This window comes from Amblyomma mixtum, chromosome 6 (assembly GCF_055824585.1).
Source record: "Amblyomma mixtum isolate Tamu chromosome 6, ASM5582458v1, whole genome shotgun sequence".
Taxonomy (NCBI): Eukaryota; Metazoa; Arthropoda; class Arachnida; order Ixodida; family Ixodidae; genus Amblyomma; species Amblyomma mixtum.
The window spans coordinates 96,214,455-96,358,633 of record NC_143017.1 but is presented as its reverse complement, the minus strand read 5'-3'; the positions used below and the strand labels follow the sequence as shown (position 1 = coordinate 96,358,633).

Here is a 144,179-nt window from a genome sequence, read left to right as displayed (position 1 = left end):
CAGTGAACAAATTGTGTTTTGTTTACATCTCTCTCTTGTGTTAGAGCACTTTAGGTGCAATATTGCCTATTGTATTCTCTCTCGAGATTAACTTTGCACGAGTTGCATTGTTTTGTTAATCACTTTGTATGTGTTTGTACTAGTGATTGTGAAATCCTCTGTATCGTCTCTTTGCTGTATAAACTTTGTTTTTTTGTGAACCTTTGGCTCCGACCCATTCTCTGGCTTGCGACCAGCGAAAGCTGGGCACCGAACGCCCAAAAACATCTTGTCACTTGGTAGCTGGTCTCCGCTGAGCTTGCCACGCTGAGTCGAGGGCATCTCCTTTGAGTCCGAGACCGCTACCCCCACACGCTCTAAGGGTGTCTGGGAGCTTCACGCTATAAAGTGCGCGAAGTGTGGGTGACAAACATGGTGGCTGTTCAATGTCGGCAAGAACTTCACATCAGCGGCAGTCTATGCGCTGCACGAGCATCGCGGCGAGATTTGTTCCTCGAACTCATTTTCTTCCATGAAGGTCGGATCGATGGGCGAGGTAATGTCGTGCACAGCGGCGACAGACACTGGCGATTTTGTGGGTGGCCGTCATTATTCTTCAGCATATTAATATGGAACACCTTTTCTTCCACTTTCCAACTCAATGGCGTAATCTATGTCGTTCTTAACGTCCACAACTCGAAAGAGGCCTCGCCATTGCATGAGGAGTTTGTTCGAGTCAGTAGGCAGGAGTATACTTACCGTAGGTGACTTTTTTGATCTTCGTAAATCTTTTGTTTTTCGCGGGTTTTCTCGAGATCCTACTGGGCGAGGTTGCATGTTTCCTTCAGCCTGTTCCTAAGGTCGATAAAGTGGTTGGGATCTCGCTTTAGAGGTTACCAATTGTCCAAAATTATTTGAGGACACTCAGTGGCCCACCAACGTGGCGGGCGTAAACTCAAAGGGGGAAAAGTCCAAGCTTGTTTGTGGCATCCCCGGATAAACAAAGAGTAGCGGCGCCAGGTAGGAGCTGCATGAACGTTGTCGCACTTGACATATTCTTGTAAGCATCGTCTTCAAAGTACCGAAGCACTTTTCAATCGAGCCTTTTGTCATGGCGCGTTAGGGAGCCGTATGAACGAGCTCGAGAAAAAGAAGACGGCTGACAAACTTTATTGATTTCTAAGATTTAGCCTGCGGTGGAGGTCGTCTTCAAATCTTCTCTTCAAGTCTTGAGGTTGCCTCCTTAGCCTTGGGTGGTCCCCTAGTCCAGGGCTCCACTGAGTCTGGCCACCTCGCTTGCGTGCGCTATGAGTGCCCTTTGGGCCTCTAGCTCGCAGCTGGTGAGCCGGCTCTCCCATTGCTCCGCACTTGGTGTGTCGTGTTTGTGGAACGATATGTTTCTGTCGCATTCCCATGTTATGTGGTATAGTGTTGGCCTCGCTTCGCACCAAGGGCATGTGGCGCGGTATTGTGTCGGGAAAATCTTGCTTAGTATATATAAGTTGGGGAAGGAGCCTGTCTGTAGCTTCCGCCATTTTGCGGCTTCTTCCTTGCTTAGCTCTTTGTGTGGTGGGGGGTATTTGTATCTTAGCCCACTGTATAAACTTAGTGTTTGAGAGTACCCAGCCCCTAGGCTAGTCCAGAGCTCCTCCGGGGCTTGTGACCCCCCAGCTCGGATACTAAGCCCTCGAGCTAGTTCGTCCGCCCTTTCGTTGCCCCAGACCCCCGCGTGGCCTGGTACCCAAATTATGTTATGTTTCTCTCTCCTCTCCGAGGGTGTCCCCTCGCTGAGGATCCTGAGTGTCGTTTTGCCTACCCTTCCTTTTGTGTAGTTTCGACACGCTTCTTGTGAGTCTGTTAGGATATTCAGGGGTCTCCCCTTTCTATCCCCCTCCCTCACTGCTAGGGCTATCGCTATCTCCTCTGCCTCTGCTAAATTTGATGCCCTGGCCGTGAAGCTCGTTATGTGTTCTCCCTGGTGGTTGACGACTACCGCCACCATTTTATTTCCTCGTTCACCATAGAGAAATTTCTGCCTTTGATCGATGACCGCTTCTTGTGTAACACGGATACAGCAAAAAAGTTCTTACAAAGCTTCCGCGACATTCACTGCGCAGATAGCAGGAAGTGTCTCTGCATCCGGATAGCGGGTGGCGAAGTCGGCGATAGTGAGGGCGTAACTATTACCCTTTTTCGATTTCGGAGACAGCGGGCCGATAAGGTCTACGACGACACGTTGAAAAGGTGTCTCTGTGGCTGAATACATCTATGGCTGAATCCAAAGGTAGTGGCGCCAAATGATAGCAAGAGTGTGCAGCTCGAACTGAGGCCAAGATGCTGTAAGGGCTCCTCCATCAACCTTCTTCTCGAAGAGGTGAAACCGGGACAATGGAGCCAAAAATGATCCATAGAAACCGGCTCACGGCAAATCGCTCAGAGGGGAGATGGCGATAACGCCAAACCAGATCTCTGTAGAAATTTAAAGGAGTGACACGGCAGCGCAGCCTCGTCAGAGATATTTCAAGCTGCCGATATCGACAAACTACCTTTCTCCAGGAATATTTGATTTGATTTCTTGATTTCTTGGAATTAGCGTCCCAAAGCGACTAAGGCTGTGAGGGACGCCGTAGTGAAGGGCTTCGGAAATTTCGAACACCAGGGGTTTCTTAACGCGCACTGACATCGCACAGTACACGGGCCTCCAGAATTTCGCCTCCATCGAAATTCAGCCGCCACGGCTGGGATTGAACCCGCGTCTTTCGGGCCAGCAGCCGAGCGCCGTAACCACTGAGCCACCGCGGCGGGTCTCCAGGAACATCGGATGTCGATAAACCAGCGATGTTAAAAAGTGCTGTGTCTTGCGCGCTTAATAACGCAGGTCGCCGAAACTTAGATTCTGTGATATACGCTGCAGCCGGGAGGATAGGCAACACGCGGCCGCTTATGTATGTCTTTCCGAGGTTCTCAGCGATCTCATTTACTATAGTTGTTCCTTTACTTCCACTCCACTTCAACTACTGCTGTTTGCTAACGCTACAACAGTCTACTATCCACATTATCACACTCACCTTCTCTGTCTGTTGTTCACCATCAAGCTTCATAAAGCACCTGGCATTGACGGAATTATAATCTCGAGTTTGTTTAGAATTCTTCATCTCCTTCGATGTCTTTAAGTTATGAATTGTAATACCATCGCCGAGACTGTAGAAATTTCAGTCCCTATCAAATCGACTATATTAGAGTCCTGTCTTAAAAGCGGGGCTAGAAATAAGGCAGAAATATTGTGGCCGCTTTCAGTTTTGGCCAATGTTATAGAAAATACTCGGAAAGCATTTACCACTCACAACGCAGCTATTCCTGGTTAAACATAGCAACCTTTCTACATCTTAATAACAATTTGTACACGACAGCATCACACAGCTTCTCCGCGATTTTGGCGACATTTTGAATTTCTCTGAGTAAACTGTGAGTAAAGTGTTTGATAGCATATGCCGTAGTCTTCTCATGCTATGAGCAGTCGTATCACTTGCGATGCTAGAAGGCAATGCTGTCAGAAGCATCAAAAGCATTTTGTCGACTGGGCCACCAGTGTCGCGTACGAGATCCCCCTATCCTGCAATAAAGTATACATCGGGAAGACGGAACAATGGGCTAATGACCGACTCTGGGAGCACGCAAGATACCTTGCTTATAATGAACGCACACACCTTGTAGACATTGCTATTGATTGTACTGATTGTACACAGCGTAAAGTATTTTGCCGGACTAGTTGTGTTTGCGTTTTTGAAGAAGACATGGCGCTACAAGTACACGCACAAAAAGAGGAGGAGACGAAGGACAGGTGCCTCTCCTTCGTCTCTTTTTTGTGCGCATACTTGTAGCGCTTCGTCTCTTTCCTTTTTAAAGCATACAGCGTATCCATTGCGTAAGAATCTTATGCAGAAGTAGCCAAAGAACCGCTCGCAGAACATTGGAGGCTTCTTCATCGGAAAAACGGTATGAGACTGTGACAGCGACATTTCCTTTCCTCTCTACCTTGGAGAGATAAATTTTCTCTCACACCTTATCTGTTAACTTCCTGCGTGCTCATTCTCAAGATCCGTTGTAAGGTGGCGACTGCACAATTCAGCGAATATATATCTGCTTGGACCTTTCCTTCAATAAATTAATAGCGAGTAGCGCCCGTGTTTCGTCTTTTGTTTTCCATTGTTTAGTCGGCTGTGTGTTTTGCGCTAAGTTGAGATGAATTCAACGGTTTAAGTGTCCGCTCCAGTTTTTATAACCAAGCTTTCAGTTTTTTTTTTCCTTTAGCCGTAGTAAAGCATTGCAGAATAAATGACTTCCCGCTATCTGCCATGCTCGCAGATTAGAGCCCAATTACATTTTCACCGGCCTAATTATTGTAAAAAATTGTCAAAGTGAAGAAAAGTTAGTTATTATTACAAAGATTATTGTCATTAAATTACTAAAATTCTATTTTTTGCCCACGCACATAAAGGCCTAAACACTCAAATATACTTAAGTGTCATTGTTAAGCTTGGTAGTTCGTTGCATACTATTAAGGGTAACACCGCAAACAACACCGCAAAGCCCCCCGTTCCCCCGTCTTACCCTATTAACCTCAAGAATATAATATACTTACTGGGCACATTCCGATTCTGTTATCAAGAAAAAGACATTTACCGCTATCCTTGTGCTCGGTACCACAATAAAGTCGCAGCTGCAAGTTTCATATACTCCAAATTCTTGCCAGCAACTGCTGAGGTCTAGTGTAGCGAGGCGCCACTACGAAGCGGAGACACCACACTCCACGCCACGAAAAAGAGCCCAAAGGTGGCGCACACGTGTGTGAAGCCGCCATAGCACAGCTGTTTGTGTACCTTAGGCGGCGCGCTGAAAAGGTACGATTTATTGCGTAGCTGCTTCAGCATTTTTAAAACTGAAGACCCGAAAAAAGTGCACCTGGTGCCATTATAAAATCGGGCGTCTTTGTGTAGAAACCCGGAACTGCACTAGTTCAGTAAAAAAATAGCATCGCTTTCACTGCGCGTTAAATATTAAAGAGGTTTATGAAGCGGATGTTAACTTATGGATACCCATTAATTGGTACTGCGCGTGGCAGTCTTTCCTTTACCCGTGGTAACTAGATAGCTGCCGGTTGGATTTGGTGAGTGCGTTCGCCGTTCGCTGCCCTATTTGGAAGGAAATATGAAATGCAGATTCAGATATCTGCAATTCCCCTTTCACTTATGCTTTTGTGCAAGTCTGCATGAACAGAAATAATATGTCACTACTCTTATGAGCCAGAAATATCAACATCCTGCCCTTTCCCACGCCCACATTCTATGCCGACGTTATACTGCGCACTCGCTAAGCCAGACCCCTCTGAAAATCCGGGAGCATAATTAGAATTTCAGGTGTTTTGACACTGTAATTTTCAATCACTTTATCATAGGAAAAAAGGAAATCTTCGTTAGGCTTTCATTTGCCACAAGCGCGCTACAGACTGCGGCGGGGTCAGTTCTCTTCATCACATTCACAGCATGTGATGAAGAGTACGGCCTTCGCTTCGAAGGACGGGCCCATGTGGCCCGACCTTATCCGGCGTTGTGGCGACGAGTTTTCTATAGCGACGACACCTAAATGACTCAGTTATTTCGGGTTCTACACATACGCAACGCCTATTTACTATTCCCCTATTCCAGCAGATATCAGAGACAGTGTACTTAAAAGTCAGCGCTTAGTGTAACGTTTTTGTCACATACGTGCTTCGTCAGCGTTTGCTTCGCATTACCGTAATAAAGTGCCGTTCCACGCACCTATCTCGTCGCCAATATATTACACTTGCCTCTTAGCATTAACTAAAACATACTCGTTCAGGTTCAGCATACAGTACCTGACGATCATCACAGCGTTCTTCCTTCCTCTGGAATCTCGTTAGCGTTCTCCATCGTGTGAAAAATAGCACGTGAAAACTAGTGAGCACCACAATGTGTTACGCTGTATGATTTCAACTCCTTTCGTTTCTGAGTCCTACTGGAATCTGAAATCTTTTGAATTAGATAGAAAACTCTCCCTATACCTCCGAGGTCCTTTTGAAACTGCTTTTGACAAGCCGAATGGTCTCGTGTTAGCTTCGATCGAAGATTTCGACGTGTTTTATGAGAAACAAGAGGATCAGTGTAGCTTGAAGCGAGCGATCGAATAAATACTCCCGAGCTCTGGTCGCAAAGGAAGCAACAGCCGGACTCCGATAACTGAAAATCAGTTAAGCTTTCCGCTCAGCGCACGTTCCTCCAACTTTTTCTTTTTGTGAAATCTGCGGAGACTTCCAATGCAGAGATATAAGTATGCTCTGTGTTGCGAAATTATAGAGGCCCGTGTGCTGTGCGATGTCAGTGCACGTTAAAGAACCCCCGGTGGTCGAAATTTCCGGAGCCCTTCACTACGGCGTCCCTCATAGCATGATTTGAAGGAAGCGAGTTGCGCTATAAAAAAGACAGCCACAGGAAAAAGCCAAGAGACAGACAGAGCGCTCTGTCTGTCTCTTGGCTTTTTCCTGTGGCTGTCTTTTTTATAGCGCAGCTCGGTTCCTTCAAAGCAATGCACCAACTTGCCCAACAAGAAGTTCTTCTAAACTATCATAGCATGAGTCGCTTTGGAACGTTAAACCCCAATAAACCCAACGAAACCTGTGCTGCAGCTTTTCTCATCACTCCGTCCGTCCCTTTACGCGCTGTTTTTCAAAATTACCGCCGTCTACTGACTAGCTGACCACTAAATTTACGCGATGTCTACGCTTTACTGTGTAGATCACTAAACTCAGTGGAAGTTTGGCGTCCCGGATCTGATTCCGCTGGACTGAAGCCCCATGAGACCCACTTTTTTCCATGGCACGAAGTGAAGAAGTGACGTCTACACCGACGCGACGCTTCTTATATCGTCACCACTGGCATCACAACTACGAAGTGAGCGCGCAACCTCTACGGGCGCTTTGAATTTATCTCGGCGGAAGCCATTCTAGAAGGAGCTCCTGCTGTAAAACGCTGCTGACTCAAGCTCACCTGCTCAATTTACCGCTTCCGTACAGTACCGGGAGCCGAGCGCAAACATCTAACAAGCCAGGATCGGAAGCGAGCCTCCGGGTTTTGTGTGGAGTACACCGCACGAGTGTTCTCGGGTGAAGTTACCCGATTAATAGCAGATTAATCGCTTTATGGAGACCGCTGCACAAGACAGAAACTGCACCGGTAAGCAAGTGGGTACAACGACGTGGTGCTAGAGTGCCTACCGATGATTTTCAGGTGTGTGCATATATTAGACAGTTTGCGAAAGATCTCTTTTTTTATATTTTGTGTTGGTACTCACTGGTGGTACAAGGATATTCTGCAACTCTAACCTTCTAACGAGACAGAGCCTTTCTACACACGATCTATCCCGGATTTGTAGGTCATCCTTCAGAGTGCATACCGTGTTTGAACTAAGTGATCAGTTAAAATACAAAATACAGTTTAGTTCTCTCAAAGCAATTTCAACTTGCTTTCAAAATTACAAATTTGCAGTAACTCAGTAGGGCACGCTGGTTTCAAAAAAAAAACTTGTCTTATAGTGCTGAGCTGTGATTCGTCGCTAGGAACCATTGTAGACAATTTATGACACAGAAAGAGCGCACAAACGTGTCAATTAGTGCATATGGCGTTAATATACAAAAGGAAAAAAAGCACAAAAGTCCCCGTCTTCAGGCTTTACTGCCTGCTTCAGTATTTTGTAAATGACAGTAACAGACAAAGTTCATATTTTGTAGCAGCCGTCTAGCAAGCAGCTTGCAGATGTTCGTCGCGCACGTACGCACACACGAAACGCACTCGAAGTGGACGGCCACGGGGCAGATATTGAGGAACCCTGAACATCGACGAAATCCGCGTACGGCCGGTCCTTTGAACGTAGCGGGGAGAGTACTAATCATCCAAGTGTTCCCGTTCGGGGCATATAACATTTTATCTTGCTCGCGAGCAATAAATCTGACTCCTTAATGACGTTTCTTGTGCTGTTCATAAACTGGGCTTTCCAATTACTGCACATAGTCGACTCCCAGACAATCATCCCGCGTTCAATGATCACTTTATCGTAGCAGCGCTGCACGAGAAATAAAAAAATATGCCATTTTGTATTATTTTCTGTATTTTGTAATTATTGCTTCAATTCCGGTTTGATTACTTTGTGTGAAAGCAACACTCCGTGTCACTGTCATGCATCAGCCTCTTTTGATCGGCTGTAGACAAGCGTCATCTCTATAAAAAAAAAAAAAGTGGCGCTCCGGTCAGCAGCGATTCAAACTGTAGGCCAAATCGCAGTATGCCTAGACTGACCCAAGCAATGCGGCCTTCGAACACAACTTGCGTATGCGTATATTTCGAAGCATGTGCGTTCCTTATGCTTTGAACATTTTTGTTGATGTCCAGAGTGTAGCCGTGCACTTTTTCAGCATGTAAGCTAGAAAACTACCAGGCGGAGCTCTCTTTTGGCTTCCTTCTCCGCACCTAGTTCGCAGCAACAGCACGGCTACAGCGGGCGACTGCGCTGACTTGTTTAAACAAAACCGAGAAAGCGCAAGGTACTCTGCGAATATAATCGCTTACAGCGTCAACCTCTTGGTCGATACAGCGTATTCAGTTGCTAAATGTGAAAGAAGTAGCACGACGGCATGCATGACGGGAAGAAACTTTTTCACATGATGAACCTTGAAATTTGTTTCCTGCTTCTTCCTAGTCACTTCACTGCGAAGAACGCGGAACATAACTAGACGCTAAAATCCTGCAGTTACTTTGTTAAGCAAATGTGATCTTTCTGTTGTTCAGAACTTTGTCGACTGCGGAGCAAAGTTAACCGCTTTATTCTGCATGATAAAATGGACATTTGTGGCTGGAATCTACTTCTGGACCCTCAGGCAATGTCCACAATAATGCTCTTTTTGTTCTTTTGGCATTGAAATATTTTCGCAAGCTGCATGCATGAACGTTTATCTTGAACTTCCAACGAATATGCATTTGCTCTGCACAGCTAAATATTTCATTCGTTCTGTTGCCGCCGCGGTGGCTCAGTGGCTATGGTGCTCGGCTGCTGGCCCGAAAGACGCGGGTTCGATCCCGGCCGCGGCGGCTGAATTTCTTTGGAGGAGAAATTCGAGGCCCGTGTACTGTGCGATGTCAGTGCACGTTAAAAAACCCCAGGTGGTCGAAATTTCCGGAGCCCTCCACTACGGCGTCTCTCATAGCCTTAGTCGCTTTGGGACGTTAAACCCCATAAACCAAACCAAACCATTCGTTCTGTTTATTTTAAAATTAGCACTCATGTGCTCGCCTTATCTTGCCTGATCAGTGGTTTCTGGTCTGGTATTTGCTGTTTTCACCAGTATCTGACCGACCTGCAATGATAAATTCAGTTACTACGGAAAACAACACTGCGTGGCTTTGCCAAGATATTAGGAATCTTTAGTCGTTTTCGAGGCCTGACAGAGCAAATACACACATGTTCAAGCTCGTGGAAAGGAAAGTGTCGTGTCCGGTCGCTGTGTTGAATGCAGCGAAAGACGCACACGGTACTTTAAGACTTCGTTTATTTAAAGCCGATGAGGGTGCGACCAGCGTCGACCGAGGCAGGAGCCGAACTGGCCGCCCGAAGAAAGGAGGGAGCGGAGAAGCGTCCACGGGAGGGAGTGGCTTCCCAAAACAGGAGGAGGATGCGGGGGCGCACCATGGGGGGGCATCCGGCGACAGCGTGCGACGAAGGGCAAGTGGTCGTTAGGAGGAGGATGCGAGTGGTCGTTAGGAGGAGTGCGGGGGCGCACACACACAAAAGCAATAAGGGGACACAACACTTCCTTCCCCCTTAGAAAGTTGCCTGGTATCGTGCAGGGGGTCGGCGCTCACGCGTGGAGGCGCGCTGGCTTTGTGCGCTCGGGGGAGAAACACTTGTAGGCTGGCTGTTGTTCGCTGTGTCTCCTAGGTCTGTCCTGGGCGAAGTCTCTTCTTCTGGGAAGAGGTGCCAGGCTATGTGGGAAGATGGTGCACGTGTTCTCTCCGCTGGCGGACAGCTCTCAGACGGCGTCGTAAATCTACGCAGCTGGTTGAGATGTCGGCGTGCTACTGTGCCATGTATGTTGACGAGCCAAGAGCGCAGGCCTATGCGTCTGACAATTGTAGCTTCCTCCCAGCGTGGCTTTTTCAGAAACTGTCGGGCGAGGACGCGCTGCCCCTCATTAAGCGTGCCGCAGCGCGGAATTGCTTTTTCTTCCCGGAACGTCTCTGCCTTTGGCTCGGGGAGGATGGCTGTGAGCTGGGTTCGCATTTCACGCTCGAACATCATTTTCGAGGGGGTCTCGCCTGTTGTGCTCTGAACCGTCGTGTGCTGCTTGAAGAGAAAGCGCGCAAGGCGGCGCTGCAGCGAGCCTGTCTGATCTCTTTCAAGGGCGCGTTTTAGCTCGGCTACGTAGCGCTCGGCTTGTCCGTTTGTCGCTGGGTGGTAGGGGGCCGATGTAACTGATGAGATCCCGTTGTCGCGATAAAACTTGAGGATCTCCGCAGACACAAACGGTGTTCCGTTGTCCGACACTACCTTGCGCGGCAGGCCGAACGTTGCAAATAGTGATCGGAGGTTGTCAATGACTGCTGCCGAAGTCGTCTGTCCCATTTGCCTTATCTCAAGCCACTTTGTGTAGGCATCTACGACCACAAGGAAAGTGCAGCCCTCAATTGGTCCTGCAAAATCAATGTGCAGTGTGTGCCATGGTGTGTCTGGCTTTTCCCATTCTGGGACAGGAGCTTTCGGCGGGGCGCTCCGGCTGCTCTGGCAAGGCTTGCATTCTCGCACCACTGTTTCGATGTCGTTGTCAATGCCAGGCCAACACATGTAGCTTCTGGCACACTTTTTCATTGCAACGATGCCCCGATGTCCGGCGTGGATGAGAGACATAGCTTGTGCGCGTAGTTCTCTCGGCATCACAACTCGGGACCCAAATATGATGCAGCCGCGATGGGTGCTCAACTCTGTAGCTCGCCTGCGGTAAGCGTCGAAGTTGTCCCCTTTGAGTTTATGCACGTTGCCTTGTTGAACAGCTGTGTAAACTAGCCGGAGAGCTGCGCACTTCTGCGTAGATGCTGCAACTGTGCCTGCTGTAAGCGGAGGTTCTGGCAGTGCTTCGAACATCAGAACGTCTCCTGGTGGAAATGGTTCGTCAACAGTTGCGTCTAGTGGCAGACGGCTTAGCGCATCGGCGTTTTGATGTTTACTCCCATTGCGGTAGACCAGAGCGTAGTCGTACGCTGAGAGTTTGATGCACCAACGTGTCATTCGCGGAGACAAGGTTGGTGGCATAGGCCTTTGTGGTCCCAGAATGCCCAATAGCGGTCGGTGATCGGTTATAAAGGTCACCTTCCGGCCGGCAATGTACTGGTGAAAATGTGTCGCCGCGTAGACGATGGCTAGCCCTTCTTTGTCAAGTTGCGCGTAGTTGCGTTCTGCTTGCGACAACGTACGTGAGGCGAAGGCGATGGGAGCTTCCCTTCCTTGCTCGTCAGTTTGCGATAGAACCGCGCCGACTCCGTACGGTGATGCGTCGCAAGCCAAAAGCAGAGGCTTCCTTTCGTCGTAGTGGCGGAGGACTGTACATCTTCGAATCAGGTCTTTCAGGGCATCGAATGACTGCTGATGGCGTGGCGACCATGTCCATGTCACATCTTTCCGAAGGAGTTGGTATAAGTCGTTGGCCACGGTAGCTCTTTGTTCCAAGAACCGGTCGTAGAACGTCAAGAGTCCGAGAAAAGCCTGTAGCTCCTGCTTGTTTGTTGGAGCTCGTGCTTCTGTGATCGCTCGCACTTTGTCCTCGGTAAGGTGAATGCCTTCCGCATCAATTCGGTGTCCCAGAAATTGCACCTCTGGCACCGCAAAACAGCACTTCGATTTGCTTATGCACAAATTAGCGTTTGCTAGCCTTTCGAGAACAAGCTCTAGGCGCACTGCATGCTCTTCAGTGGAAGTGCCACTGATGATGACATCGTCAAGGTAGACACAAACTCCTGGGATGCCCTGAAGCACTGTCTCCATGAATTTTTGAAATATGGCCGGGGCTGCAGCTACGCCAAAAGGCAGTCGCTTGACTTTGTACAAGCCTTTCAGTGTGTTAATTGCCAATAATTCAGCAGTTGACTCGCTCACCTTCAGCTGCTGATACGCCTGGGTGAGGTCCAATGTGCTGAAGACTCTTGCGCCACGTAGTACACTGAATACTTCTTCAGGTGTCGGTAGCGGGTAAGAGGACGCTTTAGTCGCAAGATTGACGGTGCTCCGGTAGTCTCCGCAGAGGCGTATGGTTCCGTTCTTCTTGCGAACTACGACAAGTGGTGTGGCCCATTCTGAATGCTGCGTCGGCTCGATGACACCTTGCTGCTCCAGTTTGTCCAACTCTTTTTCAACTGAATCTCGGAGAGCAAACGGCACCGGCCTGGCCTTCAGAAATTTGGGTTGCGCGTTGTCCAACAACTCCAGTGTGACCGGGGGCCCTTCGTTTCCTGGAATCTCTTCCGAGAATACTCTTTCGTATTTCTCTTGCAGTTGCTCAACCATGTTCTGGCTCGGCGTCTGGTGTATGCCGCATATCATCACGCCTAGTGGAGAAAACCAGTTTCTCCCTAGAAGGCTTGATCCTGTGCCCTTCACAACAAGCAGAGGTAGCGTATGGGTCTGGCCGTTGTAGTTAACCTGCACGTTGGCAGAGCCCAATAGTGGCAGATTCTGTCCTGACCACGTTCGCAGGTGCGTGTCGTCTTGTTGCAGGGCGGGTGCGTCAGATGGCCATGAAGTTCGGAACGTGTCCTCACTGATCAGAGTACAGGCTGCGCCGGAGTCCACCTCGAACTTAATCAGCTGGTGATGTACGCTTACTTCTGTAAAAATCTTCGGTCGCGTGCCGAGATTCATGGTGTTCAGGTCGTACAACACAGATGGTGTTGCTGATGTTGTTCCATGGAGATCAGATAGCGGCGTATTCTCTGAGGCGTTGACGCTGTGATTAGGCTGGGAAGGTGACTTTATCTTGGCAAGTCTCCGTTTCGTAATGCATGCTCTTTCGATATGCCCTCGCTTGTGGCAAAAATTACACGTGGCTGACTGGAATCGACATCCCTGGGGGTTGTGTTGGTCGTCACACCGCCAGCAGCGTTGTGCCTTTTTGACCGATTTTACAACAACAGAAGGCTTGCGCACCTGGTTGCTTGTCTGGTGTACCGGCTCGGTGTTCCGGCGAATCCCTCTCTGCTGGTGACCGGCGCTCTCCGCTCGAACGGCAATGTCGTAAGCTTTGCTGAATGTGAGGTCCTTCTCAGCGAACAGGCGCTGCTGCAGTGACTCGTCACTCAGTCCGCACACAAATCTGTCGCGTAACATCACGTCCAAGGGAAGCATGGTGGTGTTAGCAGAAGAAGCTGCGTCTCCCTCCTGCCCGGTAGCTGTTGTCGACAGCGTTCCAAAATTGCAGTCGGCAGCGAGCTTCTTGAGCGCGGCTACGTAGGCGCTCACAGTTTCTCCTCCCAGTTGATCTCGTCGTTGGAAGCGAGCCCGGCTGTAGACCTCGGATGGCCTTGGGTCGTAGTGCTTTTGCAGCGCTTTTACGATGTCGTCGTAAGACACTGCCGCTGGTGTGCTTGGCTGAATAAGGGCGCAGACAGTATCGTAGGTCTGCTCCCCGCACAGCGTCAGCAGGTCGGCCCTCTTCAAGGCTGGGTCTGTGATGTTGTTAGCTTCAAAGTAGAACTGAAGGCGTCCAACCCACGATGACCACGATGAGCCGTTGAACTCTGGTATCTGATTGGGAAACCCTCGCGTAGCCATGGCTTGTCAATAGCGTTGCGTAGCGCGGGTCGAATCCACTTTCTCGTCGCCACTGTCGTGTCCGGTCGCTGTGTTGAATGCAGCGAAAGACGCACACGGTACTTTAAGACTTCGTTTATTTAAAGCCGATGAGGGTGCGACCAGCGTCGACCGAGGCAGGAGCCGAACAGGCCGCCCGAAGAAAGGAGGGAGCGGAGAAGCGTCCACGGGAGGGAGTGGCTTCCCAAAACAGGAGGAGGATGCGGGGGCGCACCATGGGGGGGCATCCGGCGACAGCGTGCGACGAAGGGCAAGTGGTCGTTAGGAGGAGGATGCGAGTGGTCGTTAGGAGGAGGATGCGAGTGGTCGTTAGGAGGAGTGCGGGGGCGCACACACACAAAAGCAATAAGGGGACACAACAGAAAGCAGAGACAAAACAACGAAATGTACGTACTAGTCCGAGTGTCGAGTGCTGCTTCAAACCTCGCACGACACATAGTCCGGGGGATTGGAATCTGAAAAGGGCCCCTGCGTTCATTTTACGATCCAGGGCACATGGAATATCGCGCCTAAACTTTGCCTAATGGGGGCCGGACAGAAAAGGACCGAGTTGCATGCGTTGATTCTTCCATCGTTCAACGCGCTGCTGAAGAGCAATTATTCTCTTCAAGAGACGCAAACTACCAGATTTCTATACAGGAATGCAACATGAGCCGCCCAGCCGATCTTTCGCTGAACTTGTTCCGCACCACGACCGCTGATTGCCGCTTTCACCCCGATCAGACCACTATAATGTTGTGGAAACTTGTTCTGCTTCCTTTCTTCCCTTCTTCTTCTCTGAGGCTCAGCCAACCGCGTCAAAACTGGTTGGAATAGCAAGAATTATGCTCAAACACATGTAATCGTGACATACCCAAGGCGGACGGTCCCGCCTTTTGCCTGCGGCACGAAAGTCACTGCTGACGCCAGCGCTACAGCATTTCCGCTACCTCGTGACCTGACGCTTATCTATAAAGAAGGTGACACGATTTAAAGCAAGGGCTAAAACTGATCTTGGTGCTCTAAATATGGTTCAGCAATATTCAAGCTACACGGGTAGACTTTTTGTGTTATTCCACATAGACTCCTGTTAGCTTTTAACTGGAGTGGTGCTTCCTTCAATGGTGCTTTCTTGAAGAAAGTGGTGCTTTCTTCAAGCTCTGCGCCTGTTGAAGAAACCTGGTGACACGTTTCTATTCTGATTACTGTGGCCCTTACGGGGACGACCACGGAGCCCCAAAGAACTAACAGTGTTCCGTGAGCTGTGTGTGTGGGCGTGCGGCGGTTTCTGTGCTTCGTGTGCTAATATTCAAGAGGGGCCTGTTTTAATTCTTTCTTGCGACTAATGGACCTCCTTCGGGAATCTGTTTATCGGTAGGGAAATAAGCACACGAGGCTGATGCAAAGTACGGTCTAGAGACAGGTGCGAATTGGGGTGGTATATTGGTATGATGGGCATCAACGGTTCTTGAAGCCCAAAATGAGTACGCGGCCTAGAAAGGAAGGCTTCAAGATGGTGAAAAATAATCAGAGAAAGAAGTCAAATATGTGCTCTCAGGGCGCCAACCGTAATGTATGCAATGATTGCATTCCCTTGGTTGATTACGGCCTTCAAGGTACATTTGGACACTCCTAGGCGCATGCCCGAAGAGAGATTGAACGCTTGGTAGACTGCGAATGTTTTGTTTTCCTAATAAAGTTATGGACAGGGAGACTGCACCTGTGCAGTCCCACTGCGTTTTCCATCAGGATCATCGACCGCATTGAAGCTCCCCACGAATTTACCCTGAGAAAAGAGAGAACATGAACAATCGCTGTTAGTTCCTTTGTCATGCACGAGATATGGGGACTTATGGGAACTGTGTTGTTTTACAACTGTTTTACACAAGCTGATTTTTTGGGGCCACTTCTGGTTTTGTCACTGCACGCTGGTGTTTTGCGTCGAAAGTGGTGGCATAAGAGCTGTGACCAGCACGAACAGGAACTTCACTTTTTTTTTTCACCATGGAGTGTTTGAAATGAAGAAACCACTCGGCGAACACTCATGCGTCATTCTTACCCTTTACCTAAGTAAATCCTAGTGGCACACTCGCCGAATAAACAAATGTCACTGGTATTTTAGGTCTTTTTCTCAAAACGTACAGTCTTTGTCAAAAGTTTAGAGCCCAGGTGGTTTGCTTCTAAGCCTTGTAGTGGGACTCTTGAAGCATTCGTGGCAGCCCTACCCATTGGAGGAGGCAGGACCAGAAATAATCTTACCTTCAGGAAGTTTGGAGCGCTGGAGATGCATTACGAACCACACAGTGTGGCTTAGATGCAAACCCCGTGGGCCCTAAACTTTTGACAAAGGCTGTACATCAGCCTACGAGACCTGGTGATAACGAACGACAGCCGTCGGGCTCTGCCGTCCATGCTGTTGCGAAGAAGGACAGTAGCGCGAAGCCTGCTCCACTCAGTACCAGCGCAAGCGTCGCCTTCCAACTCACGCAATTTGACATCTGCATCTGGCAAACATTTTATTCTGCATTGTTTATGTCGCGCCTGTATTACTACTTTCTCCGGTCGCCACGTTTCCTTGCTAAAGAACGTGGGGGAGTGGAAGGTTGCGTGGCGCGGAGAGGCAGACGCTCCTGGGTCGCTGCCGCCTTAGAAAGCGCGAGGCTATCTCCTGCGGGCCGGAGTTTCTTGCACCTCAATCGCAATAACCGAGTTGTGTGACGATGCTTGGTCGTTCTATCTGAGACACAGTGTTATTGCCCTAATGCATATTTTGACGATAATACCTTCCTTTTTTCTAATAAGCGAGCGTCGGTTATAAATGCTGCCGTTATAACTGAGCTCGACAGTACTTTTCAAACCTTGAAAGCAGCATTGAGTCAAAGTCTGAACATATGAAAAACCTACAGGAATGACATATTTCATCATCTAGGCAAGTATGCTCTTTTTTTTGTGCAATCTTGGCAAGCTTAACACAAAAATATTTCACTTTTAATTTTTGTGTCCCACTGAATATTCATTAGTACCACAAGGAATTCACTCCGTGCCAAATGAAATACGCTGCCCTTCAAAACAAGATATTGTGTATAGTCTCTGAGACAGTAATACGATGATTTCTGAGTTCCGCAATGAATGCGACTTTTCAGGCCATCCTCCAGGAGGAAACCAATGCTAGTGTTTGAAATGGGAGCAGTGTCATGGCAAAGTAACCAAAAATCCACACTAAAATTGCGACAAAAACCACAATAGCAGAATACCTTCCACGAAACTCCTGGTAATTGCTTTCAAGGAGGAAATAAATATCCCTTTCCTTCGGCGACAACTTTTACCCTAACCGCCTATCTTTAGATACGGCTCAACATTCACTGATTACCGTAGCTCCAAGAAAATAATGAGGCAGTTTCAGGAAATCAAGAAGTTCTCGAAGAAGAAAAAAGAGAAGTGAATAAGTAATGGGCCTTCTGATGCCCTGATATCACCAAGAACATGAGCAAAAATCAGAGCAGCATCCTACGCAATATTAGGCTCCTGCGGATGCGGGAAAGAGCTAGGTGAATGAGAGAGCGAGAGGTTGCCGGCTTTCAGCCAAAAGATGCCGACGGCGGAATTGGGATCTTATCGGCAAGCATCGTGTTCCGGAGGTGCGCAATGCAGTATGCACTAGGCTGGAGCTATCCAAGGAGCTATGCAAGAAGCTATCCCACAGGAATTGAGCGCAGGTAGAAAACCAATGATAACAGGCAGCTGCCGTGCACTGTTAGAGACTTTCTTGTTTTGGAGAAGTAACCCAAGGCGGAAAACACCCTGGGGGAGTTAGTTGAACGCCAAATAATTTGGTGCACTACGACTGTTGTCATCGGTGTTGGAGCAAAGAAATAAAACTTCGCTGTCTCCGCGGCCTTCTGAGGTCCACCGTGTTTGGCCTGGCGACCGATGTGCTCCCCAGCACTCGCCCCTCGCAGCACTGTGCGCAGTGTGTTTCGGGAAGTTCGGTCGATGAGCGCTTCGAAGGTTGGCTGCACGGGGAAAATTTAGAGCAGCTGGGGCTCAGCTGGCGACCAGCCACTTGAGAGCTAACCGTCGAGGTTCGGAAATTAAGGCGAAGCTTGGTTCATGTGTTAGAAGTACAAAGACCGTCGCACTCACGAATGAAAAAAAAAAAAATGGAATCTCATGCATTGCACATCATATGTTTTTTCCTTTTTTTTGTCCTTAGTTGAAGGACAATATACGCATTACTTTAAATCTCCGTGCTGACGTAAGAGAACTTTCGTTTTGCACAAAAGCTTCTTTCCAGTCATTTATGCCAAGGACTTCGCAAGGCTAGAAACACCTTGCTGGCCTTACAGCGGACATACAAGATGACCACAAGGTTTTTAGCGTAACATTCAAGCATTACGTGATAAGCATAGTTATATGCAAATATTTTATTGCGCAAACTCTTAGCACACCAGTTCTTTTGCAGCACTTGTATTTAGTATTCTCGGGGAGTTTTTTTTTTGAATTACCGTATCATGTCCAACATTTTGGAATAAAAATTTTTAAAATTCGAAAATTGTAAGACACCGCTATAAAAATATTGATGGTTATCGTCCGTTCTGGAGACACACAGCAAAATATTTCGTTTAAAGTGTTTCCATCGATTGCAACGAACAGTTAAGACTGCCTTAGAAAACCGATGGAGAACGTTTCTGACGAAAGTAAAAACGTTCATTGAAAACAAATGCAAGACTCCGTCAGGTGACCTGCGGATATATTGACTGTCACAGTGCAATCTTGCTATATATTAAAAATGCCGGTTATAAACGTTTTACCGCTCAAAAATGCTATTGTCCAGATCTGTTGGGTATGTATAGTTTTCCAGTAGTTTCATGCCATTTTGTGCATTATTTTCTTGTAATTTCTGCCCCTCCGCTCTGTAAAGCCTGAGGGCATTGACGAGATAAGGAATAACATAAAATTGCGCATTCCACCTTTTTGAATATATCCCGAACCTCTTTTTTCTTTAACCCACTAATATATAAAGTATATACTCGTGCGGCCACACTAAAACGTTATTAAAGTGAATTTTTTTCACTTGTGAAAGGTATTGCCTAAAAAAACGAAAAAATTGTCAGCGGAGTTGGATAATGAAGCAAAATTCGGATATAGCGCTAGCATGACATCAGGTGTCGGTTTCAGCTACGACCTACTAAGTGGGACCAGGTCACCAACTAATTACCCCCCAACTTCTTGCGTTTAGCTAGTGCGCAGGCATGGTGCGAATCACGCTCTCCTCCTAACCGTTGCTCCTCATTACGCTTAGTTAGGTGAGCTTCGGGGTGGTGCTGCCTAATATTAGCGTCCCATGTTCTCGCCTTGTCACCACCGGCTACATTTTGGCAAGTAAGCCACCCGGTGGACAGGTGAGCAGTCGTGCAGTGGCACAAGGCAGGTGCTGTGGTAGGTGCTGTGGGACTTGGGTTGCTTGTGTTGGTTTGCGACCCAGGTTGCTCTTCCCGAGCAGCCTCATTGGGCTCCACCTGACACAGCGGACAGGTGAGCAGCCTTTCACAAAACCGGCTTGATAGAGATCTTTTCGGGAGGACACAGGGGCGCAATAAAAGACACGGGCATAGAAGTAGACAGGGACGAGCGCTTTCCTTCTATGTCCGTGTCTTTTATTATGTCTACTTCTATGTCCGTGTCTTTTATTGCGCCCCTCTGTCCTCCTGAAAAGTTATGAACCAACACGCCCAAATACAAGTACTTCATAGAGATCGGCAGACACATAGCGACGAAGTGCGGGAAATGGCCACTATAAATTCTAGCGCACTAAAAACAAGCTGCCTCGACATAACTACGGTTTTCCTGCAAAAATGACCACTTCCTGTCCTCTTTTCTTCTAGTTTTATCCGGAAGATATGCGTGCAAACTAGATACGCTCATTACCAGAAGCCATCTTCGACTTTTCAGCCGCATCATACGAGTTCTGTATATCAGCGTGAATAACGCATCTGACGGCAACAGTAAATACACCCTCAGCGACAAACGCAGCAAAGAAAACGTGCTGTAAGCGGATTTCCGGGCTTTGTCGATTAACAATGTTGACATTTGCTCGGCTGCCGGCAGGAGGCGCTTGCAACGAGGCAGTGAGAGCTCTTTACGCCACACGACGAGAACGGCAAGGATGGCTTGACCCGGATAGCTTCTGGATGACCGGTTCTTTGAGCTTTACGAGGCAACAAACTTTTTCTTTAAATCCGGTTTAAGGGCAACGGGCGTGTAATGCGGCGATGCAGAGAAAAACGAAGATAACTCACTACAATAGTGGAATCCATTTTTCAGGACGCTTATCGCAAGAACAACCTGCGAGTGCTATCAGCGTGTTTGCCGTTCTCTCACGAGCGAAGAGGGCGTGCAAAGAAAAACGACACAATAGAAAATTGTCCTCCATTTCGGAAGAGCGCGTCTAGAAATAAAATGACCTCAAAAGCCTTTAGCGAAATCCCCAGCGTTTCCTTGCAGCTGCTGCTGCGTTTCACTGAAACCAGGATTCCGTGATAGCGAACAACAGCGACGAAGGCCCTACGCCGCAACTGCTTGTTCGCATCAAGTTATAATGCTCAGTCCAGAGACAGTTCTCGCTTGAGGATGAATTAGGGGCATTATGTAAATGGCTGTTTGTTCCAATACTATACTGCAGTCACCACAAAAAAAAATCGTTGTCAATGTGATAGCATTTAAACTGAAGTCATGCAGTGCCCTGACTCTCCTTAACGAAATTCTCGAAATGGTCGATTACCTCATGACGTCATCACTGTACCCTGACCGCAATTCACTAATAAAAAGCACCGCAAAATGAGAAAAAATTCTCATGAAATTCTCGCATTGCTCGAGAGATGTGTAGTCATGTCAGAACGTCGCAACCTGTCCACTGGGCTCTGAACAAAGTGTCTACCAGTGCCAAATTCAATGCACTTGCCATTTGCCCAACGAGGCGGTGTGCAAGAGCCTGACGGGAGCTCAGGATGAGCAACCTGAGTCTCACAAGCCATATCGGTGGCTGTGTTTGATGCATCCACCTGGCGGGGCAGTGACGCCTTCCTTAAGTGCTGCGCCACTGCGCTAGTAGGGGCATTCCTTCCGTTCAGCTGAAGTCCTACATTGACTAAGAATTTTGCAGGCTAGCGGCGTGATTCTGCCAAGCATATAGTTTCTATAAGACGCCTGGGAATCTGTAACTATGTATTTCGATGCGGAGTGCGTCGCGGCTAGGGCTATCGCTACTTCCTACAAAGCCTCTGTATCCCCGTTACGAACTGAAAGCCCGTCCACGACTTGCATTTGGTGCACCACTGAGATTGTTGATATTCCATGTACAGGACCCGCAGCGTCCACGAAGCAGGCTCCTTCTTCTGTTGAATAGCACTCGTTCATCTTCTTGCTTCTCGCCACTCGTCTAACATGATGATGCTCCGGGTGCATGTTTTTGGGAAGCGGAAGCGTAAAGAATTTGCTCTTCCACTCTTTAGGTATATCTTGTCTCCCAGCCACTTGCTGCGGAAAGCTAATGTTTAAATCTTCTAAGACCGTGCGGCCGGTCGTAGTTGTGGCCAGACGCATCGCCTGGCTTGTAAGATGGGCGCTAATCAATTCAGCAGCCGTGTTGTGTACCCCTAGTTTTAGCAGACGCTCCGTAGATGCTTTCATGGGTAGAAACCAATACACGCGGCTCATGCAGACGGCCCCTGGGCGCCGCCTGCTAAACCGCTTACACATCCAACACGACTGCACTCCAGAGGAGGCGGAGCGTATCCGAGTACTGTGGCGCCATATGCTCTGGGTCTCCCCGATCCCCCGTAACATGGACACCGACATGCACGTAAACAGGCGACAAGCGCGGGCTCGGGCTCTTGAGAGACAACACGGCTCCCGACCTGGTGTATATTATGTAGACGTAGCAGGCCCATCGCCCACGGGATTTTACACGGCCGCTGTTGTTCACCAGGAAATCCACGTTGATGGACTCTCTTTTCGAGCCCCGAATTCAATGCGAGCCGAGGAAGTAGCGATAGCGCTTGCTGCCGCCCACGCCAATTCGAGAATCATCATTAAGGACTCCCGAAAAGCATGTGATCATTACTTGGCAGGGGAGATCTCCCCCTTAGGTGCTTGTATTCTAAGACGGACTGCCACTGATCCAACACCCAAAAGAATCATTTGGGCTCCTGGCCACCAGGGCTTACGAGGTAATGAGGCCGCTGACGCGGCTGCCCGAGCGCTTACTCACCGGGCTCCTCATCCCAGCTCTTCTGGCTCGGAGACTAACCAGCCGCTGCTGCGATTCAAGGAAATTATAACGCATTATAGCGACATCCACCGCCTTTTCCCGGCCCCTGCAAAGGGGCTGAGTAAGACGGAGGAGCGAACTTTAAGGCGCCTGCAGACAGGTACTCTACTCTGTCCTGCAATCTTAAAGCATTACGATCCTAACACGGATGGGCGATGCCCACACTGTGGGGAGACCTGTGATATCTTCCACATGGTGTGGGCATGTACTCAAAATCCCCACCTCCCCCCTTCCCCTACCCCTTCCAGAGAGGCATGGGAGACTGCCCTTCTCAACTGCTCCTCGCTAGAGTCCCAAAGGGCTCTGGTGAAACTGGCTAGAGACGGGGCATTGTCATGCGGTGTCCCGGACTGGGGACGCCGACCATGTAGCGGGGCCACTCTGTGTCTCCCAAACTCTATTTCAGTAATTAAAAGTTTTCACCACCACCAGTGCTTTCTTATAAGCCGTTCGAATGATAACGTCAGGAAACACCCATATCTCGGTGCACACCCGAACCGCGCCGTAAGGGAAGGGAAATTAAAAGAAAATTGGTTTTAAGGAAAAGAAACGACTCCTGACTCTCTCATATCTCGGTGGGTACCCGAACCGCGCCGTAAGGGCCTTAAGGAAAATGAAATGAAATGAAAATTGCTTTTAAGGAAAGCAAATGCCTGTCTCTCATATCTTAGCGTACGCCCGAGAGGAATGCACACCACAGTACAAGTCTCCAAAGCAACCTTCTAAGACAGCACCGTATTCACTACACGCGCGGCTCCTCCTCCGCCTCGCCGCAGCTTTTTGCTTCGAGATATCTAGTCTTAACCTTACCTAAGCCGCAGCCAATTTTTTTTTTAAATTGGAAGGCTTAGAGCTCGCGCATTAAAACAGAAAATCAGGCAATGAACCAACACTTGTGTTCCCCGTGGTATACGTATCATAGCGATGTGGATATTTAGTGCCTCGGGGAGTGCCTCAGAATTTCTTTGGTGGGTGAGCGAGTTGACTGCCGGATAGATTACATAACCCTTAGCAGTTCACACCAGCGGAGAGAAGAAAGGCAAATCCTGATGATTTTGCTAATATATGCGACATGAGGTAGGATGTAGTGTCCAATACAATAAACTATGCAGTTATGTAGAGTTTCAGCGTGCATCCGGAGTTACCTGTGCTAAAATTGGCCAAGTACGACAAAATCTTGATGAATTTGCTAATATGCGATAATAGACTATGCAGATATTTAGAGTTGTTGCGTGCAACCGGAGTTACCTGTTCTCAAATTTGCCGCTTGTATGTTAAGGCTGACGCGTGTGTCTCTTGTTGAAGCACGAGAAAAAGGAAAATAGGTGACGGAAAATTTATCGTGGTTAGGCCAAATGCCAATTACGCCCGCTCGCGCTTCAGTTTTTCACTTCTGATTCGGTTTCAGGCTTGTCCGAGGCAGAGCAATAGCGATGTGTTCTAGCTCCACTGCGCATGGGTTGAAGTTGATGAAGACGGTGACATCCGAAGTACAACGCGAGAGACTGGCAGTTATACAAATGGGATATTCTGCTGCGGCGATGACGTAGTGGTCTAATGTAGTCGACAGCAAAGACAATGTTCACGTCACCGCTGCTTCGAAACCCACCCGCGGCCACAGAGCGTTTCGCAATTAAGATATTTTTGCGCAGTTGGACTTGAGGCCTGCTGGCACGTTGCTGCCAGCTACCCACCATGGCCAGTGAGCCACCTGCGAGAGCCTTTGAACAGACAAACATTGGAAATCAGAAACAAGGGAGAGGTGTCAGCGGGCCGCACAGCAGACCGCAGTGTCTTTGTCGGGTTTCCGCGTCGCTGGGTTGGGCCAGACGCCCGAGTTATGCCGGTGTCTCTGTGCGCTACCACGGTCGTGTCACGTTGTGTTCGGTGGGTGCTCTGGGAACTTGCAGTAGGGAGCCCACGACCGAGCGATCTTTGTAGTCCATGGCCGCCGATCTTGCCGTCTTTGATTTCCGTTTTCTTCCGCTTATTGATAAGCTGTCATTTAGTAATGGGCATCGATATGCCGGGTATTTTACTTAAGACAATTAGCAATTTTCATTAACCTTTATTATGTAGAATAGCTATTTATGTGGCACTGCACTGTGAGCGGTGGCCTTCATCAGAATGCAACTGATAGGTACCGACAAGCAGGGTGGTTAGCTAACTTTGAATTGCTAACTTCTACTTCAATTCGGGTCCTCATTTATTGCGAAGTTTGTAGCCCACCATCAGCAATATTTGCATCCATTTGTCGATTTTCCAAAATGTCATTCACGTTGGCGCTGCCGCGCAAGGAAGTTTGGAGTCAAACATGAGAGAAATACAAACCGTGCGCCGAAAAGAGTGCTAGCCACGCCTACAAGCGCGCATCACAAAACGGCGTCACCCTTGGGTGGGAGTGGCGAGCAGGCAGAAAGCATGTAACCAGCGCAAGCGATGTGTAACGCACCCTCATAATCATGACTAGCTATTCATCCCGACACGCGGTTTTGATTTCGCCCTCGGGGGCACTGAAAATGCTTGCACTGCCACGGCGACGAGAATAGCGCTGTTGAAAACCTGAAAACAGTTGTGAATATAAGAGGCCTGCAAAGCTCTCAATAAATGAGGATTCTAAATGTAGTTGTTGAAATGTTTATTAAAATTTATATAACGAGTCTGGTAGGTAACAAGCCGTAGCAGTATTCTGAAACGCACCACCGCTGGCAATGCTATGCCGAAAACAGCGCTCTTCAAACTAAAACAAAAAATCTATTTCCAAAAATTACCAAAAGTCCTACAGGAAATGCCCTGTATAGTGTCACCGCGCGATAACGCCTGGGGAAGGCTACTTTATTTTACTTTTTCAGGAACCACAGACCAGTCCCACGGAGATTTTTTTCTCCTCATTAATAGCGCATCAGGCTTCAAAGAGAGCTATTTCACTTGTTTTGCCATGAGAAAACTCTAATATCTATTTTCTTCGCGTAGGTAAACAGTGCAAAGCGCCTTGGTGCCTGCAGATTTGTGGAAATGGCGAGAATATTATAACAAATCCATTTTATCCGATTCCATTTTATTCGCTTCACTTTCTGAGCTAACTGGGTGACACATTAAAACGAGGGCATTCGGGTCATTAAGCAAATGTGTAATAGCGAATAGAGTCATTGCAGCAAAAATTGTAATTATTCTTGCCATTCTTTTGATGAGTGAAGGGCGCAGAAGCAGTTACTGATCTCATCACTCAGGATTACCCGTCCGTCTGAGAACAATTCTGTTGTGTCATTGCTATCAAAGCATGCTTTGTATGACGTCACTTGACATGCTATTGCGGCTACATAAAAAAAAGCAGCTGCATGCCACCTCCTCTGTTCATTGCGTGTTAGCCAGTGGCTGAATAAACTTCGCCGTAGAAAGCGCTATATTGTCATGTGTGCTACTGCTTGAAGATAGAACAGATACAATCCTATTTTAAAGATTGAGAGTTAACGGCATGTAGCCCATGCTTTGTTACATCTATTAGCGGTAGTGTGTGGCACGTCGGGCTTCTACTGTCGCTGGAGTGGATACTAGCAGAGGTGCGTGTTTATTCAGAATTGCTTTAATTTCTTGTGTGTTGGCGCTTTCCAGAAAGGACGCTGCTGCCACACCACAGAAGAAGCTACAGCTGCAGCTAATGCGCATTCCTCTCTCTGTGGAAACCTCTCCATAATTGAGGACCTATAATAAATGACGATAACTATAAGGCGTTAAGGATAACATACGTAGGTGACATACTGGAAAGATAAAAACTTCATAAAATTTTCTATAAGTTCTAAGTTACCTGCAAACAGATGCTTACTCAGCGGGCCCGCTGAGTACACTTTCTAGTAGCGATATTGACTTCAAGGGGCGTCAAAACTAAAAACGTTCAAAACGATCGAGTTTTCATAGAGGCCTTCAATACAACATTAAGAACGAAATCTTTGCTTTTGTTATAACTGCCTTCAAGGGGCATCGAGTTAGAGGCTAATCAAACGATGCCCCAAAAAATCATTTCATGGCAATTGATAAAGGGCCTAAGCTTTCCCATCGCACGACGGCGTTCTGGTCATTCTCCTTTGCCGCTCTCGATTCCCTCTTCCCGCGAGACCGGCATTCCCTTCAATGAACTACAACCCACCAAGGGCCAAGAAAGTTTAGTTTACTGAAACGAGGTATATAGAGAAATGGTGGACCTTTAGAAAAGAATAAAGCACAAGGGCGACACATAAGAAGTAAAATGGGCCACTGGTCCTTCTGGGCCGCGATGAAGGCGGCGCCAGCAAACAATATAACCCAAACGAATAACGCAAACATTGGGTCGTTCCCTAATGATTTCGGGACAGCTAGGAGAAAAGGCACAAGGCAGGCATGTCGCCGCAGAAGAGATAATCTAATTCAGTCAGCCGGCCAGTTTGCCGCTCGCTCCACGGGCATCGCCTCAGGGTGAGATATGGACCCAATTTCTTCCGGCCTAGTGGACCCGTTAGCCGTGGTCACGTTTTATTGATTGCGAGACCGCCAGCTGGGAGTCGCGTATCTATTCCCCGCCAGGCTCGTTCCATGCCGGCTCGTCCCATTCCCTGGCTCATCTCGGCAGAGGGTCTCCAGCGCGGGAGGACTGTTCGTTAGCGAGTGCGTGCTTGCCCGCCCCTGGCCGGTCCCGTCTGCTCGGTCGGGTCTACCGCTGTACAGCGATTGGCCGCATAGCGGCAGCTAGTCGTCGATGTAAATTCCCCGTGCTTCTAGGCACTGCCAAATTATGTTTTATTTGTTTAAACACTGCGAAAATACATGGATTCTGAATGGGATTGAAAAGAAGTAACCTGTGTGACGTCATCAGCATCCCATAGGGAACACCGAAGGGATTGCTGTGATTTAAATGGCCTTGAATGAAATTACTCACGGACTATGTTAAGCAATCTTCGGTGTCTCATTTTATCTACTAGCTATAGCATTGTTTACACGAGCTCTACAGAAGTCGACTGAAATCCCTTTTTAAGGGGCGCAAGTGAAAAAACATAGTAGAAAAGAGTAAAGGACCAGCCGTGCCTTTCTTTCTTAAAATCCACTCTTTCCCTCGAATGATGCCTCGAGACGAATTCTGTCGAGTTCATCTAACCATTGATTATTGACTACAAATCCGCCGAATGGGCCTGCTGATGTGTTTCATAAATGGAAGTGGTAATAGTAATGTAATTCATGAAACCAAACCTTCGGGGGTATGGTACACAGAAAAAGAGAATTCATGCAGACAAAACTGCTGTGTTCTGAAGACACCGCACACCCGCCCAAATAGAGCTTTGTTGTAATGTATAGTTAATCAAAGCAGTGCATCAAAATAAATGAAAATCTTCTGGGAAACAACAAATATAATTTTATACCAGGGACGCCAGTTGGAGGGCACGGGCTAGTCACGCCAGTTAAGGTAACTGCCTCACTACAGATTTTATCACTTCGCTATAGTGGAGATTGCATCGTAAACTGCGTTTGAATTCTCTATTACCTGCGTAAAAAACTGCTGCAGAGGACTTCTTAGTTTCATCCGCCCACCTAACTTCCTGCCCCCTGCAACACTTCCCTTCCCTTGGAATCCAGTCTGTTACCGAGCCATCGGTTAGAAGGGGGGGGGGGCGGTGGCTTAGAACTAGAGCATTCGCCTCGCATGAAAGAGGACTGGGCTTAGTATCCTGGTACCGCAGAATTTTTCACCAGTTTAAAAAAACACTTCGCGTGTGATAGAATTGCATAATCAGGCATTGGGTACGCCCTGATCTCGGTGACAAGAGCCGAGACCGCGCTCTCTCACCAGAACAGGGTTCACCCCCCTCGTGTAGTACTTGGTCACAACCATGTACATGAAAAACCAATCGACGAATTAAACAATTAACATTTGCTACCGCCTAACCAACACTGTTGTAGTGCCACAATACCAGCAGATGAACACGTGCATTCTGACGCGGCAGAAGGTGACAATACGTATGGCTAGTGCTGACTCTACTCAGATAACTTTTGACGCAGGGAAACCACAACCACTGCTGCGACATAGCTGTATACCACTTATAACCAATCCGACTCGGGTCTTGTAGCCGGCTGCATGTGGAGGACAAATTCTCTCTTCCTCTCTATTCTCTTGAAACCTCTCCTACTGGAAATTAATGCCTCATGGAAATTAAAGTTTCAGAAAATGAAACGTTTAAGAACAAGGACTGAGCTACAGGAGATGTACTCATTCAAGAATGGTATTAGCCGCCAGATGTTGATTCCGTTTTGGTGACGCTCGATCGGCAGCGGGACGACTGAATGGCTCAGCACCAGGCCGGGCGGCTTCAGCGTTATACCAGCCAGCAATGGAATGAAACGCTCGTAATTCTACATCATCACCAAATGCGGCTATTCGCAGCCACAATTTTTATTATGATGATATCAGATGCGCTTCTACAGCGAGAGCTGTTAGGGCTCACTCCCAAGGTCGTGGCTGGTCGCCGTCGGCGTCTGCAGCACTTGTTATCAAAAATAAATTTGGCATAAAACACTCGCAGCTGCTAGAGGAGACACGTATATGAGGTGGCCTGTGCCCTCCCTCCTTTCATGGTGGGTGAACCTACGCCTCAATAATCGAAACCATGGAAGACGCTTCTCATGCAAATAACCTTGCGGGAAATTCGCTTTGCAGCTAACGGGCTCCCCTGTGCAAGAGCAATAGTTTTGTCGAAGTTGGTTCGAAGTTCGTTAGAGTTTCATCGTTTCGCTTGCAGTATTTGGAAAAGGATCGTTGGGCATAAAATACTTTCTCCAAAATTATTCAATACGCCATGAATTTCCCTAAATTCAACTGCACTACAGAAGTGAATCCGGATGCACGAATCCTCTGAAGAACAAAAAGTGACAGCGTTTGTCTTTCTCTCAGGTTCAATCTCTGTACACCATCATACTAAAACTATAAAGACACAGTCGCATTTCTTGTTGCCCTTCTCGTTTGTGTTTGAAGACTGCTATTAACGTCAGATACGGTACATGACCTTCCTCGTTCAGGATGACAAGGTTACGAAATATTACAGCACAGGCCGCAAAATCCAGCACGCTGATCCCCGCCATCGCCCTTGTAAACGCGTCCATATTGACTCTCAGCCTTGGTATCCTTTTTCTTGGCCGTACTTTGTAAGCTTTCGCTTGTTTTTGCCCCTTTATTATTGGCAGCGGCCGCTGGTGATGAAAGAGCTGACAACCGGCAAACAATGTCACTCGCAGGCAGCGTAATTAAAAATGCTGCTGACAAAAGTCGCAAAAAGAAAAGAAACGAAAGAATAAAGAGGTCGCAAATACTACGCCATGAAACGATATGGCTTAATATCTATAGGTCGCGATGCTCAAGTCAAGCTTGTGCTTTCCAGCTGTCTGTAATCGTCACCGACCTTCATAAGCCGAGTCGCTTTGGTTCGTTAAGCCCCCATAAACCAGATGCTGATGAAGACCACGATTGTCAACGATCAGCGTGAGTCTGTTGTAGTTCAACGCGACGAATGATCAGTTGCTGTGATAATATAGTGCTCTCCTCCAGTGTGCTACGAAACTGATCAGTTCGCACCCCCGCGGTTTCGACTCCCAGTCGCGGCAATGTTTACTTTACTTATTTCTTTACTTCAAGGACTAATGAATCATTTCGTAACATCAGAATTTGAGACGTCGGTGGCTTGGACCGTGTACAATTTAATTCGTACAGTGAATCGAGTAGGAGGATACTAGATTTGATATTAGAAAATTTCGAATATTCGCACACCCTTGCCTAGACTACGTCGGCTATTGAGAACCATAAAAAAGAGCATCCACAATGAGTTAAACTTGGGAAGCATACGCGCCAAATCTTATGTGGGTAAAACAGCACTGCCACCTAGTGAACACAGTCGGAACAAAAATAATCTATATTCGCTTATGCCGTGCGGGTGGCGCCACCAGCACAGGAGGGGAGTGAAAACGGCTCCAAGTTTTCGGCGTGCAAAAACGGTGAAGTGTCGTAAGTGATAGTTCGTACCCTACTTTTCTTTGGAAGTGTCCCGAGATTAATGAGTCTTTCGCCAAAAGTAAAGCTAAAAATGTCTGAACATTCTTCGTCAGCCCTATATTAAACCATCTACCTACAGCTGTTCACAAGTCTGTTTTCGTTCGCCGAGAGGAAAGTCAAACGCTCCGTCTTGCCAGAGAAACAGTCAACGCAGAGAATACATAGGCAGCGAGGCAAATTATTGCTGAGCTCTCTGCTTGTATTATCGTGATAAAACCCTAATCCCCGTCAACAAAATACTCCATCAGTGAAAATTTTGCAGTCAGAAATTCAAAGAATCTTCTTTATCATTTTCACAACGCGCCTTTTCTCAACACTCCATAAGAGAGTCGGTGCAAATCTTCTGAAGGAGCTCAGACGGCAGGATCCAAACATAAAGACATTAGAAACCTCGTAGGTTAACTCCGTCAAGCGTATTTCTAGGTTTACCGGAAATGAGTTTCCCGTTTGAGTGAATTTATAGCAAGCTTCCGCCCATATTATGTGGTAGCCTACGAAGCGACATTGCATCGTCCTCGTCGCCACCCAGCTCTTGAATTTACAATGCTTTCATTCTTTTGTAAAGCGGACACCATTAATTGAAGTGCGCCTGCAACGCTGCGACTATCCCTGAATGGGGATTAGTCGACTCTTAAACACTGCAAAGTGCACTTTGATGCAGCAGCCACGAGTTCGGTGGTTGCAGAAATTGATAGAGCCTTTGCCACAGTTTTGTTTACTGACTTCCAAATGGGTAGCAGTCAAAGAGAACTTGCCTCAGCAGTGAACAAGGCTAAAGGACCTGACACTCAAATCTTCCTTTCCTTCGACCGCTGCCTAACCGAAGATCAGGATCCTTGTGGCGTCCCTACCGCGAGCTATCAATGCATGAAGCAAGCGTACTTCAAAACCTCTTCTCACGCATGCTCTCTTAAGGAGCCAGTAAAGTTCAGGTTCTTTATCTTCCCCGCTCCAGGAGTGCCCCGTCAGAAGCGGTCTTGCGATGAGTTAAGATGCAGGCATAAAGGGAGTACTTGAAATTTTATATACAGAAATTTACACTGCATATAAGTTTATGCGCTAGAGGCATATCTAGCAGCAAAAAGACAAAACAACAAAAGGTGGAACCGGCTAACACTAGTGGCGGCCCCTACTCGGCATAGCCGAAGAGTCACAACACCTGACCGTAGCCCAGAACCCCTTTTCCGGCTCCGGGCCCCGGTTTTAAAGACCTGAAGGCCCGGCCCTCATTAGGTAGTGTCCAATGATGTTATACTCTTAACATGATTGGTTTATCAAGAGCGTGGCCAGCCCTCCAGCTTCCGCAACATAAAACACGCTCCTCCTCGCAACATCAAAGCAAACGACGGAGTCGGCGCGTGGCGGCGACGACAGCTGCGGCAGCAGCGGCCACCTGCGCTCCGCGTGACGTCGCTCGGTTTTGCGCATGCGCAGCTGTGCAAAACTGTAGTGTGGCTCACGCGAAGCGCGGTGTTGACGAGCCTAGTGAAGCTTTTCGCTTCAAAAAAGGATGTTCGTCGCCTAATCTTTCAAATGAAGTGCTAATATGCTGTCGCGGGGACGCTTTTTCGTATATTTGCCCTTAATGCGAAAAATCGCTGCAGACGAGCCCAGAACTTGATGTCTTGCAACACTGCTTTGAAAAAATTCAAGTAGGCAATTCAGAACACTTACGTTATAGTACTTATTATGAGAAATCATTTGTGCTTGCATTAGGGCGCCATCTGCTGGACCAGCGTTGTCCAATGCGAAAAAGCCGGGGGCGGGGGGGGGGGGGGGGGTCGTCCCGTGGGGGCCGCATGATAGCGCCAGAACATGCCAAGTAAGACGTAAGTTTACCGGAAATGTAGTTATGGCCTCGGTAAATTGCGACCTCTCTAATTATATGGCCATAATCACTCATGTACGTTTCTAAGACAACTCTGGATTGGCTATACGCGCCTTTATTCAGCTGCAAACGGCGTACCGTGGTGCGTGGTGCATTGTAATCGTTACCGTCTCGGACACCGCGGGACCTGGCTAGAATTTAGATTCGTGCCTATAAACAAACTTTCTTTCTTATTTTTCTTAATTGACAGTTCGTGCCTTTTTGGAGTATGGATTGGCTTGTTGGACGGCTATGGATTAGGTTGTAAATTGTGTAGGGAATGGTTAAAGCGTGACACTTCCTGTTTACCCCACTCATGAGCCATAAATGGCTTTCGCCTTAAAATAAAAGAAGTTAAAAAAGATGATGTTTGGTTAATGAGGGCAATTTGTAACGGTAGCCGCTCCCGCCTTTCTGTCGTGTCACCCATTCAGTTTGTTTGTTTTTTTCTGCCGAAGATGGCGCTCGGGCACGAGAGGCGCTCTCGGGTAGTGGGCCAAGGAAGCCTGCCTTAACAAGGACGCTTGAAGCAGTATTGCTTTTATTGCAATAACAAGTGCCCTAACAGACTCTGTTTCCGGCCGCCGGAATTGCTATCTAGCACCTCAAGCACACAAGCTGCGGAGAAAATGCACACAGTAAGCAAGTTTGCGCCGAACCACGGAAATCTCGGCCAGCCGCGCGGCGAAGCTGCTGCAGCTTTTACCTGACGACCCCCTCGTCATCCACATTGCTCCGCAATTGGCGCCGGCTTGTTGACATGTGGGGAGCGTGCTTTGCTTTGAAGTGTATCTTCAATGACTAGAAGAAGGAAGCTAGTGGAAACACGAATTTTTACACCTGCGGATGTAAGAACTAATACGGGAGCAGATTAAGCAACGGTAGCTGAATTTCGGGTGCTGTAAAAAATATCTGCAGAGATGCCGAACTTATAACAAGAGCAACAACAGAATGCAGTTTATTCGAGGTTCTTGTACACATATCTGCTGGTCAGCCTAAACACGTAGCGCTTGTTGGATGGCCTGACAGGGGCCGATAAAACGTAGTTACAAAATAAAAAGTTTACTAAGGGCAGTGATCAGATAGCACGATCCAGTCCTGCCCAACAAAACAAAACGAAAATTGAGTCCAAAAGGTTAAAGGTCAGTAATAGATGACAAAATAGAAAAGGAAATCAGACACAAAACTACTAAAGTTAAACTGCTCAGACATGCGAAGCTGTACACAAATGTCATTGTTACATTGTTGCTAAGCGCCACCACCTTGAGTTTCTCACCATTGTTCTTTTTTTTATTATTGAACTGATCGTCATTACGAGCGTTAAATACCGAATTGACTTCATAGCTTTTAGTATTTTTTTACCTTATTTTTAAAACTCTTCGCCTCAAATATCTTTCTTTTTCTGAGAGTGACTTTTTTTGTACAAGTGCTCTGAAATCACTTGCGAAATATTGGCGCGTAACCAGTGAAAACGGAAACATTTCGCGCACCTTCAATATGCCTAGTTAAGAGTAGCTTTCTTTTTAGAGGCCGCGTGTAGGTCAGTGCCATAAGTGATACTATTTAGTATTCTTTTGATGAGAGTAATCATTGTTCGTATGTTGTATTTTGAGCATGTGCCGTATAAACTTGTTCCATAGCGCAGAATAGACTTTCTATATTGAAATTCTTAAATTAAAAGAAAATATGCCACGAAAATAAGAAATTAAAGCCACCTTAATTCATAATCTTCTTCGCAAGTGCATCACACGGTAATCCCAGATTAAGTGTTGGTCCAAAAAAGGCCTAAATATTTTACCACTGATTCGGGTTGTACTGCGACAAATATACAGCTGTAACAAGGAGATGCGTGCAAATATAATTATGATCGGTTGAGTGCTGCTAGCGAATTTGGATTTCTTTCAGAAACATAAAATCACGCTTTCTGGATCAATTTATATAATGCGCGAGTTGCACAACCTGCTGGTTACCGCACACAAAAGAAAGGGCAGCAGGCCCCTTTTCATGCGGTCACGCACAATGACAACAAGTCTGCCAAATATACCCGTGCCAAGAAGACTATACCAATTCTATTTCTACCAGAATGGCAGTAAGCAAGCCTCCGTTAAAGCGCAAGCATTGCAGAGAGGAGTGAGCGCCGCGTGCATTTTCGAATTATCCGTTCTAACTCTGATTAGTGCATCATGACAAAACAAGCAAGAACTATTTTCCGGGCATGTATTGCGGATGTATAGCGGCGATGATCTCTACAAATTTTATCATTTAATTCATAGTACATATCAATCACTGCCGTATGACCGTTTTCTGCTGCTAATGGCAATGCTCTGGTAGTGGCTAAAGAGTAATGAATCACGATCTTATGATGAACACAAGATAAGCGTCAGCAACGATTACTCATTGGAAAGCTTTCAAACAGGTTCGCTTTGGGCACCTCGCGAAGATATTCCCCTCCCCTCGGTCCGCCACCGTATCCCAAAGGATACGGTACTCCTACTCCTACTCAATATGGCGCGCCGTACACCGAGATCAAACCAATAAGATTATTGCACAGATAGCTCGAAGGCAACGCAGAGTGTTTATGAAGCATTTTCAATCTTAGCCTGGAAGGAAGATGTAAATTTTATCCAGAATCCCAGAATGGCGGACAGAAGATACAATAAAAAATTAACTTCTGAAGACATAATGCCAATTTCAGCTGTACTGGCAGCAGTAGACAATTTATGGAAGGCTCGCACTCACCAATTTTTTTTTTTTTTCAGTTATGACACGGCGCTTGCGCTAAAGCTAAACTTAAAGAAATGCCGTTTCGCCGCTCGTAAACTATCTTAGGGCACATTGTCTCCAAGGAAGACGTTTCTCCAGACCCAGCCAAACTTAGTGCTGTCGCTGCTTTTTCCAAGCCTACATCTGTCAAAGAACTGCGGAGCTTCCTTGGCCTGCGTTCCTACTTTCGTCGGTTTATTCGAAACTTTGCATCGATTGCCGCTCCGTTAACACAACTCCTATTCAGCAGCTCCGACTTTTCACAGTGGTCACCCGCATGCGACAACGCGTTTTGTACGCCGCATCCTCACCGCACAACCCATCCTGCGTCATTTCGACCCGACGGCCCCTACCGAGGTCCACACCGACGCCAGTAGTGTTGGTCTCGAAGCTGTACTCGCGTAACGCAAACCTGGCTTTGCTGAGTACGTTGTCGCCTATGCAAGCCGCACCCTGACGAAGGCAGAGTCCAATTACTTAGTAAAGGAAAAAGACAGTTTGGCTATCATTTGGGCTCTTACCAAAATCCGCCCTATCTCTGTGGTCGTACCTTTGACGTCGTGACGGACCACCATGGTCTTTGCTGGTTATCCTCCCTGAAAGACCCCTCAGGCCTCCGCGCAAGATGGGCTGTTAGTATGCAGGAATACGACGCCCGAGTAGTTTACCGCACCGGACGCAAGCACCAAGATGAGGACGCCCTTTCTCCCTGCCCCCTTCCGGTTGAGCTCGCCAGCCTCTCAACATTCAAAGACTCTCCTCCGTTGCTTCACATCAGCAACATGTCTTCTGCACAGCGCATGGACCCTTTGATTGCATCTCTGCTTGATTTCCTCTCTAACCCTACGGCGGCTTCTCCATCATACGCTCTCCGACGCCAAGCTTCTCACTTCGCCATTCGTGACAATCTCCTTTACCGCCACAACTACAGCACATATTGTCGCAAGTGGTCATTAGTTGTTCCTCGCCACCTCCGCTCGCAAGTCTGATTACTTCCACGCTGACCCACAATGCGGACGCGCAGGAGTCCTCAAAACATACAATCGGATCCGGAAGCGTTACTACTGGCGCAGAATGTATAACTTCATCCTCAAGTACATCCGCTCATGCCTGCCCTACCAACGTCGCAAGCCCCTTCCTCACCGTTCTGCAGGCGAGTTGCAGCCGTTACCTTGCCCACCGCGCCCCTTCGACCGCATAGGCATTGATTTACATGGACCTCTTCCCTACACTGCAGCCGGTAACCGCTGGGCTATCGTCGCCGTTGACCACTTGACGAGGTATGCAGAAATCGCCGCCCTTCCATTCGCCTCAGCGTCTGACGTAGCCTCCTTCATTTTGCGACGATTCATTCTTCGCCACGGCGCACCTCGCGAACTGCTGGGTGACAGAGGACGCGTTTCCTTATCGGACGTTGTCAAAGCTTTGCTTCGCAAGTGCAACATCATTCACCGAAACAGCACCGCCTATCATCCGCAAACTAACGGCCTTACAGAAAGATTTAACCGTACCCTCGGCGATATGCTCTCTATATACGTCTCATCAGGCCACTCAGATTGGGATCTCGTCCTTCCGTATGTGACGTACGCCTACAACACCGCAACGCAGTCGACTACCGGCTTCTCCCCGTTTTATCTTCTTTACGGCCGACATCCTTCTGCTCCACTCGATACCATTCTCTCATACCAGACTGACGCATCTGATTACACTACTATTTCGCAAGCTGCACGACACGGAGAAGGGTGCAGCCAAATCGCCCATTCCCTCACAACTGAGACCCAATACCGTTGATAATCCCGCCACGACAGCCATCACACGTCCCCGCACTTTTCTCTGGTAGCCTTGGGTGGCTCTGGATTCCATCCAGTACTCCGGGCCTCTCCTCGAAACTTCCTGCCAAGTTTAACGGCCCCTCCCGAGTTGTGGAACGCCCCTCGCCTGTTAATTACGTGGTGGAACCACTGATGCCGTCTGCTGATCATCGCCGGCGAGGACGCGAGACTGTTCACGTCCAGCGCCTTAAGCCGGCCAGCTTACCTACGTCGTAAGTCGCCAGGATGGCTCCTCTCCTCCTCGGGGGGCAGTTGTAACGACGAAGTAGTTCCTATTCAGGCGAAGACGACGACGAACTTCTGACCGCAGTGTTGAGCGGCATTGCCATCGCTATTGTGTGTGCTCTCGGTGCTAGACCCCATTGTCTACGGACCGCCGTCACCCAGTACCTTTACATCCCAGTACCTATCTTACACCTGGAATTAGCAAGGCATCTTGATCCCACGAGTTATCAATGTCTAGTGTGAGTGGGCGACCTGTGACAATTCCGTATAAAATAACAAAGCTGCCGAATATTATGGCCATGTTTGCACGATAAAAAGACTTGGCTTTCTATCCCCGAATGGCTATAATCTTCTTTAGCCTGCAGCTCAGTTTTTATAGAACGCGACAGTACTAGTAAAAAAATTTGCAAAACTAGGCAACGGCCAAATTAAACAATCAGTGTGAGCCGGTGGCCGGGTGGCGGCGGTGGTAAGAGCGGAGGCGGCTGCTTTGTACTGAGGCTTCCTGCGCTCTCTCTCCACCACTGCCCTCCTATGGTATAATACAACTTATGTCTGCAGTGACCGCTACACAGAATTCTTCCGTTACAAAATACAGTCCACTGCAGAATTAAGGCATCTTGCTTCCATTTAATGTGGCGTTTGATATTTTCATTGAAGATCACTCAGAATGCGAAAATTTATTTTAACGTAATGCGATAATGTAAATTTTGTTTCCAACATTTCTCTTGAATTTTTGTCTTAGAGATTAAGGCTATAATTCCAAATGCATTTAGGGCTTGATGCCATAGGAACGGCTATCCCCTGGCAGCCAGGTAGCAACTCCACGAGTGCCGACAACGCTCAATTGCGCAGCACTCAGGGCAAGAGGAAGAAAGCCATTCCCACAGCGATGCCGGCCAAGTGCCCGTGCGCCCACATAAATGGCATGAGTAGCTGCAAAGTGCCGGCTTCCGTTGCTGCGCCAACGAGAACCGGACATGGCAGGAGGAACCACAAGAACGGGTAGGTGATGGGAGCGTTCGGTTCATCGTCGTCCAGGGCGTCTGTGTACTTGGCGAGTGAAACCTGTCACGAAGGATGAAGACCGAATAGGTACGTCTGTCAAAGAGTGCTACACTGCACAGATTTACAATGCTGAGTGGCACTGTGAGCAGAAATTCTGCGGATTAAGGAAGGATGGACCCGACTTCGACGTTACAGTACGTTTTATTGAAGGCCTTTTGTATTCATCGTCCTGGTGTTACATGTGCTCACAGCACTACGAATATGAATACAGTTTCACTGGAAATGAGTGTATGAAGTTCATCGGCGGCCTTAAATATTCGCTCAGCCTGCTATGGCCGCAGGATGCGTGCATGACGTAAAAGCTGCCAAACAAACGAGAACAGAATGCGCTTAGATGATACATTTGTGGAAAAAGAATATTCATGATATGAATATTCTGAATATGCACCGCATGAATGTGCACCGCATCTTCATTGTTAATGACGACCCAGTGCAGAGATCACGAACGAACTGAAAGCCAAACAAACTCCCGAGAAGCAAGTTAATCTTTTCAGTTGCCTTAAAGAAAAAAAGGAGTTATTTTATTAGACAGAAAATTATGCAAAATTGCTGCCTGAATTTGGCGCCGGATTCGTTTTGAAGGGTCTAAGACAGGTCATGCCTCAATCCTGGATACGCCAGTATTGAGAGAGCCCATAGAGTTTGCACCTTCTGTTAAAATATCACCATATCACCAAGAAATGTGACGGGGCATATGCTCATAGAACTTACTAAAGCAAACTTCTTCGGCATTCATGATCAAACCACTGATTTACGATTCACTCGTGGCATACGCTTAGACAAAATGCTAAGCATAAAAATCCCTCACGCATAGCCTAGCGGTGTGAAGGAAGGATAGTAATTTCGCGTAGACAGTGCTAATAAAAAACCAATGCCAAAAGGAAGGAAAACACGAAAGACATGGCGGAATAGATTAGGACAGGCAGGTATCTTCTTAAATGCACATAGTTGTTTAAAATTCAAGATATCAAGTTTTGGTTTTCTAACGACCGCGAATGCAGATTATTCCTGCATGTTACTCATTGAACCGCGCAGTCATCGCGGGCCATCGCGCACCATCTAATGCCTTCTTTAGAATGCACATCTCCCAATTACCATCTCAGCGTGCCTTTAAACACAGTTCCTACATAAGCATCTCTGCTACCCATCGCCGCAATGTGCCCATTCAGGAGCAATAAACTCCGATCTTTCAGGAATTTGCTCCTAAAATTTGCTGAAAAATGTTAATGCTTAATACGCCTCCCGATTTAGCCCCAAGACAGAATATACTGCCACCATGGTACAGCCCCGCACTACACGAACACATACTACAAGAATACTCCGCGCTGAAAAAAAAAAATGTGAGCAACATCTAATTTACTCAGGCGTCTGAAAAAAACGGCAATGAACCTTGAGAATGCAGTAGTACAAGACTACTGGAAGAACTCTTATACAACCGCTGCAGTATCTTCAATTTTTACCACTGAGTGTAATGCTTTCTTGGTAGCTGCAGAAGACAAATATTAAATGAGAACATTGAAGAGTGAATTATCTGCGAATAGCACAAGTGCAGCAAATACAGACACAAAGGGCGAACACAGCGATTAGTCGCAACTAAAAGGTGCGTTAAGATGCTTTAATATATATACACACCCCACCAACCCAGAGCACTCACGTGCCAACCTGTGCGCGGGAAATTCTTGCCATGGATTCGTCATTTGTGTATCTAAAAAATCTATCTCATTCTCATCTCTCATTCCATGACAAAAGAATTGCCGTACTTCGATATGAAAAACACTTACACTGCCTCCCGTGTTCGTCGATCTTGGTGGCGGGACAGAAAGCTCAGCCAGAAGAGGAGGTTGTGATGTCAAGCACGTTTCACCATACGTTGATTGTAAGGTAGGAGTTATATGCAGCGTTCCTTTGTAATGCAGTCGGAGATATGTAGGACAGAATGGACAATGTCTGAATGTGCGGCTTATTGAACATGCGAATGGCCTTGATAGGGGTGATACTTCAAGCAATTTGGTGAGTCACTGTCTAAACTGAAGTAACAAAAAAAAAAGGAATGCTCTCTGTTAGTTTCGAGACCGAGCGTTCTGTTCCGTCACCTAAAAGACTAACATGGGAGATAGTGGAAGCGTGTTTCATATCGAAATACGGGACTTCTTTTGTTAGCGATCCATCGATTAGCCTTTCAGGAAGTGAGAGGGAGCGATCCTTTTATTTTATATACACGGATAACGAATGCAAGGTAGCAGTTTCCCGCGCATAGCTTGGCACGTGAGGGCTCTGGTTGGTGAGGTGTGTGCATATATTGAAGCTTCTTAATAAACCCTTCATTTGAGAGTAAGCTCTGCGTTCCCTCTTTGTGTCTGTAGCGTTTGTGTTATAGTGAATGCTTGCCAACTTGCGCAGTTATCTGCCTTCATAGAAATATCTTCACTGATTATCCGGGTATGTGCACATTACTACGCTTCATAAATGCAATATAACCGTTAATACAGCAGACCATACGCAAAATAACACAGCCGCAACACAAGGAAATTTAGCGGGAAAGTGCTAGTCCTGTCTAACGTCGGTATTAGTGGCTACGAGACAACCAATGCATGTGGTGGAACGAGCCCCTGTCAGCAAAAAAACAACAACAAAAAACAAAAAAACAGTTAACATGCCCCATAAAGACTCCACCAAATCTGTACACAGTGAACTGGAAGCTAAACTGATGGCTGCATGTGAGAGCGAAGTAAGTAGTAAACTGCACTTGGTTAAGCTGATTCTGGGAGAACTAAAGACACAGATATCAAGAACGGTTCTTTGTAGTTAATTTGCGCTGCTCTCACATCTGATATACAAGTTTCACGCTCTGAATACTCACCGCACAAGACAAGCCTATCTGTGAACTATGCAGACGGGTGGTACAAAAAAAGAACGTTTTTTTTCATGGATAAAACTTAAGAAAGTAAGAAAAGTATATTTTTACACGTTCTACTCTATTCGTGCTTGCTCTTCGGAGAAAATGCACTTGTCTTTCTTCGTTCTTAAAGCAAGCGAACTTGGTAAATAAAATATGATATTTTAGAAACGATTTCGTCTGTTTTTTTTTTAATAGACATTTTTAATCGCAAGCTTGACTCATGAAAGTCTCAGCAGCTTCTACTCTGTAAATCACAACCCAGAACAATAATTTCAAACGCAGACTTCTTATACTAAGTGAAACCACAAGGCATTACCGAGATCATTCTACGGTTGCGTGATGTGGACCATGATCGACTGTACATGGCTGTACTTGGCTTTGATGAACAAACCACAAAAGAGCCCACAATAGAAACTGTTAAGGAAACAAGCGTACAATTGACGCTGTCATTGACTGCATGGCTACTACACGTTTCAAAATATAGTGTATGTGGGTTCTGCGAATAAAATAAATTATTTAAGCGCTTTTATCTTCACATCGAATGTCTCAAAAAGTCTTGTTTTTGTTCATTTTGGCCCAATTAAAGAATGAAGAAACCGAAGGCGGATTGTTGTTCACCTGTATTGAGAAGCACACATGGTTCTGAATTATACTGTATTTTAATCCGTGCAGTGGGCTCTTCTAGGAGAGGCTTATTTTGTCGAAACAGCAAAAATTTAAGGTTTCGAAAAAAAAAAAGCTAAGTGTAATCATTTCCTACAAACGCATTTTTATCAGAGAAAGAAAGACAGAATGGCGGATAAATGAAGAAATACAGATGAGCGTTGAGTTGTAGTTGTCGCAACAGCTGCCCTTAAGTGAGCCTCAAAAGTACATGAGAAGTATAGAGCTCGTCCTATGCTCTTGAAACCTGCTACGATGGCGAAAGCAAAGTACAGAGTAAAACACCGTTTGATCGAAAAGAGGCGTCAGAGTGAAGGTCAGAAAACTTCGAGTCTAACCCGTAGAGGCAGTGTTCAAAAACATGAAGAGTCAAAAATGTTCCAACAACCTACACCCGCCGGTGCGCCAAGGGCGGGCGAGGCCAGCATATATCATTGCTCCGCGTATGCTGCACGCTATTCACTGTGAATCACTCTTACGACTTCGTTCGTACGACAGTTCTCACCTTCATTGCAAGCAGCACGGCGGTGGGGCCAGTGAAGCACTTGTACCCCATCTCGAAGGGAAACACGCCGTCAACGTCGAACACGCCCAAAGAGGCCGATGCCAGCAAGGCGGCTGTCGCGCAGTAGAGCAGCCCAGTGGCAACGGTGAGCAGCAGTACGTGAAGAGCGAAGCGCACCGAGCCCAGGTGCCTCTCGAAGCGACAGCCCAGACAGAGGAGGGAACAGACAACGTATGTGGCGTGCATAAAGCTTTGCGTATGGAGTGGTGACAGGAAAAGGAGCTTCCAGTTGCCCCTGGGTGGCGCGAAAGATCGTGTAAGGCAGGAAAAACACCGGAGAATGCATTTCCACCCGTGGGAAAGCAGAATCCGCTTGTTCCAACAAGCTTAATCGAAGGGCATGTCCAAGATCTTTAGATAAACATTTTGTATGTTGGAAAACTGTAAGGTACTGTTATGCAAAACAATGAAGGTAATGGTCCATTCTGCCGCAGGGTAGCAAGATATTTCTTGTAAAGTATTTCAATCGCTCGCCTCGAGCACTTAAGATGACCGTAGAAAACCAACGGAGAGCGCTTTTGACGATAGCGAAAGCGTTACTGCCTATAGACTGATTTTGTTATAATTAAATCTACAGTTTATAAAAAATTCTGTTCATAAACCCTTTTCCATTCAAAAAATACGTTTATAAAGAATTGTTGGTTATGCGTTCCATTATTTTTTATTTATTTATTTATTCAATAAACCCCTAAAGGCCCTCAATCTAGGGTATTACTTAGGGGGGAGCAATGACACACAACGCAAAACAATAATGAGCAAGCGCCAAGGTGCAATACATAAATACAGAAAGCGCAAGTAGAAAGCAAAATAAAAAACAAACAAAAACCTGTAGTATACATCGTAATTTACACGAAAAAAAGAACAGATAGTGTTTTAGAGGCATAACCGCAGGAACAAAACAAAATAACAAAACAGCTTAATGCGGCATGTGGTACAATCAATTAGTAAAGCTAAACAGACATTTGGGTCAGAAGGTCCTGAAACTTGTTAAGATCCCTTTCAGAAGCGATGTGTGATGGTAGATTATTCCAGTCGACTATAGTACGTGGTATGAAAGAGTATCAGTAGTACGTGGTATCATGTGCGTTTTTTTTTTTTTAAATAAGGGAGCTCATTAGCGGCAAGCGCCAATATATGCTATTTTATTAGCGTGTCGGCACAGATTCGATGGGTACCAACCTCGTGAAAAATTGTCCGTTGTCTGTTCGGGTTGTCCGTTCGCATTGTCTATTATTCGCCTAGCTTGAGCGCTCCGTCCCGCTGCACTGCTCTCTCTTCGTTGCATTCTACTTAGGAAAAATGCGTGTTTCCACACTGATTCTACACTAGTAAACATTTCCGGAATTTCTTTTGTTTTGCCGACCATGAAAAATTAAGGAAGTCAGAAGTTTCAAAACTTCAAAAGCACTTTAAACTTCAATGTAATCGCTTGTCTTGTATTATTATTAAGCTCCTAAGATTTTTATTTTATTTATTTATTTTGTTTACAAAATACTGCGGACACTGAGTCCAAGCAGGGTGGGCGAACAAGTCAATCAAGAGACAAAAAAACGCAACATTTCAGAAAAGAAAAACACATTATAATAAAAATTGGTTAAAACTCATGGGACAATGGTTTAACTAGCTGATATCCAATCAGTTATTGTGCGTCGAAAAAACGAAAACTTGTAAGTGTATGTTCTAGCGAATATAGGGGTTAGAGGACTGGGATGGTGTTGGCGAGTTAGTCCGGTTGGTGCCGGCGTTAATTATGATGAGGGATCCAAACCAAGTTTGTTATGTAATAAGAGAGAAATAAATTCTAACCTAAGCTTTCTTCGCCGATGTTCAAGTAGTTCAATTTCATTAATCTCCATTAAAGTGGTCGGGGAGTCAGACCTTGCTTATTTATTAAAAATAAACCTGACAGCTCTTCTCTGTATTATTCTCTGTAGATGCACTGGGGCAGGAATTTGAAAACCACATTTAATGAACTATCTAGCTCCGGTGGAATTAAAATGAACAGAGTTAGTTGTGCACTCTTTTGGACTGTATCCTTTCATGATCTGTATCTTTTCTGGAGGATTTTAGGCGCTAGGCAGATCTAGCATGAATATATCACGTTACGCGTAGTCAACAAAAATTTTCTTAGTTACACCCCCACAAAGAAACCCTATTTCAGGCACTACTTCACACTTCGAGCATGGGAAGCCCCTGCATTATTTCCTGTTGATCGTATACAACTCTTAAAGTGTCTTTTACATCGGTCACAATCAGGCCACATTGCAGATATTTCCCCAGATACTGATTTCGCGCATCAGTGTTTGCTGTTCACAGCTCTGCTACACCTTTCAACCAAGCGTGACCTGGGAGAAAAGTTAAATGCCATCGCCACATGAGGCTGCATGTTAAAGGAAGTAGTTAATAAGAATACGGTTTAAACTTTAATGAATAAGGATCAAAATGTATATGTGCGTAAATTATAAGCATTGACCAGCAACACGCACATAGCTTTTACTATTTAGGCTATTTTAAAACAGTTGCTTGACTCATCGAACTGTTTCGCACTGGACGCCAGGAGCCTGGACAGAATGATGTTGGGGTTTCATTGCTGCATAAGACACCTAACGAAATCTCTGAACCTCCAACCTGTTATTTATCCGACCAGCACAGGGAGTCGGAAAACGCTGAGGCAGTGCCGCCGGGGGAACTGCGTCATCGAATATAGAGCTTAATTTGCTTGCAGTGCAAAGAAAACCGTAAACATGCAATGCAGATGCTAAATTTTGTTATTTATTTATTTATTTATTATTTATTTACTCGTGGCAGGAGGGCATATTTGGGTTAACAAGATAGTGGCCTAGTATTAACACGAACGTTGAACTGGTCAGCATGTCACGAAAAATCAACAAATGCTACTACAACAAAGCTATGATTTAAACAGTGAAATAGTGCATAAAAGTATCTTTATACAGAAATGCAAAAGTGTGGAAAACAACGCTGTTCTTTATATTGTACAGATAGTGAGTATAAAATAATTTATGAACGTAAAATGCAAGGACATGAACATACTATAGGTAGTTAGGTTTTGTAACGCTGCGTAGTTGGGGACAAACTTTTAAGCATGAAAAAAAGTGCACTTGTATCATATCTTCTTGTGGGTGCATTTATCTTTGCTTCCGAGTGCACATGTGCCGATGTTCTCTTTCATGCTAACACTAACCTCTCGTCCAACAGGGCTCTATATACGATGCAATAAACTACTAGTGGAACTCGTTCCCTCGTGTTCCCGGCGTGGAACTCGGCGGAACTCGTGTTCCCGGCGTGGAAGATCACATGCACCTCGACGGTGCCCAGCGCTCGGCAAAGTTTGTCGTATTTGCAACGGACCAAACCACTTCGCCATATGTTGCAGATCACGGACCCGAGTCACGGAAATACAGCCCGAGGACAACATCGACGTTCTAGACGTCTCGATCGGCGCCGTCGGCACGGACCGTGATTGGCTCGTCAAAGCAACAATCGGCAAAAGAGAAGTCTCGATGAAGGTAGACATAGGATCTCAAGCGAACCTAATTCCCTCTCAGTGTACCAAAAACTGAACGTCGGGCCCCTGAAATCCAGCATGGCAACTCTGCGCTCATACAACGGTGGCATCATTAAGCATTGCAGCTTAGTCTCGGTACCTGTCTTTATCGGCGACAGAAATATCTGCACCGACTTCTTCGTGGTAAAGGATAACAAGGATATCTTGGGACTGGATGCGAGCGAACGCCTTGAGCTACTTCATCGAGAAGTTGGCACCGCGGCGGCAAGCGGGGACGTCTTTGAGGGATTCCCTCAGCTCTTTCAAGGAACGGGACACATCAACCGCCAATACAAAATAGTGCTGCAATAAGAATCTCCCAACTGTAGAGCCTGCGCGAAGGGTTCCGTTGGCACTGCAACAACCACGCCGAAATTCTAGAGGCCCGTGTACTGTGCGATGTCAGTACACGTTAGAGAACCCCAGGTGGTCGAAATTTCCGGAGCCCTTCACTACGGCGTCTCTCATAGCCTCAGTCGCTTTGGGACGTTAAACCCCATAAACCAAACCAAACCAAACTTCGGGACGAGCTGACGCGTATGAAGCGAGAGCACATCACTCAAAAAGTCAGCGAGCCAATGGATTGAGTAAGCCCCCTGGTTATTGTTCGGAAGAAAGATTGCAAACTACGGAGTAAATTTTCACAGGTTCTTTCGTCTTCCTTACTGCACCAGCGGTGCCCCGCCAGAGACGGTTTGTTCCAACTGGAAGACTGAAGCTCTTCGCACCAGGGGTGCCCGTCAGAGACGGTCTTGTGTTCAGTTGAGACGCAGGGGTAAGGCGAACACTTCAAATTTTATGTACAGTATTTACAATAGATACAAGTTAAGGCACTAGACACATTAAGCAGCAAAAAGGACAAACCAAACAACAAAAAGGTGGATCTGGCTAATACTAGGGGAGGCCCCTACTCGGCGTTGCCGAAGATGCGTTGCATCTCACCTTAGCCCAGAACCCCCGCTTCCAGCTCCGGGGCCCGGTTTTAAAGCCCTAAAGGCCCGGCCCACATTTCGTTGATTCCAATCATGTTGTGCTCTTAGCCTGATTGGTTCTTCAAGGGCATGGCCAGCCCACAGGCTTCCGTAGGGCAAAACGCCCTTTGCACAAACACAAACGCACTGTCGTGCCAGCATGTGCGCAGTCGAACATTCTCTTCGCCACAAACTAAAATAAAAACAATACACAAATATACATTCGTGCCAGAACGTGCGCGAATCGGTTCCGCGGGGCGGGTGGACACCCGTACTTCCCGGTGCGTTCGCGAGCGGCCGCGTTCAAAGGAAGGAGACGCTTCGCTTTGAGCGCTCCCAGCCGCGTTCCGATAGCCCCGCGTACACTAACGATCCCTTACACGCCCTTCCCAAGATTCTACAAAGGGCTCAAATGCCACTTTTAGAATTATAACAAAGGGATCGGTACGGGTCACAAAACCACCCTGTGGGTGACATACCGCGGATACACTAACACTGGCACAAACAAAACCAAAAGCAAAATAATGCACATGGGCGACAACACAACATTAAGGAAAATGCTTAAGGCACCAAGAAAACATAGGCAAATTGCACACTAAAATACACACAGTGGCATGCCTGCCGTGCGCCGTAACACAGCGTCCAAGTTGGTGCGTTGCACCCAGTTCACCACCTCCAAGTGGACACCCTCGTCCTGCTTGCGAACGAGCACACACACACACACACACACACACACACACACACACACACACACACACACACACACACACACACACACACACACACACACACACACACACACACACACACACACACACACACACACACACACACACACACACACACACACACACACACACACACACACACACACACACACACACACACAGACACTCGCAACTTGAGCGTTCAGTAGCACTCGCACGACGTCCGTAAGTGGCCACGTGAGCCTCCTTAGTCGCACCGAGCGTCCCTGTGTGCGTTTCGAGCCACCACGTGTTGTCAGTAACACAATTAACGCCTAAACGGTAACTCACTCATTAGGCTGGCCCCACAACGGGGCGTGAACTGAAAAGACGGTGCCCTCCAGGATCAAAAACGTCCTGGTCATCGCTAGGTGAAAATCTCTGACCATGCGACGCACTTGAGAGCACTCTCTCTCCGGCGCACCAGTACGACACGCGTGGTGCGTAAAGAGCATAGCCCCTGGCCCGTCCAAATATAGCAGTACAGTCAGTCTTGCTACACTTGATATGCCGACCTCTAGCACGGAACATACTGTTCCTCGCGTCAACTTTCAGCGTGAAAGCCACGACCCTGCCTCCTGCCACTCCACCTCGCCCGGGGCCATCTGCACCTTTACTGCACGAGCAAACTTTGAAACCGCCGCTCCGTGCTTGATCAGCGCCCGCTGGCCCCGTGGCATAGTCTGACTCCGAGGCTCCATGAGCTCCCTGACAGTCACTTGACCCGGGCTTGCCTTGCGGCAAGTCGCCACTCATTTCCGGGTCCTCAACTGACCTGGTCGGGCACACACCGGGTGCGTTCAACAACTGCGCGGCGTTCTGCCCGGTCGGCCCAACAGGCCCACCTCCGCTCTTTGCCTCGGATGAAGGGCTCTTGCCACCAGAAACGCTACGGGGCACTTCATGCTCCATACCCGACACAGTGTGCGGTTGCGGCAACGCCAGATTTTCACTGGCTGTTACTAGCTCCGCGTCAGAGGTCACAATCTTAGTCATAGAGCCTACAGGAATTCCACCGCTGTCCTGCTTTGTTTCGGACAATTTGGTCTCGACTGGCCCTAGACCATCAGAATTGTGCTGCTCTTTTTCTTTGCTAGCCGCCCGCAGTGGCGAAGCTGTGATCCCTTCAGAAATCTCGTTTTCGCTCTCTGCGGCATTTCCCAACAAAGGGGCGTCCGCGCATATCGGCTGATTACCTACAGCGACCTGACTGCTCTTTCCTCCACCTGTGCTTGAGCAGCATAAGTCTTTGTCTTCCAGCACAGGCGGCCTCATCTCTCGGGACTCGGAGCAGTTCTCCGCGGCTGATTGACTGGCTCTTCTACTCTCCCTGATCTTAGAGATCTCGAGCTCTACCTGCTGGCGTCTTGCTTCTATAACCTTAAAGACATACTTTACATCCTGAGGTTCTTCCTCGCGAAGCACCGCCTTTCCGCCATTCACTTTCGCCAGTTGAGCCTGAAGGTCTGCTAAGCGCGCCTTCGCTAACTCAACCTGGTACCTCACATCGAGTGAGGGCCGGCTTGGATAACTCTCCATACCGCCTTCCGTACCCCTCAGCTGTCCTACCAGCTCGAACACAGGGACGTGAACAATGCGACCAAGGAAACTCACGGTTTCGATGCGTCGATCCGCATTGCCAGCTCCTTGGCGTCGGAGTCCACCTCCACTTTCACCGCACGCTGCGATGAGCTGTCGCACGCCGCTGGTCCTGTGCACGTTGTCACTTGCTGCGACCCGCCGGTGACCGTCGAGTTCTCGACGCTCTGCCTTCCTTGACCGGACGCAGTCCCGCGTCGCTCGTCCGCTGCCGTGGTCCTTGCGTCCTTGCCGCCGTCTCTCCGCAGGTCCTTTCTCGAACGCTGCTGTTGCCTGACCGTCGCCTTTCTCCCTGCGTTCAATCTTCTTCCTGCGCCGTCTTCCGATGGCCGCAGGATCCTGTCGACTGCGCCAGTAAATTTTCACAGGTTCTTTCGTCTTCCTTATTGCACCAGCGGTGCCCCGCCAGAGACGGTTTGTTCCAACTGGAAGACTGAAGCTCTTCGCACCAGGGGTGCCCGTCAGAGACGGTCTTGTGTTCAGTTGAGACGCAGGGGTAAGGCGAACACTTCAAATTTTATGTACAGTATTTACAATAGATACAAGTTAAGGCACTAGACACATTAAGCAGCAAAAAGGACAAACCAAACAACAAAAAGGTAGATCTGGCTAATACTAGGGGAGGCCCCTACTCGGCGTCGCCGAAGATGCGTTGCATCTCACCTTAGCCCAGAACCCCCGCTTCCAGCTCTGGGGCCCGGTTTTAAAGCCCTAAAGGCCCGGCCCACATTTCGTTGATTCCAATCATGTTGTGCTCTTAGCCTGATTGGTTCTTAAAGGGCATGGCCAGCCCTCAGGCTTCCGTAGGGCAAAACGCCCTTTCCACAAACAGAAACGCACTGTCGTGCCAGCATGTGCGCAGTCGAACATTCTCTTCGCCACAAACTAAAATAAAAACAATACACAAATATACATTCGTGCCAGAACGTGCGCGAATCGGTTCCGCGGGGCGGGTGGACACCCATACTTCCCGGTGCGTTCGCGAGCGGCCGCGTTCAAAGGAAGGAGACCCTTCGCTTTGAGCGCTCCCAGCCGCGTTCCGATAGCCCCGCGTACACTAACGATCCCTTACATACGGGTTTGCATGGACCCGAGAAGGATAAATGCATCCCTAAAGAGGGATTATTATCAAATGCCCCGCCGAGAAAAGATTGAGGCTCAATTTACAGGCGCGAAGTTTTTCTCTCGTCTCGACGACAACGCCGGCTTCCATCAGGTTGCGCTGGATTAGCCTTCATCAGGACGAACGCGGGCGTTCGCATGTGGACGGACGCACTCCACATCGGCTCCGTGTCTTTTCGAAGATTCCGTCCGAATTTTCACGTGGGCCACCGAAACTTTTCGGCTACATCGACGGATAACGTCACCTGGACCACGGCGACACCACTCTTGAGCCGGTAGGCCCATTTTTTGGACTTTTATCGGACTTTTGAGTGGCCACCTGCGGCCGGGAGCGCTGAGCCTAGCGTAGGCCTAGCGCGCTCCCGGGGCGGCCCCGTGCGGTGCTTGCGTGTCTAGACATCGGCCAGCATGGAACCCCGGGACGCTGATGACCCTATCATGAATGAACCTACCCGGACCTCGGCCCAAGGTTCGGCGAATATTGAAGGTACGGACGAATCTCCTGCCGCGTCGCCGGTCAATGCGAGCCCCGGACTCGGGGACGCAGTGACCGAGGCCATGGAGACCTCGCCACCGCAGCGGGACGACGGGGCCGACATCGACTCACTGCAAGACGAAGACATGGATCGTTGGGAGCTTGTTTCTTACAAACGGCGCCTAAAAAGGAAAGGCTCGAGGAAAGGCTCGAAGGGGCCAGGCGATCCCCGGGAAGAAGCAAACAAGATAGCGCCGACAGCCGCAGCTGGCGGAGCAGAGACGCAAGCGAGTGGCGTGCCGCGCTTTACATTAAAACCACATCTGGCGGGAGCGCAGCGGCAGATAAGGCCACGTCCGCCGCCGCTACCGAAGGATGATATCAAGATCATTTATCGCCCCAAGGGAGGCCTAAAAATCAGTGAAATCCGTGTCGACCAGGCAACGCAAGCACTCGTCGCGGCCAGCGGAGGAAAGATCAAGGAAGAAGACTTCATCATGAGACTCCGGCCCGGATCGAACATCATGATTGCGAGCACGCCCGACCTGGACATCGGCGACGTGCTCAGGAAGATCGAAAAGCTCACGATCAATGACCAGACCTATGCGAGCAACACCTATCCAGCCCTACCGGACGACCTGAAGCGTGCGGTAATCCACGGCGTCATGCCGGGGCAATCACCGGCTCTACTGAAATCGAGGCTGCGGCTTCGATCCCAAGGAGTGAAGATCCTGGAAGCGAGAATGCTGGGCAAGTCGGAAACGGCGCTCATCACGTTCGACGGCCCGTGTATCCCGCAGTGGGTCATCTACCGCTCCGGAGAATTCAAGACCTACCCGTATCGTCCTACGAGGCAGATCTGCTACGTGTGCGGAGAGCAAGGCCATCGTTCGGACGTCTGTCCAACGCCGAACACCAAGCTCTGCAGGACGTGCGGCACACACGACCCACCAGAAGGCCACCCGTGCAAGGCCAAATGCATGGTGTGCGAAGGCGACCACGTCACCAGGGAGTGTCGTCGACGCCTGAAGACTACTGACGAGCTCCGGGGCAGCACGACCGGCGGCCGGCAGTCCCGGAAACAACAATGGCAGCAGCAGCAGCAGCAGCAGCCGCAGCAGCAGCAGCAGCAACAACAACAACTGCCGCAGCAGCAACAACCGCAGCAGCAGCAGCGGAACCCGCACCTGAGTCGAGAGCGCCGACCCAGGTGGCTTAGCTCGGAGCGGGACCATGGCCGCTCCTCGAGCCGAGGCCCTAGCACCGTGCGAGATCGCAGCCAGAGCCGATCCAGGGATGACTCTTTCCCGCCGCTCAACCGGTCAACGGCCAAGCCGAAGCAGCAGCAGCAGCAACCGCCGCAGAAACAACAGAAGAAGGGCGGCGTCAAGGTGAGCTGGGGAGCGGGCTCTCCAAACCCACTGATTCCGCACTCGGATCAAGATAATATTACGCGTAACTCGAAAGAAATTAAAGCACTAAGAGAGGAGAACGCACATCTCCGAAAAAAAATCGATGACCTCATTAAAGAGATGCAGGCTCAGAGAACAGGGCACGTACCGCGGCCCCCGACCCCGGCGGCCGAAGTGCAACGATCTCCAACCCCCTTAACAGTGAACCCCGAAGAATTAAGAGCTTTCATGCAGCGCATGGATGATTTCATGATTCGCACCGAAGGACAGTTCCGCCAAACTCATGCAAGATTAGATGCCATGCAGGTCCAACTCAACCTGTCAGAACAGAACATCACATTACTACAGCAAAAAGTTGCGTTGCAGGACCAAAGTTTCCGCAACCACGTCAAAAGTCAAAATACGCAACGAATAACAAACGAGGCCCGGGACAGGCTCATACACGAGCGCCGTTTCGGAACTGAAGGCTCCAATCAGAACAATGCCCAAAACCATGGCTAAACAAACTCCACTAGAAATCTGGCAATGGAACTGCAGGGGGTACCGCCAAAAGCAGGGACTCCTAATGCAGTTTTTACATACGCAAGGCTCCACACCCGATATAATAGCTTTACAGGAAACTAACACGACACCGTCACTCAGGGGATATACGTGCTACGATAGCGGACGCACGGCAACCTTGGTCAGCAAAAAGTTGGTAGCCATAGCCCATGACCCAATTCCCAACACCAAAATTGAACACTTAGTGACGGAAATTATTCCCAAAAAGAAGCGTAAGGAAAAGAGTGTCTTTATCGTAAACCTCTATAGCCCGCCTCGCCAGCGGGACGCGAATTTTGATACACTCTTTCTAGGGGCCAGCAAACTTGCGAAAAGCAACTCGTTGCTCATTGTAGGCGACTTCAACGCTCGCGGACAGCAATGGGGATACCCCACTAATAATCACAAAGGTATACAGGTCGAGGACGCGGCGGAAGCGATCCAATGTACCCTCTTAACAGACGAACTTCCACCCACGCGCCTTGGCACTTCGATCTGCCCGGATACGTGTCCGGACTTAACGTTTGTCAGGGGAGTGAAGCACGCAACGTGGGAGAATCTGCTGGAGAACCTAGGCAGTGACCACTATATCCTGAAGACCACGATAGCAGCCACCAACATCAAGCGCAAGCTCGGCACAGCCAAGATCACCAACTGGCCGGCTTTCCGCAAGGCTTGCGCGGACCTGGAAGGGGGGATTACTTCCATAGATGATTGGTGCCAACAACTTAAAGACATCCAGAAGCGGTACACTCAGGAAGTGGATCGCACCGAGCAAACACCAGAGGTGGACCCTCGGCTCATCAGGCTATGGGAGGTACGTCGAGGACTCAAAAGCGCTGGAAGAAGCAGCGCTTTAACAGGAAGCTCAAGCTCAAGATCTCAGAAGTCACCAAGATGGCGGAGGAGTACGCGACCCAACTGGCCAGGCAGAGCTGGCAGCAGTTCAGTAGCTCGCTGGACGGCACCCTCAGCACGGCGAAAACGTGGCGTATACTCAAGACCCTCCTCGACCCTACCCAAACCAGGGCCGAAAGCGGGAAAGCTATCCGCAGACTCGTCCACACCTTCGAGGGTACGGAAGAGGAACTGCTAGATAAGGCCAAAGAGAAATGCTACGGCACGGCCTTGCCTGCGGCATACGCGAAACCACACCTGGGGAAACCGAACACCCACTTAGACAGGCCAATCACCAGGGAAGAAGTGTTCGCTGCCATAAAGGCATGCACGCGCAACACTGCGCCGGGAGCAGACAAGATCCAGAACGCACTCATACGCAACCTCTGCGACGAGGCGGTCGACCAACTGACCACCTTCCTCAACGGGCACTGGGCCGCAGGAACGGTTCTTGAAGAGTGGAAGCATGCAGAGGTCGTAATGATCCCCAAACCGGGTAAGAAACTCCAGATCGAAAATCTCCGACCTATCTCACTCACCTCCTGCCTAGGCAAGCTCTACGAGCGAGTCGTTACTCGGAGGCTCCAAAGCTACATGGAAGACGAAGACCTGTACCCCCACAGTATGTTCGGCTTCCGAGCCCACCTCTCCACCCAGGACGTCCTCTTACAACTCAAAGAGGAAGTCCTCACCAACGTCCCGAGCATAGGCGAGAACGTGGTTATGGCCCTCGACATCAAAGGAGCCTTTGACAACGTTAGCCACACGGCTGTAATGGAAGGACTTGACAACCTCCACTGCGGCGAGAAGATTCACAGCTACGTGAAGGCCTTTCTCTCCAACCGCACTGCAACGGTTGGGCTCGGAGACCTTCGCAGCGCTAAATTTTCGACCCCCAACAAAGGCACACCTCAAGGGTCCGTCATCTCGCCACTACTTTTCAACGTGGCCATGATCGGCCTCGCGAGACAACTCGAGAAGATCGAAGGCATACAGCACGCAATATACGCTGACGACGTCACGGTCTGGGTTACCACTGGGTCGCTCGGCCAGAAAGAAGAACGACTGCAAGCAGCGGCTACCTGCGTGGAAGAATATGTCAGTGCACGAGGCCTCGCCTGCTCCACCGAAAAATCAGAACTCCTGCGAGTCCACAAAGGGAAACACAAGGAAGGGTCCCTAAATGTCTCCCTCGAAGGACAGCTAATTCCCGAACGAGACAAGATACGAGTCTTGGGAATGTGGCTGCAGAGCAACCAGCGATGCGGCCATACGCTCGGCCTTCTCAAGCAATCGACCACTCAGGTCGCCAGAATGATCACGCGCGTGTCGCACAAGCGGAGCGGCATGCGAGAGGGGGATACCCTGCGCCTGGTTCAGAGCCTGGTGGTCAGTCGCGTGGGTTACGCCCTCCCGTACTTCAACCTCAACAAAGGAGAAGTGGATAGTGCAGATACCATACTCCGCAAAGCTTACAAGACAGCCCTGCATCTACCAATGAACACCTCCAACGAAAAACTACTGGCTCTTGGAATTCACAACACCTTCGAAGAGATCAAAGAAGCCCAACTGGTCACGCAGTTAGCTAGGCTCCAGCAGACTCCTACGGGGCGCTCGCTCCTTAGGCGACTGGGGCTAGGCCGAACTGCGGAATTCGAGAATCGTACTGCGAGCATACCGGACGCAATTCGCCAGACGCTAAAGGTTCGCTCCCTTCCCCGGAACATGGACCCCAACTTGCATGCGGCCCGTAGGGCAGCCCGGGCGAGGTATGTACAACAAAATCTAGCTACAAAATCCACAACGGTATACACGGACGCGGCTCCGTATACAGGAAGCTCACATAACAGCACAGTGGCGGTAGTTATTGATTCGAACTTAAAGGAATTAGCTAGCGCCTCAGTGAGGGATTGCACGGTAACCGAAGGGGAGGAGCTGGCCGTAGCTCTAGCGGCGGTAGCCGGTTATCGAAGCAACATGTCCCTTACCATCCTTACAGATTCCAGAGAAGCGTGCCGTAACTACATGAACGGCCGCATAGGTCGCGCCGCGCTCCGGCTCCTCCAGAGCGCGACCCCACCAAAAGTCACACATAGCATTTACTGGGTGCCAGGACACACCGACATAGCGGGGAACGAACGCGCCGACGAGGTAGCTCGAGGGTATACGAGCCGAGCTTCCTCCCAATCGGACGATCTACCCGACCGCGTCAGCCCTACGTACTCAGACATTCTGAACTACTATAAGGGGGTACGGATCCGCTATCCGCCGCCTCATCCTGATCTAAATCAACTAGAGGCAGTGTATTGGCGAAGATTGCAGACAGGAACATTCCCAAACCTGCATATCCTTAGCAAGATTTACCCGACGCAATATCGGGACACTTGCCCGTGGTGTGGCAGCAAACCATCGTTGTACCACATCACGTGGGAATGCAGTAAAAACGACAACTTTCGCAAAGACCCGAGTGCAGAACAGTGGGAGAGCCGGCTCTCCAGCGGCGATCTGGGTTGCCAACAAGATCTGATCCAGCACGCCCAACGAGCAGCGAAGCTCAGCGGCACTCTGGAATAGGGGCACCGACCCTGTGAGAAGAAGGAAGATGGACCTCTTCTTTCTCGTCTGCTACTAGCACCTTTCTAGAGCAATAAAAGTCTTTCCTACCTACCTACCTAGCCTTCATCAAAAGTATGCACGTTTGCAACACCCTTCGATCACAATCGTTTCCTCTGTCTGCCGTTCCGCATTGCATCGGCTAGCGAAGTATTCCAGAAGGCACTAAACGAGATCTTTTATGGCCTGCCAGGAATACGCTTGTACGTGAACGACGTGCTGTTTGTGCAACTGGTAAGGCGTAGCATGACCAACGGCTACGTAGTGCGCTGAAAGCAGCGCAGTCAGCAGGCTTGACGTTCAATGCACGAAAATGCCAGTTGGGCGTGCAAGAGATAGTATTTCTGGGCGATATCATCAGCGACAAAGGAATCAGCCCAAATCCGGCCTTAGTAGCCAGTCTAGTGCAGATGCCAAGGCTCGATAACAAGCTGGCAGTTCAGAGGTTGCTGTGCGTGGTTAATTACTTCACGCAAATACTTGCCATCGCTAGCCTAGAAAACCGCTCTTTTGCAATCTATTATCAGGCAGGACGCAGTATTTGACTGGACACATAATCGTGATAAAGAGTGGAGAGCCATATGCAGATCAATAAGCGGGAAACCGCTACTTAAAGTTTTTGATCCATTCAGGCAAACAAAAGCACGTCAGATACCTCCCAGAGCGGTATTGGATCCGCTCTCCGACAGATTTATTAGGACGGCTGGAAGCCAGTGGCTTACGCGTCTACAGCTGTGACAGATACAGAGCAACGGTATTCCCATATAGAAAAAGAGTCTCTTGCTCTTGTATTTGGCTGTGGGAATTTCTCTCGCTTTTTAATGGTCGGTTGCTGCTACTTGAAAGCAACCACAGGCCACTTACTGATATTGCCAAGAAAGCTAATGCCGATATGCCGCCCAGGGTGCAACGTTTTTTTTCTTAAGACTTCGGAAGTATGATTACAACTTGCTGTTTGTTCCTGAAAAACAGATGGAGCTGGCGGACATGTTATCGAGAGCACTGGGCAGATTCGTCCCCATCGACTATATTATGGTTTTGCAAAAAGAACGAATAATTTTTCCGCATTGACTATAGATATTCATGGCGTACGGTGAAAGATGTTTTTAAAGTCAATGTAAAATGGTTGAAGCTGTACCGTATGTAACAGGCAGCAAATTTCATATTCTAAATTGTAGAGTACCTCTAATGTCGCTGTTGAGAAATATATTTTCATCAATAAAATAATTGTTCAGAATCGTGACTTTTATTAAACATTTCATATAAATTTCTGCATATATAAATCAGCAGCAATCAGTTATCCAGCCAATCTTTAATGACTTAAGCAGCAAAAATTTCCCCCATTACTATGATAAATCTTAAAACACAGTGCTAAGTCGTGAACGCAGTATTTTTCTTTTAGGGGCAATTTTTAGAAAAAAATCCCGGAGAAAGATGAAATTGCTTGAATTTAGTATCACAAGCATGGAAGAAATGAGGACGTTTATGGCGTGCTATGCCGTTGTTGCTGGACAAGATGTCTACAAATTAGTCTGATGAGGCGCAAGGATCAACACTTACTCTTTTAGCACCAAGCCGGCGCTAAGGCAAGGACCGTGCAGCGCAGCTTGCCAGGATGCTGGCAACACGTCGGTGCGAGGTATGAGGATCATCGCGGAAAGGAGCGTCGCCACTGGTGTCAGGGCTGTCTCTGATGGGCCCCGCGGAAATCCGAGGAGGCATCCCTTTATGACCAGACTGATGGCGGTGAAGCCAAGCCAGTCGGTGCTCGTCCTCAGATTGCTAGCCAGGTACTTGTCCATGACCAGGAACCACTCATACCAATCAGACATGGCGTAGCTCGCGTGTTCCTAGCGATGCTCACTGTGCTGGCCTGCCAGGGGATGAAACGAGCCGTTGTTCGTATGCCCTAAGCGGAGTTTAGCAGAACGGCCCGGTGTGGCACCTCGATCTCTTCTTCTTCCATCAGTGTATTTCTTGATTGCTTATTATGCACTCTTCTGGTGCATATCCAAGCCAGCTAGCTGCATCACGGTATTAATTATTTGCGAAACGTAAATTGATATCTCTTTCCATATCCAGTTGCCTAGTGGCTGTCGATAGCTTGATGGCATAATTAGAAGTTATTCTTTAGAGCTCAGCTGCAGCTAACCGTGAATCATCTCAACTTAAAGAGGGCAACGCACGCTACCATGGAGTATAGAATAGAGCGTGAGACCTTCAGTTTCGGCTCCATCAGCATAAGCTGCTGCTCGTGCTCGGCGAACCAGCCCGAGCTGATCTGCCGCCTGCGAGCCAGAAGGGCAGCCTCCTAGGTTTCCAAGTTAGGATGGGATATTGAGGGAGGAGGGAGGGGGGCTAGAATGGAATGTGCTGTGCGCGCCCAGTTGACGTAAAAAAAGGACAGATAAGCACCACAGTGAAGGCTCAGAGCACGATATTCAGGTAGGGAGAATTGATGAAGAACGGCTGAGTGGGGTCATGTGCCAGCCTGCTGCTAGATCAAAGCATCCTAGCATCCTTACTGTATTACTTTTCGTAAGTGATGTAATGTCATTGCATTTTTCAAGCAGTAATTGGTAATGTAATTTATTTCCATTCGCGTGATTTTAAGGAGAGTAATCAGTAGTGTAATTTCATTTTCAAAACTAATTTCATCATGTATGGCGTACACTTGCCCTAGCTTACATGTAAAGAATACCGCCGCACTGTTGGCCATTTACTGACGGCGCTTCCTCGTCTTCCTCTGCTCGAGCGAGGGTTTGCTCAGTGTGCCTGCCGTGTGCACTTCTGCCCTTCCTCTTACGACCTAACGGCACTTAGTGACAGTATTATATGACTGCGGTATACGCGAATTAAAACTCGTGTTTTTCTCAGCTCTTCTTTAGGTAGCTTTCACTTCTTTCCAGAGAAAAACTTCAAAGAGCAGTGGGCACGAGATGAGCAGCGCCAAGGAAGAAACAGAAAGGAGCTCGTGACGCGAGCCTTTGTGATCAGTTCAGCCATCTTGTTCTCTGTGTGCGGCCGCTGCATTTCTGTGTCTCCGCTAGCCGTGCAACAGCCACAGTTGCTACACTGACCTTTGACCTGAGGTGAGCATAACGCCTGTTTCTGCCCTTTGTCGGTATTAGAATTGTCGATTCAAGGCGTCTAGACGGCAAGGCGTTCGCTGTGGGAGGCTTCGAACCTCTTGGTGGATTTTTTTTTATTATCAGTCTAACAATGTCACTTTTGGTTCATGGTCTATGGTTTATGGGGGTTTAGCTTCCCAAAGCGACTGAGGCTATAAGGGACGCCGTAGGGAAGGGAATTTTCCCGAAATTTTGACAACCTGGGGTTCTTTAACGTGCACTGACATCCCACAGTATACGGGCCTCTAGAATTTCGCCAGCATCGAAATTTGACCGCTGTGGCTGAGATCGAACCCGCGTCCTTCGGGTCAGCCGCCTAGTGGAATAACCACTGAGCCACCTCGGCGGCGTCAAACAAAGTCCGACCATGGTTACCAGCGCTAGAACGCTTAAACTTGTAAAGAATCGTGTTTGGCCTCAACTTGTGGCAGCTCGCGGTTCGAGTTGAATATGAGACGCGCAAAGTGGGACGGCGGTTGTCTACTGGCGCGTAGAATGAGCGCCAGAGAGTCATCATGAGCCAATGAGGACTTCGGGCTTTCCATGAGAGCTTTAAGGCTATCAGCCATGCAGTTCTGTTTGCATTTTTTTGTCCTTTATGTGTTTTCTGGCTGTGATGACCAAAGAAATAGACGCGAGAGAGATTAAGGACTACAAACATGGAAGGAGCCGGACAAACTCAGCGTTCGTTTCATGTCTACTCAAGATGCGGCGTGCGAAGTCATCAACAATAACCGAAAATCTAAAAAAGCACAACAATTTTCACATAGTGCCACGGACCTGAGCTCCTCAAGGGAGAAAAATATTCTTTAATGAGCAACGCACGAAGTGAGCGCTAGTAAAACTTTATCCCGGCTTGCCGATTTGCTGTACTTTAAACATCTCTAAATTTGTGAATCAGGCGTACGCAAGGCGCGATAATCATGGAAAAACTACGCCCATCCCAGGAGTAGTTTTGTGCCAAAGAGGTCCTAATTGTAGCCCCTGCAGTCGAGGTATTGACGTTCTGAATCTGAATTTGTTGCGTTCCACCATTCGCCTGCTTTCCATTGTTGTAAACGCGTCAGCTAATTTTTTGTTTAATTCACAACAAATATTTCGCAGGTGTTGCTCGGCAGAGAACTGAGATCTTTACTCCCAACACTCCATTGTTTGCCCATCATAGGAAGGCGCTTATGGCGAAATAATGCAAGCTTTAAAAGCGCCCGCCTTGTTCCCAACCGTGTTTTCAAAACTGGTTACACAGTGGACCAACCCGTCAAAGCGGCAGCCGACGTACGCAAGGGTGTTTTAAAAGGTTTGGGTACCTAAGAAACAATGATGACTTTTACTTAGTTATATTTATTAAACAGCATAAATAATAGAACAGTTAGTTTTTGTCTAGCTGGCCTAGCAAACAACCTGAAATTATACAGGAAGCCCCTCTTTAGAAATACTTCAAGCTTACGGAAATTCGCGAGTGGGGTTGAGGTGATTCCACTGCCACTGTTGCCTCATATGGGCTATCTCCGCTCGCTCGCTTGTGTTAACATCAGCAGGTGTCAATGGAACATTGCATGTAACCTACATTCGTTTACCTGTTCTCAGTGTCATTTGTAGGGCACGGCAATTTTTCGCCGGTGACTTAAGGGCGCTGGCTCTTCAGCAAAGGTTCTTGCGGCTTTTTTACTGTCGATGGTCACTTCCAGATATCCTTGGCTGCCCCTTCAAAGCCGAGGCTGAAGACGTTCATTGCTATCCCAACTGGCATCGTCTGTTACATCACAATGGGTGAGCAAATTGAAGCTTCAGCTGTTAGTGGTTCTTACCCCTTTTTTACTTTTTTTATTTACGCAACACTGCAGACCTTCTGCTTAGGTCGAAGCAGGCAGGGCCAAATATATACCATGCAATACAAGAGCAATCAAAGGAAAAAAACTTGCCGACAGACAAAATTGAGAAATATTCGTATACAGTATCTAAAATGCACCATGAAGGGCATTCAGAAAGTCACCAGTGGCTATAATTCCCTCATTCAGGTCATCCCGGTCCGTAACCGTCCTCGGAAAAAAGAACAAAGCTTAAAAGCATTTAGTCTTTGCGAGGTATGACACTAAGCTATGATCGTGGTTCGACGCATTTTGGAAAATCCTACATAGGAAGCGGGAGAAATGCCTTGTTTGCCATGAATTAGTTCGTGAAAAAAAGATTAATGATAGTTAAGCATGACTTGCACATTTAATGATACTAGTTAATGCATGGTTATGTGATAGTTAACGTGACCTTAACTAGTACACTGATTAGTTAGTGTTAGTTAAGATACACCAGCAGTGCACAGTTCCACATGCCACTTCTTAACTGCTACTAATTACCAATTACTCATTTAGTCATTAAGTGCAATGATATAATCATGAAATCTGTTTATATCATGTTCAGATGTCTTTCGATTGCACCCGCTTAATTACCGATTGGCTATTGATTGGCATATGCCTATATAAGGCATGCATCCGAAACGCGGACAGATTTGCTAACAAGTCTTGTTCACGACAGTATGAGGAATGGTATTCCCCTTAAAATTCGCCCGCACGGACGTCACGACCATTTAGACCAATCAGAAACGCGGAAAAATTTGCTAACAGGTCTTGGTTACAACAGCATGAGCCATTAAAGGCTTTCGCCTTAAAATGAACTGAAATCAATAACAATGTCACTTCACATTTCTCTCCTGTAGCAGATGCAGGATCGAGCGTCTACCTCATCACGGCCAACTCGCAGGATCAATCCCAATTTTTTAGTAAGTATGGAGGACTTACGCTGAAGCTAAGATAAACTTAAAGCCCTTTAGTCGTCACCGCTTAGAAAGCTCTTGTTACGGGAGGTATTGAAGTCTCTATGATAATTATAAGCACGCAAATCATCTGGACACCGCTTTCACATTACCTTTGACATGTTCGTCTTCATGCGTTGGGCCCAAATGATTGTCGCAAATGTCATGCAAGCGTTGCAGTGACAGACTGAATGGCGAGGGGAGCAATATACTGCCAGGAATAAAGCTCACCTTAAGCCTGATGTTCGCGAAACACACTGCTGTCGTTGCATTCATGGGGCACTGGGTGCTACTTTAAGCTGCATTATGCAGCTTTTTGCCCAGTGTCTCCTTTTTCCACTGTAATGTGTGTGGAGAAGTAAACTTTCAACTTTCAACTCAGGTCTCTAGCTTCCATGCCGCCTTCTTATTTTTCCAGTTAAATCAGGGTCGCTGCCGTTTGAAGGCAGCGCAGGCAGCACTGATTCATTTACGCTGCGCATTAAAAATGAGAAATTAATTCACGGCTGTAGTTAGCTGCGCGCTGTTGTACGAAAATAACGCTCTTGTAGACGCATCTGTACCATTCCTCATGTGGATTACGCCTTTCTTAATCAAAGTGCTATAAATAGTATCGCGCTCAAGGCACTCATGCTGCTTTTCTTGCCTTTCTTGCCTTTCTTGCAGGCTCCAAAACAGAGTAAGTTTTTCCCAAAACCTTTGTGTATTAGCAGCTGGAAATCATCTACTGTTTCTGGAAAGTGTTAAAAATAGTCTTTTATTATAATTATTGAGAACATATTATAGTGCCGCAACGGTCATGATAATCTCCCTGTTCTGGCCCAAATGGTCTGCTGGATGGTAATTCCTCAGAGCCCGTGGGACGTTTTGAAGTCGTATTATCAGCTATGTAAATGACTGCACCCACGCGCTTCTCTCTGGAACTAGGCGCCAAAACACCATCCGCTGATTAAGGCACTTGGTTTCCGCAATTTTTTCTTCAAGAGGTGCAAGCTAGAACTCGAGTGCTGCTGTCTCCGCGCTGCTTCGCTTATGTATAGACGGCATGAAATACATAAATAAGGATTTACTGCGTATCAGCGATAGACATTGGTTGTGTGCCAGTGAACGCTTGTTTTACTGTGTTGTACAAGACGTCAGCGACAAATTATAAAGCGTGAACACTTGGAGCTGAGGGTGCTTAGCTGGTTTAAGACTTTGTTAAGTCTTAGGAACACAATACATTTATACCTACTAAAATGTGCCATCTCTAGAAAAGCCACATAAAGCAGCAGCTGAAAAGGTCTTATTCTGCTGCGGTCCAGTTCACGAAGCTGTTTTACTCATACGAACGGTGATTGGAATTTGGTTGCCTGGCTATTCGGCTCGCGTAGGTGTGGAACAACCCAATTGTCACTGGCTGTGGAACAAGGTGTGGAACAACCTAAGTGCACATCAAAGCCGAATTGACACACTGCGCAGAAAGTGCTGCCAAAGAGACCATGATTAGCTGCCGTCGTGCTACCTACCACAAACCGGTGCAGTTCGAATAAACTCACTGATTCCGCCAAAACTGTTGATGGCTTCCAGCGGAATTATCTTTTATAATCCTTCAATTCATCTTTACTCGCAGCTTTCCGTCTCGCAAAACACTGTGCTTCTCGTTGCACATTCTCATCTTAACCGCGGTCCAATGTTAGGCTCTTTTTTTTACTTAAGGAAGAATGAGTGAAACGCGACATAATTTCTTAATCAATGCTTTCTTTTTCTTATGAGTGTCAAAATATGTAATAGAAATGTTTTGTACCGTTCTTGTATCACGCTGAACAGTTATGAAGCGCCAAGGTGAAGAGGAACAAAGCAAAATTTTGCGGCAAAAAAGATTTCGAAATGTATAATTTTGCCGCAGCCCTTGGGCGCATTATGTCAGTGCACGGGCACAATGAGAGGCCCTTCTCAAATCAAGATGCTGCAATGTCTTGAAGTGAATGCACTCGAAGTTGGTTTCATGGGCATTGCACAGCCTTTCTGAGCCTATCGGCATAAAAAACACTGTATATACGGATAGAACCCGGAACTGTTTTGGACCATGACCTGCTACCGACAATGATCGGACACAAGTCAGGAACGCAGCGGCTAATGCCCCTCAAAGGAGGCCGTGCAGGGAATGGCTTCGACCGATTGTCATGACGCCCCGGATAATGCCATTTCTAGAAGGAATTTATTAAGGCGAAAGCCTTTAATGCCTCATGCTGTCGTTAGCAGACGCGTCGGCAGGAGTGTCGACAGACGCGTCGGCAGGATTGTCGACAGACGCGTCGGCAGCCGTGTCGACAGACGCGTCGGCAGTAGTGTCGACAGACGCGTCGGCACATTCGTCCGCCTTTCGGTGTCACTGCTTAAAAGGCTCAAGGTTTCAGCATGAATAAAGGCTCATCTAGTGAATGCATGGGCTTCATAAATAAAATAAAAGGAGTCAAGAAAAGTCAAGAAAAGGAAAATAAATAAAAATAAGAAACTAAACAAATATAAAAAATAAGATGTGAAAATAAAAATAAAAAAACAATAAAATTAAGAAAAGGAGGAAAAAATAAATAGAAAACCTGAAAAATATAAAGTAAATAAAAACAAACAGTGGCCAGGAAACACTTTCGCCTTGCAGCACTTTAGAGAGCCAAAGTGCCCCCTGAATTTATTTGCCAGACACCCGAGATTCCCCGCTAGAGGATTAAGCGCGAAGTCGTGAGGGCTGGTCGATGCAATTGATTGGAGGGCTATTTGTGATGGGTATTTGCAGCTGCGTTGTTGAGCTGTATTCGACTATGGGCATTCGGTAGCAAGGTTTTGCGCGTGGAGTGGTTACACGATTTTTTTTTAAATATCAGGTTTATTTTGCAAATTTTTTCCGTCTTAGGGTAACGGTTGCTACTCTTTCTCTTCCTCCTTGTCGTACGGACGGGCCATTTGGCTCAATTCGCAGTACATGAACGCGAACTTATGGACGTGATTTTGTATCGCACTCAAGAGAGCTCGTTCCATTGTCAGAGTGCTGTACAAACACCCGTTCACGTTCGCTCAAAGCTGAGTGGCGAGAAGGTCCTTACGAAAGGTTGTGAACTTTATTTTCCTCATATTTGGTCATGATCTTTAATATTCTGTGGTGTTCTCTTCAGGAATACCGAAGCGCTTGGCACTGCTTGACGTGCTCCAGTGAAGACGCGCCACTATGGAACCAGCACTTAGCTTTCTTACATTCAGACCATCCTAATGAGCTATAAGCAAAAACACAGAGCTTTGAAGAAAGCAATAAAATAATCACCGTTGCTCTAAACTCTAAAGAACACTGCAGTGTGGCGCTTTGCTCATGTGTAGCCGGCTGCTGAAAAAATTCCCTTTTGAGAACGCGACGGCCGAAATTTTCTTAAACTTTGCATTGAGGACGCCAAGCCGATTGAGCTGCAAGGTTTAGGAAACTATAGCCTGCAGAAGTTCCCGCTTTTCTGACCATTTTCTCGTAAGCCATGTGTCACTTCGTAATTTTTTTCTCTACTTAGAAGGCTCCAGTTGTGATAAGTTTATGTTAAGTTGCAGTGGAGAAATGATGTTTCATGCCAGCTCAATATGCAGTCAGTACGTTCATATTTTACAGTACATTGTGCATAACTTAACAAAATGTAGCGGTTTGCCTCACCTTCTCCGAGCGTACCGCACCAGGCTGTGCGTTGCGGACGAAAACGTAATTTAGACAACCCGTGCAGGGACTCGGACTACACGGGGGCAGTCGCGGGGATATTGTTCTGCCTGATCGCCGTTGGAGTGATTGGGCTGACTGTATTCCTGGTTATTCAAGAGTCGCGGAACGGTAAGATTTCTCACACAAGCATAAATTACAGACAGCACGCTGGATTGCCCTAATATGAAGCTTCGGGCGCCCACAAGGCATAGAGGCAGCAACACGGCCATTTGCACATGTATGGCTCATGATAAGCGAGAGAGTAAACTATTCCTTTCCTTTTCTCAGTTTAAAGGAGGATGCAGCGGGCTAGTGAAGTCTACAGATGCAACTATGTGGTAGTTAGATAAGTTAGTGGACCTGGTTTCAGCGTGCAGGACATTCCCTTCATACCGTTATTTTTGTTTTATTTTATGTGATACATATGACCTCAAGTCGACGTCGAGTGAGATTCTTTCATAGACGATGGTAAGAACAGCGGCCTTCTAGTCCTTAATTGCACCAGTTGGCAGAATCATCTACAAGTCCCCACTTTGAGTTGATCGACAATACGTCTGCGTAACATTGGCTTCTTAGCGCTGTTTATAGGAACAGAGCATGACGTTCGCACGCCAAAAGAACCCCTCTCGCTAAGGTTCTTCAACGGCGCAGAGCTAGAAAGTGTAACTGCGGCCGCAAGTACATCGACATACGTTTTTAGCGGGGTATTAGGAAGACAAGGGAAGAGAAAAGAGGGTCTCATTATAAGAAGGGAAGGGAAAATACGGGCTCGTGTTTAAAATAAGATGGCATCGGTAGCATAAGAGGGCTATCGCACAGCGTCCACCTTCACCGTTTGATCAGGTTGTACTACGTCCGCCGCTATGGACGAGGATGGCGCTCGTGAACACACTCAAGGTCAGGTTCAACTGCACATAAATACTCCGAAAGCAGAAGATTGGACAGCGTAGCTCAATGCTCAGAACGCGAAATTTGGAAGTCGTGGGTTCGGATTCCACCGGCGGGTTGTGATTTTTTTATTCTGTTTTGTCATTACTTATTTTCGAATATTTACCCTATCAATGCAAGAATTTTTGAAAAAATGTCCTATGCTCCTTGGTTTCTGTGGCTGTTGGCTTCCGTCATGTATGTTTTTGTGTAGTGGCTCTTGGCCATGGGACGCCGGTGGCTTATGTCCTATTATGGCTGACGGTTTCGCAGGAGAAAGCGGCAGTGAAGACTTTGAAAGCGGAATCATTGAAGGGGGCCGTGGCGGCACTACCGACGATGGGGACATGCCACACGCCGGAAAGAGCCAGAGTACGTTTCGTGCACATGACAGGCACGGTGCGCCAATCCTCAGCCACGTGGGCAGTTGTCTTAAGCCTACAACATTCGTTCGAAGTTAGCAGTCGCTCCGATAAATGCACTGGACATTGTGGGAGGAATAACTAAAACATTGCAACGGTTGGTGGAATTTAGCTGTGGTTCGCTTAGAAACTAAGAAAATGTGCGAAACACTACGCCAGCATGTTGATTAATAATTCTGAGAAATTTTTTGCTGTACCCATCCGCTTGAAAGACGACTTTCTTCAGTACACTGTGCCTTATAATCCTCAAATTCACTCATTGCTCGGAAGGAGTATAGATACAGTCACCATTGCCAGTGTTTGAGCTTTCCCTGTAGCTGTTTTCAACGCAGCTGTTCGTTTTCTCTAAATGTACCCATGTAATATGCCTTGAGAATTCCGAAGTTGTGCACTTTAGCTGTGCTTCTGTCCACGACTGCAGAAGTTAAAACACGTCTTTTATGATAATTGAAATGATAAAAAAATTTAAGCGACTCAAGGCCAAAGCAAAGGCACGCCATTTTCTTACGCGATTTGCACGTGGGTAATTCGTCGTGCCTAAAGCAATCCATGACACGTGATCTGGACTGATGAGGTGAAACTCAGTGAGTGCACTGAGCACTCTAATACCGTTGCTAGAAGAAACGAGGCTACGGCCATATATCTGGACGCTTACATTTGCGTTATGCATACAGCGGCTTGGCTCATCGGACAGCAGGTAAATTGGGAATTCAGGATCATCGGTTAAGTTAGAATAGCATGATTACTGTAGAATCTAATCGGTGCAGCCTTCAGCATCGGTAAAGGGTAGTCATTTTATCACTTAAGTATGCACTTGTGAGGTAAGCTTGAGAGCTTGCTTCCTTTTGAAGTAAGTTTTGATAAGAAAATAGGGTTTAATAACCGCCGACATTGGTTCAGGGCTTCTAGATATGTGACACTATTGATAACTTTCCTAACACGCAGCATCGGAAGGCGATCATACCCATGCCTTAATGCATTCATTTCAAGCTTGAATAGAGATCTATAATGTAAAACCGGGCGATGCTTTTTTTTTACTGTAGCATTTTTTTATGTAGCTAATGAAAATGTGTCAGGTGGACAGTATTGAAGGCAGCCCCGACTCCCCAACTTGGTGCGCGCCTGCAAAGTCTGGCGTACCACTGCATATACAGTGTTCACTTAAGACTTCACGTTACACTTGTTTAAATAGGCTTTAGGAGTTAGAAGAGCGCTTTTTTCATTAGAGTAATTTCAGCGGTATAGTGCATCAGAATGCAACGTGCTAACTAGCAGGCTGGTTAATACTGAATAGTTTACTGAATAGTTAACTTTTAACTATTACCCTTAGGCTCATTAATTATAGAGAGGCGTGTAGCCCAGAGTAATTAATATCCATATCAACCTTAATAATTTTAAAACCATGGTTACCCGCGACGTTTTGGTCAAACAAATTTTGGCTGAGTCGCGACAAAATACATGCGTTTCGAGAAGCTTATAGGCAAAGCAACCTCGCCAGTACACACAGCTTGAAAGAGCCAAAATTTTTTGCGCTACAGCGCCGAGGCAAAATGGGTTTCCGAAATTCTAAAAACTGATATGGATATTAATTAAGGCGGGCTACACTCCTCTCAATAATTAACGAGTATAACGATAATATAGTAATAGTTAAATCTAACTATTCAGTATTAGTAACTAGTCTGATATTAGCACGTCTTAGATGTAATCTCGTATACTACACCGCTGACAATGCTATGCCTCAAAAAGCGCTCTGGTAACTCACAAAACCTATTTTTCAAAATTGTATAAAGTCCTAGATGAAAAACCCTGTATATTTTCCCATCCACTAAGACTGAGGGCTTAAAGAAAGTATGAAAAATAGGATAGGGAAACAACATCCGCGTAATTTGCGACTTACGTGCATAGGATGGCAACGGTCGAGAGCGCAAGAATGCAAGCGTATTAGTATACCGAAACGAAACACCTCACGTTCCCGAAATATGAGTGCAAAGCCGAGTTGTACTTTTAAGTGAAATTCCTGTCGATGTGGCCCCCCTTCTCAGCTTTCCTGATGGTGATAATGCGGTGGTGGTGGTGACCAGGCCCGGTACGACACCTGCACGTTGCAGTCAATTACAGTTTGACAGCAGCGTAGCTGTTCGTGCTTCGCCGCCGCGCCGCCAATTGGCCAATTGCGATCACGTGATTATGCCCCGCCATGGATGGTACTCTCGCTCGAGTGGTTGACTTAGAAGAGTTCTTGCACAGCGGTTTGCCTTCGTGTTTTGTGGATTACTTTTGTTTTAAGTATCCTGTTGTTTGTATAAAACGCCCACGAAGTGGTAACTCTGGGTAGACGGGGTGGCCGGGGGGTTGCGCCTTTGAAAGCAATAACAGGAGATAACATGGTAAAGGATCATTTGCGATCCCGAGCGAGAGGGTTCTGTGCGCGCATCGCACTCGACGTGAAGACAGCGCAATTTCAAACAAGCGGCTTACCCAGACAGAGATTACAGAAGTTTACAAGAAACAAATGCTAACATGAAACAGATCATGTTTGCAATGTGTCAGCTCTGACATGTGCAAAATGAATTAATACAAGAATACACAGACAAAAATTAACAGAGTCAAAAATTGGGCTCTCTGCGGCCTGTGCGGTAGCCTTAGCAACATTTGATGTCTTTGCCGGAAGCGACGACACTTCCAGCGTAGCCAGTGGCGAGGTTCCGGACTCTTGAAGTCCCTTACCTACAGCCAATTGGGGAATTGTGCTTTCGATAGCACATTTCCTTCGCTACGAGGCTTCTCATTAAGCTGTCGCGCTGAGAACAATTACTATGGAATTACATTGAAATGTAAGGTGCTTATATGACTAAGAAAACAAGGAAACAATACAAGGCAAGGTATATATGAGGAAACGCAATGAAGAATAATTTGTTGCAGCTTGGAAAGCGGAGGCTCAACAACGAGTAAGAGCGTTGAGCTTGTGATAACTTCCATCTTTATTTGTGTTCACCGCAGCGGTAACCTAGTCGCTTGAGCATCCGTCTCGCGTGCGGGAGGTGCGGGGTTCGATCCCCAGTGCCGCCGGGTACCCACTGGTGGTACTTTACGTACGAGCTTTCCCCTGCCTGGTACTCGGCTTCATTAGTGTGAGATGTTCGGGAAACGGGTCTTGCACAAGGGATGAACTCTCTGTAGGATTCGGCCTCTGTCTAAGGTGCCAGCGAGCATACTGGATTCTCAGTCAGTTCAAAACGACAAACTCACCTCAGTCAATTCATCGTATTTTGGGAAGAGCGTTCTTCTAGGCGACCATTTTTCTTGGCTTAGGCGCAAAACTTCTGCACCCTAAGGATTTCCCTGGCGCTATACTTGCCGAACTGTTTCTTTTGCTGCCAAGACGCAGCCCTCTCTGTCTGCTCCACCCTCTACAAGTAGACGGGGGTGGGTTTGTTTAGTCGGCCATCCCATCATGGCTTTAAATCAGTGAACTCACGCGCAAGAGACCTTGGTACCGTGTCACTAAGCCCCAATAGCGTCCAGCTGGCGCCAGGCGGCATGGATGGAAGAAAAGGGGAAAAAAAACAGGAAACGTGAACACATTGTTTCCAACGCGTCACAAATCAAAGCGAACCTATTTACAAAACGTCTTAACACAGTTCTCGTGTGAACGCAGCATGACAGCCGTGAAACACGGTCACCTGCTTCCGAGAACAGTAACTTGCGAGCCAGTTCAGATCGCTTACTTCTGTGGTAGCAGGCAGCGTCATCTGCGTTGTTATTATCGAAGCAAGAAGGGTAGGTTGCATAAGACTCAATCTGTTTTCCGCGTTCTGAGTGCACGCCTGGAGAAACTGAAAGCTACAGGTTACGAAGCTGTCGATGGGCACTTTGAAGCCGTTTGGAAAAACAGGAGAGCCACTCGTTACTTCATGTGCAAAAGCAATCATCATGGCGGCTGCAGAGAAGACAAGGTGCATTTTTTTTCCCGCATGGTAAACGATGTGTTCGCCGCGATGGGCTATCTGTGGCAACAATAGCTGTATGTTGCCACTCGTGCCGCCAGCTGGTGGCGATACTATCAGAGTTCTAGGGACTTCACATCGTCAACCATTGCCATCGCTAGGCCGTCAGTAGAAGCGTAAGAAACTGAGTTCTCATGTCGGCTAAAATAAAATAACTTCGTTACGAGAGTACAAACGCCACCGGTTTTCTCGAGGTTATGGGAGATGATCCGCAACCCAAATGGCTTCTCGCAGTCTCTTTTTCGACGGCTTGTCGGGCTTAGCTTGTCTTCGTACTTGGTGCTGTCTTCTTTTTGCATCTCGCAGAAGGGACATTTCCGCTACATAAAAAACTACCGATTATAATGGTATGCTACGTGAAGACGCTGATTGTGTTAACCTATTTTTTTACTCACCGCAAATTATCACTAATAAGATGGGCACTGCCCTCACATAAAATAGCACCGACAAATTGCAAAATATAAATCTTCTGCAGCATTCCCACGATCTCCCCCCCCTCCCCAGGCCCACTACGGCGCTTCTTTCGAGCGCTCGAGCGGCTTCGCAATGTTTAACGTATTATATGCTGCAAACAAATTGATGTGAATGGATGAGTGAGATTAAAAACTGCAGCTGGAATTTTCACACTTAAGTTTATTATGGCTGTTGGTAAGCGCAGCGCTAAATAAAGACCTTTGTTCAGATTTTGTGGGCTTACTAATTTCTTTTAATTTATGCAACCGAGAAACCAATTCCGGTTCCTCAGATTCCTTAGTTTCCTGAGTGCGGAGCGTTTCCTGTTATTTATTTCGCCTGCCTTCACAGTCCCAACAAGCGGAACTGTAAAGCGGACAACTGCGTTCGTTACATTCGCTCGGACACCAAAGCTGGTTTTGTTTCCTTGTTCTCAGGTGGCGCGAAGCCACGCCCACCCAGCCGGACTCCACGAGGAAGGACCGTTACGACGACTAGGCGGGCACGAACTACAACAAAGAAAGTGCGCACTACAACAAAGCGAACACGCACTACAACAAAGCGAGCACGCACTACAACAAAGCGAGCGACCACTACAACAAAGCGATCGACCACTACTACAAAGCGAGCGACCACTACTGCAAAGCGGACGACCACTACTACAAGCGGCCCTCTTACCGGTATTCAGATTATCACCGAATATATCAACGCAGCGCTAAACTGGAGCTACGACCCATGCGAGGATTTCTACGGCTTTGTGTGCGACACATTCCAAGGGCCTCATCACGCCTTTTGGCAGGTGAGCTGTTTCTCAGCTAACTTTCCTTCGAAATACACGCTGTTTCTAGCCACTGCCAGCCATAAACTCTGATCGATTCGCATCTCAGCCGAGGCTGTCGCAACCAGAGAACACAGCAGCGGGTTATGTTCCTCTCACATCACCACAGCAACTAGCCCGAAAAATGCTATGTCTTGTAGCTTGTTTTGCACCTCAGCGAGATCCATTGTGGGCGCGAGCCCATATTTTTATATGCAGACACAGCATTAGAAGGTCTAACCAAAATGGTAGGACATATATACTGGATTATTGGAGAAAGCAATCACCACACGCAATATGCATCAACCGTGCAAAATGGTCCAGATAGCAGTTCCTCTGTATACGCTGCCGCAGAATGAGGCTAAGAAAAGCGTTCTTACGATTTACTTGCAACGAGATAGTTTTTACACATCACTTGGGGTATGGTGCACTTTTGCTATGACATAAAACGAACAGTGCACGCTGACTGCATCTAACTTCATCCCCGTCATTCTCTCACTACCTTTCCTAAAACCTTTCCAAATATGCGGGCTACTGTAAAATATATCATAGACATGGTGAAAGAAACTGAGTCACTCCGAAGCGTAATAACCAGAGCCTCTATATTTCTCGTGTGTTGTATGCTTAGGAGTATTTTTTTCATTTCGGTCATGTTTAGACGTACACATGTCTGTTATTCGAATTAAAACTGCAGGCAAACCTTCTGCGTTCTTGTGGAATGTAGTAGTACCGGAAGAAATGCTGAGGATGTGGCGCAGAGGTTTTTGATAACAATGAACGATTTCTTACGAATCGAAAGTTCAGTTTATCAAAGTTAATCTGCATAATGACGAAAGTTAATCGGTATGATGCCGCCCTCTATGTGATGAGCCCATCAAGGGCGCCGTATCGCAGAAGAATGCAATCCACAAATAATTTGGCGACTTCTGTTGCGGTTCCATTCGGTAGGGCTTTTGCCTCAGCGTAGCGGGTCAGGTAGTCGACCGCTATGATGCACCACTTATTTCCAGACATTGACATCGGCAAGGGCCAAGCATGTCCATGCCGATCTGCTGGAAGGGCCTTGAGCGGGGTTAAATAGGGTTCAGAAATCCTGCTGGTTGGCTGGGAAGTCCCTTTCGTAGCAGAGAATCTCGGCAGGATTTCACCTAATGTGCGACATCGGCGGGCAGTTGCGGCCAGTAATACTTGCCTTGAATGCGGCGGAGGGTGCGACAAAACCAGACATAACCAGCTGTCGGTTCGACATGTGAAACCTCTAGAACTTCTCGGAGGCTTGCAGGTAAACAAAAAGTTAAGATGTGTTGTTCGGTGCGAAGTTCTTCTTCACGAGGGCATCATTGTATGCAAAGAAAAAATCAATCCTCCTCTGAACGAGGAGGGGGCTGTAGAAACATGGCCTTCGAAGTACTCGATGAGGCCTTTTAGGTCGGGGTCCGAGCGTCGCTGCTGTGCAAAAGAGCTGGACCCGATGGATGCAGGAAGGCGTCTTCATTGACTTCCGTCGGTGGTGCATCTACAGGGGCTCATGAGAGGCAGTCGGCGTCAGAGTGTTTACTTCCGGACTTGTTAACAACGGTGTCGTCCAATTCTTGGAGGTGCAGACCCTATTGAGTGAGGTGGTTGTAATGGTCGTTCAGACTTGCAAGCCAGCACAGCACGTGGTGATTGCTGACCACCTTGAAAGGTCCTCTGTAGAGGTAGGGGAGGAACTTCGACGTAGTGCACATGACGGCAAGGCACTCCTAGTTCTCGAATAGTTGGGCAGGAAACGGTTAGTGATGCGATTGCTTTCTCTAGTCCGGAGCTTGTTTGAACGAGGAGGGCGCCAGGCCCACGCTGCTTTCGTCGGTGTGAATTTCAGTCTTGGCGTTTTCATCAAAGCACGCGAGGATTGGTGGGGACTGTAAACACTGAAGCATTTGAAGGCTTCTAATTCCAGTGCTTCCCATTAAAATAACACGTCTGCTTCTGTAAGTTGGGGGAGAGACTCGGCGATGCGCGAAAAGCTCTTACGTCTTCGGTAATACGGGCACAGTGCGAGGTATCTTCGCGCAGCTAACTTATGCTGGCGGAGGAGATGTGCGATATCAGCTGTTTTCTACGGCACCGAGCGTACTCCCTCCTTGCTAACGATGTGAAACAGAGCTCTTCATAGGCGAAGTGGCACTTCTCTGCTTTCAGGGTAGGTCCGGATTACTTGACTGCTTTGAGAACTGTTTGAAACCTTTTTAGTGCTCTTCAAACTTCAAGCCGAGGACAACACCATCTAAATATGCTCGACAAATGTGCCACTTCACGCCTGACCGCACCGTATCCATTACCCGCTGAAACATCACTGGAGTGGAACACAGATCAAATGGCATCACCTTGAACTCGAAGAGGCCATTCGAAGGGATGTGGTCGAAGGGATGAATGCCGTCTTCTCGCGATTTCTGTCGTCAACCTCAATCTGCCAGTTGCCGCTCTTGAGGTCCATCAATGAGATATACCTGATGTTGCAGAGCCGCTCGAGTGTGTCGTCGATGCGGGGAGAGGGTAGACGTCCTTCTTTCGTTAGGTTGTTCAAACAGCGGTAATCGACACAGAATTGAAGTGCGCAGTGTTTCTTCCTCCCTAGAACAGCAGGCGCCACCCAGGCGCTCTTTTATCGCTGGATGACGTCGTCGCGAAGCATCTCTTCCACTTTGTCCCGGATGGCTTCTCGTTCTCGCGGCGACACGCGGTAAGGGCTCTGGCATATAGGTAAGGCGTTCTGGTCGGTTATAACGCGATGCTTAGCAATCTGTGTTTGACGGACCTTCGGCGATGACGAGAAGCATACGCTGTAGCTTCGAACTTGATTGCTGATCTGCTCTTGCTGCTCCGGGGCAGGGCTCGGTTTATGCAGAAGACGTACTTGTGGTCTTGCTCAGGTGAATCATCTGAGGCTCGATTGGAGAGAGCGGAGGCATAGCGAATTTCGCACACTTCTTCGAACAAAGTTATCGTCGTTCTTTCGGTATCGTGCCGGTATTCTTCGCTGAAGTTCGTCCGAACACTTCAGCTTGGCTACTGTGGAAATGTTCAGTGCATCTTACGATGCAGATTCCACTCCCAGAAGAAGCTCCGTGTTTCCCTCGATGAGAACGTCCGTGCTTTTGGCATCCGTAGCACCTACGGTGACCATGACGCTTGATCGGGTGGGACTGTCACTTGTTCATCAAGGACACTCAAGGCGATATGCTGCTCCGTGGTTGTCATCGAAGGCATGGCTTCGTCCGCCTGAAGAGTGGTGAGCTTGAAACGCTGGCGGCCATCGTCTGATGCGCATTGTGGAAACCCATACCCAAGATCACTTCCCTGGCACATTCCTGCAGCACTACGAAGGTCGGACGATAAGTATATCCCCTGAAGGTCGCTCGCGCAATGCATTGTCCCGCTGGCGCAGTATGGTGACCTCCTGCGGAGCGGATTTGTGGACCGTTCAAAGTGGTCGTGGCTTTCCTGAGCTTCGCAGGGAATGTTGAATTTATTACCGGATAGTCAGCTCCTGTGTGTACTAGAGCAGTAACTGTACGGACGTCATTAGCGACTTCCAAGTCTCACGCAATGGCTGTTGAGTTGCACGCCAACCTTGGCGTCTCGACGCAGCTTCGTCGGGTATATTGACCATGGAGAGGACGTATTGGTGCTTTCCTGGGTGGCGGCGTCATTCTTAAGTAGCATAGCGTCGCGGCTGAACTCCTGTTTGTATGCGCCTTCGGCGTAGTTGTTCTGGCCTCTTCATGCGACGTGGCCTCTGGCGGATCTTCGTCGTTTCCTCGGCAAGCAACGTGACCTCCACAGTTTGCATTTAGTTTTCCCTACGGGGGCTAGGTGACCTTTCTCGGACAGCCGCGGCGTAGCTGCGGTAGGGTTATGCAAAGCGTGTGGTGGACGGCGACGGGAAGCGGGACATAAGGCATGACGAAGCGTACTCCCTTCCGCGCAGGTAGTCGTCGATTTCCCATGGTCGGTGGCCTGGGAGCGGTCATGGGGTGTCGATGGCGAAACCGCGCAGGCTGATGCCTCCATGCGGGTAGCGGCGAAGTATGTGGCCAGCATAGCCACAATGGAAGCACAGTGAACGTTTGTCGGGATTTCGCCACTCGTCGCTTTCCTATAGCCGTTGCATCGCTCGTATGGCGGGCGTGCGGGAGGTAGCCGTTCTTGCAGAGCTGGTTCCCGGTGATCACTTCAGGTGTCTCGTGGGGGCGCAGGACTGCGTAGTACGGCGACGTGTACCATGGCCTGGGATTCTGTGGTCACCGGAATCGAGGTGCCAAGTGCCTGTGGCGCTTATTCCCGAACTACATCCATGAGATTCGCTGCTTGCGGCTGTATGGAGGATGTCAGCAGTCGGCTCTTCGCGGACAATTTCAAGGATGGTGTAGCGTAATCTGTCATTTGTGGTTGCTAAGGAGTCCGCATGGCTCATGGAAAAAGCAGGTGGTGACTGGTCGTACTGCTGAGCCCCGATTTAGGAGTGTTCTCGATCGTACACGCTTGTGTTGTGAACTCAGCAAGTACTGGCTGGGTTTTGGGACCAATCCGGCGAATAATCCTTCTCTGACTCCCCGCATCAAGAACGGCACCTTCTCCTCGGTAATTTGAGGGTCTGCGCGTTTGAATAGGCGGCACATCTTTTCGACGTACGCATTGGCAGTCTCATTTGACAGTTGGATGCGCGTCTCTATCAGTAATTTGGCTCTTTCGTTGTGAACGATGGTTATGAATGTTTTCAAGATTTCTTTCCTAAATTCCATCCACGTTCGCAGGGAAGCCTTGTGATTCCCGTACCTGTTTTTAGCGGGGCCATTCAGGACAAAAAAGTGATACCGAAGTTTTGCTCGGCCGTCACATCCGTTGAATATCGCCATACACCCAAACTGGTCCAACCATTTCTCGGAGTCTTCCTGGGGTGTACCGGTGAAAAAGGGGGATCACGTGGCTGTTGAAGAACCATCGTTATTGATGCAGCGTTACCCTCCATCCTCGGAAGCGTTGCTGGCCACGTCTCCCAGCACCTCCACCAGATATCACGTAGTGGTGACGGGAGTCCAGGCAGTGAGGAAGAGAGCGAAATAAAGCTAACAAAGGAACTGTTTATTGGGCTGACCAGCGCCCAAACTGAAATGAATGACTCGGCGGCGGCGACAGCAACGAGCATGCAACGATGTCATCGAACAGTATGCCTGCCGCTCTCAGCCACACTGAATTTAAAGCTGAAAGCGAACTTTAGAGCTACGTGTTCAAAGTTACCACAACATTCTGGAACAACTTTGAATTGCTGCGCTTGGATGCGATCAATCGAGACAAATCTCGTCGCGTCTTCGAACACAGAAAAAGCGATAATGCGGCGTGTCGGCATCTTTGGAGAATCCACAAACACTACTACGATTCGCGGCAATTTTCTTACTCAGGATGTTCCCAAGGATGTAAAACTAAAAATTATATTAGGTTTTCCTTTTCTTCTCAATGGTCGGTGCCACGGGGCTCAACACCTTCGTGAACATGACGTACACTTCTTTAAACGTTTGCGCAGAAGAAAGCATATCTAGATAGCATATCTGTCCGTGTTTTTCGCGCTAAAATTTTGCAAGATGTATGTTAACCAACTGGCCCAATCTGCAGTATTGTTAAATTAAAAATAAAAATGTCGCGATGAAGTGTGAGAAACTTTGGTGATACTTCGCTGCTAAGAGAAGGAAGTTGGTGTGGAAAACGCGACCAACTTAGAATTCTGTTTGCTCAGTAACCCTCTGCCCACATTTCTTTGAAAATGTGATACACGGGAGTCTATTGGTCAGTCTTGCTTGCAACGACAGTTAGGCTGAACAACTGAGGCTTCTAACAAACGCCGTAAGAGAATGCTGTGTGTTGTAATTGTGCTCATGGCCAGACGGGCATACACGTCGCAAAAATGGAACTTGTGGCAGGATTCCCTAAGTTGGCATGGGTGCCTTCTTTCTTTCTGCAGTTCACAGCGTATGCTTGAAGTCACGATAGACTGAAAGCATGAAATCGTATTTGAATACTAACTGTCGTTTTTTAAACTGACTCTCTCAGCCTCTGGTTTCTATAAGCAAGGCTCTCCATTCTATGACAATACATCGAAACGATCGTTATAATAAAGCTCAGGATCAATGAGGTTAAGACTTGAGACAGTATTCAAATATTGTTCGTAACCATGGCACTCACCCACTTGGCACTCACCCAAAATTCCCAGATTTGGTGCTTGTGCGTGTCACTTTTCTTGTCCTGTCCTGTGTGCGCGCCTTTATTTATTTCCAAAAATATTGGCCACATTGAATGGCGGAATCCAACACTGCGTAATAGATCCCTCACTGCAAGTGCAGACAACGTTCCTGATGGCATGATCCATTTTACTTTTGCAAAGCTTCACTGCAAAGAATCAAAAATGGAGAACTTGCGGCAACATGGAAGTTTTATGTCAGATGAGTTAATAAGCAAATTTCAAGCATTTACTGCACTTGATTGATTACAACCAATTGAAAATCCAGGTTATAAAGGGTGAATATATTTGCAAGTTCTTTGCTGTCTCCGGTCAGAGGAGTGGACTTAAGCAGCAGACTTAACTGCGCTTGTTACTGGTCTGTATACAACGACCTTATGGGCTATTATGACGTGAACGCGGTCACCCCTAATCTGTAGAACACAACCTATGTAGTTCTATTTATTCAGTTAGCTGTCCATCAGTCCTGGCCAAAGCAAACACTGATCGTACTTCAACAGAAGGCATTTTTGAGAATAATTAAATAAACGAAACAAGACTCTTCTTGTAAGTGGCAGTCACTTCTGAACTCTCACGAACATTGCTTGCACGTGCATTGAGGGTGAGGCAATAGCCTACTGGCTCGGTAGCCACCCAGACTGGACTTAGCTCCAGACCATGAGCCGCTCGCACTGCTCATATATTTTTTCTTATTCTTTCAGCTGAGAAATCGCATACAGCAAGAGAACCAAGAAGAGCTCTTGAGGATTAGATTTCCTCTCAGTGGTCAGAATGCTGCGCAGAAAGGTGCAGCAATGTTCAAGTCGTGCATCCGCTTGGGCTCCGGTCCCAACCACTCTCAGGTACGAACATTTAACTTTAATGCGGGACGTTTTCCAAGGCGTTGCGTCGCGAACGACTAGCGGAACATTCCAGGTACTGACCCGAGGCAGTGGTCAGTCCAGCGCATGCACGAGCATCAGAACGGTTTTCACTTGTCGTCGCCTTCTTCCTTAAGCGCCAGCCACCGATGGTTCGGGAGCCGAAGGCCTGTCTTACAACTGCACCCGGGTGAAAATGCGCCATCCTGGCGGCCTAGGGAGATGTGACGATGGCGGGGTCGTAGTATTGTTTGAGGCGGTCGGTGTGGACTATTTCACGGCCTCGGCGACGATGATCAGTGGATGGAGTACGGGGTTCGATGCGGAAATTGACGGGGGATGTCTGCTTCAGAATACGGTAGGGGCCCTGGTACTTGCTGAGAAGTTTGGAGGAAAGGCCGGTACTTGAGGAAGGCACCCACAGCCACACAAAATAGTCAAGAAGTGGGAAGAAGTGCAGAGGGATCACGGGTGCTTTTTCACTGCTGCTGGGCGTGTGAAGTGAAAGACCGGGCAAGCTGGCGGCATTATTCGGCATAAGTGGCGGCTTGAGAAAGAGGCATAAATTCAGAAGCATCAGGGTGGTATGGGAGAATGGTGTCCATTGTGCAAGAAGACTCACGGCCGTAGAGGAGAAAGTATGGAGAGATTCTGGTTTTGGCTTGAGCAGAGGAATTATAAGCACAGCTCACGAAAGGTAAAACGCGGTACCAGTTGCAGTGATCGGAAGATATATAAATGGCCAGCATGTCACAGAGGGTGCGGTTAAAACGCTCAACATGCTATTTGTCTGCGGATGGTAGGCGAAGGTGGTGCGGTGAACGACGTTGCATTCCTCAAAGAGAGCTTCTACAACTTCAGATAGGAAGGCCGGACCTCTATCACTCAGCGATTTTTTTGGAGCACCATGGCGAAGAATGATGCGATGAAGGATGAAGATTGCAATGTCGTGGGCTGCACCCGATGGTAAAGGCGATGTTTCGGCGTAGCGAGTAAGATGATCGGTGGCAACAGTAATTCAGCGGTTGCCAGCTGATGTGCTGGGAAGAGGGCCGTAGAGGTTAATGCGAACATGCTCGAAGGGCTGCGTGGGGCAAGGCATCGGTTGCATGAGAGCGGCGGGTCGGCGAGGCGGGTGTTCCCTGCGGTAGCATGGTGGGCAGGACTGAACGAACTGGCGAACATAGCGATACATCCCACGCCAGTAGTACCGATGTCGTAGGCGGGTGAAGGCCTTCAAGAAGCCGGCATGAGCACACTGGGGATCATAGTGGTAGGAAGAGGAAATGAAGGAGCGCAGATGGGTCGGAATAACAAGCAGCCACTTTCGACCATTTCGACCACTTTCGCGTTGCTCGGAAGCCATGTCAGCGGACTCGAACGTCAAAGAATGCAGGGCAGATATAGAAGGCCCTGCCTCAGTTGGCAGAGGGGAACGTGAGAAGGTAGCAGCGTCGGCATGTTTACGGCCGCAATGATAGACAGCGTGAATGTCGTATTATTCGAGTATTCAAGTCGGAGAGCCCAGCGCGCCAGTAGACCAGAGGGATATTTTAAAGACGACAACCAGCAGAGGGCGTGGTGATCGGTGACAGCGTCGAAAGGGCGCCCGTACTATAGTAGGATACAACTTAAAAAAACAGCAGCTGCTAACACTGGGCAGCGGTCGGCGGCGTCCTGTATCACTCCTCTGGCCAATAGCAACAGTAAACGAAATCAGCCTTTTAATGTTTCGCTATATCAAACAATCCACGTATCAAAACTCTAGAGCTCATAATCTTTTTCTTGTGATAACCTTCTTGTTTAGGTAACAAGAAACGTTTAAGCAGCGGACTACTTTTTCGTTGTGGAGGAATTCTGTGCGCAGAGGCCGAATATGGGCGGAGCTTCACTGCAGACTTAAGTTGTATCCGACTATAGTAGGGACAAAATTTGACGGTTGCCCAAAGGATGGCCAAACATTGTTCGTTGAGTGACAGAATAGTTGGCTTCAGCTTTTGTGAGTGTCCGGCTGGCGTAAACGACAACGTATTCGTTCAAGCCAGGCTTGCGCTGAGCGAGTACTCCACCGAGGCTGACGCCGCAGGCATCGGTGTGGAGCTGTGGTCAGAAGACGGCGGAGTGCCGTAAAGGCTTCATCACAGGCTGGCAACCAGGCCGAAAAGTCGTTGCCGGAAAAAAGCTTGGTCAAGGTGTCGATGATAGTGATGAAATTGCGGACAAAACGGCGGAAGTAGGAGCAGAGGCCGATGAAGCTCCGGAGGTCTCTTACAAAAGTGGGCGTCGCAAAATCTGCCACAGCTCGCAACCTGGCCGGGTCAGGGAGAACGCCGTCCTTTGACACGGCGTGTACATGAATGGGGATCTGGCGTGCTCAGAAGAGGCACTTTTTTAAATTGAGTTGGAGGGCAGCGTTGGCCAGGCAGCGAAGAACAGGCTGAAGGCATTGGAGGTGAGACGAAAAATCCGAGGAAAAGATGGCAACGTAATCTAGGTAACAAAGGCATGTGTGCCATTTAAGCCTTCGGAGTAGATTGTCCATCACGCAATCGAATGTGGCGGGGCATTGCAGAGGCTGAAGGGCGTGACATTAAATCCATAGAGCCCATCGGCTGTGACGAATGCAGTCCTTGGTCGATCGGCCTCTGCCATCGGCACCTGCCAGTAACCAGAGCGCAAGTCCAATGAAGAGAACAACTCAGCGCCCAGCAGGCAGTCGAGGGCGTCATCGATATGAGGGGGAGGGAAAACGTCCTTTCGTGTAATCTTGTTCAGACGACGGTAGTCTACGCAGAACCTGATGGAACTGTCTTTTTTGACCAGGACCACCGGCGATGCCCACGGCTGCATCACGTGGCGGGTGAGCTTGTCGTTCATTTGTTCGTCAATGATGCGGCGCTCAGCGGCTGACACCCAGTACGAACGTTAGCACAAATGGGCATGGGTGTCAGTGCCAATGCATTGGGTAACGGTGGTTGCGCGGCCAAAGAAAGTTTGCTGGTACTGAAACGAAGCTTCCAAACGGTGCAGAACGGTGACAAGTTCGGCTCGTTGGGTAGGCGTCAGGGCGCCATTGACGGAACATTGAAAAAGATCGAGAAAAGATGGATTAGCGATGGAACAGTCGTAATAGCGCGGACGGGTAGGCCGGCCGTGCTATCGACATGGGGGTATGCTAAGGCGGGATCGAGCAAGGCAACGCTACCAAGCGATGGCCACGGAGTAAAGTGGTAGGGCAGGGGAACGGGTTGGACACATAAATAGCGCGGGAGCCACGAATTATCGTCCGCACGGCATGAGGCAGCAAAACATATTTCTGGTCAGTGCAACGTAAAGAGGCGTATAAGTCAGTTGCGTCAGAGAAAGGAGTACAAGAAATAGGAACCAGACCTGAAGAGAAAGGCCGAACGTCTTAGTCCTCTGAGACGACCACAGTAGCGGCAGCAGCACCGGGTACGACCAAGGGAGCGTCACTGAAGGGAGATAACTCAAGCTGAGCACGGTCGCAGTCAATAACGGCGTGATATATGGAAAGGAAGTACAAACCAAGGATGTCGTCATGATATGAGCGGGCGAGGACGATATGTATTGTGTAGAGAACGTTTTCGGTAAGCAGGCGGGCGGTGCAGGCCGCTACCTAAGCAGCACAGGGTATCGGCCCAATATTGAAAATGGATGGATTCACTCTGGTCCTTTGTAGGACCAGCCTTTTCTAATACATTTATACATTTCCAATATTGGGCCAATTACCTGCTGTGCTGCTGTGGTAATGGTCGAATGGCTTGAGCGCTGGCGGTGCGGAGAGAAACAGCTGGAAGAGGCGTCGTCACTTTTTTGAGTTTGTGAAAGAAGGTTTGATTAACAACCGAAACGGCTGCACCAGAGTCAACAAGTGCAACGGCGACTCCCTCAACGCACACGGGGATAATGTTGATGGGCACGGCAACCGAACTTGAACAAGTTGCTGGCGGCGCAGTTCTTGCCTCCGGAACTGCAGCCGTTAGTTTTCCGCTTGCACAGCGGGTGGGCGGCGCATCAGCTCAGTAGTCTAGAGCCAGACAGCCTGTCGAACAACTACCTGCACAAAAATGATCCTTGCTGGAGCTAGGGACTAGCTGCCTGTGTCTGACAAGTCGCACCGGTGACTGTGTTTAAAACAGCCAGCTGCCGTGGCAGTGGCGCATGGCTTAATCGCTGCGCAAGTGAGCCAGTAGTGGTGGGAGGTCTCCCTGCCTTATAAGATGTTATAAAAGAGGAGCACATACGCGGAAGACATCTCTGATGCTTTGTCATTCTACACTTAAGGGTAAGTTTAGCGTCTTCCAAGTTTTTGGCTGCTGAATATGATCCTCCTTGACACTCTTGTCCTCTACGAGCTAGGCAGCGCTCATGGTCTCTTTGCTTGCGTTCAAAAGTTCGTACACTCCAAAACGTGTAAAAAGGTGTCCTAGGTCTCAAATACTGCAGGGTTTTCATCAATATCTTTATGCTGTGCATGAAGAACTTTACAGGCCAATGAAGACCCCAACACCATGAAACTGTTCACGACCTCTTAAGGTGTTGAACACCCTCAAAGTACGTTAGCCCTCAGAGAAGAAAGTTACACCTTTAAGGGTGTTAAACTTTTCATGGTGTGCTTCAGGAGCGTCCGCCCCCAGCATCCTTTGTTAGCTGCATCGCGTGTGCCTTCTCTTTTGCCTCTGTTTGCGTTTCACGTGCGTGCACGATCAGCAAAGCGATTTCTCTTTATATTACGGGGCGCATTCTCATAGTCTCTCGCTGCCTTTGATGTTTGTTGCGACTTAGTGCTCCTCCGTTCTTCCGCTGCATTAAGAAACGTTCACGACATGAAACGAGCCGATGAACAACGATCGGAAGACGATGATTTGAAGCACACAGCACGAAAGCTTACCCATCACGACGTTTACCACAAAAGGCCGCGGCAATCACCTAATCATCTAGAGCATTGTGAAACGAGGCATGTTCATTTTCAAAGCCGCTGCTGCAAATATCTATCTGAATCCTATTCTGGCAAAGCTTTTACAGCTAGACAACATTCAGACGAAAAACTTAGCACTTATATCGATAATTTCTATTCCATGTTCGGCCTCGTATTCTCTCGACTTGAGTTGAACCGCGATTTCTACATACTGTTCGCCTCAGTTTTCATTGAGTGGGAGGTAAGTATTACATGATTTATCAAGCATATGTCTTGCATTTTGCATTGACGGGGTAGGACGAACGTACAAAACCTTGAAAATGGCCACAATAATAATATATTTCCCCCAATGATCTCCACGAGGGGGCTGGATGGCGCATCGAGCACCCGAAAGTGAAGCCACCTTAAGTAAGCGACCTTGTCCAGGAAGTCAGCCTTTGGCAGCGCATGAAATCGGACCTCAGCACGGTTTTTCAGTTCCAGTTTTGTTTTCCCACTTAGCATTTCGTATTTTCGCAGTTCTCGTCTTTTTCCTTGACAATGCCTAGCTGTTTCGCCGCAAACTAAGCGAGGAGACCAGCGAAGTCTTCGGGAAAGACGTTTCAAAAATAAGGGCCCATTGCATCGTAATGGGACGACACTAGCAGACGACAGGACGTCGCTACATACAGCAAGTATCGAATCTCGTCGGCTCAGCTCTGTGTCGTCCCGTTGCGCTAGCGTCTCCAACTCTGCTCTGTACTCTGATGCACGTTCCCGCGCTCAAGCCCAAGTTATGCTATCAATGGGGGACAAATGTAAGAAAGAACAGGTGGAAACCTTCATCAGGCAGCTGACCTTGCAGTGACCATTTTACCCAATTATGTTAAAATTGAACCGAAGCGAGGGCTAGACTACTATCTGGGGAGGTGTCAACGGTGTTCGGTTAGCTTGCATTAGCGCCTCCAAAAGGTATGGTACTGCTTTTTCGATGGAGCGTGTCGTGTACTTTTTCGTATTGTACCAAGTTAAGCCTGAATGGGCTTTTATTCCTGGTGCTTGGTGCAGTTGACTTCTAACAGCACTTCTCACGCGCGCTGCAGCATTCGTCTTTCTTGTTAGTCGTTCCTGTAGCGCTGTGCCTTTTCTTTGTTACACGAAAATTCGGTTTTAAGATGACCTAGCCTCATCGTCATTACACTACTTCACCTTTACGCTCGGAAGACAAGGACCAGACAAAAACATAGTGTTTAATGCACGTACTCCTTTGCCGCGGCAGGGTAAGACCTGCATTCCTGTTTTCTTCGGTTTCTCTGAAATTACAGGGTTCTGTACACAATGCTCACATTTCTTGCGTTCAGCTCTCTTGTTCCTTTCATATAACAGCAGACATTACACGAGAACAACGCAAAAACCGAGAACGAAAGGGCGAAAGACGCGCCTTTTTGCATTTAAATACACAGCAGACACCCGAGTTCCGGGACAAGCCGTCCAACTTCCGGTGGCTTCACTAGCGCTCGTCTCGGAAAGCGAGAATGCAGTATCGAGCCACCTAGTGGAGGTCAGTGATTTCCCCCTGCCTTTTGTCTCAGGCCTGTACTTGAGATTGCCGGGGTAAGAAAAGTTGGACACTTGACCAACTCAAATAAATGGTAATTAAGGTCGTACGTCAAAAAACACATCAAAACTTAATAGTGTAGCAATTATGCCTATTGAGCGTTTTGCTGTGCAGTTCTGCGCAAGACCTTTGTAAACGGCATGGCACTTCAGTGTTTACTGATCACACATCGAGGTCTGGCATCCGGACGGCATGTTGGGCGCTTGGCCACAGAAAGAAACTATTCCTTTCTTTTCTTTTAGTTTATCACTTTCGGTTCGCCATCAAAAACGCAACTCAAGGAACCTGTTTCAACCTCCCGCTTCGCGCTTGGTGCATTTTTAAAAACAAGCTTCGTTCTACATTGCCTGACTAGTTAAGCTGTGCAAATTCTTTCGGCCACCATCTTAGTTTCATAGGGCGCCTGGTCAAAGCCGCGAAAATTGCCACTAGAATTCAGTGCTTTCCATAACAGGAAGTATCTTCCTTTTTCAGGTGCACAGGAGCAGGATAAGCCTCCTCGCGTTCGACCTCATGCTGATGAATACAATGCACGTGTTAAAGAAATACAGAGCCATGGTTTCAAGACCGCTTACTTGTACGTCGTTTTCTTGCTAACTCACGCGCAGGTAGCACACCTCAAGCCATTCTTCCGTGCCCTGGACTTGGACATCTCGAACATGACTTTCGACCCGGACTTCGACGTTGTGGACCGGATGGTGCAGCTGAGCTTTGTGTACGGGCTGCCAGCCCTGGTGTCGTTCAATTATTTCAACGGCTCCGGTCTCTATGTGCTGGTACCCAAGCTTCTAATCTATTATGAAAGCTCTTTTACCTTAAGTCCTTGTGAACAGGCCCACGTGCCGAAATCCACCCTCTTGATTTATTCCGAAAGGCCAAGTTAACTGACCTTAATGGTACTCGCGGCATTTACGTAAACTGGACCCTGTTGCTTGTGCATTTAAATGCCGAATAAGGTTAAAATCTATTCAATGCTGCGGCGAAAGTTTTTCTGGTCAGGCATTAGTTGAAAAACAATCTAACAGTCACTAATCAAATCAGAATAAAAGTGGCGTTGCGGAACATGTACAAGTTACTTGTTTACTGGAAGAATGATGGCTGGAGCAAATCAGGTGTCGTCAAGTTGCGCTATTTCCAGCGTTTTCTCAGTTGATATCATGACGGTTCTTTTGCGCGTGCTAGCAACTTGCACTGGAAGCCAGTTTCTGGCTTCGAATTTTGCGTTTGTGGTCGTTGATTCTTCTGCTGAAATTTCCTGTTTCGCTGATGTAGACTGCGCGCAATTTTTTTCAATGAAAACTAGCCAATAATGCACCAACTACGACAACACTGCAGTTTTCTCCATAGAGCATAACTACATGGCCTGTCTTGAACCTGAGTCATCATTCCTTCAAACGACGCCTAATGCAATGCATTAGACGCAAGGGTGGTGCCACCCATCATTGCCCAATTATGCCATAGACCTCGCATTTAAATTTCGACGGCTTGTCCTTTAGCCTCTCTGTGAACAAGAAATCCGCATGGGCGCCGAAAGTCATTTTATTTTTGGTTTCATCAGTGACTGTTCTACCTTTTCTGGAAGTTGAAAACTTCTGTTTTTACCCCTAATGTACCGGTATTTTGGAGGATCCAGGAGACACTTCTAGGTATATGTTGTTCACTAACATGACGTCGCATATTTAAACGAAGTCGCTATCTTTCAAGCACATTCTCCGCGGCTTCGGCGTTGCCCTGTGCGTTCACTGGCAGTGCGTGCATTGCATTTTCGCTCTTTCAGATAGTGTTTACATCACAAAGAATGAGTGATAAGTATTCACACTTAACACTCGCGTTTAGTGATTCAACCATTCTTCAGCCTAACGAGAGTGCGTTCGTTCTGTTATGATAGCAGCAACGGTATGCAGCTACGCTCTTCTTGTTCGGAAGTTGTACTAATCGTGTGCACCGATGCGATGGAGAATGCAGCGAAAAGGTTTATGTTGTCAAATGCGTGAATAGCATAATAAAACACTGTCGAAGAACAACAGCTTCAGAGAAGTAGATATTGTTTGTTCTCAGAGCCCTTCATGAACCTCGGAACGCTACCTCCTTGAGGCGCTCGAATACGCCACGCCACATACGAAACGCTCCACTGAGGTTTTTAGGTGCCTGCATACGCAGAAGGCACAGAAAGCGGCGACTGCTTGATGCGCTACGTTTCTTACATGCGAGATGTTTTAAATCGAAAATTCGAGGTACCTGCGGAGCGTAGACGACCGTCCTCAGACGGACGGTCATCAGAAAAAGGAAGTGACTCGATAGCAAAGGCAGTTAAAAAGCGAAAAGGACAACTTTACAGAAAGATGCTTGTTTTTGGCATTTCCTTTTCCTTACGGGACTTTATCAGCACCGGCAGGAAAGGTGCCCTCATCATCGACCACTAGCTAAACGCAGCTTGCGTGACGGAAGACAGCCAAGCAATATAAACATTTTGTTTCCTTTGAAAGATGTTGGGTGTTCACTTGTGCTTATCGTGAACAAGTGGTATAACCTACAGATTGTGGCTGTTCATGTTCTAGGCACACTTTTATTGCGCACTTCACGCATGCGATGCTGCAAACCAGTGAACGCACAAGACAACGTGGAAACTGCGATGAATTGGCTCCTAAGGGAGCGGCTGTTGCTAAAAAGGGTGTCTCATGCTCCGGATACATGTTCTGGACTATCCCTATGTTTCTCATTGGCTAGGTGCGAAATGAGAGCCGACTAGACAGTAACAAAATAAGCTCATGCTTGTTCTTGTACTTAGCTGTTAACTTATGGCACCAGCAAACGGGCCCTGTTGTGGTTTCATCAAAACAGGGACGTTGTTGGGAAATGTGTTGGCCGTTGCGCATTTCCTCTAAAGAGCTTCTATTGGAGCAAAGAGAGAACGACAAGAACAGTTTCTTGAAAAGCAGGCATTTTAGCGGGTAGGAAAAATTGGCTTACATGCTACTCTGCGCAGGGAAGTGAACTAGGGATGGCAAGACGGAAGCACACAGGCGTGAAAAGTAAAATAAATTAAATAAGGAAAAACAAAATTTCCTGAAAAAAGAAAGTAAATTGGCGTTGTATTTTGGCAGGGGTACATGAACGCGTGATACTATTAGATATTAAGGAGGGCAATGCAAGAGCGTGTAATGGCGAGCTTTGCAGAGTTATTTGAGTCCGTCGAGTACACCAACATTATGATAACAGCCAAAGAAAAAGTTTACTGCACATCTCTCCTGTGTCTCCATACAAAGTTCATAGTGCGCACACTCGTCGTCATACTCGTGGAATTCAAACAGAACATGCTGTATCGCTTAAATTAAGCCGCAGTTTTTTTGCATTGCGAACTGTCCACTTGTCCTAAACGGTATAACCAGCTGTTTGCAAATGCGGCGTTCAGATGCACACGATTTTTTTCCAGATGGCTCGGAGGACTGGGTGGTAGTCAGTCCAGGTTTCAGACATCGGTCGATTGAGCGGAGAAATGGGTAATGCGTCAGGGCGAGGTCCAAAGCCGATTTTTTTTCTTCGTAGGCATACGTTTCGGCCAGTTCGAACGCATCTGATTTTCGGAAGAAAATCTTTCTGTACTTTTGATGCTGTCGACCACTGCAGGCCGCTGCATCTGTTTTTTTAGGTTGTTTAAGATACCACAGCGATCTAACTTATTGGAAGGCGAAAGCCTGCAACTAAGTGTTTTTGTTGCGATATCCCAGATGCGGTACTTCTCACTGGACGACCATTGGATTACAAGCAATTACAACTATTATAGAAACTATGAGCACCAAGCGGCGTTTTATGCAAGCCTGATCCAACTGTACGACCCAAACCTAGACTCCGCTGAGCTCGGCTCAAAGATTGTGGAACTCGAAAGAGACAGTGAGTATTTACGTAATAATCATCGTCATCAGCCTGGCTACGCCCACTGCAGGGCAAATGCCTCTCCCATGTATTTCCAATTAACCTCGTCCTTTGCCAGTAGCGACCACCGTATCGTTGCAAACTTTGTAATCTCATCCGACCACCTAACATTCTGCCGCCCCCCGCTAGGCTTGCCGACCCTTGGAATCCACTCTGTTACCTTTAAGGAACAATCGTTTTCTTGCCTGGCCAAGCGCAGTTTTTCCCCTTGATTTCGATTAGGAAGCCATTAACCCGCGTTTGTCCCCTCAGCCACACCGCCCATTTCTGATCTCTTAATTTTTACACCTATCATTTTTCTTTCCATAGCTCGCTGCGTTGTCCTTAACTTAAGCTGAACCCTCATCGTTAGCCAGCACGTTTCAGCCCCATAGATGAGGGCCGGCAACATACAGCTTTTCTATGCTTTTCTCTTCAGGGATATTGGTAAACTGCCATTCACGATGTGCAAGAAACTGCCACATGCTCTCCGCCCCACACTTATCCTTCTAGTTCTTTCCCTCTCAAGATCCGGATCAACGATCACTAGCTGCCCCCCCTAAGTAGACATATTGCTTCGCTACTTCCAGCCTCTCGCTTCCACTTGCGAACTGCTCTTCCTTTGCTAGACTTTTGGGCACTACTTTAGTTTTCTACACGTTAATATTTAGACCCACCATTCAAATCTCCCTGTCTAACTAATTAATTATGCTTTGAAGTTCATGTCCTGAGTGACTTAGCCGGGCAATTTCATCCGCTAATCGCAGATTGCTTAAGAATTCTCCATTAACTCATTCCTAACTGTTCCCGATTCAGGCCTCGGAAAACCACATGTAAACTGACGATAAATAGCATTGGCGAGATCAATATCTCCCTGCATGTCACCCTTCCTTACTAGAATTTTATTGCTGGTTTTATGGAGGACTATGGTAGCTGTGCAGTCGTTATAGAGATCTTCCAAAATTTGCATATAACACTAGTCTACACCCTCATTCCGCAATGCCTGCTTGACAGCTGGGGTTTCCACTGAGTCAAATGCTTTCTCGTAAACAATAAAGGCTATATGTAGGGGTCGGTTGTATTCTGCATATTTCTCTACCACCTGTTCGGTAGCGTGAATATGGTTTATTCTCGAGAATCCTTTACAAAAGCCTGCCTGATTATTTGGTTGATTGAAGTCTAATATTGTCCTGAATCTCTTATTGATTATCTTAGTAAATACTCTCCCATAGTGGTGACTGCAGTCCGGAGAGCAGGAAGACGGGGAAAATGGCTTCTGAGCAAAATTCTTTATTTGGGCTGACTTGCGCCCGCAAAGAACTGAGTGAGTCTGCGGCAACGCAGAGATACGCTTCCTCTGTGGTCGTCGATCCGAATGCCCGCCGCTCTCGGCAACACTGAATTTAAAGCCAATAGCTGACTTTCGACAGAAAGCGTGCAAAGTTACTAGAACATTAGGGAACAACGTAGAATCGGCTCCGCCTGCATGCGATCAATCGAGATAAATCCGGTCGCTTCTTGCATCACAAACAAGGACTATTAAGGCGTGTACGAAGGGCAGCTACCCGCAGCGGAGCCCTGGACTAGGGGAACCGACCCTGAAGAGAAGATGGAAGACTCCATCTTAAGCCGCAAAAGCAACCTAAAATAGAGAAAATAAACGTTTTCCACCACCGCCACCACAAACAAAGTGATAAAGCTTTGTGCCAGCACCTTTCAAGAATGTACAAACAGCACAAATGTTCGCGGCATTACTCCCCTTTCAGAGAAGTATCGACCCGATGCTTCAAAACATAAGGCACCTGCAAACAAAACAGATTGTGCAAAAATAAACACCGAGTGTGGAAGCACAGCGTCCTTTCACGGACAGCTTCTGGTCGTACGCGACGTCACTGGGATGCATTCAATTCTTCAGGAAGGACTTCGTAGTCCAGTTCACCTAGCCTATGAAGAACCTTGTACGGGCCGAAATAGCAGCGCAAAAGCTTTTTATTCAATCCGCGGCTGCGAATGCGTGTCCAAACTCAGATTCTGTCTCCTGGCTTGTATTCCGCGCTGTGTCTTCTTAGGTTGTAGTGTCTGGCGTCGGTCCGCTGCTAGTCTTTGATGTGTAATTGGGGAAGCCTTCCAGCTGTTTTGCGCATTGAAGGTAGGCGGCGGCGTCACCCGCCCCCCCCCCCCCCCCCCCTTTTGCCAGCGTTGGGCAGCATGGCGTCTAGCGTGGTCGCAGCCTCCCTGCCATGGACGAGCCTAAAAGGCGTCATCTGGCTGGTCTCCTGCACTTTGGTGTTGCAGACGAAGCAGATGGAAGGCAGGATCACGTCCCAGGTTTTGTGTTCGGCATCGTCATACATCGCGAGCATATCGGCAATGGTTTTGTTCTGGCGCTCGCTCAGTCCATTGGTCTGCGGGCGATAGACAGTTGTCCTCCAGTGGCCGGTTTGGCTGTTACGCAGGACGGCTTGCGTCACTTCCGCCGTGAATGCTGGCGGTAGTGGTATAAATATTTATTTCCAAGCAATGCAGAGCAGGCAAGCCCTGTCCCCCCTTATGTGGAACGAGGCAACCCTTGGGGGGGCTGCGCTTAGAGGGCAAGTTGCTATCCGCTTCAAGCCGTCGGTAATTATCTGGCGCTGGTCAGCAGCAGCGGAGCTGCTCAGAAGAGTCTGCCTGTATGACTCCGCCGTGTTGATGATGGAGGATGTGGGAAGGTAGGGAATGTGAGGAGGATGTGATTAAAGTCTTTCGGTTTCCCGCAGAGCTTACAGGAGGAGAGGAACTGATCGGGGTAGCGGGAATGAAGAAGAATAGGGTAAGGAGCAGTACGGTTCTGAAGACGGCTCCAGTGGGAGGCCTGGGTTAGGGTTAGGGAGGGAGCCGGCGGTGTGTAAACGTGCCGCGTATCTCTGCAGTGGCCAAGGATATCTCTGAATGTATGCAGACGCTACTGGAGTGGCGAAAGGGGTCCAACTCCAGCTCGGAAAGTGAGACCTCGGGTGAGGAAGTGGACCTTCTCGTTACCCGGGAGGCCTGCGTGTGCGGGGGAGATGAGGTTTACGGAGCGGGTAGGAGCCGGGCAGTAGAGGTGCTGGGGTTGCGGCGGGTTGCTGTCCGTGATGAGCACATCGGGGGCACCGTGTCGCAGAAGAATGTACTCCAGGAAAAATTTCCCGACTTCTGCTGTTCTGTTCGCTGGGGCTTTTGCCTCGGCGTAGCGGGTCAAGTAGTCGGTCACTGTGATAGTCCACTTATTTCCAGATGTTGACTTCGGGAAGGGCCAAGCAAGTCAATGCCGATCTGCTGAAAGGGCCTTGACGAGGGTACAATGGGGTTCAGAAATCCTGCTGGTCGGGTGGAGGGGTCTTCCGTCGCTTACAATCTCGACGGGTTTTCATATAATGTGCGACATCGGCAGACCGGCGCAGCCAGCAATATTTGTCTTAAATGCGGCGGAGGGTGGGAGAAAATCCGAGATATCCAGCTGCCGGCTGCTCCAGTGAAGCCTGAAGAACTTCGTCGCGCAGACTTGCAGGTACAACAAGGAGGTAGGTTTGTTCAAAGTCAAGTTCTTCACGAGGACATCGTTCTGTATACAAAACGAAGACAATCCTCACTTGAACGAGGAAGGGGTTGAAGAAACCTTGCCTTCCAAGTACTCGATAAGGCTTTTTAGTTCGGGGTCCGAGAATTCGTGTAGTGCAAAAAAAGGGCTGGAGCTGATGAGACCCAGGAAGGCGTCTTCGTGATCGTCCGGCGGCGGTACATCTACAGGGGCTCGTGACAGGCAGCCGGCGTCAGAGTGCTTGGGTCTGGTTTTGTATACGATGGTTACGTCCAACTCCTGGAGGCGCCGACTCCACCAAGCGAGCCGGCCGGAGGCGTCCTTCAAACTGGCAAGCCAGCACAGCGCGTGGTGATGGCTGACCACCTTGAACGGTCTTCCGTACAGGTAGTGGAGGAATTTCGACGTAGCCAGATGACGGCAAGGCACTCCTTTTCAGCTGTCGAATAGTTAATCTCGGCCTTGGAGAGTGAATGGCTAGCGTACGCGATTACCTTCTCACGACCGCCGCTTTTCTGAACGAGGACAGCGAGTAGCCCCACGCTGCTTGCGTCGCTATGAATTTCAGGCTGGGCGTTTTCATCAAAGTGTGGGAGGATCGGTGGGAATTGTAGACGACGTTGCAGTTCCTTGAAGGCTTCTACTTGCGGCGCTTCTCATTTTAATAGCACGTTTGCCTTTGTCAGGTGGGCCAGGAACTCTGCGATGCGCGAAAAGCTCTTGAGAAATCGTCGGTAATAGGCGCACAGTCCGAAGAATCTGCGCATAGCTTTCGTATGGGACGGCGGTAGAAACAGTGCGTTACTAACTGTTTTCTACGGGATTGGCCGTACTCTCTCCTTGATAGCAATGTGGCCTAGAAACAGCATCTCTTCGTAGGCGAAGTTCCACTTCTTTGCTTTCAGGGTTAGACCGGATGACTGGACTACCTCTGTTACTCTTCAAAGCCTTGTTATGTGCTCTTCAAAGTTCGAGGCGAAGACAGCGGTGTCATCTAAACATACAAGACAAAACTGCCACTTCAGGCCTGCCATCACTATATGCATTACTCGCTGAAACGTCGCTAGGGCTGAACAGAGACCAAACGGCATCACCTTGAACTCGAAAAAGCCATCCGCTGTGATGAAAGCGGCCTTCTCGCGATATCTTTCATCGACCTCAATTAGCGAGTAGCCGCTCTTGAGGTTTATCGATGAGAAATACTTAGCGTTGCAGAGCCGGTCCAGTGTATCGTCAATATCGAGAAGGGGAAAGATCCTTTTTTGCGATGTTGTTTAAGTGGCGGTAATAAATGCAGAATCGAAGTGCACCGTCTTTCTTTCTCACTAGAACAACCGGTGCCTAGGTTGGATGACGTCGTCGTGAAGCATTACTTCCGCTTGGTCGCGGCTTGCTTGTCGTTCTCGCGGCGGCACATGTTAAGAGCTTTGATGGAGAGGTCGGATGTGCTAATTGACAATAATGCGATGCTTGGCAATCGGCGTTTGTCGGACCTTCGGCGATGAAGAGAAACACTCACTAACTTCGAAGTAGATTGCGCATCTGCTCTTCTCTGTTCGGGGGCAGGGCTTTGTTGATGTCGAAAGTGGGTGCGTTCTCTTGGTCAGGCGAGTCTGCTGCGGATGGCTCGGAGAGGGCGAAGGAGTCTTGTACGTCGGATATTTCGTCCAAGAAAGCAATCGTCGTTCCTGTGTTAACGCGCCGGTATTCTTCGATTAAGTTAGCAAACCTTCAGCTTGGCCATTGCGAAAATGTTCTCAGATATTCCATAGTTCTCATCGAAGGGATGGCTTCGTCCGTGGAAAGCGTGATCAGCTTGGTTCTCAGGTCGATGATCGCCTTGTGCTCATTAAGAAAATCCATGCCCATGATCACTTCGCGAGAACATTGCAGTAGTACAACGAAGGTCACGCGATAGGAATGTTCCTTGACAGTCACTCGCGCTTTTCACTCGCGTTTGGGGGAAATTGCAATTTCCAAAGCAGTGTAACACCAAAGTGTCAATAAGAAGGAATTTTTTGCAGTAAGTAGGACGATTTTCGGTAGCGGCATGGAACATCAAAGAACGAGAATCAAAGCTTGTGGGTAAGGACATAGCTCGGTCTCACCCGTTGGGCAAGCCTAAGTGTCTCCTTTATTAATGTCTGGTGACCAGTGCTACTTCTGCGCCTTCGTCGTAAAACTCTCCAGTTTCTTAGTAATGTTACGGGGCGTCACTGTAACGCAGGACGGTGGTGGCGAAGTGGACAAGAGTATGCACATGCGCACATGGAGCTTGCTAGTTGCACCATCGTCTTCCCGCCTTTTCTGCTTAAGTGAGACAATCCTCTGCTCGTCTGCTGGCGCTAGCATCATCCTAAAAGCACATTCTGCTTACGAAGTAGACAGCATTTGACCGCGTCAGCTTGTCAGCTTTCTTTCTCTTCTTTTTTTAACATGAAACAATACTTCTAAATAAAATTTGTAGGTTGCAAACTGTGGTGTTTAACGCCCCGAAGCAAGGAACGGGCTGTTTGGGACACCATAGTGTAGTGCCCATGATTTATTAGATCCTTTAGAGCTTCTGTGCTACTACATCCCCGTGTGTTTGTTGCTCCATGAATGTTAACACTGAGTACCATCTAGTCCAAACCCCACACTGCCAAGTTATTCAGACCACCAAGGCTCTTGAAAGTGATCTGAGGTCACACAATGGCAGGGCATTTTTATATCGCCTCAGTATAAATAATGCCTCTATGGCCGCGATCGAACCAGCGACCTCTGGATCAGCAGCCTAATATAAAAGCCACTGAGCCACCACGGTGCTTAAAAGATACTGCTCCCCTTGCTTCGAATAACAAGACGCTGACAATGTGACTAACACGGTAAGTACCACCTTTATTGCGTTGAGCTTCCTTTTATACCCCGTCGGTCTGGCCAGTATAGCCAGGCGCCCACATTGTAACCGCTACATATCGATACACCCCTTATTATAATATTTCCTAGCATATTGATGTTATTCTTTATAAAAGTCGTTTATGTGCAGTCTATAGACTTTTTATAGACTCGATTATCTGCATAGAGATATTTTTATCTATTCATAGTCTAGGCACAAAAGTCTACTAAAAGCATAAGGCGATAGATATATAGACTATAGACTGTCAATAGTATTTGTAATGACTATAAAAAACCTTTAGGATTTATCTATAGGGAGACTGCAGAAAAAAGTCTATGGGTAGTTTACACTGGGTAAAAAGAAATTTTTTGTGAGATAATTATTTTATATCATGTTTTAACGGAGTTTAGTAAGTGTTGCTTTTTTTCACTACTTGCGCAATTTCTCAAGTACTGCACGCTTTCTTTCGTTGCAGTTCGACTATCTGCGTTCAAGATTAATAAAACCTTTACGACGACAGTGCGCAGGTTGTCAGAATATACAAAAACTACCGTTTCACAAGGTACGTCTTGCTTTCTTCACGCACACATCTTGGCGTATCATAAAATGCACACAGGATTTGGCCTACATTCCTCCTCTTTGATAACTAGCAAAAAATATTGTGCACATGAAGTTAAACCTGGATATATAGATCGAACTCGAAGAGAATCGCGAAATAGTTCGATAATTCGATGCACGAAAAAATTTACGACGATTACGTAGTTTCTAACGGGAAATTTGAGCGCAGCGGATCAGCTGTTTAAGCTTTTCGATAGATTGAGGTGAAGAATTTGAGCAAGACATGTACGTGCAATTACAGACAACTTTTTATTTTTCACACATATTCCTTCCTCAAGAAACACTGCACTAAAAGTTCTTGATTGTCATGAAGTAATCTTTGTAGTCGAAGAAATCATTGGAGTGTAAAACAACGCCACCGGCAATGAACACAATGAACGCCGATGGCCAATGGCTTCAGTGCCGCGTTTCTGCCACAACGTTGTGAATGACAACGCATGCAGCGCACATGTGTCACAACCGCCACGTAGCTTAAATCACGACTGAGGCGTGCACTGTTCCAGGAGGGTAGTCATGCGCCTTCCCTCTGCTTTCCAAGCTCGCGCTCTATTGGTTTCGGAGCTTAAAGCGCCACTAAGGTGTCCACTGCTAATTACGAGGAAGAAAGGCGACGCCGCGAAACGCAGGAACGGGCTCCAAAGAACTGCGCTCTTAAACAGCGCGGTGCCCCGGCTGCGATGATGATGATGAGAAGCCTTTATTTAATAAAAGAGGTGAGGCTCTTTTAAAGAGCCTCGCAATGGATGGAGTCCTTATTCCGGGACCCCATTGGTCGAAGCCGCCAGCTTAGCCCTCTTGACCAAAGCAGGGCCAAGCAGGGAAACCTCCCATTCCTTTCTAGTTAGGGTGGGGGGAGAGAGCTGAGTTGCGCTGGCAAGCCCAAACCATGTGGCAGGTGTCAGCCACCTCCCAACAGTATTTGCACCTGCCAGTAAACGCGGGTCGAAGTGTTTTAGTAGTGCCGGGCACAGTATTGTATTAGCGAATAGTCGAAACAGAACGCGTTCGTTTGCTTTCCCGAGTTCTTTTTCAGTGGCTGGGTACATGCGATGCCTATCCTTATAATAAGATGTTATATCTTTGAACGAGAATAAGGAGCCACCTTCAGGTTCCAGGTGCTCAGGAGCCAATGGGCACGCCCTGTGAATGAGTGCTCAGGCCGCCGCGTCTGCAGCTTCGTTTCCTGTTAGGCCCCGATGACCCGGAGTCCACACAATGAAGCGCGGAGTAGGATCGGTATCTCGGCTGCGGTTCTTTAGTATCCGTTCAGCTAGTGGAGTTATCCAGCCAGCCTCATAATTGCGACACGCCGAACACGAGCTTGTTTTGATGTGTTTGGATTTTGAATCAGAAGCAGCTATGGCGATAGCAAGCTCTTCAGCTTGTGTTGTGCCTGGGGCTCGAAAGGAGAGCCCATCCACCTGCATTTCTTGATGTATGACCGCGGCCGTGTACCACCCCCCATGGTTCGGCCCGGCTACATCTACATAGTAGACACCATGCTTGTTGTCATAGTGGCGCGCTAAGGCTTCCGCCCAAGCCTGGCGACGACCACTGTGATCTTACTTATCCATCTCAGTGGGGAGGGGTCGAACTCTGACGGCACGTCACGAGAGTTCAAGCACTATGAAGCGCTCCTGAATGTGGAAATCGTGTTGGATGTGAAGCCGGGCTAGCATGTGCCGGCCCGACTTCGTTTGGGCTAGCCTCGTGTATTGATTTGTGAGATGGGTTTCCTTGAGCTCCTGAAAGGTGTTCACCACTCCTAATGCAAGAAGCCTCGCATTGGAGGTGGAGACAGGAAGGTCAAGTGCCCTCTTCATCATTTTACAGAGTATTAACTCAACCACGTCTTCGTCGTGCTTCCGCAAGTGTAGATAAGGGACCGAATAGGGAATTCGCCAGATTACGAAAGCATGGGCTAGCCGAATTGCATCCCTGCTTCGCAAACCCCCTCTCATATTGGAGACGCGGCGGACCATACGGCCCACCTGGGCTCCAATTTTCTGGAGTTTCTGCAATGTTGTGTCTACTCTTCTTTGGTTATGGATGAAGAGTCCAAGTATTCGAATCTCTTTGGCCTTTTGTATGGGGCCACTTGTTAACGAGAGATGTACTTTGGTAGTGTCCTTAGGGGATGCCCTAAGGTGCACAAATTTAGATTTCAGGTGCGCATTGGAGACTACAGTGTCCTGCGTAGCGATCCACCACGTGGGCGGCTGTTTGCGGGCATTCCTCCATGCGCCCTAAGTTTCACTCTGTGGCCCAGATCGTGATACCATCGGGATACTGGGCATGCCATATACTTTCAATACCCTGCAATTGGTCCGGGAGATGGAGCATAGCCAAATTAAAGAGTACGGGGAATAGCACCGCGCCTTGTGGTGTCCCCCGCGTACCCATTTGATATGGACCATTTTCTGCCTCTTGGATTTTGATTAGTGCGGCTCGATCGGTGAGAAGGTCTTTGATATAGTTTAAAGTGTTGCGGCCACAGTGGGTCTCATTAAGGTGTGTCAGCACGACGCTGTGTTTGATATTCTCGAAGGCTCCCTTCAAGTCCAAGGCCAGGACGACCTTGTCATTATGTGAATGTTCGACTGGCTCTATATGTCTTTGTTGAGTTGGAGGAGCATGCCCTGTGCCGACTTATGTGGGCAAAAGTCGAACATTGTGTCTAGAAATGTGTTTCGTTGTTCCAAGTATTCGGAGAGCCTATCCCGCACCATGGTCTCCATCAGCTCGCCCACACACGAGATGAGTGAGATAGGCCTCAAGTTGTCTGTGTTGATTTCCTTTCCCACCTTGTGGATGAAGGTTACTAGAGCTGTTTTCCAATCCAGAGGGAGAGGGGTTTCGCCCTTCGATATAGTGTTGATGTATTCCAGAAGGGTCTCATACGCCTTTTAAGGGAGATTGGCCAGCAGCTTGACTGTGACCTTGTTCTGTCCAGGCGCAGTGCCTCTTCTTAGTTTAGCCAGGGCTGCCTTGAGATGAAAGAGTTGGAACTGTTCGTCCAACTCAGGATTATCTATGCCTGCGTAAAGGTACTCCTGACTACAAGGGTCCTGCTGTTTGCAGTAGAGATACTTGTCCCTGAGCGCCTCTGCGAGTTGAGTTGCGCTGCCCTTGAAATGATCAAGTGCTCGTTGTAAATGGCGCTGTGCTTCACCCCGGGTCTTTGCGGGGGTTCTATAAGGCTGCGGAAAAGCCTCCAAGTGTTCTTCCCGGACATCTGCCGGGCAGCAGTGTTACAGCAATCTATCCAGTTGGCGTCAGCAAGCTGGGAGGCATACTGAGCTGCTTTGTGAGTGAGATCTACGATGCGTTTCTTGAGTGTTCTTTTATGTTTCTGTCTTTTCCGACGTTTTGTGACAGCGGCGGGATTCCCAGGTGTGGAGTAGATGGTTGTCCACCGCCGGGCACTCCTCCGTGGTCTCTGTGTCTCTTGTTTCATGAGTGTTGTCATAAGTGTTTGGGCCCACTGCTCGTATCCATCTTTAACCAGGCTGGCTGGGGGCAGGAACTTTCTGAAAGCCTGCCAGTCTGGGAGTAGAGCCTGTGTGAGCGCTCTTTTGAGGGGCCGCGTGTGAATTAGTGTGTTAATAATGCAGTGGTCACTCCCTAGTGTGTCTTCTGTGTTTTTCCATTCCACGTATTGGATGTGTTTGGAAAGTGTGAGATCAGGACGCGTGTACCGAGCCACAGAGTTTCCATTTCGTGTGGGATGCGCTGGGTCGGTCTGGAGGGTGATGCTTAGCGCAGAGATAAACTCCGCTTGCTTTCTACCTCACGCCTCCCCCTTTTTGCAGCCCCATAATTGGCTAGAGGCATGGAAATCGCCCACAATCAGCAATGGGTCCCGACCAGCTATCTTCAGTGCCCGGCTGAAAATCTATGAGAAAGTAATATCTTTCAGCTTTGGCGGACAGTGCATGTTCAATATGTGTACAGGGGGGTCACAGCGTCGCAGGGGTAACACGGCGATTATAGTTTACGAGTACGTTATCTCTATGTCGAAATCTACCTCCTGTGCTGTGTACAACTTATGTAGAAGAATACAGGTGGATGGGTCCCGCTAAAATATGTTGTTTGAAAGAACGTCTTGCGGGGCAAGTTGACAACTGTTCATCTTTGGTTACAGGCGCGAAAAAAGACAACACAGAACAGACAGAACACAGAACAAGGTGCTTCCTCCCGTCTTTCTGTCTTCTTTCGCGCCTGTAACCAAAGATGAAATATGTTGTAATCAGAAATTTTAAGGCGGAAGCCTTTAATGTCTCATCGTTGTAAGCAGCAGTTGTCGACAGAAAATGTCACGCTTTTCAATTGGTGGAAACGGTCGTGACGTCACAGTGCGCGAATTTCAAACGGGGCCAATTGGACTTTGGCTAGTAACCATGCAACCAATTGAAGGGATCGTATTAGTGATGCTCCAAGTAAGTGAGACTGAGCTTAGTTAATTGCTTAATTACCCAATTAGCCTAATTAGCTTTACTACTCAGGCCTTATAAATAAATAAAACCGATTAAGAAATTGGTCGAGCTCAGGAATCGAACCCCGGTCTTCGGCGTGAGAGACGAGCATGCTATCCACTCCGCCATGCCAGCTCGATGATTTGGAATAAACAAAGGCGCGTCTAGTGAATACGGTGTCTTCACTCACTCTCATCCTCCTCCATTCCCTTCCGGCGAGGTTTAGATGTCCACCGACAAATGAGAGACAGATACATTTCCTTTCCTCAATAACCAATTTAACGACGAGCGAGGCGTAGAACCGAATGGGCGATGGCGTTCTATGGACTCCTTGGCAGCGTTGCAAGACGCTGTCGCGTTCCACTCTTAGGGGCGAAGCTTAACATCTTAACCACACATCAGTGACCACACTTTAGGTAAAAAAAGTGCCCCCCTGAATTTTGACGGGTGTCCACCGAGATATGTGAGGCAGTTACTGCGTAATTTCCTTTCCTCAAATGCAATTTTCATTTTCTTCATTACGGCTCCTCTTTATCTATCTTCTTTCACTCCCACTTCCTCCCTTCCTCTACGGTGCGGTTCAGGTGTCCACCGAGATGACAGAGAATTACTGCGCCATTTCCTTTCCTCAAAAAGCGTTGCGTTCAAAGGGCAAGGCATCGCGCCGAACGGGTGGTGGCGTTCCGTGGACTCCCTGGCAGCGCTACAACGCGCTGTCGCATTCCACTCCTAAAGGCGGAGCTTAAGCGTCATTAATTAGCAGTTAATTAGTATTCAGGCGTTAATCAGTAATTAACAATTAATTAGTGATTTGTCATCACTTAATAATTAGTACTCAATTATATGTGACGCCACCAGTGCCACAGAAACAGCGAAGGTGGTGCGGAAAACGCTTCCGCCTCTACACACTTTAGACAGTCAAAGTGCCCCCTGAATTTTTAAGGCGGAAGCCTTTAATGCCTCATCTTTGTAAGCAGGAGTTGTCGACAGAAATGTCACGCTTTTCAGTTTGTCGAAGCGGTCGTGACGTCACAGTGCGCGAATTTCAAATGGGGCCAGTTGTACTTTGCCTAATAACCATGCAACCAATTAAAGGGATCGTATAGTGATGCTCGAAGTAAGTGGGAATGAGTTTAGTTGATTGCTTAATTACCCAATTAACCGAATTAACCTTTCTAGTCAGGCCAGATAAATAAATTAAACCGAGTAAGAAATCGGTCGAGTTCAGGAATCGAACCCCGGTCTCCGGAGTGCGATACGAGCATGTTAATCACTCCGCCATGCCAGCTCGATGGATTGGAATGAACAAAGGCGCGCCTAGTGAATACGGTGTCCGTTCACTCCCATCTTCCTTCCACCCCGTTGCGGCGAGGTTCAGGTGTCCACCGAGGTATGCGAGGCAGATACATTTCCTTTCATTAAAAAACAATTTACCGACGAGCAAGGCGTAGAACCGAACGGGCGATGGCGTTCTGTGGACTCCCTGGCAGCGTTGCAAGACGCTGTCGCGTTTCACTCTTAACCACACATCAGTGACACACATCGTCTCACCGCACTTTAGGTCAACAAAGTGGCCCCCTGAATTTTTTGGCCGAAGCCCCATGTTCTTGAAGCGCGACAATGGCGTCATGATTCCAATGTTTCGAGGTAAAGGCGTAATGTGCTCGCTTCGCGTGGTCGCGAAAGCCTCTGCAAGTTAATTGTATTATACCCAAAGGTTCCTGTTTTGTTTTACGAGGTGTCCGCTTAGTGCCCTGAGCCATGATGAAGGCTAGATGCTGGCTGGTTCACCCCACTCACTGCGCTGGTGCCCTGCACGGTAGCGAGGGAGTTATCCTCATTTTCGACCTCAATAGCGTCGCGGCGAATTTTGGATGAGCGACCTGCTTCCTTTACGTGTCCTGCACGCCTATATAATTTTGGGCTAGCTTGTATCCAGGCTTTAATGTTTTGGGTGACTTCCTGATTAATGGACACAGTTAGTTGCTGTTTTATGGTTGTTACCAGCTGCTGCATTTGTGTTTGGATGATTTGTGTAACAATCGCTGGTAGTTGGGCCATGTGATCAGCCACATTTTGCTCAATATCCGTCATGCGGCTTTCCGTATTTGCAGTGAGTGGAGCACTTGACAACGGAGCGACGCTCGATCACAAGACGCCGATTCATCAGCGTCCTCCATCGTTTTCGAGAGAGGTGGCTCTGCCCTAGTGTTTTGTAATGAGCCACTGTAGATTCTAGCTGCGCGTTCTGCTTTTTGAGAAACGCTAGCTCTTTTCTCAGCCCAAGTTGAGAGGAGAACGGAGGGAGAGGAAATAGAGATGACACCCGCCCAGTTGCTTACCTTTCATGTGGAAGGTGAGTTGTAGCCAAGAGAGGGGGGGGGGCGGTGAGAATCCCCGGCTTGGAAAGCTGGCGGCTTGGCACCGGTCCCGGATTTCGCCTTTTATTGCGAAAGCAATACTGCTATCACTTTTCTGCCGTCGGTAGAGGTCGTTGCTTCGCTCCGGCGCAGCTGCGGCTCACGACCACGTGACAGCGTGACGTCACGACCAGAGGAGGGCAGGGGCCCCAACTCGTCTCTTCGGCCGTAGTCGTTCCTTCGCTCGGCGCGGCGGCTACCACGTGACGGCCTCCTCGGCCCGCCGCGTGAGGGCGCTCGCTAGGAGAGGATAAACGGGGCGCCGCAGGCGCGCTCCGCTTAGTCATGTCTGAGGAGTTGTACAAGGCGTCGCTACGTGCTGCGCGCAAATGCCGGCGCCGTGCCGAGGAGACAGTTGAAGAAAGGCAAGAGCAGTTGGCTAAGCAACGCGCCTATGCCGCAGAATGGCGAGCCCACCACCAGCAGAGCCAAGCGCAGCCAAGGAGCTATTGCTTTCGCAATCACTCAGCCTTAACCAGAGCTAAGCCACAGCTAATTTTTTTTGGGAGGGGGAGGTGGTTGTTTCCTGCTTCCTTGTTGCCCGGCAGCTTTGTCGGACTTTCCCGCCTTGTTCTCAGGCGACTTGCTCGGCTTGCTTGGTTGCCCCCCTTGTTGCTGCTGGCTAGCGGTCTCGCTCGTTGGAGACGCCGAAACTTGCCCTTGCAGTCCGCTGAGCCAATCAGATAGGCCTGCCCGCAAACTATGCAGCATGGGGTACAGTCATGTTGTTTTAAACCCTGCTCGGAGGCTCCTACATTGTTCCCGCAAATTCACATATTCCGATGTCCGGGTGTGGGCAGTTGTCGACCCGATGGCCGATGGTCCCGCAGCGGTAGCATGCAGGGATCGCCCATTTATATTCTCGCACAAATGTGCATTCACAATTGCAATGCACGTAGTGGGGCACCTTGCAGCCCACAAAGGGGAGCACCACTACATTTGTGTTTCCCAGTTTACGCACAAATGATATCTCACCTCCGCGCCACTCCCCGTATTCTTGAGGGTAGCCGTCGTCTCATCAGCCCGCACTCTAATCACACCCCGGCACACCTCACCATTAAGCTTCACGTTGCCCCGAAATGGATGAGAGTCCGCTCAAGTCTTGAGGTCAGTCTTTAGATTTGGAAGTAACCATCTAGATGTGAGAAATTTGGAATTGTCCGATAGATCGGAGAAAGATGAAGACGTTGTTCGAAGCGGACACGTTGCTCGATGATCTCCCCACGAAAGGTTCGATCGGCCTCTGGCCAAGGTACTGCTCAGGCTTTTGCTGGCAGTAATTAATTGCGCATCGTTCTGCCCCGACGCCCAACCGGTCAGCTGATGACCGACTCCATTTTCCTGCATGCGGACATTGCCGGGCGCCCGTACAGGGCACAAGATCTCAGACTTCCTGCGAAACGTCGTGGCCCTAAAAAAAATTGGCCATCGGCGCAGTCAACACGCTACATGTTAAACTGCACCACACTGATGATGATGATGATGTCCTCACGCCACACTCTCCTGCTGTGCATTGGAGAGCGTCATCTACATCAACTTCCATCTGCACCGTCCCACGTCACTGCCTGCTCATCGTCGTGTTCTACATAGCGCAAATCCCTGCTTTCGCTCTGATTCGAATGTAGTAAACATTGCAGTTTTTCTTCTGCACGGTGAGCCTTCACCATGCGCAGTCTTGAGCGACTAGTTGCCCTTCTATTTGCTATCCCTGCGCTAATTAGGGACGCACGGTGCGGTAGTCCCAGAAAAAAATATAACAAGTTCTGGTCGCTTATTTCTTTCAGCTCGTTGGGTGCAGATGATCACTACTCATTCGAACCACACATTCAACGCTTCGAGCAAGGTAATGGTGTTTGATAATGCGACGGACATCGTGGATCTGGTCATGGACACCGACGCTTTTGACCGCGACCACTCTCGGCTCCTCGTAGCTTGGTGCGTTTTACATCGGCTTCTTGCCATAGCCCATGGAAGTGAGATTATCCGGACAGCTACGGAACTGTATCCCAGAGATCCAGAAGCCGTCCATAAGTACTGTTACCAATTACTTCTTCAAAATATGGAGCTGGCCATCACAAAATCATACATCGGTAAAAGTGAGTGGTAATTTTTCTCTTTTGTTACAATACTCGAACGTTAAATGGCATGTTCAATACAAGCCGTGTAAGACTTGTTCACGCATGGCTTTGGCGTTTCGGTTTTAGAGTAAAAGGAGACAGGGAGGATTTTTCGGTAAGATACCTCTTTGTCTAGAGTAAATGACGCCTGACTAGTCCTCGTCATGTTTTCTCAGACTATCTAGACATGCACGGTTTTCATATTTCAGGCAGGTTAGGCAAACATTCATAATTTCTGCCATACCCTAAGCGAGGCCACATGATAATGTTATGGAAATTGCTATACCGCTACAGTGTCGCGCCACGGCCTGGAAAAGGAACAGCATTAGCTAAATCAACCTCCCGGTGAACTCTTATGGAGAACCAAAAACACCAAGCTAAATTGCCCAGCGCTTTGATTTTGTGCGGAACAGTTCACACCAGTAGCCAGCACGAGTGCCTAGTTCGCACTTTAAAAAAGGATGCTGGCATATCGATACACAGTTGCAGTTTATGTTTCTTGTTCTTATTCGGGTCATTCAAACGGAAAAAAAGAAACGTCGACTAATGGTTATGGTCAAAAGGAGACGGAAGTTTCGAGTTCCCTAAGCAAGCCTTGTTCACTGAAATCGGCTCCCTAAATAGTATGCGTGAAGAAGAAAAATGAGCACGAGGCAAGAGAGCGTCAGTCCGCTACCTAGCGTTTCGACACGATCACACCTTAGCACTAATATCACATCGTTCTTCTATTGTACAATATTTTTTACCCCACAATTCGTGAGTCTCAGAGCTCTTAGCAGCCATACTCTCCTTAGTGGAGCCCTGAATGTATTCCCGAAAGTCGAACTTTTTCCTTACAGCAGAACTTGACCGTTACCCTCACATCAAACTCGGGGGCGTCATCACCCTTTTCTTTTCGCATGTCTTCGTGGTTGTTTATGCTTCGATTTCTTCGTTCTTGTAACTCTGATGTGCCGTGGAGCGTCGCATAACTCATCGGGACGCCGAGCCCCCCTTTCCGACTCTGGCGGTTGTTAAGTCGAAGCTAAAGGTTGTCGGCTGAGCACTGAAAGTACGAAAAATTCTAGGAAACAACTGCTATTAGTGGAACACATTGACCACCAGATCGTGCAGACCATTAGTCAATAACATACAGTCTATGACGCGAGTGACCGGTGTCAACCTCAAGCCGCAGAGGGGAGCTCCACCAGAAAAGGGTAAAGAGAGAGTACTCACTGTTCGTCTAAATAGGACAAAACTGGAGCCCTTTTACTGGAACCCAGATTTTTCTCCGACTACTTTCCTGGAGGCTTGTACCCTTTTCTCATACGCTGAGCACGTGAATTGAATATGCACTGAGGGGCTGCTTCGAAAATTTTATTCCACACTTGAATAGAAAAAAAAAACTGTGAACTAAGCTAAACACAACTAAGCGAGCTAAGCGCTTATTTTTGTTTCTGTGCATGCGGACGTCTCCTCTCCCACCACGATGCCCCTGTCATTTTGCAACGGATGCGCCTCATCGTAGACGTCCCGGTTTCTACGCTGGTGTCAGCCAAACGAATGTTGCAGGACATTATTGACGCTCTTAAACGCAAACTAGAGAGCACGGCTTGGTTCAAGGACCCCCTCAAGACCCTGGCTCTGCGAAAAGCCAGAAACCTTCGCCGCGTCCTCGGATTCCCGAAGCAGTTCTACAACAAGTCCGAGGTGGAAGCGCTATTTGGTGAGCATCGAGCAATCAAGTCAAACGTGCAAGCCCTCTGTCCCCAGAGAGCGCCCTTGTACAAGGTCACTGCTGAACAAGTTAAATGACTTTGTACTTTGAGATAGTGATTCACTGAATCTACTCTCGATTGATGTACGGTCATGGAGAAAAGTTTACGTGATGCAGATAAGCAGACAAAAATTAATTTCCATAGGTCAGTAAAAGTAAGAACGGATAGAGCCCGCATGGTCCCTCACGATTCTGTTTTTAATTCGCCTCCTTGAGTGGACCTCGCAGAAATACTTGTGTTTTTCAGTGAGCTCGTATCCAATTAACTTCGGCTATGTCTGTATGCTTACACTGATTAGGCCCGAACTATTGAACGCGCGTAAACATTGATGTCTTGCATAAATGTTGCATACACGGCATAGGGCAAGACCAAAGGGCTATTGAAGGCATGAAGCTCTTCAGATGTAAAATATACGCTTTGTGAAGGGTATATGCTTGGGCTTGTTGGTTCATAACTGCAAGGTGAAAAACGTAGCGCAAAGAGACGAGGACACAGAAAGACGGACAACACACGGCGCTACGAGAATGTCCTAGCGCGACTGGTTGCAACAGCAATGATGGCTATGACAGTCGAAGTATCCACAGAACACATAAAAGGGCCCGTTGTACTAGAATATATTTCAGAAGCACCGTGTGTTGTCCGTCTTTCTGTGTCCTCGTCTCTTTGCGCTACGTTTTTCACCTTACGCTTTGTGTTTGTGTGCCAATAACGAACTTACCAGTCTATCTCCTGGCGTGATAAATATTAGACGTTACAACACCTACTGATGCCTGCATGGATCTAAAAAAAAAGGAAGTAATGAGGCCCGTGACAATGTCGTGTCCTTAAAAATATTTTAAAAAGTGGAAAAAAATGGTCTAGGCTCGAGAGAGGTGAATAAAATCCTAAGGCATCTTTTCCTGTGAATGTGTAATGCGCCCGCGTTGTGGATGGTGCCTCTATTATATATCGAACTCCCTGCTGCAGGAAATACGGTAGAATTTTTTTTTACTTGAATTTCTTTCAGTCTTTACAACTTAAGTCGCTATTCTTATGCTACTATGCAGAAGTCAGCACAGTGGTTCTTGCGAATAACGACAGTTATTTCAAAGAAATATTAACATAATACCGATTTAAATTCCTGGCATAATTATTGTAATTCATTATTAACATTGCGCACATGAAATCAATTTTTATTCGTTTTATTTCTTCATCACACATAAAACGAAGAGGACAGGTGAAGCTCGTTAGTCTAAAAAGTCTTAAAGATATTTGCTCTTTGTACGAAGTCTTGCTTTGGTCCCACCAAAATGACACGTATTGCAATGAGTAGGTGATCGGTAACTGCGAGGCAAGAGCGCGTGCAGTGAATAATTAAAGGCAGCCCCCTGGCCTGTGAAGCTTGAAAGCTGCGTACCTTGTGCTTGGCGCATGATGGTCTTAGCTACCTAGGTGCCATACAAGACAACACAGCACACGCTTAGAGAATAGGATTCCGCCAAGCAGCGAGTGGCCACGTGCCAGCAATCGTGGCAACCGATAACGGGACTCTTTTCTGCGTATGTCTTTCTCAGCGCTCCTCGATCCTCTAGGCTGTGCGCACGCGTGGCTTGGCATTGTCGTCCCCGTGAGCATCCCTTGTGCTCGAGACCATTTGGCAAGTAGCGTCAAGTTAGCAGCAGTTTATCGAGGTCGTTAAAAAAGTGCTTAAATTTTTTTCCTGCAGTGCTCACCTATGGGGAGAAAACGTAGTAAATAAAGTGGGGACAACATGAAGGCTGGGCGACATAATGATTTGGGAGTAACCTTGAGCAGCAGACGACATCGCTTATAAAACAAAATGAAGTGTCGATATTCTCACAGAAATACAGGACTGCAATCTTCAATACCGAGAAACGATAACTGGTTACCTGGTATGTTACCAGAGTGGATTCAAGGTGAACTATTCTATATCGGGGAGGTAGGAGAGGGTACATGAGTCAGAACAGAACACAATTCATTGAGATATATTGCTCGCAATTGTGTCACAATAAGGCAATATGGCGAACATCCTTGAATGAGGCCTTGAATCCGCAGAGGAATCAATTTGACGGCTGCTGCTGCCCGTCAGGATAAATGCCTCACCCACAACCACAATTAATCACGTCCTGTGCCACCTGTGACCAGCTTATCCTCGCAGATCTCTTAATCACATCCATTCATCTAGCGTTCTACCGCCCCCCGCTACGCCCCCCCCCCCCCCCCCCCCCCCCCCCGTTCTGTAAGCAGGCGGTGAATAGCATTGGCGAGAGCGTGTATCCCTGCATAATACTCTTCCGTATTCGAATTTTATTGCTGGCTTTATGGAGGGCTATGGTAGCCGCGCAGTCGCTATAGATATCTGCCAGTATTTTTCATAAGACTTTTCTGCACGATGATTCCGCAATGACTGCATGACTGATGACGTTTTCATTGAGTGAAATACTTCCTCGTAATCAATGAAGATTATTATAAGGGCTCGTAATATTCTGCACATTTATCTGTCACCTGAGTCTAAGGTTGTCCTTACTCCATTAGCTTTCACCATAGTGAATTCCTTGCAGGCAACGGACAGTAAGCAGATCGGTTCGTAATTCGCCTAGTCTTTAACGTCTCCTTTCTTATGAATTAAGGTTATGTTAGCGTTTTTCCACGCTTGCCGTATGCTCGAGGTCACAAGGCATTGCGTATAAAGGGTGGCTGCTTATGCCAGTCCAATCTTCCCTCCCCCCCCCCCCCCCCATACTTCAACAGATCTGCTGTTACCTGATCCTCACCAGCTGCTTTCTCATTTGTATTACTTCGAAGGCATTCTTTAGTTCCTTTTTCGTTGCTGGCGGGATGTGTCATTGCTCGGCGCTACTGCCTCTTTCATTAACGTCCTGATTACATTTCTGCTCTAAAGATTTAAGTACAACTGTTCGGCTTCTTGATTGCTCTCTACCCACCTTCTAGATTTCCCGCTACTACATTGCTACATTGTCCCCTGTTTCTTAGCGCATACACACACCTGCTCTTGCTCTATGCCTAGTTTCTTCTTTAACGCTTTTAGGCTAGCTCCTTTCTTGAGAGCATGGTCAATTAAATCCATACTAAACTTCCTTACACCAGCTGCCTTGCGCTTGTATATCACTTTCATAGTTCTGCCAATTGTGTTCTGTCTGTGTCGTTAGAAGCTTTCATGGTTTGACGTCTTTCATCAGATCTTTCGTTTCCTGAGAAAGCTTACCGGTACTTTGTCTAACCATTCTACAACCTGCACCTACTGCGCAGAGCGCGATGATAGCATTGAGATTATCGTTCATTATTTGAACACTGACGGTGTCGTCCTCAGTTAAAGCCGAATATCTGTTCTGCATCAAGATTCTGAATACCTATTCTTTCCCTCTTACCGCAAATGGACGATGACCTTCCGTTTCACTAGGTTCTTGCGTTCTCTAAAAACTAAGCTAGTTCGGGACCTTACGATCCATAGTTCGCTACAACGCACCTTTCTGAATACCTCACATCCCGCAAGATTCCAGAGTGAGCGCACAGTATGAAATATGCAGAAGTATACAGAACAGAACTAACCAAATGAATTAAGAAGCAGGGAAGGTTGACAGTAATATTTTAAGATTCGGACGTTTTGGAGTTAGGCTCTAAGTTAAACACTCAATTTTTGGAATGAAGAAATTTTTTTTGTGAGTTAGCAAAGTAGTCTCCCGGCTCCTATGATACAACTTTGCAGTAACTCGCACACGGGCTTCAGAGAATTCTCTTTGACGTTTCAACCAAATGAAAGGACAACTGTAGTAATAGAGCCCTACTAGAACGTGGGGAGTGTCTGAATAAGCTCTTCTCTAAGGAGCAAATCGCCCGAAAGTAGGCATATAGTGTTCTAGGGATTCAACTTCGCTGCGTGAATCCCATAGTTTCTACGCGGTGAACGCTGAACGGCATATATAAAGATTTATGCGCAGAATTGTACGGCGAAAGAACGTAATGGATACCTAGGAATGCATTGCTCTGCATAAACGAAACAAACACTCCATGGTAACGTTAGGCACCGGCACCATGCCATATCAAGATAGGGGTCATGGTTTTGGTAGTGAATATGCTCGTAACACTCGAAAAAGCCACTGTAAACTAGAACATTTTTGGTATTAGCGATGCACGCATGTCTCTCGGGGGATAAATGCGGTTAGAAATTCGTCATAGAATTTGAGTAAAAGCCGCAGTGCTCCGGAATCTACAGAAACCGCACTACTTTTATATCTGAGCGGGTAAAAACCAAACATGATAAACTCAAAAGACTGTTCCCCTAGCTTCTCTGCGCTGTCAAAACAGAGAGGCAATCCGGGAGCATAGCCACTTGAGATATCCTGCCGGTAGTCCTGTGCATACCCAGTACATTGACGAGAAGCATATATTCCGGGACCAAGAAGAAAAAGGTACTGGAAAGCCCCTGAGAATAAACGAAAACTGCCGCTTCTTCTCATGCTCAGAGGTATCAGTGGGAACAACCTCTTTTTTTTCTTATAAAAGCTAACACGTAACCATGTAGGAGACTATTTAACACCGTGGTAGCTGAATTCTTTGCATTACCTGATAATGTACACTAAAAGCAACTTTCAAGATCAGCCTGCGCATAACTAATGCGTTGTACGCACCTGAGTGAAACTGCAGTTTTCGAGAAATTTGTATTTATAGAGATAGTCTGAACAAGATTACACCTGGGCCAGTGAATACCGAAGTGAAACTGCAGTTTTCGAGAAATTTGTATTTATAGAGATAGTCTGAACAAGATTACACCTGGGCCAGTGAATACCGAAAAGCAAAGCTGATTGTGCAGAAAAAAAAAAACGTGTGTAGCGTCGCCGATAATACACCCGAGTACCGTTAAAAAAAGTTCCATTCAGGTTCATTCAGGAGTTAGAAAAGCACTGGAAAAGTCTCGTATGCGCGCTTCCGAAAGGAGGGCAACATTTGCAACTTATTTGGGCAATGCAAGCCAAATATACTTAGCACGCCTCTCTATATTAAAGAAAGCTCGACAGTTGTATTTTGGACGAATAGAGAATAGAACGCAACTGTATTTAAGTATTGGTCTTAAATAAGCTTTCTAGATGACCCAAATACTTCCACAACGCACACGAAAGTTTTCTATGACCGATCCACGACTTTCGCCCAAGATAGGTTTCAGCTTTCACTGCAACGATGAGCTGATCATAAGAGCACAGTGCATTGCGGTACGGCTGCCCACGTCAGAATTAGCACTATCATCCAGTGCAAACGTCGAATAACAATTCACCCCGCTTGTTTTCGATTCAGTAAAAAAGCTATTTCGACAAGAAATGGTTTGCATGCGACCCAAAAACGCAATCTTTTGCACAAGAACACAGAGAATTGTCGCAAATTCCAAACTGAATAATTGTTTGATTGACTGGTTCCTTCCTTTCGTTTCTCAACTACGTGATCATGAGCTGAAGGTTCTTGAAATGCGCTCTAGAACTGATGCCTTGCGTAATCCTTTCTTTTCCGCATACTTCACACTGGAACAGGTTCTCCGTGAGTATTGTCCAATCTAAGACGTTTTCTTAGTTAGTCTTTTCTGGCGTCCACTTTGACGGAGATTGTTATCTACCCAATTGAGCCTTTTTTTCTAACGCTGACGTTTCGATTTTTTCCACTCAGAAATACATGTATGCTTTACTGCTTGCTTTCAGTACAGTAACATGCTTAATTTAGGCATATGTTTTACTATTATGTCCCCCTTACAATAATGTCCTAAAGGCGCTCCATAAATTTGTATAAATGAAATAAATAATTATCCCTTTTTTGTGTGTGTATGTAGTGGACTATCCGGACGTGGGGGCCGATTTCGTGACTCCCTATCTGAAGATACAGCGACTGCTGGCATATCGTAAACTGACAGGGACCTCCATCGAACACTTCGATGTCTCAATACCTAACGCTCAATACGTGTTCAACAAAAACCTCATCAGGGTCCGGGCCGGCCTCCTACATCCGCCGTTCTTCTTGGTCGGCGGTCCGGCCGTGATGAACTACGGAGCCACCGGTCAGGTACGTTCCGCAGCTGGACGGTCGATACACTTTCCACCTACCCAGAGGGAAGCAGCTATGTCCAACGGGAAAGGTGGACCAACGTGTTATGAAAGCCACTTTGAGGGAAATTAACACAGGCGGAGTTAGTGACGAGGCTTAGGTATTGAGCCTGCTTTCCCCTATTTCATAAGTGCACTTCATTTCCTCACCATGGCTGCATGCAACAGCTACTTTACAAGAGAGCATGTGGCTTTTATGTAGCGCCGCATATAGTGTTTCAAATTAAACACAAGTGCGTTTTTTATCCAGAACGCGTGTTTGATTATCTCGAAGTACACAAGAAATGAAATAACGCGTGAATAATTCGTTTTCGACTTTATTACACGGACATAACAGATTTAACCGCTAACTAATCTGAGCAGCCACTTCTTCATTATTAGCAGCATGTAAACGTCTTTGACAAAGTAATGAAATTGCTGTATCTAAGCACAGTTGCTTTCCCAACCTTCTTTCACCGCAAAAGACGAACATCTGAATCGGTACGCGATAATTACAACTAAAACAAAAACCTTATCTGCCCCGAACGACATTTTCCACTCATGCGTTTTGTGTAGGAAGATCCATGATTTTTTTTTTTTCAGGGATCCAAGGAAAGGCAGTTAAAGTTTGACATCACTGTAAGCAAGCTGAATTAGCACGCAGAGGTTTCACACAGATGGACACAGGTCATTGATAAAGGTGTTCGAGCTACAGTGCAAAATATTTTTCCTACATCAATGGCCGTGCATAGAATTGAGATAACTACTTCTATCATTTTGAATGACACCGAAAAACCGAACTTTCCCTTAGATGCCAAGATGATGTGGAAGCGTTTTACTCCCAGGCACGTTCATGTTTCCGCCGCAGGAGCCATTATGTGCACGAGAAGCGGAATATAGGGCTTAATAAAATATACATATACGAGCCCGACGCCAAGGAAAAAAATGAGTGACGATTTTGTGTGGTCAGGGCAAACGCAAATTAGGTGTGCTAGCACTTGGTTTTCATTTCGGTTTCGGTTCGAGGCTTTGTTTTCAAGTTCAAGCAGACAAAGGTCGGCAAAATCGGTGAGTGGGCGCCTCAGTGCTAGTGCAGTGAAAATAAAGGAGCTACCTAAGCGCCGCCTAAGGGTAAGACGTGACAGCGTGCATGGGTTAATTAATGACCGTATATCCGGAATCGGTCGTTCCTTACTTAACGTTCATATTTCACATATATACGTTCATATATACCACTTCTGGCACAGTGTTGCAGAGGCTAGGCACTGTGCCACTGCTCTGTGTTAGCAGTGCAAGTCCCTAATGAATAAAGTTATAAACGAACACATTAAATTTGCAATATCTCGCTAGTCTTTCTTGTAATACTGAACCGACCAGAACATTTTATGGCGCCATTTTTTTTAACGAAACGGGTGTTTTTCGCTAATGGAAATAATTATTTCCTTAATTTGGCTGCATATCGCACTCAGGTAAGACGGCGTAAGTGTAAATCATCTTAATCTAGCATATAGGTTTTGTCAAATTCAAATTTAAAGTGATTTTTCTATCCTGATTTAAGCAGCATTAGACCTTCCCAGATATCGTCATGAGCTGAACAACGATATTTGCAGATCCTCGCCCACGAGGTCATGCACGCCTTCGACGTCCAAGGTATCACAGAAGACCACCGAGGGACTACGATCACAAAGAACGTGACAAACACGATGGTGGAATACGAAAGCAGGGTCCTATGCCTTCGACGCTCGTATCAAAGGGTAAGTATAGTTCTCATGCCCAGTTTCCTAGTTGCTGTGCCAGCCGCACAAGCTAAGTATAGTGTCTCAAAGAGATAGCTTGAGGATGTAATTGGACGCAATGTCTGAAGGTGTTTTACATTCCGCAAAAAGTCACTCTAATACCATAATCGAAACATTTGTGGTCAAGTTTTGAGCGTTCAATTCGGTTTCATTGTAATTGTATTCTTAAGACTAAGAGACGCATCAATTTGTTGTAGGCACTAGACAGATCCGCCGAGACAAAGGTTGGCTGCGCTCTTGCGTGACGCCTGGTGCGATAGTTTCTCTGGTCCTTCTCGTGGCTCAAACTGATACTAGTGTTCTATTGCCTTGCTGGATGATTAATCCAGTTCTCCGACTTGATTTGCTGTCAGAAGTAACGCGGTTTCAACAGTGAGCCCAAACGGCCCAGTCCACATCGCTCGGCTGCCCCATTTGCGGTAGCAAATTGCGATGCCTGACTTGGGCCCTAGCAGGGCCTCTCTGGAAAGTCTAAAGGTAGAAATCGACCTATGGTCGTATAGGTCCCTCGTATGGAGTTCCTCTCTAACTACACGTCTACCAGAGAGCCTCTCCACAAACTTGTGAATGTACTTTTTAATTCTATTGTGTCGTTTTTGCTTGGTGGGCAGCTGTCGGACGGAATGTCTGATGAAGTTCTTCATGTAGTTGTTCACCGGCAGAAGACCACCCAGCCCAACAAAAACAGCCCGAGTCGCCATCTCGCACACCAAAGTCAAAAGCGAAAAGCTGGCTTGCTTGTTTCCTAAGCAAGAAATTAAGGCTCTCACAAACCATGGTCAACCATCCAGCGCTTCATAACCCGGCCTAGGGACAGCGCACCGAAGGAACGAGCGCCTGAAATCGTCTACAAAATTTCCTGCGTTGATTCCGCCAGCTGCACCGGTGAATGGAACCTTCCACTCAGGCTTTACCAGTACAAGAACACTAACCGGGATTTCTGGACTGCAGCGCAATCGCAGATCATTCTCAGGGTTCGGGCCATCGTATCGATTTTGACCATGCCGCGCCTCTTGATACCGATCCGAATCCGTTAGAGTGACAGCTTATAGAACTCTGGCATACACAAAACACACCCAGAAGTGTAAATCAGTCGAATAGCACCCGTCCATCAGTGTCTGTATATGTCCTTATCGACCTCGTATCATCTGCCCAACGCGGACCCGCCATGTTTCATTGTTAGTACCCTATTCATGCGACTCAGATGGCGTCTCCGCGAGGACCCATTATTTGCTCACTGTGATTCTTGTGACACACTGTGGCACAGTTAGCGACCACTTCCTTACTCTGAGCAGTGGCAGTCGGTCTAAAGGAAGGGTAAAAAGCGCAGCCCTTGCTCTTATCCACTCAACCCTAGCCCTTTTAACGTGAAACCGTATCGCGTCGTGCAGAGTAGGGGTCCGATTGAGTAAGGTCATCCCAACTCGTCGACTGCGTGTTTAAATGAACTCGATTTTAGCTAGTCGAGGCCCGTTCGACTGCAGTGACACCAATCGTCAAGGAGCGCAATGCAAGCGAGCAGTAGCAGCCTCGAAGATCGCGGCACGCCACCGCTGTGTCGGGGGCGCGATGGTGCAAGCGAAACACAGCTGTGTCCTACCCCTCGCGGGGGGATTCCCTGGACCCTCGACTCCCGACCCGACTCCGCGCGCGTTTACATAAGTCCAGTACCCGGTTTCGACCCGATAACTCGACTCAATTCGGCCCTGCCTGGTTCCTGAAGAAGTGCCCAGTCGGCACTTAAACATTGGTTCTTTCATAAGCAATTCGTCGGATAGTCTTTCTTCTAGCCCCTTCAAGCTACCGACGGGCAGGCAGATGAGAACGATGCTTCTTGTTACTCCTGCAATGCTTTTTGGTTACTTGCCGGACGCAAGTTTAAAGGGTTGTTTTTTTTTAGGGGCAGTAGCACGAACACCAGCGTGAAGCCGATCAGCTACATACCTTGTGTCCGCTTTTAAACCCTCTTAAGGGGATGAAGTCTCGAACACAGACATTAAGAGGCAAGGGAACGCGCAGGCACCCTCAGGAACCGAGGTCCTCTATAGTTGACACTGAAGATTGCAGCGTGTGGCACAGTGGATCCCATCCTGTCCTTCCTCCCAGGCCTGAACGAGATAACGATGAGAATGGGGCTCCTCGAGACGATTACCCGGTCTCATTTATGGATATTGAAGCTCCTGCAGAGGATGTTAGCTCATCGCGCACAGCCACTAGAGACGCTCCGCATTAGGACACCAAGCGCTCGCTGACGTCGCGCCATGCCACCCACCACAGTGTCTTCTATCTCAGGAGACATGATGCAGGCAGTAGCCACATCTATAGCAATTGCTCAGTCGACTCACAGCTTCGCTGCGCGCTTGCCTGACTCGTGCTACAAGTCTCTGTGTAGTGTTCACGAGCCTTGTTGGCTGATTAAACCTGTCCTATAAATGAACACAAATAACGAAAGCTCCACCAGCCTAATGTGGGAAACATGTAGAACATGTTTGGGAAAGGACAGAGTCGTTCCTTGGTCTTTCATAGCTGATGTCGCGTTCTGAATATTTCAATGGCCTGAGGCTAAAAAACAGCGCAAACGGGGACGAAGCACAGAGAGGGACACGACGCTGACTAACAACCAAGTTTTATTGCACGTTCACCGGTTAAATACCTCTCGTTCGTGCAAAAAAGGAAGGAAAAAGAAGAAAAAAATGGCGATCAGCAACTTCTCAATGGCGATTTCAATGGCGATCAGCAACTTTTCTGTTGTCTAATCTTGATACTAAACACAAATGTTTGAGTTAAGCTTATGAGAAAAAACACTTCCCATAGAAAACAAATATTCAAAACGTCAATCACGGTTGAAAAATTCATTTACGTGATTCTTGTCTTCATAACTTGCACTACAAGCAGCGCCAAACCAATCAGTGCAATCCTTTCCCTCATGGGGCAGTGCTTGAATGAAATGTAGTAGTTTTGCAATGTCTGACTGTCATACAATTTCGCTGAATTGTTGCATGACCTAACATAGCTAATTTACAAAACTTGCTACTTTTAAGCTCATGCTTAGTGTATGACTCACTGAGCACACTGGATAACCAAAATGGCTTCTCAAGTGGCCTGAGGCAGAGGGATATTTTAATTAATGCAGAAGAGGTGCGCCTGGTTAACCTGCCATGTTACTCAAGATTAGGGTGAATAAAAAGAAGACCGAATGGATAAAATAAAGCAGGAAAGGTGAAATCAAGCATAAACAACATTCGCATACTCACGCACACATGATCAGCATAGGGCGCCTATCAAAGTGGCGCCCCTAAGTAAAAATAGTAGGGCTTTTCTGCTACATTCAGCCGAAGCCGCATCACTCCAGGCCGCCGTCCTGAGGTAGTCCCGAAGCACCTAGCAACGCCTTGCGATGTGTATTCAAAATTCGGCAGCAGCAGGCCAAGTGTTCCAGATCTTCGCTACCACCACATGTCAGGAAGAAGAGGCTGCTTGATGTATTAATTTTATTAAAGTATTTTGCGCCAGAAATGTGCAAGCTGAATCCGTATCCGCAATTACATTCACGCCCATCTAAATTGTGTGGCATGCGGAAGTCATGAGTGGAGTCAATACGAAGAAGAGATATATATATTGACGCTGCGGATCACACCCAAAAGGACGTTGCGTACGCCTTGATTTATTAGCCAGAAGTCTTGTGCTCTTACTGCAGGAAAGGGGAATGGGTAGCAGCACGGAGGTGTTGTTATGCGCGGCTTTCGCGGCGCCGTCAGCGTGATCTTGCCTGGGAGGCTGCAGTGAGCGGATAACCACCGCAGTACAACACGCTGACGTAACTCGCAGCCTGCGTACAGCCTTTTCAAGTCGACGACCAGCTGTTCTTGAATGCTCGACAACTTTAACGATTGGAGAGCAGCGAGACAGTCAGTGAAGATAGCACATGCTGTTCGGGGTTGTTCAGAACATAATCCAGCTCGGTAGCAGTAGTCGAGCTTCGGTAACTGTGTGTCGCCGAAATTGTGGTGCGCGTTTATGGAATTCAGATTCAAACTGCTGATGAGACGGGCGCGACAGAAATCAGTGTAGATGGGGCAATGCGCACTGTAGCATCCAGAAGTGTGTCCAAAGGCAAGGTATTTAAGTGCTGGTCCTGGGGTGTTTGTTTCCACTTAAGGTTCCACTTAAGGGTTACCAGCTCTGATAGAGAAAGACGTCTCCTCTCTGCTACAGTGTCAAGTGTGGAGGCATTCTTGGGAAGGCCGAGGCAAAATATCAAGACTTTAACTTATATAGCTTCGGGGAGGTTGATGTTTCTTTGCGAGATAGCCTGAAGAGCTATAAGATTACACCGCAGAAGGCCTTCACACATCACTCCGTACAGCCGTTGTAATTAATGTGTGGAGCAGCCTCTACTGGTATTCGACAGCATACAAATGATAGAGGAGTTCTTTTTAGCTTTTGTATATTTGGAGACCACGAGAAAGACTTGTGAAAGGTCACACCTGAGAATTTCTGGCTTGTGACATACGGTATTGCGGCGCCAGTCTTTCAGCACGTAACACTACAAATCGCCCCTCGAAAACACAATTGCTGAACAGTTATCGGGGGACACCTCGAGGCTGAGTTTGATCTAAAATAACGCATGGGCTGAGAATGGGTGATCTGCGCCAAGATGCATGCAAATGCGTGCTTGCTCCGTAAACTGTTGCAAAATTCCATGCTTTATGCTGCTAGCTGAGAACTGCCAGTGGCTGCAAGTGTAATCATGCAGAACAGCTGAAGCACCGTCATGCAGTTGAAACTGCAGGCTGTGCACAAAAAGCTATTTGACTTCGTGCGTATCACGCACAACCAAGCGCGAACAATTTTTGCGCGCAAATAGCAAGAGGCGCCATTCCATTTCTTCCTGCATTAAAGCATAATTTAAAGGCTAGTATCAGATCATTCTTCTCATCACCGACTCGCAAGATGCACAAGGCGTATCAATTCAGAGTGAGGTTCCATGACCTCACTGCGCACACTTGCGACGATCGCGAGATATCTCCTGTACAGTGGCTCCGCGTCCGTACGCAGGTTTCAGCCCAAATTTTGCTGCGTTTCTAAAGTTCACCACAAGAATACAAGAGAACAAAACTTGTTCAGATTCCGGGTCTCTGGAAATTTCCCTCTACCACCTAACAGCACAGAGATAATTGAGAACTGAAAATTGAGAACATTAAGGCCGCATTACGGACTTTCTTTTCATAGATGCTGTTTATGTTCTCAGCATGGTGGCCAATCCATGCTAACAAATTACAGACCTATCTCGTTAACCAGTATTCCTCGCAAACTGTTTGAGCATATCATATCATCTGCCATAATGAAATACTTAACCGAGCACAACTTCTTTTCCGCTCAAAAATGGAATACGCATCCTTAAAGGGGTGGAGACACCAAATTTGTGGTTCGCGCGTTCTTAGTTTCAAACGTTTCTTATGGCTTCAGGAAGCATGATACACACTCAAATATTCATATATTCACAGTGAATAATTTATTATAGCATTTTTAGGTGAACGATTTTCGGTTTCGGTTTCGGAACCCCGAGTTGTACAGTGACGTCACAGAGGGGGAAGATCAACTGCTTCGCTTGGTCACGTGGGCCCACAAAAGTTGTGACGCACCTACTGCTGCATCGTCTGCTTTCCCACACACGTGCTGACCAGCGCATGAAAACAGATTCTGACAGATCTGATTCCAATGAGTGAGGACATCGACTTTTTTTTTTGTTCGCACGCTAATATCGCCTTCGCGGGTTCGCGTGAGGATGCGAAACACTTTGCAAAATGCCAGTAAGCATCGCTGCGCCGCTCTACCCAAGCTGCGCCCACAACCGGTGTCACACTTCGCTGCCGTGCAGCAGTACCTGAGCGCTGCTTGGGATGGTGTACAAATATCACAAGAAAAGACAAGATCGCCTTGTTATCAGAACTGCCAGCTATACTCGAGCAGCGACAAAGCATGCCTGCTTATGTTGGGAGCTTTCGGCAACGGCACCGCTCGCGGGCGCTCCGGGCGACGAGCTCTGCTGCTGCCTGGCTGCCGTGGTCGTCGCTAGGCCTATAGCCTGTTTAGCAAGCGGCCGGCGCTTCGGAAGTCACCTGCGCTATAATAAAAGGCCTACTTTTCACAAATAGCTGTAGTGTTAATAGAATAATTTCACAATAAAATAATAGTATGGTCAATCTCCTCGACGCCTTCGGCAGCGGAGCTAGCGGGCGCCAGGCGAGCCGCACCCCAACGTCGCGCCAGCGGCAGCTGCTAGGCGCGGTTGTGAGAAATTTGCTCATATCACAGTTGTTACCTCTACTAGCAGCTCAGTATTGGTCAGCGATCCTCAAAAATGACACTTTTTTCACATTTCTTGTACCATGGTTTATTATTTACGTCAAGAACACTCCTTAGCTCGCTTTTATGACGTCGGCAGACGGTATCCAGGCTGACCTACCGGCCGGCAGACTCGGACTTCACGTCCGCACAAGAAAATACAAAACAGCCATGCTACCAGAAAGGATGCTTTCTAGATTCGAGATACGACAGCATGACTGTGCTAAAAGTGGATCTTTCGGCAGCGACACTGCCTGCGGCAACGCCGGCCGACGACCTGCGCGCTGGTCCCAGACTGCCCTAGTCGTCGCTAGGCCTAGCTGCTTTCGCATATCGACTCCGCAGCTGAGGGCGCTTCGGGACTGGCCAGCGCTCAGAAACGTGCTCCGCTCGGCACCCCTTTACTGTGAACTCGTCCCATAATAAAAGATATGTTCGATTTCCACGACGTCTTCAGCAACAGAGCTAGCAGACGGCAGGCGAACCGCACCAGGTAGCAGCAGGACAAAACCGGCTGATGAAATTTGCTTGCATCGCAGTCATCACTTCTACCAGGAACTCGGTATTTGCCAACGATCGTCAGAAACGATGCATTTTTGATATGCATATATCTCAGGGTTTGCTATGAACGTGAACAAACAATACTATCGCGTTCTTCAGATGCCGGCGTTCGGCACGAAGACTGGCGCAGACCGCCCGGCTCCAAGGAGTGCGCCCTATGACGCTGCCGCTCTCCGCGGTCGCATTGGCTGCCGCTTCCCGTCGTTGTTGACGCGAGCGGCCCGCCGTTGACATCTAGCAGGCCGGACGCAGGCAACGAGCTGCAATCGGACGTTGCGACGCTGTTCGCAACGGCGCGCCGCAAACCCAGCGAGTGGCGGTTAGCAGCAAACGCGGCTCGCTGGTGCGTCGACTGCACTCACGCGGCTGTGCCCCGCTCATCGTACGTCACTGTATTTTGGTATGACGTCACTAAAACTTTAATTTTTCTACACCCCTTGTGACGTCATGGTTGATGGCGCTAGCGATGGGTCTAGATCGTGAGAGTGAGCATTTAGGTAATCTTTGGAACCGAATTAAAATATTTTTTAAACGTTTGTTGCGTCCAACACCTGGCTGTGAGTGCCCTTGCATACATAGGAATCCTATAGCAGGCTTTCTATAGCTTCAAAATTTGGTGTCTCCACCCCTTTAATCTGGAACCCGCATCAATTGTACTTAATTCACAAACTGGAGTCAATACAAAATAAAGCAGCGAGATTTATAACTAAGGACTATTCACGTCATTCCATCATAACGGCAATTTAAGCGTCGCTAAAGCTATCATCTCTTGAAAAGAGAAGAATACTAGCACTATTATCGCACTTTCACAGATTGTATCACAGTCCATCTTCTTTGGCTTCATACTATATTAGACCCGCCCACCGCATCTTTCCGCGCTTAGATCATGTTCTCAAAGTCGAACCCGTGTTTGCTCGCACCCACCTCTTTAGTCATTCACCATTGCTTCTTGCCGTCCATCATTGGAACAAGTTACCAGATGACATTGTCTTCACCTTAAATCATGACGCCTTTGTGCAAAAACTAAAGTGTTTTTTAGAAATAAATTGGGATTAGGAAGCCTCTAATCCTGCGTCCTATTAACTTTGAATTTTCTGTACTTTTTTCACCCGATTTTGCCTGTGGTTTTGGATTTGTGTTGCCTGTACAATTGTGTGGAATATTGTTTATTTCTAACTGTACACCACCCCCCACCCCCCTATGTAATGCCCGAAAAGGGCCTTTAGGCTATGTGAATAAAAAAAAATGGCTGTTTCTTTATTTTTGTATTTCTTGTCATGTTATTTTTTTGCATTTATAAACCCCGTTCCCGATTTCGAAATTTATCGTTTGTACCTCCGCTCTTTTCTTTTGGATCTTTTTGTGTGCTTACTTTTGTTTTTAAACTCGTTTTAAAGAGATTTGTGTATATTTTTACTAATGATATTTTTTTTCTGGGTACAATGTATATGCCCCAGCGTCCTCCCCTCCCTTCTGTGATGTGCGTTTGTACCCTGAGAGTATAATGATTAAATGAATAAATAAATATTCAACATATACATCGGATACTGAGTGTTGACAAAGTTATGCGGCTAGTCTAGTTTCCATAAAGGCCTGTGCACGCTAAACGCACCGCATTTTATACCGTTAGAATGCAGCACTGTTGACCATCCTTTGCCCTACGCGCAGCTACTAACGCTCCCAGACGCGATTGTGACGCCATTTTCGAAAGCATGGAATGACATTCATTGGATAAAAATGTTACGGATGAGGTGCAGCACGGAACGTTCAAAATTTTAAATTTATCGATCTCAACCTAGTATATCAGTCTGTCGGTAAAAACATGCAAATACAACAAGTACAGTTTTTCAGAAGTTCACTTGATCGTAATATGTAACGGAAAGTCATGGAGACTAACCGCCGACAACGATACTTTCGTGAATAAATCGATGGCTGCTGATAGATATCAGGAAATGCAATTCGCAAGAACCAAAGGCAAGAAAGCTACATACACTAATGCGCTTGGGTTGCTGCCATGAGTTTTCAGCTAGAACTGGCCCACCAGCACTTAAAAGAATCAGCAGTGTTTTATTTATTTCTTTTATTTACTTATAGATACTCTCAGCCTTTACAGGCTCATAAAGGATTAGGTCCCAAGGCAAACAGTGAAAGGTAAAACAATGACATCAAACATGAAACATGTCAGTAGTTATTAGTAAAAAAACAAAAGCAAGCACAACAAAAAGCGCGAAGTGCGACACAGATAATATTAGGTAGTGGTTAAGAACAAGAAAAATAAATTTAATTCAATAAATAAAGCCCCACACAGAGACAAAACCAAGGAGAATAAGAGCGCGAAGACACTGCAAAACAGATATTGCTATATGAAAGAGGCCACAGCAAACAGTTGATTCTATTGCGAACAAAAAAAAAACATTCAAATGTGCAGGAGCATGGAACTCAAAATAATCACAGGCGAACCTATTCATGAAAAACTGAACTAATTTTATTTTCAAATAAGCCAAAGCAGTCAGCATTCACAATTTCTTCTTAAAGACGGTTCCATGTTTCAATAGAGGAAGCAAAAAAAATGAATATTTTAATCTTTCACACCGCGAAGAAAGAGGCCTGGTGCACTTAATATGATTTGTTCTCTCCAGCTGTTGGAAGGGTGGCATGATATACTTTGCATTATTTATGTTTATGTTACCATGATTAAAGGGAAAACGGCGTGCCATGCGCTCTCTTCTACTAAATTTGTCCATTAGATATGGACTGATGCAGAGACCATATGATACTTGATACTTGCATACTCAATTATTGGCTGAACGAGGGCTTTATATGTGTATAATTTTACACAGGGCAGTGCTGTAGGCTGTTATTTATGCAAGAAATTGCTGCCTGAATGCCTTTGTCCTTGTGTTATCAATGTAAGCGTCGCATCTTGCACATGAGGGTCACACCAAAATATCTTGCAGTCTCGGAACGTGTTACAGCTGTGTCTCTTAGATTGTATCTGAATATGTCCATGACCCTCTTATGAGTAAAGCTGATGCATGTGGTTTTGCTGAGATTGAACCACCCTCCCCATTTCTCGCACCAGTTTTCAATGTTGTTTAGTGACAGGTTTAGTGAGATTTGACTGCCCAGAGGCCGAACAGTACTGTTCGGTGTCTGAATTATCAAATCAGCACATGTTTATTGAGGAGGGCAACATAATTATCTGGTCTTTTTGGCGTATCTTCAGAAGTAATTGAGTGGCAGCATTATTTCCAGCATAACTTCGAATATGAATGTACACCGTCTCTCCCAGGGCGCAACAAATGTACAATATCTACTGTACTCGAACGGACATAGAGGATATCGTCCATAATCGGAAGACCATCGGCTAGCAGCTCAAAGCAGCGGATAATTACGTCGTGGCCTAGTGGTTTAGCACTTTTCAAGGGGGCAGTTACTTGTAAGGTACACCCATAGACAAACTGCGCACAGCATGTAAACAGTGTGTGTCTGCCCCTTCCTTAGAGTCAGCGGTGCCATAGGCACTGCGTTGTCGCTCCAAAGAAGTACATCGAAATTGGGGCTGATATTCAGAACGATGATTTGAATCGCTATGAGCCATCACCGATCTAATCTGCCCTAATCGCGCGTGCAGGCGGAGTCTGAGGACCGGGCAAGGTCCTTAAGCCACGAAATAGACTCAGAAGGGCTCGCTGACTACGCGGGCTTGCTGTTGGTGTTTGATGCCCTCAGCCACCTCCCTGCCAGCAACCGCACGGCGACGGTTCCAGGAGTCAGGCTCAGTGCGCTGCAGACTTTCTTTGTAGCGCACTGCTTAAAATATTGCCAAGAAGACAAATATAGCAGGGTTCGAGGGCGCAAGAGCTTATACTGGAACCTACGATCCCGATGCATCGTGCCATTGCAAAATATGCCCCAATTCGCCAAAGCGTTCTCTTGCAAGGCGACTTACATGAATCCCAAAAAGTGTCCCTTCTGGTAGAGCTGTAGGGTACGTGCAAAAAGAACACAAGCGATCATACACTCTCAAGTATTTCTTGAATAGCATTCATTTTTCGTGCTCCTTTTTTTTTAGCCTTCTCAAGCACAGTGAACATTACCTTATGCCTGATTAAACCTCAATGTTTTGTTGACACTTTGCAGACTTTCTCTTTCTAATGCTGGTTAGTCTATATCTTCCTTTCCTGTTTTACAAGTGTGTTGTAGCTGGTGTAAGGCATACTGCTGCATATTTTCGAAGCGTCACCGTTTTCAACCCGATCGTAATATTTTCTACTAAGCATTTGTGCTTTGCATTCGTAATTTTGTATATCTCTGTAAACGCAAGCAGGTAAAGCTTTACATAAAACGATTTAGCTCCGGGTTCCCAGCACTCTTTGGCTATAAATGTAGCACTCAAGATACCCTCTTTACCATCTTTTGAAGGCTACAGATCCGCAGCAGCGTGACCGACGTCCAATATCCTTCTGATGCCGCATCACCGAAGATAACTAAATGTGAAAGAAGTGGTCGTCTGCAAATTCAGCAGTGCTGCCGTCGATATAACGTGCCCGCACAATTTTGAGGGCTAGTGTAGTTGCTTTAAACCCGGCCGTGACTGAATATTCGGTGGACTTTTCTCGGTGTTCGCTTCAGAACGCAGCTTTAGGTCTTTTTCCTTGAGCTACAAATGTTTCTTTTAGTTGATGTGGTGTGGTATTCCTGTGCATTCAAAGGTTGAATGCAATTTATCGTAACTTTTTGTGAGCCACAGTATTAATTTATCAGTATTTTACGCACAAGCAGTTGTTAACTAGTGCTAAACACTTACAGCTGCGCATGTAGAATGCAATATTATCGCCAATACAATCTGTAACCGAAGTCATATAGAACCGTTAGACAAAGACCAAAATGTAACTTATTTACTAAGCGTGGTTTTCCTTATGCTATCGCTCAGTTTTTGCGCTAGGTTAAACAAGGCGTCCAGGCAACACGTAGTCTGCGTGCTGACTGCGACGGGGCTAGCACTTGAACACCGTGGTAGCCAGAACATGGCCCGTTTTCGTTGTGCATGTAATCGAGCGTCCCTACGCACGGTGGAGAAACGTGCTTGTGGAAGTATCTGTCCAAAGTTGGCGATGACAGACATCACCTCGTCTACGCTAGTAGACTATGTTTGGCGACTACGTGGAAGCTGTGAGCCGGCAGAGACGCGCAAGGCAGCGCAGTCATGCCTCTAAATGTGCAAAGGTGCAGCGTCCCAGCACGCCCTCGCTTCCGCAGTCCGTTAATTTTCTCCCCTGGATCAGTGTAGCTCCTACTCAACAGCCAGCTATCTGCGGCGTGCATGTCAAGGGCACTAACCATTTCCAGTCGGAAACAAATGCGTCCAATAGCTGCTCCGAGAGTTGGCTAGAAGAGAACTTGCTTAAAAGTGAAATTTTCGAAAGTCGGAGAAGTCGAGCCAAATCACATACATCGATTGGAGACCTTTCTGACAGCGTAAGAATATTTACAAGTGGTAATAAAAAACGTTTCGGAAGATAACTGGTATTAGTGCGAAAGTATTATTTTGATGCGTAAACCACAAGAAAGATCTCACGATGTTTCTGGGTTTGCGATGTTCGCAGATTTGTGCCAAGTGAAAGAAATAAAAACAAATGAACTAAATGTTCGCCACTGGGATTCGAACCCGCAGCGGCGCGAAAAGCTAGAATCGCTGGTCACTACGCGAGAGCACTAGGCTGTCGCCACAGTCGAATACATCTCGTGTTAAACTAACGTATTCTCATGCGGGGCATAGCATATCCTCCTCTTCATTGCCAAATACTACTAACAAACTAAAATTCAAGCTTTGAGCTATGTGGCGATAGTGACAGAGTCATGTGCGCTGCATGGATTGGCGTGCAAAACGTTGTTGTAGAAACGCGGCACTAGAGCAATACGCCGTGGCGTCGACAACATGCAGAAACGTGGCACTGGAACATAAGGCGGCGGCATACATTGGGTAAATTGGCATTGACGATGAAAAATTCTGAGACGCGCATAACTGGCTCCCTGGTTAAGTAAACACCTAAATCGCGCTTTAAGATACGTGGCTGTGGTGTTCACGTACAAAAAACTGCTTTAGCTGCTTAGCAATATTTTGTGCTTAGCAAAGCTAAACTGCCAGCCATTTTTGTACTGTCAGCAATAAGTGTACACCTAGTGTAACTTTACTAATTTCTATTTCAGAACCAAATCTAATATTTCGACTTTGAATAACTATTTTGAGGCTGATGCATTAAAAAAAATTTATCGGGAATATTTCTAGGATTGAGCGATGCTGTTTCGTGCTGACGCATATATGTGAGCAGCGATTAATTTTAAGTTAGGAGTATAATGTCGGTACTCTTTAGAGAGCATAATCCAGATGAATGCGATGATATTGAGCACATTGACTGCATCTGATCGGCCTTGTGTTTAGTTACAACAGCGTCCTGCTAAGGAACTGATCATTCTAGAGATGCCCGCGTGCGGAGCGTAGTGGATCAAACATTGTGTTCTGCAGAGAATACTCATCTTTCATTAATCGCGATAAGCCTAGCAGAAGACTGCAGGATTTCTCATCATTGCTAAATTACTAACCCTGAAGAAATTTCAAAACGTACGCCTGCATTGGCCAAAGAAACGACAGTCAATTTACCATTATCATCGTCATCATCATGACTTGGGCATAATTTTAATTAGGTGCGCTTTAACTCTGTGGTCATTTTTTTGCATTTTTTATCTTGTATTTTGCATTTTCTCGTGGTTATCCTGGGTTATTGATGTATTGCTGTGCGATTAAAGTCTTATACCAAATGTATTTTGTGTGTTTGCATCGCGTGGAAGGAGCACACCAGATACGTACATGACAAGAGGTTTGCAGTCGTTATATGCATGCATACCAGCGACGACTGCCGTTCTCCAGAAAATGTGGCATCTTCGGAGTTTTCGTCGTCATCGTCGGCGGTGGTGTGGGCGGAAAAGCAGATGGCCCACCTGCCACTTAGGTCACGTGTCCTTGTGACGCCATCAGAACACACACAAACGCACGCCCGGGCCGCGCTACTCCCTGCGGAGCTACAAGGACGTCGTGCAAAAGGCACCGAAGAATTGACTGTCAACTGAGAAACAAGGTGAACTGAGGGGCAAATCTTTATCAAAAAATTTTGAACATTAAAGGTTTACAAAAAAGAACTAAATACAAACATCATGTGGAAACCTTAGGCTTGTATAGCCATGCCAATATTGTTCTGAAAGGCATGAGAATAGATTTAAAGCCACCCACATCGAACTTGTCTCCATGTCTATGAATGCATTGGCAGGACACACTACAGAAAACATCAGAAGAACATATAGGTATTGTCATATCACGTAATAAGTTTTTTCTCGACGCTTTGAGGCTCACGGAACGTCAGCTACGTAAAGAACTTCTGAGTGATCACGAAACCGCTCTTTTAGTTATTTCTAGAAAGGAAAAAACGCTCACCCCTAACTCTAGAAATAAAAAAACGCTCACACCTAACTCAGAGGGAGAAAAAGTTCCGTCGGGATGGGGTGGTTCTACCACCCCCTCCTTCAGATTGAGAAATTTCTCCTCTCCTTGTAACCTTTAGTCCAACCTCTGCATCGTATATAAAAATCAGTTCTCTCCCTTCAGGCTCATGCCACTCAAACTTAAAATTCGTCAAGTCCACGCCTAACATTGTTGTAAATATACCATCGGTAACGTTGTCACATGATGAATGCATGGTGCTGTCAAAGGGCCCGAAAGTTATTTCGTTTTGCAGATTATTCACGCTGTCAGGATTTGTATTCATCGCTTTAAAGTGTTTTTACAACTTTTGTTTGGGGCTCTTCAATGGGACCCATGCGACGTGATTACGTTTTCCGACCTGTAAGCGTGGGCGTTCAAGGTTTATTCCATCTGTATGTGCGACAGATTGCCGCCTGCTTTATATTTTTTCGTGGCAATTCCCACCTAATACTTCAAACGTTTTTGCAGCCTAATTTAGTTACTGGTTTGCCAACTGCGTCCTCTGACTTCACTAACCATCCTTCTTTTTTCTTTTCTTTTCTTTTTTTTTTTGGGGGGGGGGGTGTGCCTGAGATATATTTTCTTGCAGTCGTTTTCGCAGCACATTTCTTGTATTCAGTGTCACAAAAACCCTTGCTCAAAGTCTTGACTTCCGTGATTTTCCCCCCTCCTATTTGCCGGTAAATGTACTTTGTATTGCCAGGACATGATGTCCTTACTCCTGATGCGGATGCGTAAAATTTTAGTTTAACCTTGCACTAAGTCTTTCTTTTACAAGTTACATACCGAAACATTGCCTGTGAACACATGGCTTCGTAAAAAGGGCAGTTTCATGTCATCTGTTCCCTGCCGCCTCTGGGAAGTTCCTGGAACAATTCTATTCTGGCATGTCTTGTAAAGGACTTTAAAAAAGCGAATTTAGTTACCTTCCGTACCATTTGATACCTCACCATTGTGCAATATGCAGACGAACCTCTTGATATATTTTTTTACTGATTCAACAACGCAGCCTATGGAAAACTAGAATGATGTACCGGCACTGTGAACTTGTTGTTGCGATGAAATCTAATATCTGCCAAGAGATTGTTCAGCCGAGGGAAGTGTATGAACAGGCCGTCTTTGTACTGGAGTGGCACTCTGTCTTTTTAAAGGGCAGATGCTTGCCTCCCGTCTACTATGTTGCTGTGTCTTCTTTAGATGTTCTTAGTGGCCTTTACTGAAACGTTTGTAAATAGTTCCTGAAATATAACATATTTTCAGTGTAATAAATGGCATGTCAAATGAAGAACAGTTTTGTGGCATATAGGCTGCCTGCTCGCCTCGAAATCTGAAAGTCATGGGCTCAATTCCTAGCGCTTTCGGAAGAATTTTTTTTTTTATACCACTGTGAGGTCACCTGAAATTTTTGAACCGCTGCTGCTGGTCAACGCCGACAACACCGGGTTTTACTGCCGATGAGCCGTATAACGCTTTCGCATTGAAGTGTAATGAGCTGCGTACCCAGAGTCAGTTAACCTTGCTGAGGAGACAACGCATCTGAAACCGGTAAACATGCGGTGCATCTCTTGTTCTACGAGAGACCGTCTGGTAGATGGAAGCAGAACGTAAAGAGTACAAGTCAGTGCGGGCATCGAAGTGCCATCAAAGGCTGCAGGCAGTTGTGCCGCGAGTGCTCTCATAAATACGCAAGAACGGAAAAAGGCACGGGGCGTTCGTGTTGTCGCGGTGGCTCGACAAAAAAGCTTTAGAGGGAGTGATGCGTACCGTCGCCAGTCTGGGACGTCCCACTGAAGCGGGCAAGGAAAAAATGGGTAGAGAAAAAAACGTCAAAGGTCTGCCTTTGCTCCAAACGCTAGCTGCTGCAACGACGTGCATAGCTTAGAAGTTGTCTCATAAAATGGGCCACTCTAATTCTCTATTTCTAGGCAGCCCGCGGGTGGGCACAGCGCGGGGATGTTTTTTATATTTTTTTTTTGGTGGGGGGGGGGGGCTGTCATTGGGTTCATTTGCACGCAGACTACCGGTACTTACGCCGGCTTCCGAAGAGACTTCATCGGTAGTTTTTTTTTTTAATTTAGTTTTACAATTTTGGCCTGACTGCCGGCTGTCACGCCCACCGGGGACGTTGTTGAGATGGGAGAGCTGTGGAAGCTAACGCATCCAAAGCAGCTGGGAACCCGTGTGGCTCTTTTAAACTGGCCTCGGAGGATTGCGGCGCTTCGTCGGTCTCTGGATCTCTCTCGGCTCGCAGGCGCTCGTTACCGCCTCGCGCTGGGCTTTGGCAATCGAAGGTCAAAGGTGGAGACGTTCGCCCCCTTTCAGCCCTTCGCACTTGCTTCGATTGGGCCCATGGACGACTGGCACTGACTCACTCCAAATTCAGAAAAAGCTTTGGCTATCAGACCCATCTATCAGGGTGGTTGATCGACTTGCAGGAATCGGAGTTTGTGGAGAGAGGATGCAGTTTTCAGCGCTGAGACCACTCGCGTAGGCATGCATGCATGCATACAAGTCAGTGAGCGGCAAAACGCATCTTTGCGATTTCTTAACTTTCATTAAGTCCTAATCATCGTGCATAATATTTCTCGAAATATGCGACGCGTACGTGCATCAAAAATTAGCTAGTAGCGTTGATCGAAGCTGAGCGAAAAAAAGAGCAATGTACAGTCTTAGTCAAAAGTCTTAAGGGCAAAGGCTCCTCGCTTCAACCTGATAATATAGCCACTAAGGCAATATTAAAGACAGAATGACCTTGAAATGCTAGCAGAAGGTTTCTTCTGGATTTACAAAAGCTTCCTGTTTTTCGTGTGCTTTGAATCATCAGCAAAACGGATCATTCTAGAGACATTCATTTCGCTGCTGGTGAACACTGTGGCGTTGGGACTTTTGACCAAGACTGTACGTCATGCAAAATTGTGCAAGTGGGAAATTCTGCACATGTCGCAGTCGACTTAAGGTTTGGTTTATGGGGTTTAACGTCCCAAAGCGACTAAGGCTATGAGAGACGCCGTAGTGGAGGGCTCCGGAAATTTCGACCACCTGGGGTTCTTTAACGTGCACTGACATCGCACAGTACACGGGCCTCTAGAATTTCTCCTCCAAAGAAATTTAACCGCCGCAGCCGGGATCGAACCCGCGTCTTTCGGGTCAGCAGCCGAGGACCATAACCACTGAGCCACCGCGACGGCCCGCAGTCGACTTAAGGTTAGAGGGCTCTCGCAGGAGGAGTTGTTGTGGAGACAGGTTTCTTGAAGGATAAAACAAAAATTGCATATTTTCGCGTTGTAAAGGCTCGTATCGTCTACCCCGGCTTTTTATTCAGATAATGGGAGATTTGTGGCAAAGTTTCTTCGCAGAACTTCCGATAGCAAACAGCCAGTTTTATATGATTTGATTTTACACCGCTTTTTGTTTCAATTTTGTTATTCATCTAGTTCCTTTTTTTAGGAGGGGGGGGGGGGGGGGGCGGGTGGATTACAAATAGGCCCTGCTTGACATGGAAAAATAATATCTCGATATCGCCCTTTAGTGAAGAGTTTTATTCACGCGCTATTGCGAGAAATTCACAGATTAATAGACAATTAAACCCATACGTGAAAAAAACATGCAACGATATATATTTACAAAGAAAACTTACTTATAGACTATAAATCTCGCTGAATAATTCGCGCATGCTACTCTGGCACGCGCACACGCACTCCTTCTCACTTGTAGCTCACTGGTCTAGGTTCCGCTGTCCTGGTTTTACTTTAATAGCAGAGCTCTTAAAAACATCGAGAAGTACACAAACGCACAGAGTAAACATGCAGATGCACACAGTAGGCGCACTCGGGCAGGGGTTCACTTTCCGAGAAACGCCGGAGGGCCCCGGGTACGCGCTCCTGTCATCGAACGAGCGCGCCGTGCAACTTAAACGAAAGACGAGCGCGCCCGCTTAAAGACCACTGTAAAGCTGATCCCACCTGTTCATTCACACCGCCACCGCTGTCACCTCTTCGGATGTAAAATGGCGGGGACGCGCTCAACGAACATAAAGACACGAAAAGGACAAGGGACGATACTCACGGGAACACAACTGATCAGGGGACCGCTTAAAATATAGAGCAGGCGTCTTTTTTTTTTTTCAGGTGTAGAGCGCTTCAGCTCCTGGACTTTGCGTGTCCAACAATCTTGTGCAAAAAAGTTTTAATATTGGAAAATTGTAAGTAATTGTTATATCAATTTTGAAGGTAATGGTCCATTCTTCCGATGTGTAGCGAAGTCTTTCTTTTAGAGGGTTTCCTGATTCTAGAAAAAATAACAGCGCTAACACATGCAACCACAGAATGAGAGACTAAACACTAGACACAAGCGCTTACTGTCAACTGGTTTTTATTGATGGAAGGGGAACACCTTATAAAGGCGAGGAAAAGATGAGAAAAGGATGGTAGCGATGCAGTCGGGCATGGTAACAGCAGCATCGACGAACGCACGCGCGAGCGAACAACTCAAGAATTTAAAGACATACCGAAAAACCAAAGAGAAAACTCAATTATTGGCTGCCTTTAAAAAATCAATCTCTCCGGCAAGGAACTATAACGACAGTGTGCTCACGCACCTACTACCATATTTATTCGTATGGTCCGCTTCCAAGGTGGCACGTGCCATCTTGTCAGCACTCTTGCCGAGAATCCTGGCTTCTCCAAACCGAGCCACGGATCCATTGCACTTAATATTTTTTTCTAGAACAAGGATGTACCAACTCGCACAGAAACAAGTTTCAATGAAGGGTCTCTTCATAATGGGGAACGCTTTTGACGACAGCAAAAAAAGGTGACAGTAAAAATATTCAAGCCTGCCGATGGCACATCTGCCGATGTATTGATTCTTAAGTGAAATCTTGCAACATATGAAAAAGTTGCGTTGATAAATTGGCTCCCGTTCAAAAATGCTTCTGTCCAGAATTGTTAGGTACGCCAACGTGGCGTACCGCAGTAGCAAGTGGGGCCATGTAGAGCTAGTTTAGGTACAATATTGGTCAAAAGTCGTAAGGCCACAGCGTTGAGCTGCTGCGAAGTGAATGTTGCTAGAATGCTACATGTAGCGAATCATCCAAAACACAAGTCAAGCAGGAATCTTCTCTACCGCAAGAAGAAACCTGTTATCATTTCAAGGTCATTCTGTCTTCATTAGTGCCGTAACGGCTCTTTTATGCGGTTGAACGCCTTTGGTCTTAAGACTTTTGAACAAGACTTTACCCAGTGACAAGGATTTATGTGATATGGTATGTGCAGTAAATAGTCCCAAAGCAGCACGTCGTCTCAGAGGGAATTTACAGTGGAGAGCTATTAATTTCATCCACCTGGGGCTCTACCGTGCGCTATAGTCGCACAGTACGTGAACATTTATCATTTGCGCTTCTTGAAATGCTGCCGCCGCGGGCTGGTATCGAAACCGCGTCCTTGTGCTGACTTGTTGAACGCGTTAGCCACCGATTCTACACAGCGGGTTTTTGCGAAGTTAAAAAGAAACTACAACGCGCTCTATAGTCAGGCACACTACATTTTAAAATCCGCCTTATTTGCGAACACGTAAAAGCGAATGAGCGAGCTCTTGCATGGTTACATAAAATTCTGATTGGTAAGGATGTATGTCATTTTGATAAATGCCCTACTGCACTTGTATCCTTGAAGCGAAATACACCGTGGCTCTATCATTTGACCTTCGCAACAAAGCCCGCGAGATTTAAGAATTGCTACGCTGTTACGCGCACCGTGAAACCAGGCCAGACTGAAAGAACGCGCTTACGCAAAGCCGCAACGAACAAGCAAACCTCAGCGCTGGTTCTGCGTTGGGCCGCTTCTTCGCTTTGTTAGAACGATGCTCCAGAAAAAGCGCGACGACGCCGTCACCATATAGCGCCATACGTTTTAGTACAGTGCGCGAAGGCTTACGCATATGGGAAGCCCACGCTAGAATAGCGTCTTCACAGTGCTCATGCGCCAGACTCTAAGCTGTGTGTGCACTCGGGTAGCTAGCGTTTTTTACATCTTTAAAGTGCGCAGCCCTTGCGTCCGCTAAGAGATTGCATTGTCAACAAGGCGACACGCTTTGAAGCTGTGCCTCGCATCGGAGTGGATTAGGCTTAGTTACCAGGCTTGTCATTACGTTCACTGTCTACAAATGGCACATCGTGCTTTCGGTTCGTCTCATCTAGCCTTTACATTATTGCATGAGCGATAAATTGTCTTTATTTTTCGTTTGGTTCGAAGATTCTGCCGCTCCTAGGCGTACCGATAAGCGCCAATGTGAAAACCAGACGGCGCCGAGTTATCGTTGCGTGCCAGGATAAGAGACACGATCTCGCCAGTGCTATTCGGCGCCTATTTACAGGAGGTATCCCGAGGCCAGAACACCTGTTGATAAGAGTTAATGGACAATACCGAAGTAACCGGCAATTCGCTGATGATATTGCTAAATCACTGAGGAAGCGAACTGCAAACCATGCTAAATCAGACAGGCACAGCAGAACGGCGATTCTAAAAATGAACATGCAGAAAACCAAAGTATTGTTGCAAGCAGTGCAGCAAGGAAACAGCAGTTCACAAATGGTAGCGAGGGTCTGGAAGTGGTAAGGGAATACGCCTGCTTAGGGCAGGTAGTGACCGCTGATCCGGATCATGAGAGGAAATAACTAGAAGAATAAGAGTGGGATCGAGCGCATACGGCAAGTTCTCTCAGATCACAATTGACAGTTTACCAACATCCCTCAAGAGAAAAGTACACAACAGCTATATCATCCCGGTACTCACCTATGGGGTAGAAACGTGGAGGCTAACGAAAAGGGTTCAGGTTAAGGACAACGCAGCGAGCTATGAAAAGAATAATGTTAGGTGTAACGTTAAGAAACCGGAAGCGGGCAGTGTGCGAGAGGAAACAAACGCGGGTTAGTGACATTATAGTCAAAATAAAGATAGAGAAATGTGCTTGGGCAGGGCATGTAATGCGAAGGCAAGATAACTGCTGGTCCTTAAGGGTAACGGAGTGGATTCCAAGAGAAGGCAAGCATGGCAGGGAGTGGCAGAAAGTTAGGTGGGCGAGGGAGATTAAGAAATTTGCAGGGATACGGTGGCCGCAGCTGGCACAGGACTGTTAATTGGAGAGATGTGGGAGAGGCCTCTTCCCTCAAGTGGGCTTAGTCAGGATGATGATGATGATGGTGGGTCCGCGTATTTTGAAAACGCTCCGCGAAACGCCTGCGATTAGAGCATCTAGGCATGCACGCACTATTCTAAAGCTCTGAAATCTCCTGAACTGCAACGTGGTTGCTCCTGTGCTGCAGCAAAGCATAGTGGTCTGGAGTTCCAACTTGCGCTGATCGGGACAGGCGTTTTACATGTATACAATCCTGCTGAGACTCACGCGCGCCTCACAGACGCGCCACACGAATATCAAAGAAACGTTGCGCGCGAGGAAAAAGAACGGCCTACACTTTCGAAAATCTTTTGGAGGGACGGTTTAAGTATAGGATGCTCATGAAAGTCACGCCGTAGCAGCATCAGAAGCTAATCGTCCTTGAAATGACACGATATGTGATACGAAATAAATATATAAATCCACTAATAAATAGTTAAATAATCAAATTCTTGGGAACATCTTCAAACAGGACAATGCATTTCCCAGCCGAGTAACTGATGGAGTGTTCCTTGAACGGCTTGCAAAAATAAAAGACGGGTGCACCAAAAAAAAAAAAGCCTGAATGTCAATTGCTGCAAAGCAGCACGAAAAACCAGAATGTTACTTTTAGCAGCATAAACAGATATATTTAGCGTAGCCGATACTTACCAGCGTACACGTGTCTCGGTGTACCGGACGTCAGCTGCGCACGCCCAGTGGTTCCGCCTGGCCGCACCCAAGAAACTGCGCGTGCGCAGCCGGAGTCCGGTAGACCGGTACACATGTACGCTGGTAAGTATCGGCTACGCTGAATCTCTCTAACAACCGGGAATACTACGGTTTCGCCGGTATTTCCGCTTTTAAGTATGAAACTTTTGGCCTTCCATTTTCGGCAAGCTGAGGCGAACGTAGTCCGGGAAACGCTATGTATATAGAGTGCGTAATGAGGACGACCGTAAAGTTTACCTGATATGAAACATCCCAAACTTTATGTCCGATAGTATAGAGCAGAAAGCACTTCACAGTACCATATCCTCGGCCAGATTCCAACCAGAACTGGTGCAAACAGAGGAAATTCGTTTTCCGACTCAATGGGCTCTCGCAGCATTCTTTCGCGTTGTACGGAATCGATAGCTTTTTGCACTGTGGTTTGCAAAGTGCCATCTTCGTCGGCGTCCCAGGTGGTTCTCTGCCGCTAATCTTTATAACGGCTGGTGTCGAGTGAGCGTGTGCTAAGGATGATGATGATGATGATGTCCTCGGGCTGAATGGCACATACCCACGGCGGGGGATTGGCCAGGGTGCATAGCGGATACAAACGCACTCGTGTACAGGGAATGGAGTATATTTAAATCTAAAATTTTGGGACGCAGAGCTAGAATTTGTACAAAACAAAAAATACGGAGAAAGAAAAGAAGAAAAGTTGTGAATTCACATTCTAGCAGAGGAATCTACCAGATGAAATTATATAATCGTGAATAGAATCGAACACTGGTTTCAAGGCATATCCCTTGGCGCTTGCCCCGAAGGATAAGAGAATCGAAATAGATAGTGGAAGCCCAAGCCGAGCGAGGGGGATCTCCAAGTAAATTCTACGGAGAGCAGCGAGCCGCCGGCAGGAGAGGAAAAAATGTTCTATAGACTCAATTTCGCCACAAGACTCACAAAGGTTGGATAACGAAAGGCCCGATTGGCATAAATAAAGATTTAGCCACGGTATCCTGCAGCGCAAAAGGGTCATGGACACCTCACATTGCCTCGAACTGCACATCCGCACACTCCAAGGAAATGCCAGGTGTTGAAAATCCGCTGCAGCGAGGAGAGGCTCATGGCTCAAGGTGTGGGAACGCTGGAATCGCTGAAAGCGTGCTAGAGTCAAGTGAACAGTATTTGGGACGAAAGGGACAATAGGACCATCAAGGGCAGACTTTGCTAAAAAATCAGCCCTCTCATTAGAAACAATGCCACAGTGCCCAGGGACCCAGTGAAAGCGAACTTCTGAAACGTGTGGAGGAATAAAAAATTGAAGGGAACGGCTCATAGGAGTATCACTCGAGGTTTCGAGCGCTGCCAAAACAGAAAGGTTGTCTGAGAGTATAATAACCCGAGTGATACTTCAGGGAATCCTTATTAAGGCCAACTCAATGGCCAGAAACTCAGCTACAAAAATAGGGGTATAGTCATGGGCCCGAAATGAGTAGCTCCAATCAAGAGCCCTTGAGTAAATACCAATAGCGGCCTTTTCATTTTGCTGGGAGGCATCTGTATAGACGGCAATATGGTTAGGAAAATTGTCTAGGTACTCCTCTATGAGCCCATTTAACATATTGGCGAGCAGGTTCTTAGCATTCCTTGGGAGGGTGTTATCAAAGAAGACTGCCGTGTCAGCCCGCCTGTGGTTGACTAGCTAAAGATCTTATTGAAACAGAAATATTTGACAGGAGGGAGTTAGTGAACACCACCTGTGGGAGCTTATACCGAGGCCAGGGAGTAGCAAAGAAGAGAGTTGGGTTCGTTGTAAATATAGGGTTAGCCAATACAGGAACAGGCTCCAAAGACCTTAAAAATGTCCGCATAGTGATAAGCTCAAACCGGGAATTGAGATCAGGTATTCGCGCCTCCAAGTACAGCACAGCATTAGCTACTGATTTAGGCAGACATAAGCAAAGGCGCAGAGCGCGTCGCTCCATAACAAACAGGGGTTCACGCTTGTACTTTGGGCACCCAGAAAAGAGAACGGAGCCGAATTCAAGGATTGGCCGTACATAGGTCTTATAAAGAAGTAGTAGAGTGTCTCGTCGCATACTGAATTTTTTGTTGCTGATCCTCACCAACCGGCCAAGGGCACGCTCACCCTTAAGCGCAATGCTTCTAATGTGTGGCCGCCAGTCGAAATGTGGGTCATATATTATACCCAAGTATTTTGTTGAATCAACTTGCGGGATGAGGATAGAGTGATACGACAGAGAGATGTAAAGAGGGGTTGCTTGTGGGAAAACAAGGACGGCACACTTGTTCACATTTAAAGTTAACTTTATGCTGTCTAGCCAAACTTCCAGAGCATTTAAATACTCTTGCAGTAATAATTACTGCAAGTATATGAATGTCTTTGGCAGAAGCGAAAAAAGCAATATCATCCGCATACACATAATCTTTTACAGCTGGGTGAATAGGGATATCACGCATTAGTATGTTAAACAATAACGGAGAAAGAACGGAGCCTTGTGGGACACCTCTAGACTGGGCGTATGTTGTAGAAGTTAACGTACCGTTAGAACAAAAGAACGCTCTATTCTTTAAGAACTTTCCTATCCACGCAAAGAGGTACAAAGGAGGTTGTACATTAGCCAGTTTATGAAGCAAAATGCTGTGTTCAACGCTGTCGTAAGCCTTTGCAATATCTAAAGTAACCAGAGCTGATACCTCATTTTGCCTCATAGCAACCTTAATACGGCTCTCCAAGTCTATGTGCGCGGTCCAAATCGAACACCCCCGGCGGAAGCCAATCTGAGCCTCGCTAAAACATTGAAGACTCAGAATATGACTCGTGAGGCGGCTGAAGACTACCCGCTCTACAAGCTTAACCAAATTTGATGTGAGAGCAATCGGCCGAATATTGTCGAGATCAAAACCCTTCCCCTGCTCTTTCAGCAGTAAAATAATTTTCGCTGTTTTCCAATTTTGTGGAATCCAGGCTTTTTCCAAAGACCAGTTCACAATCTGCAAGAGGTACGGGGCAAAGTCTTGCATTAGGATTTTAAGCATTCCAACTCTTACTCCGTCAATCCCAGGGGCAGCAGATTGCAGGCAATTAACTACCGACGCTAAATCAGATACAGATACCTTAGTGAAGTCTCCACCCAAATGATGTCAGTGCACGTTAAAGAACCCCAGGTGGTCGAAATTTCCGGAGCCCTCCACTACGGCGTCTCTCATAGCCTTAGTCGCTTTGGGACGTTAAACCCCATAAACCAACCAACCAACCAACCAAATGAAACGGGGTTGATGGAAAGGTAGTGCGAGCTCGAAAACGCACAGAAAGGCCTTGAGCTATGGACTCTAGTTTATCTTTTTCGTCCCGAGGTGGCAATATAGTGGACTGAGAGATGCGAGAAGAGGGCAGCACATGAGTACGTTCCATGAATCTATAAAGAGACTTCCGGTTGACAGGATTAGACAGATAGGTGTTCAGGCTGGCATTGTAATCATCCTTAGCCTTAGATATTGTTCTTTTAAAAGAGGCTGCAAAGAATTTGTAATTTATCCAGTTCTTTGGGCACTGGTTGTGCGTTAGACTCTTCCATGCAGCTTTCCTTTGACGATAGGCTTTTTCGCAGTCGTCATTCCACCAACTGGAAGGAGTCTTATTTTCAACGCCTGACCGGACTGTAAAGACTGCTCGCCGAGAGGCGTCTAACACAGAATTTAATACTTGAGGGCCCGCGTCAGATTTATCGGAGGGGGCAACAGACGAGAGGGCCTCACCTAGGAGGTTCTTGAACAGTGTAGTATTTATAAATTTTTGTGGCGAACCAGTCGCCCTGACTGGACTGCACGCAATAGTGAAAGTGATTGGGGAGTGGTCGCTGGACGTACCGCAGTCAACTGTACACCACGAAGATACGGCTGTACCATTAACTGCTAGCGTTAAATCAATAGCTGATCGAGAATTAGCCCTCATGTAAGTTATGGCGCGACTATTGTAACAGCACACGCCGTTTGCTGATATCCAAGACCAAAGTAATTTCCCGCTAAAGTCTGATCTGAAACCCCAAATTACATGATGAGAATTGAAGTCCCCAGCTAGAACTACTCGTCTGCTGTTGCGCAGTAACGCATCGAGCTCATCCGTCCTATGGACTCCTGCGGGGAAGTAGATACTTGCCACCGTAACAGGGGCGCACTGCGGAATAATGATTTCAACGGCAAGTATCTCACAATCAGGTCTCATAATTTTGTGAGACACTTTAGCACGATGATACAGTTTCGCTGAAATCAATGTTAGTAAGCCCCCCCCCCCCCCCCCTTCCGTTTGGGCGATCATTTCTAAAAACGGAGAAATTTTTAATTGCAAATGGGCGATTAGGATTGAGCCACGACTCCTGTATTAAAATAATGTCTGGACTATGTTTTAGTATAAGCTGCTGTAAATCGGGGAAAGAAGATGATATAGAGCGACAATTCCACTGGAGAACAGATATTCCCGCCATGATTATTGCTTTAAAAACGTAGCCGCAACAGCCTCTTTCAACACATCTGTTTTCTTTGAAATTCCAGGCGAACTTTTCTTAGACTTACCATGATGATGGTCAGATTTCGAAGGAGAAGAGGAAGCACGACGCTTCTGAGATGGAGTAGTCATTTCAACATCTGACTCACAAGCGTTAGAGAGGGGGACTTGGTCAGAGTCATTTACACCCACGGACGTGGAGGCAGAAGGGGTGGTGGGCTGAATAGCAGCAGTGTCAGAGGAGGGAGGACAGGTAGACGAGTTGAGGTTACTTAAAGCCGATGAAGCAGCCTGCGCGGAAATGACCTGGGACAAGGCATCGCTGAACGTACTGATCATGCGGTCAAGTACGCCAGCAACAGCCTTCTCCACCGCAGCAACAACGGACTTAGTTAAGGCTGCCTCCACATCAGCAGTGGTCGTGCGGGCAATACTTGCATATGAGCACTGCCGTCTGTCAACGCGGGCATATGCATCAGCGCGCGAGCACCTGTCACGCTGAATAATGTCCAAGACGTTCTGCTCATCGGCACGCTTCGGGCAGGTGGGGTCGTCAGCTGTGTGATCAGAGTGGCAAAGACAGCAGCTAAGCGACTCAGAAGTGCAAATGTCGTGTGCATGATCACCGCCACAAATGCGACAGCACGTTGCGGACTTGCAAGATTTGGCACAGTGACCGAACCGCCAGCAATTCTTACACTGTAAAGGACGGGGCTGCAGTGGGTCTACACGGTACACAATAGGCCAAACTTTGATCTCGGACGGACAAGAGTACCCTGCAAATGTGGCAATAACCGACTCCGTTGGTGTTCGAGAGCCTCCGGCCTCTCTGCTGCAGCGGTAAACTGAAAGGATGCCAACACCGGCGTCATGAAAGTCTGCAAGAATTTCCCCTGGTGTAGCGGAAGGATCCACACCGCGCATAATTCCTTTTACGCAGGCTAGCTGCTCGGGAATGAATACCTTCACCGGTAGTGAGGCGAAAGAGGTGCACTGCAGCAAATCGGCAACGCAATCCAAGTGAGCCGATTTGCATAGAATTCCTCTCTTGCCAAATGGTCGCACCTCCGAAATCTCAAGATAGTGGCTGGTGGCTGCCTTCAGCTGCTCCTGGATCAATCGAGAGTTTTTTTTTAATTTAATTACACCATCTCCTACAGGGACCAGCGCCACAGGAATTATCTTGACACCGTTTTCACTAAAAGATGTTAGCGGCAGATTTTCAGCCGGTAAACTGGCGAACCAGGTTACCGGACCTGAGCCCGGAGAAGACATAGCCATGGCGGAAAACCTGCAAAGCCTTCGAACCTACATCCAAAGGGGGAAAGACCTGGCCAAATCCCCCACTCGCGGAACGGCCTCACCAAAATTTGAAGATGGCCAGAAGACGCAGAGGCAGTCCGTGGAAGAGCAGCACCAACGGGGAGGAGAAGGAACAGCAGGACTCCGAGCAGCCGTGGCACACGATGCGCCGGGAGACGGAGCAGCAACGCTTCTTGTTGTTGTTGTTGTAGCCTACGACAGAATGGCACATACCCACTCTGGGGGATCGGCCAAGAATCGGGTGGAAAAGGTTGGTATTCACCTGTACGTAGTAAAGGCAAAAGGAAAGCACACGGGAGAAGAACACCGGGGGAGTCTACCACAAGAAGGGCACGGAGAGGATGAAAAAAAAATCAACAAAA

At 47.5% G+C, this 144,179-nt stretch overlaps 2 protein-coding genes and 1 pseudogene across 2 annotated transcripts; 2 read left to right on the top strand and 1 right to left on the bottom strand.

Moving 5' to 3' along the window:
• Positions 1–37,805: 37,805 nt before the first annotated feature.
• On the bottom strand, positions 37,806–57,929 carry LOC149339775 (rhomboid-related protein 4-like; annotated as a pseudogene).
• Positions 50,284–53,394, top strand: LOC149339776 (uncharacterized). The gene has a single exon (XM_089548434.1). The coding sequence runs from the start codon at positions 50,569–50,571 to the stop codon at positions 52,546–52,548; it is 1,980 nt and encodes a 659-aa protein (XP_089404560.1). The 5' UTR covers positions 50,284–50,568; the 3' UTR covers positions 52,549–53,394.
• An 8,998-nt stretch (positions 57,930–66,927) lies between the features above and the next one.
• Positions 66,928–126,551, top strand: LOC149339774 (uncharacterized). Its single transcript, XM_089550993.1, has 11 exons — positions 66,928–67,045; positions 71,993–72,354; positions 79,351–79,491; positions 86,654–86,821; positions 89,774–89,936; positions 96,870–96,956; positions 105,692–106,003; positions 107,532–107,729; positions 113,615–113,844; positions 115,475–115,618; positions 126,204–126,551. The coding sequence occupies exons 1-11, from the start codon at positions 66,928–66,930 to the stop codon at positions 126,549–126,551; spliced, it is 2,271 nt and encodes a 756-aa protein (XP_089407119.1).
• Positions 126,552–144,179: the final 17,628 nt, after the last annotated feature.

Coding starts and splice junctions, on each gene's coding strand:
- LOC149339776 (XM_089548434.1), top strand. CDS start 50,569: ATGGAACCCCGGGACGCTGATGACCCTATCATGAATGAACCTACCCGG.
- LOC149339774 (XM_089550993.1), top strand. CDS start 66,928: ATGGCTGACGGTTTCGCAGGAGAAAGCGGCAGTGAAGACTTTGAAAGC. Junction 67,046..71,992: donor ACACGCCGGAAAGAGCCAGA/GTACGTTTCGTG, acceptor CCTTGTTCTCAG/GTGGCGCGAAGCCACGCCCA. Junction 79,492..86,653: donor CCGGTCCCAACCACTCTCAG/GTACGAACATTT, acceptor ACTCACGCGCAG/GTAGCACACCTCAAGCCATT.